At 56.3% G+C, this 135,387-nt stretch overlaps 8 protein-coding genes and 1 long non-coding RNA gene across 22 annotated transcripts; 4 read left to right on the forward strand and 5 right to left on the reverse strand.

The window, feature by feature from the left end:
• The first annotated feature begins 7,121 nt into the window (after positions 1-7,121).
• On the forward strand, positions 7,122-15,009 carry ZSWIM1 (zinc finger SWIM-type containing 1). Of its 2 annotated transcripts, none has more exons than XM_063147483.1 (2): positions 7,122-7,153; positions 12,916-15,009. In XM_063147483.1, exon 2 carries the CDS (start codon positions 13,066-13,068, stop codon positions 14,626-14,628), a length of 1,563 nt encoding a protein of 520 aa, XP_063003553.1. In that variant the 5' UTR covers positions 7,122-7,153; positions 12,916-13,065; the 3' UTR covers positions 14,629-15,009. The 2 variants fall into 2 exon arrangements, with proteins under 2 accessions (XP_063003553.1, XP_063003554.1); XM_063147484.1 differs by lacking the exon at positions 7,122-7,153 and adding an exon at positions 7,256-7,320.
• Positions 15,010-15,620: 611 nt separating this feature from the next.
• On the reverse strand, positions 15,621-17,339 carry SPATA25 (spermatogenesis associated 25). Its single transcript, XM_063145562.1, has 2 exons — positions 17,292-17,339; positions 15,621-16,457 (listed from the first exon to the last, which is right to left on the reverse strand). The coding sequence occupies exons 1-2, from the start codon at positions 17,337-17,339 to the stop codon at positions 15,633-15,635; spliced, it is 873 nt and encodes a 290-aa protein (XP_063001632.1). The 3' UTR covers positions 15,621-15,632.
• Positions 17,340-18,132: 793 nt separating this feature from the next.
• On the reverse strand, positions 18,133-26,221 carry NEURL2 (neuralized E3 ubiquitin protein ligase 2). Its single transcript, XM_063147495.1, has 2 exons — positions 25,477-26,221; positions 18,133-18,407 (listed from the first exon to the last, which is right to left on the reverse strand). Exons 1-2 carry the CDS (start codon positions 26,162-26,164, stop codon positions 18,292-18,294), a joined length of 804 nt encoding a protein of 267 aa, XP_063003565.1. The 5' UTR covers positions 26,165-26,221; the 3' UTR covers positions 18,133-18,291.
• A 5,484-nt stretch (positions 26,222-31,705) lies between these two features.
• Positions 31,706-37,717, forward strand: CTSA (cathepsin A). The gene is made up of 15 exons (XM_063147490.1): positions 31,706-31,785; positions 32,399-32,574; positions 32,801-32,912; positions 33,419-33,469; positions 33,660-33,746; positions 33,852-34,007; positions 34,450-34,541; positions 34,707-34,791; positions 35,009-35,100; positions 35,257-35,335; positions 35,693-35,841; positions 35,972-36,047; positions 36,197-36,286; positions 36,958-37,062; positions 37,162-37,717. The coding sequence occupies exons 2-15, from the start codon at positions 32,399-32,401 to the stop codon at positions 37,243-37,245; spliced, it is 1,434 nt and encodes a 477-aa protein (XP_063003560.1). The 5' UTR covers positions 31,706-31,785; the 3' UTR covers positions 37,246-37,717.
• A 1,840-nt stretch (positions 37,718-39,557) lies between these two features.
• On the reverse strand, positions 39,558-51,011 carry PLTP (phospholipid transfer protein). Of its 3 annotated transcripts, none has more exons than XM_063147488.1 (16): positions 50,919-51,011; positions 48,609-48,733; positions 48,250-48,349; positions 46,860-46,988; positions 46,397-46,552; positions 45,583-45,646; positions 44,703-44,766; positions 44,373-44,464; positions 43,571-43,747; positions 43,358-43,417; positions 41,064-41,228; positions 40,808-40,875; positions 40,638-40,680; positions 40,257-40,320; positions 39,954-40,030; positions 39,558-39,804 (listed from the first exon to the last, which is right to left on the reverse strand). In XM_063147488.1, the coding sequence occupies exons 2-16, from the start codon at positions 48,718-48,720 to the stop codon at positions 39,718-39,720; spliced, it is 1,458 nt and encodes a 485-aa protein (XP_063003558.1). In that variant the 5' UTR covers positions 48,721-48,733; positions 50,919-51,011; the 3' UTR covers positions 39,558-39,717. The 3 variants fall into 3 exon arrangements, with proteins under 3 accessions (XP_063003558.1, XP_063003557.1, XP_063003556.1); XM_063147487.1 differs by having other exon boundaries at positions 50,915-51,011; XM_063147486.1 differs by lacking the exon at positions 50,919-51,011 and adding an exon at positions 50,716-50,735.
• A 15,538-nt stretch (positions 51,012-66,549) lies between these two features.
• PCIF1 (phosphorylated CTD interacting factor 1) lies at positions 66,550-79,003 on the forward strand. 3 transcript variants are annotated; one of them, XM_063147524.1, is made up of 16 exons: positions 66,550-66,668; positions 70,582-70,720; positions 70,884-71,008; positions 71,214-71,354; positions 71,917-72,044; positions 72,243-72,397; positions 72,530-72,677; positions 72,773-72,856; positions 73,006-73,105; positions 73,292-73,454; positions 73,684-73,856; positions 74,118-74,204; positions 74,361-74,545; positions 74,772-74,865; positions 75,956-76,131; positions 77,953-79,003. In XM_063147524.1, the coding sequence occupies exons 2-16, from the start codon at positions 70,597-70,599 to the stop codon at positions 78,191-78,193; spliced, it is 2,124 nt and encodes a 707-aa protein (XP_063003594.1). In that variant the 5' UTR covers positions 66,550-66,668; positions 70,582-70,596; the 3' UTR covers positions 78,194-79,003. The 3 variants fall into 3 exon arrangements, with proteins under 3 accessions (XP_063003594.1, XP_063003593.1, XP_063003592.1); XM_063147523.1 differs by lacking the exon at positions 66,550-66,668 and adding an exon at positions 67,529-67,597; XM_063147522.1 differs by lacking the exon at positions 66,550-66,668 and adding an exon at positions 67,648-67,782.
• Positions 79,004-85,415: 6,412 nt separating this feature from the next.
• LOC134395256 (E3 ubiquitin-protein ligase RNF182-like) lies at positions 85,416-86,340 on the forward strand. Its single transcript, XM_063121392.1, has one exon. It carries the CDS (start codon positions 85,476-85,478, stop codon positions 86,220-86,222), a length of 747 nt encoding a protein of 248 aa, XP_062977462.1. The 5' UTR covers positions 85,416-85,475; the 3' UTR covers positions 86,223-86,340.
• A 17,790-nt stretch (positions 86,341-104,130) lies between these two features.
• On the reverse strand, positions 104,131-110,223 carry LOC134395269 (uncharacterized). The gene is made up of 4 exons (XR_010025226.1): positions 110,061-110,223; positions 104,740-104,802; positions 104,370-104,471; positions 104,131-104,143 (listed from the first exon to the last, which is right to left on the reverse strand). It is a non-coding gene; the product is annotated as an uncharacterized LOC134395269 (long non-coding RNA).
• Positions 110,224-114,182: 3,959 nt separating this feature from the next.
• On the reverse strand, positions 114,183-131,657 carry ZNF335 (zinc finger protein 335). Of its 9 annotated transcripts, none has more exons than XM_063147507.1 (29): positions 130,192-130,518; positions 129,964-130,062; positions 128,844-129,058; positions 128,261-128,537; positions 127,965-128,042; positions 127,399-127,674; positions 126,690-126,827; positions 126,440-126,592; positions 125,229-125,478; positions 124,953-125,130; positions 124,747-124,859; positions 124,563-124,581; positions 123,889-124,005; positions 123,706-123,782; positions 123,435-123,595; positions 122,099-122,334; positions 121,924-122,020; positions 121,303-121,397; positions 120,965-121,215; positions 120,713-120,854; positions 120,279-120,620; positions 119,890-120,032; positions 119,598-119,737; positions 119,257-119,360; positions 116,156-116,236; positions 115,927-116,010; positions 115,494-115,559; positions 115,167-115,248; positions 114,183-114,632 (listed from the first exon to the last, which is right to left on the reverse strand). In XM_063147507.1, the coding sequence occupies exons 3-29, from the start codon at positions 129,048-129,050 to the stop codon at positions 114,520-114,522; spliced, it is 4,020 nt and encodes a 1,339-aa protein (XP_063003577.1). In that variant the 5' UTR covers positions 129,051-129,058; positions 129,964-130,062; positions 130,192-130,518; the 3' UTR covers positions 114,183-114,519. The 9 variants fall into 9 exon arrangements, 8 of the variants coding, with proteins under 8 accessions (XP_063003577.1, XP_063003576.1, XP_063003571.1 ...); XM_063147506.1 differs by having other exon boundaries at positions 121,924-122,023; XM_063147501.1 differs by lacking the exon at positions 130,192-130,518 and adding an exon at positions 131,563-131,657 and having other exon boundaries at positions 121,924-122,334.
• Between the last annotated feature and the right edge of the window lie 3,730 nt (positions 131,658-135,387).

The raw sequence follows: 135,387 nt of genomic DNA on the forward strand, positions 1-135,387 counted from the left end.
GGGGAGAAAGGAAAGGAAAGTCACTCCCCCAAAAAACCGCCCTTCAAAAATCCTCCTCCTTGGATTTGGGTTGCAAGCCTCAACTCTGTTACTTGGAAGTCAGTTGCGGTAAATTTAAGAGGTCTGGTTTTACAGTAGTTGATGTTTTAATTGAAAAGTTGGGCTTTGCAAAAATTGGACTCAAAGAGTACTTATCAATGGAACCTTCTCAAACTGGGGAGAGGCAACGAGTGGGGTGCCGCAGGGCTCAGTCCTGGGCCCAGTGCTCTTCAACATTTTTATTAATGATTTGGACGAGGAGGTGCAGGGAATGCTGATCAAATTTGCAGATGACACCAAATTGGGTGGGATAGCTAATACCCTGGAAGACAGAAACAAACTTCAAAGTGATCTTGATAGGCTGGAGTGCTGGGCTGAAAACAACAGAATGAAATTTAATAGGGATAAATGCCAAGTTCTATATTTAGGGAATAGAAACTGTTAGAAATATGGCAGGTTCTTGTCCCTGACCTTAGGTACGAAAGACGAGCGTAGAAAAACACTGCAGAGGACACCACGTATCAGTATACTGAGGTGCGACTCGAACAGGGTCGGACCCTGATCGGAGCTTGCACACCACTTTTATTCACATAGGGTCAGCTGACAATGGAAAAAGGGGAGTGGAATGAAGGGGGTGGGATGCACAAAGAAAAAGGGGAGTGGAATACATTTACACAACCTGTGTGAGAGGAGTGGGATACAGAGTGGAATACATTTACACAACCTGTGTGAGAGGAGTGGGCTAAACAGGATACCTTTACCTAATCCCATCCCCCTTCCCTGCCATTCCACATCTCTCTGGAATGTGTGAGTCAGCTACTTCCTCTAGCAGGGTCTACAGAAAACACAAAGGGCAGCTTAGAGTTCAATTAACCCCTTCATTTCTTACAATCCCCCCTTTGAGACTCACTTCCTCTTTAAAATGATGTGAAGTCTCACTTATTTCTTCTACTCTCACGGGGTATTGTAGTGTATTCTTCTCTCAAGTCTCGATCTTGCTGGCTTAGGGCCATGTAGGTAACTCTTATTTGCTTTTGAGTGACTGACTCAGACACATTACGAATCAAAACAGTAAGGCAGGGAATACAGCATGGCAATAAAAGAAACAGTAATGACACCATGAGCACTATGGGAACCAGACTGCGAAGCCATCTAATATCAGGCAACCATGACCATAGCCAAGAAAAGATAGAATCACTTCCCTCATTCTTCCAAGGGCCTTCTTGAATCAGCGTTTCCATATGATGGATAGTGCGGTCAATACTTGGTGCATAATCAGAAATATACATACAACAATGGGACTTGATCAAAACACACACACCTCCTTTCGCGGCTAAAATAAAATCGAGGGCTTGGCGATTTTGTAAGGCCACATTCCTAATTTCATTTTGTTCCTTGGCCAACATTTTAACACTAGAAACTGTATCATTGAACAAACTCTCCGTCCAATTGGATAATAGGTGTAAGTCTCTATAATTAAAGGCAACTCCCACTCCTGGAATTATTCTTCTAGCAACCTCCGTCCCTCAATTAAATCTTAAGGGAGAGTTAACTTCCCTTCGATTACGAAGCCTTCTTTTGACTGTGACCTATGATGAATAATTAAAGGGGATAGCATGCACTACCAATCTTTTACTCCCCCCGCCCCGGTGGAACATGCAGACACATCTAACAATCAGATACATTTAGGGTTTTTGACAATTGCTTAATATCCTGAAAATATGCATTTTTCTCTCATAGATGTTTTTCTTTATACTCAAGAGCATATACCTGGGAAGGAGTGGCAAAGAACAACACAATAATTGCCCACATTCTCATGATTCTACAATTGCGAACTCCCCAAATATAACTGTGAGAAGCACCAATAATATAAGAAGTATGAATGCAAATACTCTTTTGTGTATTATTGTCCATAAGCACAGATTTTAAGCTTAGCCTTCCCAAGGTGCTTTGACGTGTATGTCTTTTCCTTGCTGGCTTCTTGTGTGGGACCTCTGTCAGCTTCCGGTACTGTGGCAGAGGGACCTACGTTGGTGTCCTCAGGGATGTATGGCTTTAATCTACAACAATGTGTCCATTTAGCCGATCCCAGCAATTTTACACAGGCATGCGTCACCAGTCCAACCACATATGGCCCTTCCCAAGACTCCCCCAAAGTCACTTTATTCTACTTGTTCAGCCACACTCGGTCTCCTGGCTTGTATTGATGCAAGGGGGCGTCCAAGGGAAGTGTCTGGGTCGTCACTGCATATTCTCGAAGCTGTAAGAGACATAGCTGAAGGCCAGTTAAATGTTCTCGTAATTGGCTGTCTCCTATCTCCCATGTAACTCCAAATGAATGTGGCCGGGGAATGGGGGGTGGAAATCCAAAAAGCATCTCAAAGGGAGACACCCCCATCCCCTTTCTGGGCATGATTCAAGCTTTTGTCAGGGCTATTGGTAATGCCTCTACCCAAGACATCTGAAGTTCTATTTGTAATTTTTGCAATGTGCTCTTCAGAGTCCTATTCATTCTCTCAACCTGCCCTGAGGCCTGAGGCCTCATGCAGCTTCCACTCAATTTGCAAAGCTTGTGCAAAAGCCTGTGTTACTTTTGAAGTAAAATGAGACCTTAAGTCACTCTCTAAACATTCAGATACTCTATACCTGGGGACAATCTCTTGTAACAGTTTAACAACCACAATGCAAGCTGTACAGTTTCTACAAGGAAACGCTTCTACCCACCCCGTAAGCTGGCAAACAATAGCCAAAAGATATTTATATCCCTTGGAGGGCGGGAGCTCAGCAAAATCAATTTGCACTCGTTGGAAAGGGTAATATGCAAGCGGCCGACCACCTGGTGGCACTTCCTTTGCAGAAGGTCCAGCCTTCTGACATACTTGACAACTCTGGGTGACCCGCTTCGCTGCTATGGTGATCCCTGGGCAAAACATTTGCCCTTTAACATATTCAATCAGGGCTGTCATTCCTGGGTGCCCCAACTGGGCATGAATCATTACAGCAAGGGGGTGTACTAAGGCCTCTGGGATATAAATTCTTCTATCTGGGAGCCCCTTCCATCTTTCTGGGAGGTCCGTCATGGTCAGCTCTTTTTCTAGCGGCCTCTTGCGCTGCCTCATCTGCTAGCTGGTTTCCTTTTCGAAGGTATGGATCAGTGCTCTTCTCGTGTGCCCGCACATGCACTATGGAGACTTTTTCTGGAAGCTTGACAGCTAAAAGCAGTTGTTCTAGCAAACTCTGGTGTTGTACATGCTGTCCATTTGAAGACACAAACCCCCGAGTGGATCAAAGTCTAGCATGGGTGTGGCAAACCCCAAATGCATACAAACTGTCTGTATAAATGTTCACTTCTTGCCCCTTTCCAAGTTCAAGGGCTCTCATTAATGCCACTAACTCAGCTGCTTGAGCTGAATATTTACTGGGCAATTTCTCCAGGTACTTTCGAACGGGTTTAATCATGATTACAGCACATCCGGTATATCTCTGTCCATCTTTAACAAAGCTGGATCCATCTACAAACATCTCAAGGTCTGGCTTCACAATTCACCTGGTCCCTTCTTCTGCCCCTCTCCTTCCTTCTAAAATGCTGCTATCATCTTCACAGTTCTCTTTTCCTTCGCCCTTTCTTCTTCTTCGGCTCTTCTCTCAAACACCCCCCTTGCTATCTCTAGTAAGGCCAGCAGGGGCAATCTCAGAGCTCTCAGAGTCTTTTGGAGCTTTTCTGAATATCTGGGCAGCCTGCCCGATAAATTGCATAGTCATTAAATGCAAATTCTCTGGTAGGCTCATATCAAGGTCCATATATTCTTCGAACCCTGTCTTCAGCCTTTCCAAAAAGGCAGCTGGAGTCTCATTCCTCTCTTGCCTGATATCAAGGGCCTTACTGAGATTCGGGGCTTTCCTGGCTGACTTTCGCATTCCTTCTAGTAGCAGAGAAAAATATCTCTGGTGCCTTTCTCTTCCTGCATCACTATTCACGTCCCAACCAGGGTCCTGTGTAGGGAGGGCAGCTGTAATTTCATTTTCAGTGGCCCCAGGCTTCCCGGACAGAAACTGCACTCTTGCTCTTGCCAATATCGTGGACTTAATCTCCGGCAGGCAAGAATTAAGGAGCATTTGGGAGTCATGCCATGTGGGGCAGTGGGTACTAGCGAGAGATTCACTCTCCTGACGCGGATGCCATGGGGGCCGTGGGCATAGTATATGGAGTAGGCACAAGATCATCATCTTCTCCTTGCTGAAACACTTCCTTTTTCACAGAATGTTTCAATGATTCTTCCTGAGGTTTTATTCTACGGATCACCATGACAGGGTTGCAGGCAAACACCCATTTGGGTGGTGGCTTAGAGGTGACCACAGTCTGCCAAGGAATCGATATAGGGAAATTGATCTAGTCTCCCTGCGTCTGTCACTATAACATGAACAGCGCTAACAAGTGCCGGGGAGAAAGAAGCCCCTTTTGGCCAAGAAGGACAGAGAACAGGCCATTCTTTTTCACATAAGTGCTGCAACCTATCCCTCTTCATCTTAACACCATAATCACCACAAAATGCCTTAAAATTCTTCAAACAACATCCTAGAGGCGTTTCTCCTTTTGAACGGGACTGTGTACCACCCATCGTGACGGGGTCCTAGGGTCTGCTCTCAAACACTCTTGCCAATCGCTTTGCTCCTCGCCGGCCCTGATCCGCCTTTCAGCTTGCAATCAGAGAACCGCGGCTAAGAGCTCCACACTCGCTCGGACCGTTGGACCCTGCTCGGAAGGTCTCCTTAGTGTCCTTCAATCAACTCCACACAAGCAGACCCTGCCCTCCCTCTATGTGTCTGGCGTTTCACAGATCACACTAACCGGGTCTCGGTGCACTCCTTCCGTTCCCTCGGCCGACCCTTTAGGCGCGTCTGCAGTGGCTCGAGCCTAGCCCGTTTCCGACCAGTGGGTTCTACGGAGCTCCAAAGCACGGTCCCACGTTGGAGAGACAGCTGAACTCAGCTGGTCGCGACTTCTCTTCCACCGTGCCTTCGCAGCTTTGGACTACCGCAGCCCACTCAGGGACGGATCCGAGTCCACGGCACCAGAAATTGTTAGAAATATGGCAGGTTCTTGTCCCTGACCTTAGGTACGAAAGACGAGCGTAGAAAAACACTGCAGAGGACACCACGTATCAGTATACTGAGGTGCGACTCGAACAGGGTCGGACCCTGATCGGAGCTTGCACACCACTTTTATTCACATAGGGTCAGCTGACAATGGAAAAAGGGGAGTGGAATGAAGGGGGTGGGATGCACAAAGAAAAAGGGGAGTGGAATACATTTACACAACCTGTGTGAGAGGAGTGGGATACAGAGTGGAATACATTTACACAACCTGTGTGAGAGGAGTGGGCTAAACAGGATACCTTTACCTAATCCCATCCCCCTTCCCTGCCATTCCACATCTCTCTGGAATGTGTGAGTCAGCTACTTCCTCTAGCAGGGTCTACAGAAAACACAAAGGGCAGCTTAGAGTTCAATTAACCCCTTCATTTCTTACAGAAACCAAATGCACAGTTACAAGATGGGGGACACTTGGCTCAGCAATACTACAAATGAGAAAGATCTTGGAATTGTTGTAGATCACAAGCTGAATATGAGCCAACAGTGCGATATGGCTGCAAGAAAGGCAAATGCTATTTTGGGCTGCATTAATAGAAGTATAGCTTCCAAATCACGTGAGGTACTGGTTCCTCTCTATTCGGCCCTGGTTAGGCCTCATCTAGAGTATTGCGTCCAGTTCTGGGCTCCACAATTCAAGAAGGACGCAGACAAGCTGGAGCGTGTTCAGAAGAGGGCAACGAGGATGATCAGAGGTCTAGAAACAAAGCCCTATGAAGAGAGACTGAAAGAACTGGGCATGTTTAGCCTGGAGAAGAGAAGATTGAGGGGAGACATGATAGCACTCTTCAAATACTTAAAAGGTTGTCACACAGAGGAGGGCCAGGATCTCTTCTCGATTCTCCCAGAGTGCAGGACACGGAATAACGGGCTCAAGTTAAAGGAAGCCAGATTCCGGCTGGACATCAGGAAAAACTTCCTGACTCTTAGAGCAGTGCGACAGTGGAATCAGCTACCTAGGGAGGTTGTGGGCTCTCCCACACTAGAGGCATTCAAGAGGCAGCTGGACAACCATCTGTCAGGGATGCTTTAGGGTGGATTCCTGCATTGAGCAGGGGGTTGGACTCGATGGCCTTGTAGGCCCCTTCCAACTCTGCTATTCTATGATTCTATGATTCTATGACTTTCCCTAGACCTTTACATATTGCTCAGTTTTTTAAAAAAATCCTAGCCCCCCACCTTCCAAAAATTGTCCTGGTTTTGTGGATTCAGAATATGGCAACCCAAAGGTGCAGGGAACGCTGATCAAATTTGTAGTAAATACCCTGGAAGACAGAAACAAACTTCAAAGTGATCTTGATAGGCTGGAGTGCTGGGCTGAAAACAACAGGATGAAATTTAATAGGGATAAATGCCAAGTTCTACATTTAGGGAATAGAAACCAAAGGCACAGTTACAAGATGGGGGACACTTGGCTCAGCAATACTACAAACAAGAAAGATCTTTGAATTGTTGTAGATCGCAAGCTGAATATGAGCCAACAGTGCGATATGGCTGCAAGAAAGGCAAATGCTATTTTGGGCTGCCTTAATAGAAGTATAGCTTCCAAATCACGGGAGGTCCTGGTTCCTCTCTATTCGGCCCTAGTTAGGCCTCATCTAGAGTATTGCGTCCAGTAGTCTTGCTGGGTGTTGCCCAGCGCGCGTGTGTGTGTGGGTGTGTAGGTGTCACTTTTAGACCAGGTTTCCCCAACCTGTCCCCTACAGGTGTGTTGGACCACAACTCCCAGCATGCCCCAGTGTGTTCGCCTTCGGAGGCGCCCCTTGGTTTCCTTGGCGACGGCGCTGCGCCCGCCCACCGTTGAGGCTTCCAGGCTCTGAGTGGCTAAAGGGGCGGGACGCAGGTGCCAGGGCCGGACGGCGCGGCCTGCGGTTGGTGCATTCGCCAATCATTCAACTGTACGGAGGGGGAGGAGCTTCGTGGGCCGAGTAGTGAAGGGGCGAAATGGCGGCGCCGATGGCCGGTGAGGAGCGAGGACGGGGCTTGCGGAGCCGGGAAAGGCGCGGACGGAGCGGGGGCCGGGTCTGAGTCTCTTGGCCACGGGTCGGAGGGGGCCGCCGCCCCCTGACATCCACTCGGAGGCCGCCAGTGAGCGCGCCAGCTTTCGGCTTCCTCAGAGCTCTTCATCAGGTCAGACGTGATCGAAGCCGGGGAGGTCGAGGTCCGCTCTGCATTCGGCCACAGCCGCCTTCCCCAACCTGGAGCCCTCCAGATGTTTTGGCCTTCAGCTCCCATCAGCCCCAGCTAGCGTGGTCGGGAAAACATCTGGAGGTCGGGAAAACATCTGGAGGGCGCTGGGCGGGGGAGGCTCCTCGGAGGCCCAGGGCGGTCCTGGGTTCGGGTCCCGCTGCAGGCCGAGCGCCCGCCCGCCCGCCCTCTTCGCCGGCGCCGCTGCTGCTGCTGCAGCCGGGCTGGCCCTGGACGGCCGCGGCCCCGTGCACTGAATCACCGCCCCCCCCCCGCCACACACACACACACACACACACGCACGACACGACACGGGTCCTGTCCAGCCCCCGGCGCTGCCCCCATCGCCTGGGACGAGGTGGCCGCCGTCCCCACGACCCTGAAACACGGGGCTGACTGCGTGGCTGCTCTTCCCGCCATCGTGGCCCCAACACGCGGGCATCAGCCTCACGAGGTCTTCTGAATCTCTCCGGGTGGGTTCTCATAGCTGCCGATGACACGCGGGTCGCCCCGTGTTTCACCTCGCGCTGGCGAAGGCCGTCCCGTGTAGTCACAGCAGGGACTCGGATCCTGGCCAGGAGATCCTGGCACGTGAGAACTCCGGAGGGATACACACTGGGCCCTACTGCCTAAGGTGACCATATGAAAAGGAGGACAGGGCTCCTGTATCTTTAACAGTTGTATTGAAAAGGGAATTTCAGCAGGTGTCCTTTGTATGCACGCAGCACCTGGTGAAATTCCCTCTTCATCACAACAGTCAAAGCTGCAGCTGCCCTGCCCTCTGTTAAATCTGGTCACTCTAGTATAGCTCCTGCACCTTTAACTGTTGTGATGAAGCTGGAATTTCACCAGGTTCTCCATATATACAAATGACACCTGCTGAAATTCCCTTTTCTATGCAACTGTTAAAGATACAGGAGCCCTGTCCTCCTTTTCACATGGTCACCCTACTACTGCCGTCAGGGGCAGGCAGGCAGGTGCCACTTGATTTTTCAGCAGAACCCCAAGGACCACCCTGCTAAAATGGTGTCTAGCAGGAGTAAGCCACACTCCTGTAGCACAACCCTATGAATGTTTATTTGAAGCCTTGAACAAAAAAATGGGCTGCAGTTGGAAAAAATACGAATAAGAACGGAGCCCAAAGAGCACCCAACTGCAGACACTGAATACAGTTAAACACTTAACAAAAACAAAAGAACGTGAGGTGTCTGTGTACGCTCCCACACATATGAATTATTATACCAAGTACAAATTAAAGTTGCAAAAGTATTTAAAGCAAAGTAGCCAATTATATTACACTCAAAGTAATATATCACAAACATAACAAATTGCATATACACATAAGAGAATTCCTATACATTAAATGGAATCATAAACATAACAAATTGCATTTACACTTAACAGAATTCCTATACATTAAATGGAATAAACTCCTTGTTGGGTTCATGTGTTTTTGATATACAAAAGAAATAACGTTGTTGTTATGACAGGAGTCCGGTAAATAAATCCTGTTTCATCTTGTACGATTTCATCAGATAGACCTTCAGAGATAAGTAATCTTATCATCTGTAGAGCGATATATGTAGACACTACATATAATAGCAGAAAAAGTGACATGAAATTTCCAAAAGACATGTAGAGTTTACATGTCTATTGTATAAAGGAATCAAGAACTCACCACCGCTATTACGTATATGTAGTGTTTGTTCGCTCTACAGATGATAAGATTACTATCTCTGAAGGTCTATCTGATGAAATCGTACAAGATGAAACACGATTTATTTACCGGACTCCTGTCATAACAACAACGTTATTTCTTTTGTATATCAAAAACACATGAACCCAACAAGGAGTTTATTCCATTTAATGTATAGGAATTCTGTTATGTGTATATGCAATTTGTTATGTTTATGATATATTACTTTGAGTGTTAATATAATTGGCTACTTTGCTTTAAATACTTTTGCAACTTTAATTCGTATTTGGTATAATAATTTATATGTGTAGGAGCATACACAGACACCTCATGTTCTTTCGTTTTTGTTAAGTGTTTAACTGTATTCAGTGTATGTATTTGAAGCCTTGAAAATGGTAGGGTGGGGGGAGAATAAGCAGGCCTTTTTCCCTTTTTTTAAACACTCTTTACAGAACACAAATCACTTCATTGCTTTAGGATGGCCTTTCCCAACCTGGTGCTCTCCAGATGTTTTAGACTTCAGCTCCAATCAGCCTCAGGGATCCTGGCCAATAGTCAGGAATGCTGGACATTGTAGTCCAAAACATCTGTAGGGCACCAGGGTGGGGTAGGCTGCCTCATTAATACAGAACAGGCTTTATGCTCCTAAAGTTCTGTCACATATAACAGTTCATAAAATTATTTATGGCCTGTTCATAAAATTATTGTGTTTTAAAACTTTTTAAAGTGAATTAAGTAAATTTGTAATTATTGTCTGAATAAGCTATACTTTAAAATGCAATACCAAACCTAAAACTTTAAAATGAAAAACAAACACGATAACTCTATGAGCAGCCTAAGTTATACATAGCATATTTTAGGTTTATCCTCACCAGGGGGAATTTCATCTGAATCATTCTAAAAGGCAGGAGTAACTAGAGGCAGAAGAAGATGGGTATACAGCATCTGTTCCTGTTTGTAAGGTAGTTTAGGGAAATTCCTAAATCTCTTCCTGGTTTTGGGGTGGAGCTTACAGGATCTGCTCTGAAGGAAAAGCTATTTAGATTTTATTTTGTTGGGAAAGATTGGGCCTAAGAATAGTAAGCAATGGTAATTTAAAAACCAAGGTACAATCTCATCCTATTATTAGAGAGTAACATTTTATTCACTTTTGTAAATAATTTTCATTAATGAGCATCTTCTTATTCATAGAGTCATAGAATAATAGAGTTGGAAGGGGCCTATAAGGTCATCGAGACCAACCCCCTGCTCAAATTATTTTATTGTCATTTTGAAAGTTTGTGGCTAGAGGTAGTGTAAATCTCATGCTTACACCATAGGAACCAGGCTACTTAGTTTCTTTTAGGTAGAGCGGTTTTATTCTAGTTGCAGTTAAAAGATTCTATAGCTGAGGCAGCATTCCCTAGTGGTGAGGTCTAATTCAGAACTTTATTTAAAAACAATAACTGACAGTGAGTTCTATAGACCCAGGCCTCAAAATTATTATTTTTTAAAGAAATATGGGGTAGGGGGAGCAACCCACACTCTGTTCCATTACCTCTGGTAGCAGGATAATCTATGGTGTGTTCCACCACCACCACCACCCCGCCCCATGTAGGCTTTAGATTAGAACTACATCAGTTGACTGCTAGAGCCATCTAACCAGAACAAGCCCAGAAACACAGAGTCCTGTGTTTCAACCCAACCCAAACTGTCAAGAATGCACATTTTCTTCCATATTATGATATGTGAAAGTGAGTATGACTTGGAGCGTCCTTAAATGTCTGTCAGTAAAAGTTATTTTAGATCAATAATTTTAATAAGTAGAATAAGATTCTGCTGGGAAACTTAGAAAGAGCATTAAAATCACTTTTCCCCCATGGCTACATTATTTCTAGACATTTTGCTTCTCTAGTCTTTCTATAAAAAGTGTTTTTAGAAATAATTTGTGGGGGAGGCTAGTTAGCAATATATAAGCACTTTGTCTTAATTTTTTAAAAAATATTTCATAATCTAAAGGTGTCCAGTTTTTCATAACAAACTTCGGAGTAGGGGGGAATGGGGAAAAACTTTGCCCCCCAATTTTTTCCAGTTTTGCCCCAAACCTTCACATCTTTAATGGAGCACGTGACATGTGAACTAGGAGTGTTGGGTTGTTTAGAGGCTAAATAACCTAGTGGTTTATCCAACAACAAACCATGGGTTAATCACTGGTCTGTTTAGCCCCTAAACAACCCAATGGTCCAGGTTCACATGTCACGCTCCGCAACCTACAAAGGAGACGGTGGGTTGTGCAGTAATGTAGAAGAGGTGGGCACACAGGAGGCAGTGTATCCCCCTCTCTCCTGCTCATTTCCAACAACCCATAGCTTTTTAAAATGATGGGTTCTTACGTGTGAACCAGGTCAATACCAAAACTGAAGTTGCAGTCCCCTCACACAAAAACCCATGCCCGCTTTTACCCTAAAATGTTATTTCAGCAGCCTAATTGTTTTGGTGGTGGTAAACCTTTTAGTTGGTGCGATTGTTAAGCAATTGAGAGTAGAAATCCTTGTAGATCTGTTATGAATCACCCGGAAAACTACTGGTAGATCTCTGCTCTAGATTTATCATGACTGTGTGCTTGACGTCCAAGAGAAACAAGTCGCCTGTTGGCTTGATATCCTTGTTTGGATCAACTTCTGTTTGTGAGTGCAAATTTGTAAGCTATACGAAGAGAAGTGAAAAACGTGTGTTTAACATGCAACCTGCACTCAAAGCACACACAAAAAAGTTGGAAGTTAGTAGAAGGGTAAATTTGGGGCAGGATGCCGTTCCTGGTCCCCAACCACACCTGCAAACGGGGAGGGAAATCCATGCTAGCCCTGGAGCTGGAATGAACATCCCCTTCACGCCTCCGTGGTGCCCACCCTTCCGGCAGAAGCCCAGCAGGGTTTTGCCACTCTCAGAAGCTCGGGTGTTGGAGCTATCTGAGATCAATGTCGGGTTTATTCCACTGATGTTATTCCCAAGTGCTGCTTGATACGTTGACTACGCCAGACCTTATCTTTTACTTATGCGTTGGTTTCTTCATTTATTGCCCGTTCTAACCGCTTTATATCTAAAAAATTAATTGGAAGCTAGGTGTTAAAACCCACTGAAAAGAAATGTTAGGTCTGAGTTATCAATTTACATTTTCTAGGGTGGGGTGGGCAGAAGTTTATCAGGATTTATTGATAGATCACCAGTTAATTTGCAGCAGATTGACAAGTTTTTGATCCCCAGTTGCTTAACTATAGTAACAAAAAGGCTTATTTTTCCCCCCTTTCTGAAATTAGGCTGTTGTATCTCATCTGTAGCTACTGTCATATAGATTTGTCATTGGATATGCATAGCTCGTGGAATGCAGCAGGTCCTTGGGTCTTTCCTTCCCACGCCCACCCCAATTCTCTGGTTGCCAGGCAGCCCTAGTAAACACCCCACACAGTAGTTCCCGAAATCCTTAGCAAGTTTCCAGAAATTGCCTACTGGGGTGTGTGAACCCTCAGACCCCATAGCAGAAGCAGGATCTTGAAATCAATTTCGCATTAGAAATAAAATATGCATCTATGTAATGACTCATAGTATTGAGAGTGGGTTTTTTTTAAAGACGCAAATTTCATAATGTACTTATTTGCTACAGGTGGAACAGCTTCTTTGCTCTGTTCTATGATGGGACAGTAGGAGACCCAAAGTAAATACATTTAAGAGCTGTTCTTTTGCATATTGAAAGTCTGTCACTCACTGGATCTCATTGGGGTGTGTTGGGTCTATCTTTGTCACACCAAGACAGAAACAGCAGCCAGTTAAACTGTCTTTGTTTAACCACTTTTCTCTCCTACTAGGTCCTTCAGTCTGAGGTAAGCTATAAATCCGGCAGTGACGTGAGAGCAGCAATAGCAGAAGCACACGTTCTTTCCCCAGCTAGTACCACTCTGGGAAACGCTCTAGAAGAAATCGGCCCACGAAGGGAGTACACGGAGCCCTGAGGAGCCATGGCCTTAGACACAGTGAAGGAGCTGCTGAGCTTTGACTGTGGCTCGCTGGTGGCTTATAAGCTGGACAAAAACTCCCAGCTGGACTCTATCAGCTTTCAGACCCTTCTCATGAGGGATGTCTTTTTGAATCACCCAGAGGTTGTGCTTATTCATCGAACCCACAACCCATGGGGAAAGGCCCTCTACGTGTTCATGGTGGACAAGCCTTTCCTGAAGCCCGAGGGAGAGATGGCCAAAGTGATACACTTTTCGGTCCCAACCAGGGAATCGGCAGAAGGCCTGGCTCACCTGTACCGCACCTTCAAGGCCTTCAACCCTGAATGGAAGCAAATCAAGACCTTCCTGGTGGACCCACGCTTCCGGTTGCTGCCATCCCTGTCGGAGGCTTTCCCGTCTGCAGATATCCAGCTCTCTGTCTTCCATATATGCAAACACTTGCAGCACAAGATCCACCAGGTCTCCCTAGAATTCCACGTAGAAAGGCTGGTCCTGAGTGTCTTGAGGAACGCTATGTGTGCCCCTAGCGAGAGTAACCTGAGAAAGATGCAGAGCATCTTGAGTGACTTTGTGAAACCCAACCTGTTACCCCAGATCCACAAAGACTGGCTGGTTAATGAAAAGATCTGGGCCATGCACCGCTGGCGGACCTGGGGGGAGTGCAGTCAGTATTTCAAAGATCTGGAGATGATCACACGTAACTTAAGTCAAGTCTTCTGCATAGGACCCTCGCTGGAGACCTGCATCACCAGCATAGCAAAGAATTACCAGAAGAGTGTTTTGAAGAGCTCCCTGGGGGTCGTGCTGTGCCCAGCTGCCCTCCCCAGTCTGAATATCTCGACCATTCACAATGTGCTGGTTCTTAGCTCATCCCCTGCAAGCTATCGGAGGCCTCTGCTTCCTCGGGATCCTCCTCCTCCTCCTCCTCCTCCTCCTCCTCCTCCTCCTCCAGCAGCCCCACAGACCCCTTTGAAGCCAAAGGTCGAGATTGTTGCTGAAGATGCAGGTTGTGAGCAGGACGCAGCGGTCACTGCCAAGGAGGCCGAATGGTACATCAAGCAGTCCCTGAGCGACATCTGCACAGGGCCGGCAGCCAGGCTGTGCTTGAATGAGTTTGCCGTGGTCCAAAGTTCCATGCACTTGATGGGAACCCACGAAGACACGGTCAACATACAGCTCCTGGAGGATGCCCAGACGGTGCGCCACAAGGCCCTCAGCAGCTGCACGTGCCACTTCAGGCAAACGTTCCAGCTGCCCTGCAGGCACGTCCTGGCTGTGCTGAACGCCGAAGGGAAGGCTCTGGAGCTGCAGAGGATTCCCGTGCAGTGGCGTAAAGGGCAGGCCGCCGCCCAGCGGGGCAAGACCGGCACCGACGGCCTCTTGGAGGTCCTGAGAAGTTCTTGGGATGAGCTGCTAGATAAGTACCTGGCTGTGTCGTTTCTGACCACGGAGATCAGCCGGCTGCTGAGCCAGTGCAGCCACGAGGAGTTTGATCGGCGATACAGCACCCTTCGGGAGCTGGCTGACAGCTGGATTGGGCCTTATGTGCAGGTGAAGCTATGAGCCAGACCCAGGGCTTCTGGTACTCAGCGGGGACAGAACCTGCTGTCTTGTTACGGTCTCCTTGCTCTGGCTTTCCACCGAAGTGCTGGGAACGCAACGTTAGAGCTGTGAGCTGTGGCCTTTCTCTTTTGTGAGAGTGAGCCGGAGCCAAAATTGGACGTGCACAAATCTGTGCTCCTAGGTGGGACTTGACACACCTGGAGACCACCCAGAAGAGCTCCAGGGATGCCTGGCATGAATCATGGGCAGGGGGCCCAAATCTGACGCAGGCACACGCTCACGCCCCCTCACCTCTCCACACTGCTGTTACCCCAAGAGCGTTCGCATAATGTCTCCCTCCAGCGTTGCGCCGCCCGTTCCCCTGCACCTTTTTGCATCTCTCCCCCCTGCTCCGCACCCCCACCCACCCCAGTTAGTGACGTGGGGCCCTCTGGAACCCAGCGAGAGCGGGACTTCCTTTGGTTGCTAATAAAGGGATCTTTCCTGTGCATAGTTTGCCAGTGTGTCAGCCGTTCATCATCATGCAAACTCTAATTTGGAAACAGGGCGGGGCGCTTATGTAAATGAGCACTGGAGTCGCTTGGCAAGTTTCGACCTGCGCTCGGCTGGGCAGCGGACTTGCGCCCGTGTGTGTGCGGAAGCAGGTCTGTCGGTGGCGTGTCGTACCAGGGCTGTGGTGACGGAAAGGCAAATAACAAAGCAGAACCAGTCGGCCGACACACCTGGAGAGGTTGGCTGTGGCTCCCGCCAGGAGGGCTGAAACTCAGGATGATGGAAGGAGAGCGGCACCGTGCCTTCCACCGGGCCCGGCAGAGCCCCACTGTGGTCACCCCTCTTCCTGTGGGCGGGGGGGTGGGGGCGTTTTCTGGGATGAATCAGGCCAGTAACTTGGCCGCAGAAGTGGAAGGACAGGAGAAGCTCATTTTAGCAAACCCTTTATGTCATCTTCTCAGTGCAGAACGAAGCGCCTCTTGCAGCCGCCGCCCCCCCCCCGCCTCCTGCTTTTACTTCTCCAGCTGTGCTAGAAACAGAGGCAGGAGGCTCCTGCCGGTTGGCCTCTTCCGCTGCCTGTCTCTCTTGCCGGAGGGCCCCAGGCGCTGCGTTGCAGCCCACCTCCTCCTTTGGGCCGCCTCCCCTTGCATTCCTTCCAGCTCCAGATTCCCGGCCATGAAGCACTGGGCAGCATGGACCATGTCTTCCTCACGAACCCCTGGCACTGGGACTGTTGGGATGCCCGCAATCATCATTGCCAGGGTCAAAATGCAGATGTTGGGGGGCAGGTGCTGTCCCGGCTGGGGGGCCCTGTCTTGGCTAAGCTTCGCTGACATCAGGAGGACTCCACTGGGCAAGAAGCCCCATCTGGCGAGGGCAAACTCCCCGCTGGAGCTGGCAAAGTCCTTGGGCTGCTGGGGGAGAGGCAGTGGCACAGAGGAGAGGCACAGCCCCCTGTCCCCTGCCCGCTCAAGGGGGTGTTCCTGTGCCAGACCCTGGGGGGAGGACCTGCAGCACAGACCTCGGCTTGGCTCCCACCGTGCTGTGATCCCCTGTCCAGGTGTGCTGGGCGGCCGGCACCCTCCCCCACAGGGCTCCTGGAGCAGCTGCGTGGCACTGAGTGGAGGAGGAGGAGGGGGGCCCTGCTTGGCTTGCAGTTTCCGGTGTAGGAGCCCTAGCGCAGAGGGGGTGCTGGCTGAAGCAGGGGCCTCCGGAGGCCTCCCCGGGTAAAGCCGGGTCAGGCTGCTTGGCGCCGCGTTGACCTCTCTGCCCTCGAATTCTCCTGTGCAAAGGGAGGAGAAACATGTCAGCTGGAGCCTGGTCTTCGGCGGTCTTCCCTAGCGGGACGTGTGGGGGAGCCATGGCGGAATGGCTGATGAGCAGCGCCCATCTTCTGAGGCAGATTGGCCAAGAGGACGTGTGAGGCAATGGACCCGGGGGCCCAGATTCTCCGGTGAGGCGGAGGACAGAGGCGGCGATCCCCTCCCACTGCCCACGCATCCTCCCGCCTCTTCGTGCTGAGTAAGCCTCTTTCCCAACAGGAAGCTGCGCTGGAGCCGGAGGGAGAGGCACGCTGCAATTTCCATTCCATTGCCTCCATGATTCCCACCCCGCCCCAGGACCTCGTAAACCGCGTGGGAGAGGCTGAATGTGGAGCAAGAGCTCCCAGGCCTGCTTCTCCCTGGCGGCCTCGTTCCTTGTGCCCCGGGGCCTGGCCAGAGAGGTGAGCCATCGGCCTATGGAGTCCAGTCAGGAGCCCCCTCGGGGGAATAAAAGAGAATGGTCCTCGGAACCACAGGAGGAGCCCTTCCAGGCGTGCTCCTGTCCAGGTGAAACATGGCTTGCTTGGGACATGCAGGGCGGCCAGTAGCTGGGCGGGTGGAGATTCTTCTACCGAAAGGGGTTAGAAGTGAGGTGGGGTCTCTCATATCCCTGGGGCAGCTAACGGGCACCTTGAGCTTGCAGGATGGAAGTGGGGCCCAGCACAGCCCTTCTCGTTCATCAAGGGTGTCGCCCCCGCCCGCCCGCCCCCCCCCTTTGGCTTCTTGAGCCGCTTGGGGCTGTGATCCTATTTTGGCTCAGCAGCAGTTGGCTGTATATTGATGAACCTGAGAGCAACCACCGGGCATTGTCTGTCCAAAGCATCTTGGAGAGGGACAGGAAAGCATTACCTTGACGGGGAGATGGGAAGAGCCCTGGGGAGCCTTTCGCCATCCCATAGTAGGACATAGTGTCCGCCGGAGCCTGGCCAGCACTGTTGCTGCTGCTTCCGCGCTGCGCCTGCCCTGAACTCCCCCCATTCTAGAACCAGTGTCACAGGACTTGGGCCCTTACGTCACACAGAGCCACTGCGCGGCCACTGGCTTGCCCCTCGGGCCCCGGCTTCGCGCTGGCTCTGCTCTCAAGAGTTGGCGCAGTTTCGCTGGGGGAGCTTGGAGCGGGATGGAGCCATTGGGGGGGGGCTCAGACTCTCCCAGCTCTGGGATGTGGGTTGACCTCAACCACCTGCACTGTTCCCTGATGGTGACCTCGGCACGTTGCTAACCCTGTCCCTCCAGCCAGGATCTTATCTCTCACTTCAGAAGCCTGTGTTCCGTTAGCCATTAAGGGAAGGGCCCTGAAGCTGCAGCAGAGTTACTAGGACTTCACCCACGTTGTTTTCTAAGGCCGTTTTTATTGACGCACCCTGACTACAGTGCAGGCCAGTGCGCCCTTATGCCTGATCCCACCCCACCCCCTTTCTCCACCACGGGGTTCTTCCATTCTGGCAACTTTTGGGCCACTTGGTTTATGTCACTGAAATCTGCAAACGTTCCGTTTGTCCTGAGCTTCCAGTTTGAGGCTTCTGGCTACGAAACATTCTTGGAGGACCTGCAGTCTGAAAACCCTCTCTTAGCGAAGAATCCTTCTGCAGACTCAGGGTCCTGTCGTGCTGTGTGTGCGCGCACGAGGGGAGGGTGTTACGGCCTCTGCAAGAGCCTCACAACGCAGATAGCTGCTCCAATTTTTATGCTGGATGTGAAGCCCACGTTGCATTTTTCGATGGAGGAGGGTTGTAGCGTGGGTTCACCGTCGTTTGCTGGTGGTCATGAATTCCCTGAATCAATCAAGTCCCAGAAATGCTACTTAGCAAGGCGCTAGTGCAGTGCACCCACAAAAGCACTGGTCACGTCACTCATATTTGCAGAAGTTCTTCAGCACCGGAGGAAGGTTGAGCCCGTCAATTGCCAACCGGTGGACAATGTGTTTCTGGATGACCAGCCGGCAGAGGGTTTGCAGGGAGGGGACTGCAAGGCGAAAGAAGAGAAACGGTTTCAGTATGCAGTGACGGCTCAGCACCAGGCTTTGCGTCTGTGTGTGCCTCTCCGGTGGAGAACGCCTGATATCTGAGCCTGGCCAAAAGGACACTTCAGAACTGCCGGAATGCCTCTTCCCTGCTGAGAGTCCAGCTGCACCAGCCCAACAGCCGCCTGCCAAAGTGGCAAAGCAGAGGTCCAGGAAGCCGGATTGAGCTGGGACTTCGGCCAGGAGGGGGCAGTCCTGTTGCTGAGGCGCCATTAGGCGGGCACATTCCTTGCCCACAGGATGAGCAGCGCCAGGCTCGTGCCAGCTGCGTCAGGACAGAAGAGCAGGGCCTGGGCAGCTGCACTTGCACAGTTGCCTGGAGAGGGTTAGTTCAGCCTGGCAGCACATCGTAGTGAGCGTGCCCCAGTTTTCTGTTCCTGGCAAAACCTCTTCCTGCTGCAATTCTCCATCTGCACGTGACTGGAAAAGGAGATGGAAGGCCCGGCCCCCCTGGCCGTGAGCAGACAATCCCTGTCTGTCTGTCGTGGGCAATTTTTTCTCCGCCTCTTAGGCCAGGCGGTTGTCTGGCCCTTTGCCAAACTGGCTCATCTCAGCAGAACATTCAGTGTCACAAACAGGCCACGCACCCCTGTAAGGCAGAGCTGTGTTACGCAGCACTTTATGTTAGAGCAGCCTTCCTCAACCTGGGGCGCTCCAGATGTATTGGACTGCATCTCCCAGGCTGGGGCACTCTGGGAGATGCAGTCCAACACATCTGGAGCGCCCCAGGTTGAGGAAGGCTGTGTTAGAGTTTCCCAAGCCTAACAGTGCCAGTTCAGGAACTGGGATGTTTGTTGGCCCATGCAACAACATTGCATGAACCTGCCAGTAGACTCCAGGTCGTGACGCTCAGATGCGAACTCTGTGCAGCAGAACCTCTCGGGGTTCGAGGTGAGGCCCTCCTTTCCAGGCCTGCGGCCTGCGGTGATCCTTGGGAAGCCATTTACCAGAGGAAGAGCCTCCCTGAATTGCAAGCTGAATATGAGCCAACAGTGTGATAGGGCAGCAAGAAAGGCCAATGCTATTTTGGGCTGCATTAATAGAAGTATAGCTTCCAAATCACGGGAGGTACTGGTTCCTCTCTATTCGGCCCTGGTTAGGCCTCATCTAGAGTATTGCGTCCAGTTCTGGGCTCCCCAATTCAAGAAGGACGCAGACAAGCTTGAGCGCGTTCAGAGGAGGGCAACCAGGATGATCAGGGGTCTGGAAACAAAGCCCTATGAAGAGAGACTGAAAGAACTGGGCATGTTTAGCCTGGAGAAGAGAAGGCTGAGGGGAGACATGATAGCACTCTTCAAATACTTGAAAGGTTGTCACACAGAGGAGGGCCAGGATCTCTTCTCGATCCTCCCAGAGTGCAGGACACGGAATAATGGACTCAAGTTAAAGGAAGCCAGATTCCAGCTGGACATCAGGATAAACTTCCTGACTGTTAGAGCAGTACGACAATGGAATCAGTGACCTAGGGAGGTTGTGGGCTCTCCCACCCTAGAGGCCTTCAAGAGGCAGCTGGACAACCCTCTGTCAGGGATGCTTTAGGGTGGATTCCTGCATTGAGCAGGGGGTTGGACTCGATGGCCTTGCAGGCCCCTTCCAACTCTGCGATTCTATGAATGTGGATTTGGACTTCTTGTTCCTTTTCTCTTATCTGAAAGGGAGGAGTGCTGAGATCAGGGCCATCCTGAAAGAAACCGTGAGCCTTGAGACTATTTGGGGGTTGCTAATCTGAAACCTGGAGGTGTGGGATCCTCCAGACACCTGACCAGGACTTGCAAGGAAAAGGCCAAAGACAGCCCCTCCGATCCCGTCACCTCCCAGACCAGAATTTCCTCTTAAAAGGCAGCTTCCCCTCCCCCACCCACCCCCACACTTTTTTCTTTTTCTTTTTGTTGGTTGCTCTGCAAACTTGTTCTTGGAAAATGGAACCGACTTGGCAGAAATAGGACTTTGGAATGGCAGGATCTGACCTTGGTGAGATTTTGGAGAAGGCCTTCGCGTTGTTCCAGGCCAGGGTCCTCCCTCCTGCCCTGCTTTGGGTCATGTCCTAGCATTTGCATCCCTGTGACGGGTTGAGGGAGGGGCGCCTTCGCTGGCGCTCCCTACTTGGGAATGCCGTTCTCGCCCTCGCTCGTCTTGAGCCAGAGCTGGAATTTGTTGCGGGAGAGTGGAGCTCTGCTTGGCTGTTCCAACACAAAGGCAAAGGTTTGTGAGAGCCGTGCTGGATCAGACCAAGCTCTCGTAGCCACGGGCCCTCAGGAGGCCACCCAAAGTAGAGTGCCATGAACAGCAAGGGAAGCCTGTGTCGGCCTGTGCCGCAGTTAGCCTTTGACCAGCCACAGCCCTCTCCGTCTCCTTGGGAGGCTGGGTTCTTGCCTGGACTGCAGCATTGCAATGGGACCAGGGCTTGCAGGGTGGAAACCCTGGGACTTTTTGATTAGCAGAGAGGGTGATGTCATCTGCCACCCCCTCCGAGTTATTCTGAGTTCAGCTGCAAGTAGCTGGGGGTGGGGGGGAAGTGGATTTTCCCAGCAACACCGCCGCCGGGCTTGAGCACAAATGCCACCCTCTCTTCTCCTCTGGATGCATTTATCATGTTTGCTGCTCCTGCCTCTGCTCCTGCCCTGCCCTTCCCCAACCCCCAGGACTAGAGACAGGATAGTTTTTCAGATTGGCATGCAAAGGCATTGCCTGACCGGGATACACGCCCTCATTTATTTTCTCCCACTGCACACATCATGGGCAGTGCCGCCTCTTTCATTTCACCTTCTGCTCTCGAAATCAGTGCTTACCTCCAGCCACGGTCACTCTCAGTCTGGCCTCGGCCCTTCAGTGAATGAAGGTCTTGGAGGTTTGGGGACACACAAACAGTCACGTCCCACTCAGGTTGCTTGCTAAGAAGGAGGGGGGGTGTTCAGAAAGGAGACCTGCTAGGTCCAAAGTCACCTCTTAGAAAGCTGGTTGGGGTACAGCTCCCTCTGCCTCCCTACCAGCACTCGTGGGACGACCACGCCACCTCCATCCAATCAGTCCTGGGAACACTTTTGCAACTGTTTGCTAAATGTTCATGAATTCTGTTCTGCGTTAAGATAAAGTACGACTATGTAGAAGCAGTTACGTTCTTCTTTGAAAAGTGTGGGCAGCCTGCGTGTCTCAGGCCATGGGCACCTTGTCGTGGGAAATGACTTGTCTGTGGTTTAGTTGGCTCACAGCTGTGACTCACACAACCTGTGCAGCTGCAGTCACACCTGGCCTGAGGAACATTTTGTGCCCCCCTTTGGAGGGCAGCATCTGCCTTTACCCCCAGGATGCTCCCCCAATCTTCTATGTTCCTTGGCTTCTTAAAGGAACATAGTTAACTTAAAGGAACTAAGTTAAAGGAAGCCAGACTCCAGCTGGACATCAGGAAAAACTTCCTGACTGTTAGAGCAGTATGACAATGGGATGAGTTCCCTAGGGAGGTCGTGGGCTCTCCCACCCTAGAGGCCTTCAAGAGGCAGCTGGACAGCCATCTGTCAGGGATGCTTTAGGGTGGATTCCTGCATTGAGCAGGGGGTTGGGCTCAATGGCCTTGTGAGCCCTTCCAACTCTGCTATTCTGATTTTTTGCCCACTCAGTTCTCTCAGTATCCTGAAAGTGTGATGGACGCTATCCAGTAGTGTTGGACTCCAAGTCCCGTCAGCCCCAGCTAGCATAGCCAACGATGAGGTGATAGGAGTTGTGCTCTGACAACATCTGGAGGGCCACAGGTGCCCCACTCTGTCCTAAATGTTTCTAAAGGTGGAAGAGGACGATGCCTTTGCCTTGCTGAGGCTGTTTGCTGTGGTGTCGCCCAATCATTCCTGTAATCCTGAGTGCTGCACAGCTGCTCGTCTGGGCTCTTTATTCTAAAGAGCAAACGTGGCCCATTTGGGTTAGCATCAGCCGTGAACCAGAACCATCCATGTAGTTTTCTGCTGCTGTTGTTAGCTTTTACTCTCCTCTGGCTCCCTCAGTCTCACGAATCCTAGAATAGCAGAGTTGGAAGGGGCCCACAAGGCCATCGAGTCCAACCCCCTGCTCAATGCAGGAATCCACCCTAAAGCATCCCTGACAGAGGGTTGTCCGGCTGCCTCTTGAAGGCCTCTAGGGTGGGAGAGCCCACAACCTCCCCAGGTCACTGGTTCCATTGTCGTACTGCTCTAACAGTCAGGAAGTGTTCATGAAGAACGGGTACCTGGAGCCACTGCTGCTGCTTGTGGGTTTGATGCAAGAGGAGATCACCGTGGACTCGGCTGGCTGGCCGGCCTTCCCCAACCTGATGACTTCCAGATGTTTTGACTTTGGCTCCCAGCATTCCTGACCACTGGCCACACTAGCTGGTGCGGCGAAACCCCAAACATCTGGAGGGCACCAAGTTGGGGGAGGCAGGCCTATCTAGTCCAGGACCGTTGACTCTGCCAGGAGTGATCAAGGGGTCAGAGGAGGGGGAGAGCCGTTGTGGGGAAAAGGCAGCTGGAAGCTTCGCAGCCATTCTCTTCCAAAGTTCATCCGGGTTCCGCTGTATGGTTTGCTTTTGCCCAGCTTGGAGCAGAGAGGCAGCGTCCCTCCTGGCCCTTTTAGAAAGGGGTTGCCTGTGCCATCACCTCGGGTTTTCCAGAAAAACTACCAATACCGCAAGAGAGAGTGGCCGGGGGTGAGGGGGAGAGAGCGGGGAGGGTTAGGCCTTGCTAGAAAAGCACTGCTAAACAAACCACCCTGATAGCCAGCCAGGTAGAATACAAACGGATCGCGTTACAATGTGCCTGCAGCCTTCCTGCTCCAGGGAGAGTGTCAAATTAACTTGCTCAGCAAAAAAAAAATGACTTCCTTAGTAAAACAGCAGCAGCAGCAGCAGCAGCAAGGGTTTGTGGCACCTGACAGACTAATCCGTGTCTTATGGCTCACGTCAACAGACGTTAGTGACTTCAGAAGTATGTTAGTCTTCATGGTGAACCTAAGAGGTGCCGTGCTGGGTGAGACCGAGGGTCCGTCTAGCCCAGCATTGTGTTCACACAGTGGCCAGGAGCACACAGGCAGAACACGAGTGCAACCGCACCCTCCCACCCATGTTCCCCAGCAACTGGTGTACATAGACATGCTGCCTCAGATACTGGAGGTAGCACACAACCATCAGGACGAGGAGGGGGTTGGACTCGATGGCCTTAGAGGCCCCTTCCAACTCTACTGTTCTATGATCCTATGATCTCATGTACAGCGCTTTGAAAGAAAGCACTGTATAAACATAATAATAACTGTAGTGCATTCCAGTTTAACTGTGCTCTGTGAATAAATATTTCCTTTCGTCTGCCTTGAATCTCCCACGTCACTGGATGACCCCAATGTGTTCTAGTATTATGAGAAAAGAAGCAAACCTTCCCTGTTTACTTTCTCTGGACCATGTATAAGAACGTAAGAAGAGCCCTGATGCTGGATCAGACCAAGGGTCCATCTAGTCCAGCACTCTGTTCACACAGTGGCCAACGAGCCATCGTCCAGGGATGAACAAGCAGGACATGGTGCAACAACACCCTCCCACCCATGTTCCCCAGCAACTGGTGCACACAGGCTGACTGCCTCAAATACTGGAGACCACACACAACCATCAGGGCTAGTAGCCATGGATAGCCTTCCCCTCCTCCAGGAATTGATCCAACCCCTTTTTAAAGCCATCCAAATGGGTAGCCATCACTACATCCTGTGGTAGTGAGTTCCATAGTTTAACTCTGTGCTGTGTGAAGAAGTACTTTCTTTTATCTGTCCTGAATCTCCCACCAATCAGCTCTATGGGGTGATGACCCCACTGGGTTCCAGGGAGAAAAATGTCTCCTCATCCCCATTCTCCACACCAGGCATCATTTTGTCCACCTCTACCAGGTCTCCCCGCAGCCGCCTCTTTTCCCAAGGTAAACGATCCCAGTTGTTGTAACCTTCCCTCACAGGAGAGATGCTCCAGCCCCTGGATCATTTCAGTTGCCCTTTTCTGCACTTTCCCCAGTTCTTTCTTTTTTTTTTAATGGTGACCAGAGCTGTACGCAACATCTAAGCGTGGTTGCCAATCAAAAGATAACAGCAACAAAAATGTTTGCTGACATTCAAATTAGGTTCTTCAGGTCAAATGAGGGTTGCAGAAAGCTGTAAGAGAAGTAACCAAAAGCTGCTACTCTAGTTTTAGATTTTCAGAAAAGAAGGGATCCAACATTTCTCCCAGGAGTCCCAGGGGCAGCTCCAGGCCCAACCTGCAACTATCCCATGTCCTCCAGTGCTTAATTTGAATGTCTGCAGACCCCTCTTCCCCCTTCCACTTCCCCTGACCTGATGAAGGTACTTGGAGATCTCAAACACTTGCACGGTTTAGTGATCTGTTCCTGAGGGTATCTGGCATTGATAATAAGCGTTCGTGCAGTACTTTTAAGGTGTTCAAGAAAGGCTCCAGAGGCCCCGTCAGGTAGGCCAGTATTTTCCTGGAAGCGAGCGCAGGGTGGGGTGGCCTACGGCCGCCCTACTGCCAGGATCCGAGCAGTAATGTCCAGGTCCACAGCTCCGTCTCTCAGTCCCTGCGCTGCACCACCAGCCTGCTCCTGCTAGCCCCTCCTCCGGTTATGTTCTTTGCATGTAGGCCACATGTAGGCACGCCCCCCCTGCGCCCCCTTTTCTTTGTCTACCCATTCCCATAAAGCATACCTGACAGTTGGACAACCATCTGTCAGGGATGCCTTAAGGTGGATTCCTGCACTGACCAGGGTTGTTGGACTTGATGGCCTTAGAGGCCCCTTCCAATTCTACTATTCTAAGATTCCCTTATCAGATGCCAGTTCTGGGCCCATGTGGGCCTGCTCCGGGGTGGGCACTCTCTACACACATACACACTCCCCTGGCTCACAGAGCTCTGGCCGTGGGTGACAGCGTGAACCCGAAGGGGCCGCTTTCTCATCTAGTTTGGGGGCCATGCGGGGTGGGCTGGGGGTGCCCCGCAATGGAAGCCACGATACCTACAGCCATATTCCAGCTGGATGACTCGGACGCTCTTGGTGGAGGCAAAGATGTCGACCACAGCGTAGAGGGGGCGAGAGGCAGGCAGGCCCCTGGCGCTGGGCCCCATGTCCTCCCCGTTGATGATGATGTGCATGTCGGCCGTCCCACCCGGCTGCAGCGTGTAGAGCACCCCGATCCGACTCTTCCGGGCTGTCGCAGGGAGCACGTTGGCCTTGTACAAGTCGTCCAGGATGTGGCTGTATCGGCCAGGCCTGCTGCGGCCCACCAGCTTGTCCCGGGGGATCCTGACTTGCTCTATGAGCAGGTAGGGGCTGGAGAGGAAGCCCCGCACCCTAGCCGATGCCAGGTCCTCAGCACCGTTCGGAGTGACCCGGTTGTGGTTGCGGGTGATGGCAAACACCCAACTGTCCCCGAGGTTGACCAGGTCGGGCAGCGAGTACTCGGGCACCACGTCCAGGCTGCAAGGATCATGGGCTGTCAGTCCCACACGCAGGTGGCCACACCAGCCCAGCTCCTTTTCCTCGATCTCCACCAGGAAGACCTGTCCGGGGGCCAGGGGCTCGTGGCTGAAGCACAGGCCGTTGGCAAAGCTCTCCACTCGGGTCGCCTGGGTGCGGGAAGGGTCAACGCAGACGTTGGCCCCATGGACAGGGTGGAACTGGGTGGGGGGGAGGCACACGGCAGCCATCGCTGGGCCTCTCCCGGGCCAGGCTGAGGGAGGCTATTTTTAAGTGGGCTCCGAGTGAAGGCAGCTGCTGTGTGTCACCGGGACGCTTGAGGTCTCCCAAGAGGCTGCAGGGAGCTGGCCAGGTCCTAGTGCCCTGAGGCTCCCACTGACTGCAGGACTGGCTTGGACAACGCAGAAAAGGATTGAGCTGTCTACCGCCATGTGCAATCCCGGGCTCCAGCGTGGTATGCCAGACCATGTATTACCTTTGCAGGTCAAGTCCTTGCTTCACCCAACAGGACTGATAGGACCCAGTGCCAGAAGGAATGGGGAGGGGGTGGACACCAACTCAATTGACTTTACATGAGGATCATAGAATCATAGCATAGCAGAGTTGGAAGGGGCCTACAAGGCCATCGAGTCCAACCCCCTGCTCAATGCAGGAATCCACCCTAAAGCATCCCTGACAGAGGGTTGTCCAGCTGCCTCTTGAATGTCTCCAGTGTGGGAGAGCCCACAACCTCCCTAGGTCACTGGTTCCATTGTCGTACTGCTCTAACAGTCCGGAAGTTTTTCCTGATGTCCAGCTGGAATCGGGCTTCCTTTAACTTGAGCCCGTTATTCCGTGTCCTGCACTCTGGGAGGATCGAGAAGAGATCCTGGCCCTCCTGTGTGTGACAAGCTTTTAAGTATTTGAAGAGTGCTATCATGTCTCCCCTCCATCTTCTCTTCTCCAGGCTAAACATGCCCAGTTCTTTCAGTCTCTCTTCATAGGGCTTTGTTTCCAGACAAATCCATGGAAGGGGACTCCCAGTGGCTATTCGCCCTGTCAGCCAAATGGAACCTCCCTGTCCAGAGGCGTGTGATGCCCCTGGACAGCACTGCTAAAGCAACGCTGGGAGGATTCTTGCTTTCACACCCTCTTTGTGGGCTTCTGGCAGCCATCTGGCCACCCCTGTGGAAAACCAGCTGGGCTTTCTTTCCAACTCAGCTGGGCAGCTCTTAAGTTCTACGGTTGTCCCTTTACCCAGCCAGCACACACTTCATCTGTGAGGTTACATAAACGAGAGACGCTTTGTAAACCGTGGTGCAACGCTCAACTCCCTTATTAGCTCCAGCGGTGAAACATTTCACACAGTGGCTGAGCCCTTGCCTTGGACAGGCCAGCCTACTGCTCAGCACTCATTGCCCAAGCGGAGAGAAGGGTGCCCACAGAGTTTTTCTTCCTTCCTGATGTATCCCCTGGGTCTCTTGAAACTTTTTGTTGTTTCTTTTATCTTCCAACAGTTGAATGGGGAGCTTTAGCTTACCAGGCATGAAGTCCACAGTGGCCCAGTGGCACTTCAGGCACCAGTGGGATGCTCTCAGTGCAAATGCCCAGCAAAGAGGCTGGCTTCCACCTGGCGAGGGGCAGCAGGAGCCCGTCCTGCCTCCCACTTGTCTCTTCCCAGCCTCCTGGGCCCTGGCCAGTGTTTGTCTGTGACCTGAGTAGCTGTGCCGGCAAGGTCAGCGAAAGGAGTGTTAGTGCTGGTTGCTATCTCGGTGGAGCCTTCAGGGTCAGTTCCATCCCAGCAGTTGATAAGCAGCTCCAAAGTGGGTCAATGGTGAGCCAAGTTTGCTGATGATACCAAACTATTCAGAGAGGTAAAGAACCAAAAAAGGGGATTGCAAGGACACTCCCCCGCCCCCAACAAAAGAATTTCTCCAAACTGCGTGAAAGGACATCAGAAGAGCAAATGCAGTCCACAGTAAGCCAGTGAACAGAAAGGCCTAACTTCACACGTAGGCTAATGTGGGCTTAGCTGGTGGCGACTGAATCCCAGGAAAGGTATCTCGGGGTGGTCTGGATAGCTCAACGAAACATTTGCCCAGTGTGCGTCTGCTGTGAAAAAGGCAAATTCCATGTTAGAGATCATTAGGAAAGAAATCAAAAATGCAACAGCCAATATCGTAATGCCTTTAGTCAAATCTATGATGCGACCACACGTTGAATATTGTCTACAATATTGTGAGCAATTAAAACAGTCAAGGGGCTGGAAGAACATCCATAACGGGCTCAAGTGACAGGAAGCCAGATTCCAGGTGGACATCAGGAAAAACTTCCTGGCTGTTAGAACAGTGCGACGGTGGAATCAGTTACCTAGGGAGGTTGTGGGCTCTCCCACACTAGAGGCCTTCAAGAGGCAGCTGGACAACCCTCTGTCAGGGATGCTTTAGGGTGGATTCCTGCATTGAGCAGGGGGTTGGACTCGATGGCCTTGTAGGCCCCTTCCAACTCTGTGATTCTATGATTCTATGATATAAAGGAAGATTAGGCTTGGGGCTTTTTAACTTAGAAGAAAAGGTGAGTAAGGTGGGACATAACAGAGGTGTATAAAACTATACAGGCTCCAGAGAAAGTGAACAGGGAAGGTTTGCTTCTTTTCTCATAATACTAGAATAATAATAATAATAATAATAATAATAATAATAATAATAATATATTTCTTACCCTCCTCTCCGATTGGATCGAGGCGGGGAACAACAGCAATCATAAAACACATTGGGGTCATCCAATGACGCTAAATGGTGGGAGATTCAAGACAGACAAAAGGAAATATTTATTCACACAGCACAGTTATACAATTATTATATTTATATAGTGCTTTGTTACAAAGCGCTGTACATGAGATCATAGAATCACAGAATAGCAGAGTTGGAAGGGGCCTACAAGGCCATCGAGTCCAACCCCCTGCTCAAGGCAGGAATCCACCCTAAAGCATCCCTGACAGAGGGTTTTAAATGTTAACTGTTTTTTATGTTTTAGTCCAGCACCACCGTGGCCAACCAGCTGTTGGCGTCTATTTAAATTGGGGAAAATGTTTCCAGGCGTCTGTGGGCACCACATGAAGGCATCTGATCTGGCCCCTGTGCAAACAGAGTACTGGACAGGAGGGGCTTCAGGTCCGATCCAGCATCAGGGCTCTTCTTAGGGTCCTAACTGCAGGTTAGCTGAGCGCGGTGATCAGATTGGCTCTGTGAAAATATGCCAGTTACTCCTGCTGGATGAGGAACTCCACAATTAGCCAATTGCTCTGGAGCCCCAGGTGTGTCAAGCACTTCCTAAGCAATCCATCAGTCATCTTCCCCCAAGGCAAAATGAGTCCAGGGCTGACCAAACACAATAAAATCCTCATAAGTATTAACAATTCCTATCACACACACCTCATTCATCCTCATTCCTGCCCTGTGAGGAAGGCAATTAATTATCCCATTTTATGAACAGGAGGCTGAGGGAGAGGCCCAAGGCCGTCCTTCAATCAGTGATAGAGCTTTATCACACCAGTGTTATACTGTGCAGTCACTGCGAATTGCATGCAAAGGACTCTGAAGTTTTCCACGTTATAATCTGCTTTGATTGTGAAGTACTCCCATGCATCCTGCCTTAATTGTGCAATAAAGACAAAAGATTCGCCGTGTTTAGCACCTACCTTTTGAGCGTATCTTCCGAGCCACCGCTGGGGGGCAGGAGCAGGATTCTAAAGAAATGCTTACATCTGTGTAAGCTTTAAAGAGAAAGATACCAAAATTGGCACAGTAATGGATATTAGGGAGAGCTTTAAGCATACCAAATTTGAATTGAATTGGGTCATGCATTGATTTTTTATGATTTTTTTACATTTCCCCCCTTCAACTCACTTCCTGGTATGCAAAGGATTGCTGTTGCCCGGTAGCAAAAACAACAACAACCGTGAAAGCTTAGCACTACGGGGATAATCCGAGGGAAACAGGGACTTGGGATGAAGCTCACAAAATAAAGGCTTGAACTCGTGAGGCATCATGGAGGGCGCCTGGGTGAGGTTTCTGTGTGCATGGCCTGGTGCTGCCAGCAGGAAGACATGACCTCGCTGAGGTTTCGCTCATGGCCACTGGCCGTCCTGTGATTATGAGAGCCTTGCAGGGGAGGAGGAGGTTTAGCCGGGAGATGGAGAAGAGTGTTGTGGAACCCAAGCAGCTGACAGAAGGCCTTCTCCTGATCATGGGGCTGTGCCTCAATGCAGCGTTCTCGTGCATCGGATGGAACAGGCTGGCTGCCTACGAAGTTGTTGGCCACAACAAAGCTGACCAGCCAATCTTGAATTTTCCAGCTGCTGACAGCTGACATGGAGAACAAAGCGTCTTGTGGCACCCTGAAGACTAAAAATGGTGCTAGGGCACCGCACTTCATCAGATGCCAGTGGTGATGTAGATAGTCTTCGGGGTTCCTCTCAAGAGCCCCTCCAGCCCACCCCTGCCCCGTTCTGCCACTGATACCCCGAGTGACCTTTGTTATTTATTTATTATTGCATTTATATCCTGCCTTTTTTCCTCCAAGGAACCCAAGGCAGCGTACATAATCCTCCTCCTCTCTATTTTATCTTCACAACAACAACCCTGTGAGATGGGTTGGGCTGAGAGCCTGTGACTGGCCCAAAGTCCCCCAGTGGGTTTTCATGGCCGAGTGGGGACTAGAACCCGGATCTCCCAACTCCCAGTCCGGCACTTTAGCCGCTACACCACGCTGGCGGAATTGTTCCTATTATCCTGGGCCCAAACAATGAAATGACTCACATCCAAAATATGATGTGGGTGGGAGAGGACAGACTCTCTGAAATGACAGCATCCACCTTGTGGATCCACTAAGATTACCTGCCAGGCAGAAGATAAATCTGAGCCCAGGAGCAAGCCAGGCCGCGGAAGAGCGGGGAGAAACGGGGCCTCAGCTAAGGTCAACCGAGGCGGCTGGTTTTATATCCTGGAGGAGGACACAAAGCAGTCCGGCCTTGGCCCCGAGGGAAGCTTGCCTGGAACACGCCGGGCATTTGAGAGTTCCGATTAAAATCTCTATACATGTGAGTATCATTTGGGGACCTGCCTCTTTTCGGGTTCTTTGTCTGTGGATTATTGCTGCCTCCTCTTTGGTTCCTGCTTAAATGTTGCCTCCAACACCAGGCTGAGGAACTGAGCTTGGTTTTATTTCAGAGAAGAAAGAAGAAAAAATGTTGTATTTCGGGGTGTGGGTGTGACATAGGAGCCCTGTGGGGTCAGACCCAGGTAGGGCCCCTCTGGTTCTGCGGGACCCCTGGGAAGCATCCCGAGGTAGGGGGCCTTTTTACACAGGGCTGTTCCCTCGAGCTCAGGGCTGGGCATCTTGGGGCCCTCCAGATGTTTGGGCCGCCTACAACTCCCATCATCCCCAACACCAGCTGATGGGAGGGGTGGGCCCAAACACCTGGAAGGGCGCAAGCCGCCCTCTCTCCCTCCCCTGCATTCGGCGCTCCCGCTGCCTCGGCCTCATCCGCCAGCCGGGCCATCGCCACATCCTGCGGCAGCGCGTTCCAGAAGTGGGCGACGAGGCCCTCCCTGCTCCGCGCGCCTCTGAAGCGGCCGGGAAGGGACCCGCGGAGCGGCGCTGCGCGGAGGTGGGGAATTACGGTACGGGCGGCGCGGCGCGAGGAGTCAATACGGCCCGGCGCTGGGATTGGCCGCGGCGGCGCCGGCCCCGCCCCCTGGGCCCCGCCCCAGCCGTCAGGTGACCGAGGCCGGTCCGAGGAGCGGCAGTCACGTGCGCGCTCCCGCACTCGCCTCCAGCCGCACCAGCGCCGCCGCCGCCGAGCCAGCCGGTGAGCCCGGGGAGGGGAGGGAGGGGTCGCCAGAGTCCGTGCCTGAGCGTCCGTGTGTGGAGGGGAGCAGCTCTCCCTGCGCGCCCAGCCGGGGCTCCCGGGGCTCCTTCTGGCTGGCGAAGGCGGAGGGACCCGGGCCGCCCCGCCCGCGCAGTGCGCCCTTGCGCCCCAGGGAGGACTGCGCAGGTGGGTGGGTGGGAAGGAGGGAGGGAAGGTGCTGGCTGGCTAGGGTGCCAGAGGCCGGGGGTGGGGGTGGGGGTGGGGGTGGGGTCTGCCCCCTCCCTCCACCCCGCCGCCTGGGGTCATCTAAGGCCGAGGAAGTTGCTCCTCACCTGGGCGAGATCACCTGCGGAACTCCCCGTGGCAGGATGCGCGACAGCCGCCCCCTGGGAGCGCCGGACGCTGCCCGTGTGGACGGCTCCGGGCTCCTCCTGCGGGCACCAGTTGCTGGGGGACCCGGGTGGGGGCTGCTCTTGCCCTCCCGACCCTTCTCCGCCTGGCGGGCGCTGGGCAGGGATGGGCCCCCTTGGGGCTGCCACCGCCTGGGGCCCCTTCTGATGGGGCTGGTTCCAGGGTGGCCGCCGTTGCCCACTTCCGTCTCGCCCCCTCACAGATGGGTCCTTCGCTGCTACTGCTGCTGCTGCCGCTGCTGCTGGCCGTGGCTGCCGGGGTTGGAGCGGCACCGGCTGGGCACGAGATCACCTATTTGCCGGGGCTGGCCAAGCAGCCGGCTTTCAAGCACTACTCGGGCTACCTGGATGTCGAGAAAGAGAAGCACCTCCACTACTGGTACGGGGCTGGGCTGGGCGGGGCGGGGGCTTCCTCCGCCTGCGGCTGCTTCTCCTTGCTGGGTGCCCCCCGCCCGCCCGCCCGCCAGGCCCTTGGCGGTCCAAGGAGGAAGCGGATCTGGGCAGAAGGGGGCTTTCCTGGGGGGGTGGGGGGGTGGGAAGGGAAGGGAAGGGCCCCAGTGGGGGGGGGGCTGCTCTTCCAGGCCTTATTCCTCATCTCCCTGTAGGTTTGTGGAGGCCCAGGGCAATGCTGCGGACAAGCCCCTAGTGCTCTGGCTGAACGGGGGTCCCGGCTGCAGCTCCATCGCAGGCCTGCTGACCGAGCACGGCCCATTCAGGGTCAGTAGCACCTCCCCACCCCCACCCCCAGCTGATCTGGCCTCCTGCCCTCTACCCTCTCTGAGAGCGGGAGCCGGCTGGCCCTGCGATGGGGTCCCTGCTCTGTGCAGCAGGCGGAGGGGGAGGACAGAGAGCAAGTCCTCCTTCCCCACTCCCCCCCCCCCCCGGAGGTAACGACACATCTTACAAGCTGTGGACGGTAGATGCCGGCCGTGGCTTTTGGGTTGTCTTGGGAGCGAGCTGTTCTCTGCCTCTCTCTCTCTCTCGCCCGCCGGCCAGCCGGCCCTTGCCTTGTGACAGTCGGTCAGAATCTCTCGATAGCTGCCTGGGAGGCCTGAGCCTTCCAGAGGGAGCTGCCACAGGTATTACCTGTAAGCTGCCTTGCGTAACTAAGTAGTCTAAGCTGGAGGCGGATGGGAAACGGGGCTGAGGCTGGCGGATTGTGGACACCTGAAGGGGCCTGACGGTAACTCCGCTTTCTCCTCCTCCTCCTCCTCCTCCGGCAGATCCAGCCTGATGGGGCCTCCCTGGAGTTCAATGAGTATGCCTGGAACAAGGTGAGGCCTTAACCCTCCCCCGAAGAAGAAGGGTCCTGCTCCTGGGGTTCAGTTCTGAAAGGCCGTTGGGGCCAAGAAGGTGCCAGAAGGCTGACCCCAGGAGGCCGCCTGCCCCTGGGCCCCTGCCTGGCCGTGCTCCGTGGAGCGGGCAGAGGCAGGGCCTGGGCGTGACTTAGTGCTTTCTCCGCAGCTCGGCCACATCCTTTACCTGGAGTCTCCCGTTGGGGTCGGCTACTCCTATTCGGAGAGCAAGGACTACCGGACGAACGACACGGAGGTGGGTGTGGGACTGGGGCGGGGGCGGGGTGGTTGGTCCGGAGGGGCTGCCCCTGGCCCCTCCCCCACCAGAGCCAGCCATGTGTCCCCTCTCCCTCCCTGACAGGTGGCTCGTGTGAACTACCTGGCCTTGAAGGAGTTCCTCCACCTCTACCCAGAGTTCAGCAGCAAGGACCTCTACCTCACTGGGGAGAGCTATGGGGGGGTCTACATCCCCACGCTGGCCCAGTGGGTCATGCAGGACCCTGATCTCAACCTGAAGGTGGGTGCATGGGGGCACTGGGGGGAGGGAGGAGGGAGCGGCTGGGCCGGGGCGGGGGAAAGGAGGCCATGGATCATCTCCTCCTGGCACTGAGCCCGGGCAGGGCGGCGGCGGCGGCAGCTCTGGGCAAAGGTGCCTCTGGCAATGCGTGGTGGAGGCGCCCTAGAAGCTCTGCAGGAACCTACCTGAGCAGGTCTTGGCTCTCCCCCGGGGGCTCCTCCCTGCTGAGCCTCAGCAGCATTGGGAAACTGAGGGAGGGGCAGAGAGGACGCAGCCCGACTCATGCTGTTCGCCCCGGCAACGCCCCGGCGGGTGAGCCCTTCTGGCCCGCAGGCGTAGCTCTCCCTGCGGGGTCTGCCACCTCCGGAGCGAGTGCTGGGGCCCCGCTTCGACGAGGGCCCTCTCCCTTGCTGACGTGGCCGTGCGGTGCTGTGTGTTGCAGGGCATTGCGGTGGGCAACGGCCTGTCCTGCTACGAGACCAACGATAACTCCCTGGTCTACTTTGCCTACTACCACGGCCTCCTCGGCAGCAGGTGAGGCGCTCCTCAGGCGGCCGCTTCCACGGCTTCTAACGGCTGGCCGGGCTGTGGTGCGGGGCTGGGTCCTCACTGGCTCAGCCCCCTGGAAGAGGGGAGGGGGCGGCAGCGGCAGGGGAAGAGGCTCCCGGCCCAGCGGCTCTCTTGCTCTCCTTGCCGCAGGCTCTGGAAGGACTTGCAGGCCTACTGCTGCTCTCAGGGCAAATGCAACTTCCACAACAACACCAACCTGAACTGCACCCTGGCCGTGAGTGGACGGGGGCTGCGCTGGGCGTGGCCAGAGTGGCGGGGGCTCCACATCTCGGCCCCCTTGGGTGGGGAGCGCTGCCACGGCCACGGCTGATCTGCTGCTGGCCTCGGGGGAGGGGGGGCAGCGGATTTCCTCCAGGCAGAACCCCGCTCCCCCCATGGCGGCCTGGCTGGAGCTGCTCTCAGCCTCGCTGTTCTCTTGCGGCTTGTTGCAGATGGCCGAGATGATCCGCATCGTGGATGAGTCGGGCCTCAACATTTACAACCTATACGCCCCGTGCGCCGGCGGAGTGCCTGGAAGTTTCAGGTGGGCCCGGCTCTTGGCAGGCTGACCTCCCGGCTCGAGGCTGGCCTGCGTGGCCGGCCTGTGCCTGGCGCCACAGCTCCCTGTTTGGGGGCGGGGGGCGGCAGAGGCCGGCGGGTCAGGCAGGCGCTCACGCGGGGGCTTTCCTCTGGCTTCCAGGTACGACGGCGACGTCCTCGTCACGCACGACTTGGGCAACAACTTCATGAGGCAGCCGCTGCGTTCCTTGTGGCAGCAGGTGAGCGCTCTCCCCGGCGGGGGTCCCAGCCCCAAAGGCCTGCCTCGGAGATGCAGGCCGTGGCGGTGGCTGACCCGGGGCTGTCCAGCCGGGTGGGAAGGAAGAGTGTTGTGCCTCTGCGGGTTTGGGAGCAGCCCCATCCCTGGGAGCCCCCGCAGCGCGGTGCCTGGCCTGGGGACGGCCTCTTAGAGGCACTCCGGGGGCCGGCCGGGGCCACCCTTGGCTCTGCTGCCCCCCCCACCCCCTCTGGCTTCTCCAGAATTCGCTTCCTCCAGTGGCTTCGGAAGGATAAACACCAGGCGTCCTCATGTGTCTCAAGGGCATTAAAAGCAGCCGGCAACTGTTTGCATCCCCCAGAATCTCTTTAGGTGGCAAGCTGCCAAGAAAAATGTGCGCCTGGACCCCCCCTGCATCAACACCACGGCCCCCTCTGCCTACATGAATGATGCACAGGTGCGCAAGGCGCTGCACATTGCGGGGAGTGCCCCGGAGTGGCAGATGTGCAGGTGAGAGGCCAGGGCTGGGGAGGGGACCGGGTGTGTGTGTGTGTGTGTGTGCAGGGGGGCTGGCGGTGGCCGCTGAAGGCCGTGGTCTGGCCTGGAAGAGTGACCCCCAGCCTGCCTCTCCTCCCTGCAGCTTTGCTGTCAGCCGGGGCTACAAGCGGCTGTACACCAAGATGAACGACCAGTACATGAAGCTGCTCAGCACCATGGTGAGCCCGGGCGGCGCGAGGGCCCTTTGCGGACTGGGCTCGGAGGGTGCGCTGCTCTGCTGGCCGCCTCCTTCCCCCAGTGGGGGGCTGCCTGCCTGCCTGCCTGCCTTTGCTTCCCCGCCACCTCACTAACTCTGGCTCTGCTGCAGAAATACCGCATCTTGGTGTACAACGGTGACGTGGACATGGCCTGCAACTTCCTGGGGGACGAGTGGTTTGTGGACTCCCTGCAACAGAAGGTGGGCTCAGCTAGAAGTCACGTGGGGCTGTTCTGCGTGCACCCCCACCCCCCAGTGCAAAGTGCTGTTCAGCCTCTGCAGTCCTTTTGGTGTGGGTCAGGAAGGCAGCTTGCCTCCAGTGCTGCTGAGGGCGCCCCGTAGGGTGTCTTCCAGTGGTCCAACAGGGCTACCCCAGTCGGGGGCCCTGCCGCCCCTCAGGGAGTTTGGGCCCTGCCCAATCCTCTGGAAAGTCCCGTTCGTTGGCCCCAGGACCAGCTCTTGGGATGCCGTGACCCGGTTGGCTCTCAGCCCTCCTTGCGCTAGGGGGCTGGGGAGGCTCCACATGTCTAGCTGTGTCTCTCGGGGTTCCTTGGGGAATGCTCGGGCCCCTTGCGAAAGGGGAAGGCAGGAAGTGTGTGTGTGTGGGGGGGTCCCTTTGCTGCTCCTCCAAAGCTGCTGTTTCCGGCCCCTTGAAGCTTCACCATAGCCCAGGTGGGTTGGGCTGCGTCTGCCAGACGCTCCGCTTGAACAGGGCAACGGGCAGTGCTGGCACACGCGGCCCCCTGCACCTTCTGGTTCCGTTTGGCGAGGCCTGCCGCACAGGCGCCTTCAGGAGCCCCCAAAGTCGCCCAGAGCCCCCCCCGCCCCCCCCAGTGTGCCGTCTCAAACGGCCCCCTTGGTCTCAACGGCAGGTAGCGGTGGCTCGGCGGCCCTGGATCTTCACGGACGAGAGCGGGCAGGACCAGATCGGGGGCTTTGTGAAGGAGTTCACCAACATTGCCTTCCTCACGATCAAGGTACTGAGGGGGGGCTCTCGGGGGCGGGGGGCTTCTCCTGCTGAAGGCCTTCCAGAGCGCCCTAACCCTTTGCGTGCGTGCGTGTGTCCCCTTCCACAGGGCGCAGGTCACATGGTGCCCGCCGACCGGCCCCGCGCGGCCTACAACATGTTTGAGCGCTTCATCACCAAGCAGCCCTTCTAGCCCTGGGCCTGTCACACGGCCTGCCTGCCTGCCTGCCTGCCTTCTGCCCGAGGAGGCCTGCTTTCTCCCTGGGCAGCGGGTGCCGCCTCCCGCTGGGCCGTGGCTGCCGGTAGGGACTCCTGCTGTGGCACCACTTCCCCCGCTGCTGCCGGGGGGGCAGCGCCCCTCTCCACCCTGCGGCCGTCCTGGTGTCCACGCTGCTCCGATGACTGGGTGGGGGGCAGGTGCCTGCACAGGGGCTCCGTTCTTCAGGCAAGCCGGCCGGCCTCCCCCAGGCCCTGTCTGCACGTTTGCACTGTCTTTGGGGGGAGAGCGCGCCTCTCCTCTTCCCCCGACCCCTCAAGGAACCATTCCTCAGCCTTCGTTCTCAGCCAGTCTCGAGGAAGGAACCCGACTGAAGCCGCTCCTGCCGTGGGCTGCATCCTCAAATCAGTGGCCCGGGCAAGCTATTAAAACTATTTTTCTAATGGAACTGGGCCTCCTCCGTGTCGTCTTTCGGGCTGAGCCGTTTCTCTCTGTGTGCGCAGGTTCCTTCAGCCTCTCTGTGAGCTGTGGGCGCTGCCCTGGGTGGGTTGCTGGTCTTACACTCATCTGCCTGCTCCCCCCCACCTTCTGTGCTCCTTGAAACGTCTTGGTGGGGGCGACAGATGAGGACCCACAGAAGCAAATTTGCTTTCTGCCCTTCATTTCCTCCCTTTTAATTTCCTCCCTTGTACATGCGTGTGCTTCCTCTTTCTCCTTGACAGCTGTTTCCCACTTGCAGATGAAGCAGCGCTCTCTCCACGGCCTCTGCGCCGCATGATTTTAGAATCCCCTGGACGTCCCCCTGCTCAGCTTGCCTCTTCCTCTGAGCGGGAGGCACCAAATTATTTTCACGCACCCTCGTGGAGGTGTGGCAGCATCCCCATTGCCAGGTGCCCGCTTTCCACGTGCCCTATCCGTTCTGAGGCCTTGCACAGGGGAGACATGAGAGCACTCTTCAGATACTTAAAAGGTTGTCACACAGAGGAGGGCCGGGATCTCTTCTCGATCCTGCCAGAGTGCAGGACACGGAATAACGGGCTCAAGTTAAAGGAAGCCAGATTCCGGCTGGACATCAGGAAAAACTTCCTGACTGTTAGAGCAGTACGACAGTGGAATCAGTTACCTAGGGAGGCTGTGGGCTCTCCCACACCAGAGGCCTTCAAGAGGCAGCTGGACAACCATCTGTCGGGGATGCTTTAGGGTGGATTCCTGCATTGAGCAGGGGGCCTTGAACGCCCCTTCCAACTCTGCTATTCTATGATTCTATGAGGCCTGGCTCTTCCCTGCCCCTTGGTGGTGAAAGGGATGTGGCCGGTCCCAGGCTGCAGCAGAAGCAGCAGCTGCTGGCCTCCGCCTCGCCGTGGGGAGCCGCACCTTCAACACAGGGGCCACCTCTGGAATGGGCTTGTGCCCAAAGTGCCCAGGAGAGCCGCATCCTCCAAGGGGCCGATGAACAAGCCGCGAGGGGCAGAGGTGGGGCCATGGGGGGCCTTCCGCGTGCTCCCCCCACCCCGTTCCACGAGCAGTGCTGGTCACAGCTGCTGGGAGTTTCCGTCCCTCTGAAGGGCTGCATCTTCCCCACTGCTGAGATGGACTTCTGGTCCAGCTGTGTGGGGCCCTCGTGCCCTGTTGCTCCGCCCCACGTGGAGGCTGTTTCACCAGAAGCCGCTGCAAAGGCTGCAGGTTGGAGCGGGGGTCGATGTGCAGCCCAGGGGCAAAGAGGCTGAGCTACGAAGTGCGGGGGGTGGGGGCACTCATTTGCTACTTGGGGGGGGCGCTCTGGAAAGCTGTGTTTCTCTCAGCCTCTCCCACCCCAGTCTGCAATGCAACGATAATAACACTGACCTACTTTACAGGGTTGTCGTAAGGGTAGTGGCTTGATTGTGTACATGTGGCGCACTTTGAACACTCAGGAGGGACACACGCTGCTCACCCCCACCCCCACCCCCAGAGGGAAGGATCCATGGGGAGGGGGGGCGTAGGGAGTCTTCTGATCAAGACTGCAGCTCCACAGCAGTTTTGGGTGGTGAGCTTTTTTCCATGGGGGAGGGCGTAATTCACCCACCACCCCCAATTCAAGGCCTGGCATCTTCAGCGAAGGGCTGCCAGGTCACAAGTTCGGAAAGACCCTCGCCTGGGAGCCGCTCCTCGTCCCGCGCCAGCCGGACCGCAGAGCTGGCGTGGGCTACGGGACTTCAACTGGGCCTCCAGTGGGGGGGGGAGTTCCGGAGGAGCCCATCCCGGGGGAACAGGGCAAGCAAAGCAAAGTGACTCTAGGACCCCCAGCAGGCTGTGGCCTAAACCGGTTTATTAGTCCAGGGTGCCAGAGCAGCTGCTGCCCCTCCTCGGGCAAAAGGGCAGCCAGGGCAGGTGCTGGGCGAGCGGGTCGCTGCGCTCCAGCGAGGGGGTGGGTCAACAGCGGTGCCGCTGGGCAGCTGCGCGGGCCTCTCAAGGGCCAGGCACCGGCCGGTACTTCTCAATCACCTCTCTCAGCCCTTTGGAGAAATGAAGGTCGGCGCCGATGGTCAGGTAGCCCTGGGCAGAGGGAAGAGAGAGGCCGGGTTGGGGGGGCGGAACGGGGGCTTCACACCTGTTCTGCAGGCGGGTTGGGGGAGGGGGCAGCACCTGCCCGTCCCGCCCAAAGAGCAGCGCTTCCCCTCCAGGCCGCAGAAGGGGCCCCCTACCATGTGGTTGGTGACCACTTCCTTCATGAAGTCCATGCCTTCCGGGAGTGGGATCTGGACCCCCTTCTTGGTTCTCTCTGCAGCAAAGGGAAAGCGCTGGATCTGAGCCCAAGGAGGCCTCCGTGCCAGGCCTGACCCGCGTGGCCTCCCCCTCCCCTCCCCTCCCCTCCCCTCTCCAGCCCCGCTGCCCCACAGACACGAGAGGGACGCAGAGCTTGCAGGCCGAGCGACCGAGGCCGGGGCCCCCACTCACCCACCCACCCCAGCACCAGGCCGGGTGGACCCAGGCGCAGCAGCGCTCACCGTTGAGGAGGGGCATGATGGTCAGCTGCAGCAGCGTCTTCAGGGGCCCTTGCAGGGGGATCAGCTGGAGGAGGGAGGGAGGGAGGGGTTGAAAGGGGGTGCTGAGCCCGTGAAGCAGCTGCCTCCGCTCAGTCCGAGCACGCAGCCTTCTACCAGCCCAGGGATTTCTGACTCGGGCTGGCAGCCAGCGTTTCCGGGTCTCAGGCGGACCAGGGCCGTCCCGGGTTCCATCCCAGGTTGTCTCAGAGGGAGATGCAGGAGACAGAGCCCCAGGGCCTGCTAAGGGGTAGCCCCCCCCCACGCACTCCATGCTCTGCCCCACTCCCCTTTGCTGTCTTGGGCTACCTCTAGACGTGCCCATGGCTGGGCCCCACCACTTACTGCAAGGGACTCAAGTGCTGACTGGTTGGAGTAGATCCGGAACCTGAACAAGGCGCAGGGAGAGAGAGAGAGAGAGGTGAGGAGGCAGGGAGAGAGAGAGAGGTGAGGAGCCTCTCCCGGGCAGCGTTTCCTCCCCCCCCACCCCGTGATGCTGCCACGCCCTGACATACCTTCTCAGGTCCAGCTGCACCTGAAGCGCTTTCTGCCGCAGTATCACCTTTGCGCTCAGCCGAGCTTCCTGTGAGGAGACACGGGGTCCTGTCTTTGCTCCTCCTCCACTCTGCCTCTCCCACAGGCAGGCGGGGGGCCACGTATTGCCCTCCCTCCGTTGCCACGGTCACCAGAGGAGAATTGGCCCGGGCCCACCCCCCACCCCGAGGCATCTGTCATTCCGCCGGGGCACCTGGACCGGGGGTCTCAGCTCACCATGGTGGTGCTGGAGAGCTGAATCAGCGGCTTGTCCACGGGGGCCAAGAAGACGTCGAGGAGGGCCGTGACAGCCACAGCCACGCCGGAGGCCCTGATGGTGGAGTGCGGCGGGGAGGACACCTGGAGCTTCAGCATCAAGGGCGCGTCCACCACGGAGGGGTTCTGGGGGCCGGAAGAGACCCAGAGGGGGACGGGGAAGGGGGCAAAGCTGGGTCAGCCGTGGGGCCAAAGGCTCACCCCACCCCCTTTCAAGCCATCTCCACAAGAAGATTTGGGATGAGATTTTTCAAGAAATAGGAAAAATGACCAATTAAGAGATTTGCAAAACACCAGCGTTAGCTTTGTTGAATATGTTTGTTGAAGAAAATAGAGAAGAGGGGAAAAAAATTAATTGGATTTTTCTTGACAGCCGCCACGAGGCAATTAATAGCAAGTAATTGGAAGACAGCTTGGATGGCGACAGCATCTACATGGAAAAAGAACATTTGGGATATAGCAATAAAGGATAAGTTGAGACAGAAGTTAAGAGTACACAGAGGGATAAAGAAAAGAGATACTTTTAAGAAGGGCTGGCAAAAATGCATAGAATGCATGAAAAAAGTATCGAACAGAATAACTTTGGTAGAAACTTCTAGAAAGTTGTGAGACTCATGAAAAGAAGATTTGCAAATGAATAAAATAGGAAAAATTAATATACCACCCTGGACTAGAAAAAGAAAATGAAAGGTGGAAGAATAATTATTTTTTGAAATTGACCGAATTTGGGGGGGGGGATTCTGGTGTTTTGTTTTTGCTTTTCTTAGAATAAGGGAAGTGAGATAAGAGGAAAATTTCATAGAAAAATGGACTTTGCTTATTTCCTTTTGGAATAACAAGATCCAGGATAATACTAATCCATATCTGTTGCTGGGTACAATTTAATGTGCAAATATATTTCTAAGGCTTAAATTTGATTTATTTGTATAGTATTACTATTATAGGTGCATTTATAGTACTGGGGAAAAGGCAGATAATAATAACAACAACAACAACAATATTGATTTTTATCCACTTATATTTTGAATGTGGAGTGGATTTGTAGAATGATTTGACTGGTTTTCTAGAATGATTTTGATAATTACTGTAATTGTTTATGATTTACTATTAAAAATGAAATAAAATAAAAAGAATGGTCTGGTGTTATCTGCTTTGCCAGCCGAAAAGCTAAATCCGCCTGCACCTAGGTTGTCCCTGGATTTATAAAGGGGGGGGGGCGGATCTACATTAAATAAAATGCAAAGCTCTTACCCAAAGGCTGATGTGAAACCAACAGTAAGAGGGAACAGAAACGTCTCGCTCAGTAAAAAAAGCAAAAAAGCGGGACTTTCACGACCTTGGCCTGACCACTTCCCTTTTGTGCCTCACTCGTAATCTTCCACGCAAGGGAGCTTTTTAACAGATGACTCGGGGGGGGGGGCACAGATGTTGTAGCCGACTAGTCAGCCCCACTGGTGCCCAAAAGGCAAGTGTCACCCTGGAGGGGACCCTGGCTGCCCTGCGGGCTACAACCCCTGAGCTCCTTCAAGCTCTGGCAATGCAGCTCTTGACCTCGCCGCCGCTCAGTTACGTCACGTGCGTCTGCTGCTGCTGCTGCTCCCACTCCCGGCTGTCTTGGCAGACAGGAACCAAAAGAGAGGCTTTGAAGGGATGTTTATGTTGCTGAAGATGACGCTTCCGTGCCGCCACCACCCTTGACAAACTCCAAGCCTTGTGCAAGTGTTTCAAGTCTCCTCTTCTGTTGGAGACTTTAACGAGGACACTCTAGAGCCCTGGCTACATCCTGGTTGCTGTGCCTGCAAAGACCCTGACACTTCCCTCTTGAGTCATGAATGGCATATTTTGCACACTGCAGAACGTGATCCTGGGGCAGAATTGGGGCAGGGGGGCGCTTGACCGCACAGCATCAGATGGAGAAGGTGGAGCTCTGCCTCAGCCCACCCCACCCACCTTCCCCATGGAGCTGCCACCAGACCATCCCCAGGCCTGCATTGCAGCTCTGGATCATAGAATCATAGAATAGCAGGGTTGGAAGGGGCCTACAAGGCCCTCAAGTCCAACCCCCTGCTCAATGCAGGAATCCACCCTAAAGCATCCCTGACAGATGGTTGTCCAGCTGCCTCTTCAAAGCCTCTAGTGTGGGAGAGCCCACCACCTCCCCAGGTCACTGGTTCCATTGTCGTACTGCTCTAACAGTCAGGAAGGAATCCGCCCAGGCAGAGATGCTTCCCCTGCTGCCCCATCTCCCGTCTTACCATCATGACAATGCTCCCAAAGAACGTGGCTCTCAGCAACACCTCCAAGTCTTTTGGCACCTGGAACAAGAGCAGAACGTCCACGTTGGAGCAGCACAGAGTTTTTCTGCCCCCTTGACACTGCTTGGGCCACGATCCCCCTGTTTGCACATGTCCCAGACCCCTCCCAGGGATGGCTGAGACCTCATGAAAGAGGCCTTTCCCTTAACACACCTGTTCCCCGGCAAACTGCATGTTCAGCACGCCGGCCCGGTAGTACGCAAAGAGGGCGGAGTCAAAGAAGTATTCCGAGACGGCCAGGTACACCATGCGCTCCGTCTCATTGATGACGGGCTCCATGGCCAGGTTGGCCAGCGTCTCGTTCTCACCCCTCAAGGGGAAGAACATGCCCTGTGGGAGGGAGGGAGGGGGGGACCCGGTCAGACCCAACTGTACACCACAAGCCCACTGATGGCACTCCAAACGCATGCGTGGAAAAAGGGCTGACAAGCAGGTCACCAGAGGTAGGGGGTGGCCTGGCCCCCCATGTCCTGGCTCCCCCTGGAAGCCGCAGCTCCTCCTGAGGCAATTCAGGCTGTTCCCCTGGGAGGGCCCCGAAGGGAGCCAATGCCGCCTTGTCAGGCGGTACGGAGCATATCTGGGCCACTTTTGCCTGGGAGCGAGCAAGGGAAGGGAAGACCAAGCCCAGTGCTTTGGGTCCAGGACACAACGCCGCTGCTAGCGGGCCCTTTGAACGCCTGGATATTTTTGGAGTGCAAGGTTGTGTGCAGCAAAATCATGCAAAAGCGTCAGTGGGTGTATTTCAATATTTGCAAACAGTTCCAGTGGCAAAGCGGCTGGATGCCACGCAGCTCATCAGACTTTGCCTGCCGCGCATCCCATAATACGAACCCTTCTGGTTTCCCCCCACCCCACCCCACCCCAGCAGACATTGGGCACAGCCTCTTCGTCTCCCCACCTCTTCTTTTATGCCACATCTCTGCAGCTTCCCTGCCCCACCCCCCACCGCAGGTACCTTGAAATCGAGGTCCATGGTGTCAGACGTGACAACGGGGTCATTCAGCAGGGAGTAGTCAATGCCAATGTGATCATCCACTGGGTTATGCACTACAAGGCAGGCAGGCGGGGACAGAGAGCAGCTGAGGCCCCAGGCCTGCCACCAGGGCTGCCCTCCACGCCCCCGGCTCTCCCTCTCCAATCCTGCTCACACCTTCAGCCAGAAACAAGCAGCCCAATGGAAGAACTGGATGGGGCCACCCCCCTCCCCGCTTCCCTGCCCATCTTGCCCTTCCTCGTTTACCTGGCATGCAGCATCACCCCCTCCCCCAACAGCCCCTGCCCTCACCTGGAATCGTGTCCAACAGGGAGTTGAGCAGCACCAGCCCCGCGTGGTTCAGCACAGGGCAGATCTGGAAGCCAAGAGGGGTCATGGGAGGGGTGGGGCAGGGCAAAGGGCCCCGTCCCACAAAGGCCCAGCCGCACTTCATTCCTAAAACAAGAGCTGCTGGGAAGCGGGCGGGGGGGGGGGCAGAGAGAGCTGGAGCACACCCACCCACCCCATCACCACCACCTCTGATGACAGCAGCCTGGGGAAGCCCTCTGCCCAGGCGTAAGGGCAGCGGGCTCTTCCTAATGCGCCGTTGACGGGCCCCGGGGCCAAGTTCCGGCTGGGGCTCAGCGCCTGCCTCTGTCACGGCCCTGCAAACGCCCCTTGACCTGTAACGCCAGGGGAGTCCGGGGCACCGAAGGCCCTTCTGGTCCAAGGATGGGAACAGCCACTTCCCACCAGCCGCCTGCCCCGGCCTGACCAACTGCCCCTTGGCCCTAGGACCCAAGGCTCTCCGGGCAAGATCCACCCCCACCCCGGGAGGAAGAACCCCTTCCTCTCATGCCATTATGGAGAGCAGTGGTGGGGGGCTGGAAGAACTCTGTGAGCCACGGGGGTCCCTGGCAGCCATTGGGCAGAACAGAAACACGTGAGGCCAATGGAGGCCTCGGCAAGGGAACTGGGGCGCTCCCGTCTCCTCAGCTCAGTGGCATATGACAGGCACTTCATATGGGGCCAAGGGAGATGCTGTGGGGCGGCCATCCCACCTTGCAGCCACAGGGGGGTGGAGGACCAGGTGGCCCGTCCACTTCTGCCCCAGAGAGTCGGGTACACTGGAGAGGGGTGGAGGGGTTGCTCCCCCTCAACCCTCCCTGCCCGCTTCCGGCTCCATCCCTACCTTCTGGTTGAGGAGATACCGCATCCCTGTGGTGATAAAGGTGGCCAGGAAATCATACACCTTCCTGGAGGGAGCGCAAAGAGGGCCCACGTCAAGCCCACTGACCCCTTTCCAAGGGGAGGGGGTCCAAGAATCTCCCTCTCTCACACACACACACACGCACACACACGCACGAGTCCTGCTGGAATCAGCCGTCCTCTCTCTGTTGCCGCTTTCAACCAGGAACTAGCTACAAAGCAGCCCTCCCTCAGCCACCACGGCTACTCTTCCTGCAGCCAGGGGGTCCCTGCCTCCCAACCATCGCCCTGCCTCGTTCAGGGTTTTATTTGGGGGGGCGGCTGTGTTTCCAGAGGTTGTCGTCCTGCACTTGTAAACTGTGTTTTTCCCCCCCACCACTTCTCCTATCGTGGAAAATCCATTAAGGAAGAAAAGACAGAAAAGTTGCACGGGACCTTCTGCTGGGATCAGCACCCTTCCACGGGAAGCACTGGCCATTAATCGTGGCCATGCACAGGCCACGGTTTCCCGCTAGGAACTGTGGACTACCCCCCCACACACACACCATTCACGTGACTGTCCCTCCCCACCCCCTGAGAGAAGTGAATCAAGAGCTCCTCGGAGCTGTCGCCTTCCTTTCCGCGCCCTTCCTCTGATTCTCGCCGTGAGCACGAAAGCAACGTCAGAGGTTGTTCTACTCAAGTCATCTGGGGACAGGGGGCGCCTGGCGGGGCCGGGGAGGGAGAGATGCTGAGCAGGGGTGGGAGGAGGCCGGGGCCCAGGAGCAGCCCCACTCACACGGCCGGCCGGAGGGTACCTGAGCGTGCCACTGAACCCCGCGTGCATGCGGGCGACAGAGGCATTGCAGCTCATGTTGGAGATCTTCAGACTCCCGCCATGGCCTCTGGAGAGTTCCAGCGCGGTGTGGATGCGCACGCCCTCCGCGGAGGCGTTGATGGAGCCAACGTCGTAGCTGGGGGAGCAAAGGGTTAAAGTAAGCAGCAGAGGGGGATCGTCCAGATCCAGGCATCGTGGAGGAAAGGAGGGAGGGAGGGAGGGAGGCCACCTCCCACTCCTGATCAGCAGACCGACCCTCACAGGACTCGGGGCCCCAACCACCACAGAGCCGGAGTGGGGCCATGGGGAGGGCGCAGGGCGCAGCCTCAGGCACTTAGGTGGGAGAGGTGGGACGAGCACGTCATAACGAGCCGTGAAAGGGAGAGCCCAGAGTGCTTCTGACTGGAGGTGGGGGCGGGAGGGGGAGGGGGCCGGGGACTCACAAGAACCAGTAGAGGAGCTGGCGCCGGAAACGCAGGCTGATGGAGGCGTTCCTGATGTCGAAGGCCAGGTGCTGCTTGGGCTCAAAGTACAGGTCAGAGAAGGGCAGCTGCAGGTCGGTCACCCTCACGCTGTCCAGAGAGGGAGGAAGAGAGAGAGAGACCCACGTCGCAGAAGGAGCGTCCCACCCGCCTGCCCCTTCTCAGCCCCCGCCCAGCACCCGGCTCGGCCTCACAAGACGCTGCTGCTCCGCTCTATGCCCCCAACTCCTCCTCCCCCTCCCTGCCCTGCTGCAGCCAGGCCTCCGTGCTCCAGCCCCACGCACCCTGCTCACCTGGGCCCCCTCCTCAGAGAGCATCTCAGGCCCCTGCTTGGCTTCCCAAGGCCTTGCCCCCCCACACACACACCTCTGGGGCCACGGGGCTTGCCAGATGCTGCCTTGGGAAAGCCTGGGTCTGCCTTTGGGGCTGGGCCGTCCCTCTGCTCTGGGGAAAGGCGGCCACCTGCCTGCTCTTGCACCCCACCCTCTCTGGAGCTCAGAGCAGCCCAGCAGCCGGCCCGGGCCTGCGGGTGCTGAGGAGGGACGTCAGGAGTGGCCTTGGGCAGGAGCTACACTACTGCTTTAAAGCACTTTAAAACAGTTTTGACAACTGTTGGGGCCCAGGACACAGAGCTCCCGATACAGTTGTCAAAACTGTTATAAAGCGCTTTGAAGCAGTAGTGTAGATCCGGCCTTCGACCGAGTCAGCAGGGCCCTGGTCCATCTAGCCCAGGCCTGTCCACCCTGGTTGGCAGCCGCAGCCGCAGCCCTGCCTCCCTCCCACCCACCCAGCATTCAGGCAGGGGTCTTCCTTTGCTCTTCCTGGAGATGCTGTCTGGGACTGAACCCGGGACCTTCTGCCTGCACAGCGGGGGCTCTGCTGCCACACTGAGCCACAGCCCCTCCCCAGCTCTGGGCCCTTCCCTTCCCCAGGAAGCCCCCTCTGGCTACTGGGAAACGGCAGTCAGCTCCCATCACTCTGGTTGCCCCCCCCACCGCCCAGTGTCCTGCTCCTTCTGCAGGGATGGGGGCTTCTGCCTCTTCGCCGGGCGCCACAAAGAAGGCCGCAGGCTGCACCGGGCGCTGCTTCCTCTGCCCAGCGCCCTCCTTGCGGGCCACATGTGCCAGGAGCTGCCGGAGCCGCCCCTTCACAAGCGCACCACTTGGCCCTTGGGCTGGGAGCACCTGCTGAGCTGCCGGCCCTCCTCCCATTGCCTGGGGGAAAGGGCTCAGAAGCAGCCCTGGCCGCGGGGGCTGAGCGGCCCCTGCCCTGAACCAGGAAGCAGCAGCCAGCAGACACCCCCACCCCTGGGCTATCCCCACCGCGGGAAGGACGGCGCGCCTGCACTCACTTGCTGATGTTGTAATGGAAGTGGCCCTTTTTGCCGTGCAGGTTGCCCAGGGTGATGTTCTGCAGCTCCTGCTCCACGAAGCGCAGCCCCTCCTGCTTCACTGCAAAAGGCCCCAGCCGGCCGGCGTCAGCCCCCCGACCGGCCCCTCGAGGCCACACCAGGGGAGCTCTGGGCGACAGCCAGGCAATGCCCGGGGCCAGGGGATGATGGGTCCCACCACAGCCAGGCGGAGGAGCCAGACCCCAAGGCCAGCTCTGCCTCCCCCCACGTGTGGGTCTTTCTGGACAAGGGGGCGGAGGGGTAAGCAGGACGTGGTGCCCAGAGAGAGCAGGTCTCTCCAGGCCTCCCCAGCGCCTTACCCAGCGACAAGCCCTTGGAAGTGATTCGGATCTTGCAGCCTGGCGGGGCTCCGGCGGTGGCTGCGGTGCCCAGCCAGGGCAGCAGCAGCAGGAGGAGGCTGAACAGAAGCATGGTGGAGCGTGCCCTGCAGCAGGGGGACAACAGGGCAGTTCGTTGGGGCTGGGCCGGGCGGCAGCTGCTGCTGCTGCAGTTCCCCTCCTCTGCCTGCCCTGCCCTGCCCTGCCCTGCCCTGCCCTGCCCTGCCCTCCGGGGCCAGGGATGCGCACCAGGCAGGTGCTGTGCAAGAAGATGCAGCAGGAGGGCCCCTGCCCAGCCCCACGGCACGGCACCAAAGCCTGCACACGCCCGTGTCCCCCTCGGCCTCCCTCACAAACCACACGCCTGTGCACGTCCTGGCAAGGAATTTGCTCTTCAGGCCACCGCAAAATTAACTCATGGAATTCACTGCTAAGAGACGGCTGCAAACGGAGGCCAGGCAGCAGCTCACGGAGGACCGATTGGAGCGGCCGCCGCTGGGCACGGAGCAAGAACCAACGGGAGCAAGAACCACCCGTTGCTCTCCGCTGGCTTTGCAGCGTCTTGCTCCGTCCGTTCTTTCCCTCTTTCCCACGTTCAGATAAAAGAGGAGGACAGATATATCTACAGCTCAGTGGAGCCTCCATGGACAGGAGCAGGGACCCTCAGCATGAGCACACACCATGGGGGAGACACACCTCATCGGCCCCTCTGAGGCGGAGGGGGCTCTCCAAGGGCGTCTGGGGAGCAGGATGCTGGGGGGTGGGTCAGGCCTGCTTTGGTCTGGCCCAGTTCTGCCGCTGCTCTGATGCTCAGGAGAGGCATCTGGCCAGCTGCCTTGGAAGCAGGGAACTGGGCTAGTAGGCAAAGCGCAGCTCCCTCCCTCCAGCAAGCTGGTCTGGTGCTCAAGAGAAGATAACAGGAGAGGAGGAGGAGGAGGAGGAGGAGGCGCCCCCCAGTCTCGCAACCCGGGTGGGATCACAGTCGTTTCCTGCCTCTGGCCGGGCTGCTTCTCGCCTCCCTCCTGCCCCATTGTTCCCAGGCCTGCGCCTCCGGCCCTGCGGGGTCTTTCCCTCCGGCGGGGGAGCCAGGCCTCCTAGCCCAGCCTCCCGCTCACCACGGGGGAGGGCTGGTTGGCCTCCGGCCTCCTTTCTGCTCCAGAGATCACCCGACGGGCCCTTCGTGGCCTTGGGCAGGAGCCGGCCTGGGAGCCAGCCTGCACGCCAGTAGCCCCCCCCCCCCCGGCCCCATATCCCACACTGGCATTGGAGGAGGACTAGAAGCGGGCAGGGCAGGCTCCCCCCACCCCCACTAGCCAAGGACGGAGCAGGGCTGCGGGGCCAGCATCGCTGGGGGGGGGGGCGCGTCTCGTGTCCCCCCCACCCCCACCCGCTCTCGGATGGTTCTGGAGCCCGAGATCCGTCGCCGGCAGGACAGTTGAGGCCGCACGCTGGGGCTGCTGCGGGACCTTTGCCCTCCCTGAAACTTGGCGGCGGCGGGGTGCCGGGCTGGGGGTGGGCAGAACGACTGCTCCCCCCCCGCGCGCCCTCGGTCCCGCCCCGCCCCCGGGAAGCCCGGCAGAGGCGGCCGCGAGCGCAGACTGCTGCTGCCCCCTCCGACGGCTCTTTCCTGGGGAGATTCCAAGAAGGCGCTCGAAGGCGACGCGCGGGCGGCACTTGCGCCCCGGGGCGCCTTCCGAGGGCGGCCGGCCGGCTGGCTCCCCTGGAAGAGCCGTCGGGCGGTGGGGGGAGGGAGAGCTCTGTCCCTCCCCCCAGAGCGAAGCCAGTTCCGCCCGGGGACGGAGGGGAGAGGCCGCTGGGCTCGGCGTCCTTCGAGATCCCCGGAGGCCTCCCGGGCACGCGGCTCCGCGGGGCCCCACGGGACGCGCGCCACGAGCCCCGGCTTAACGCACCCCCCCCCCCCCCGTGGCCTTCCTTATTCGGAAAAGCCGCTCTGTGGGGCGGGCGGGCGCAGCCCTCCTCCTCCTCCTCCTCCTCCGGGCGCCGCTTCTCCTTTCCCCGCGGGGCTCCAAACGCGTGTTTGCCGGGGCCGTGTGAACCGCCGACCCGGGCCAGGGCTCTCCGCGCTCACCCTCCCTGCCCGTTTGCGGGGAACTGGCGCGACGCGCCCGAGCCGCGGCAGCCCTCGCGCGCCGGCGCGCGTTCGGGAGGCATGCCAGGGGAGCGGGGCGCTGCGACCCCCCCCCCGCCGCCGCCGCCCCCCCCCTGCAGCCCCTGTGCCACCCCCGGCCTGGGCGCATCTCCCCCGGAGAGAGGCCCCCTCCCCGCACTTGCCGGAATGCCGCGGCGCCTGCTCCGGCTTCTCGTGGCCGGCCGGCCAGCCAGCCGCCGCCTTTATAGTCCCGCCCGGGCGGCTCTTCTCCGCCCGCCCCAGCAGAGGAGGGGACAACCCGGCAGGCGCGGCGGGGGCTGCCGGCGCGTCCTCCGCAGCGCCTCTGGGGGTCGGGGGGGGGGGGGCTCGCCGCCAGCAGCAGCACCCCGGTCCTGTCTGGGCGCCTCGTTCTGCGGGGGGGGGGGGGCGTGGAAAAGAGGCGGAACAGCCGGGGGGCGCTTTTCATCCTAGTAAAGGCGAGCGAAGTTCGAGGGAGGGGAGTGCTGCGGAGCAGGAGCGGGGGGGGGGGGGCGCCTGGACATCGCCACCGCCAGCTGCTCCTCCGGAAGTCGCGCTGCTCCGCCGCGGGCCAGTGGGAGCGCGTCCCGGTCGCCGCTGGCCTGATTGGAACAGCAGAAGAGCCCTGATGCTGGAGCGGACCGAGGGTCCGTCTAGTCCGGCGCTCTGTTCGCACAGGAGCCAGGCAGCCGTCGGCCAGGGAACAACCAAGCAGGACCCGGTGCAACAGCACCCTCCCACCCATGCGCCCCAGCAACTACAGGCTTATGGGCTACATGCTACATCAGGGCTAGTAGCCATTGCTTGCCTCCAGGAATTTGTCAAACCCCCTTCTAAAGCCATCGAAGTTGGTGGTAGTGAGTTCCATAATTTAACTACATCTTGTGGTAGTGAGTTCCATAGTTTAACTCTGCGCTGTGTGAAGAAGTCCTTCCCTTTATCTGTCCTGACTCTCCCACCAATCAGCTTCATTGGGATCATGACCCCGTTGGGTTCTAGGATTATGGGAGAGGGAGAAAAATGTCTCCCTGTCCACATTCTCCACACCATGCAGAGTTTTATACACCTCTGTCATGTCTCCCCTTAGTCTCCTTTTTTTCCAGGCTCAGCTGTTGTAACCTTCCCTCATAGAGGAGATGCTCCAGCCCCTTCATCGTTTTAGTTGCTCATTTCTGCACGTTTCCCAGCTCTAATATGTTTTTTTCAGGTGTGGTGACCAGAACCATACATGGTACTATAATTGTGGTTGCACCATAGATTGGTATAAAAGCAGTATGATACTGATATTCTCAGTCTCTTTGCCTTCTTTACAGCAGCTGCATGCTGGATTGATGTTTTCACCAAGCTGTCCACCACAACCCCAAGATCTCTTTCTTGTTCAGTCACTGCCAGCTCAGATCCCATCAGGTTATACTTGAAGTTGGGTTCCCCACCCACCCAGTGTGCATCACTTTACACTTGTTTACATAGAACCGCATCTGCCATTTGGACGCCCACGCTCCCAGCTTGGAGAGATCCTTTTGGAGCTTCTCACAATCCCTGTTTGTTTTAACCACTTTAAATATTTTGGTGTCGTTGGCAAACTTGGCCACTTCACTGTGCACTCCTAATTCCAGATCATTTATGAACAAGCTGAAAAGAATTGGTCCCAATACCGATCCCTATGGGACCCCACTATTTACTTCCCTCCATCGGGAGAATTGGCTGTTTATTCCTACTCTCATTAACTGGTTACTGATCCATAAGAAGACCTCTCCTCTTACTCCATGACTGCTAAGTTTGTTCAGAAGTCTTTGGTGGGGGGCTTTCTCAAAAGCCTTTTGGAAGTCCAGGTAAACAATGCTCACCGGATCACCCGTCTACATGTTTGTTGACATTCTCAAAGAATTAACATTCAAAGTGCTATATGGCTTGGGGCCAGGTTATTTGAAGGAACGCCTCCTCCCATATGTGCCGTGTCTGCCCAGACCTTAAGATCATCCACAGGGGTCCTTCTCCATGAGCCCCTGCCAAAGGAAGTGAGGCAGGTGGCTACCAGGAGGAGGGCTTTCTCCGCTGTGGCACCCCGGCTGTGGAACCCAGAGAGGTTCGCTTGGCACCTACATTGGAAAACCATCTGTCAGGGATGCTTTAGGGTGGATTCCTGCATTAAGCAGGGGGTTGGACTCGATGACCTTGTAGGCCCCTTCCAACTTTGCTCTTCTATGATTCTATGATTGTTTTCTTTCCATTGCCAGCTGAAGACCTTTTTATTTTCTCAGTATTTTAACACCTAATTTAACTTTAATTTAAACTTTGCTGTTTTAATCTCATATTTTAACCTATATTAAATTTTGCTGTGTGGTTTTATTCTGGTTGTGCTTTTTATATTGTATTTTGTATTTGTGTTTTAAATTTGTTGGTTGTTTTTATGCTTTTCATGGTTTAAATTTTTGTGAACCGCCCAGAGAGCTTCGGCTATAGGGCAGTATAAAAATGTAATAAATAAATAAATAAATAAATGTTTAGTGAGACTGCCCCCCTTCTGATTAGGTCTAAATTTGGGACTTCAGATCAGAGTCTACCAATTGTTCTTACTGCATCATTGGAAGTGGGGGGGGGTTCTTTTAAATAGCACCAGTCCCTCCCAATACAGATCCATGGAGAACCCCAAAAATTTCATTCCTCTGTTGCAAAGACTGTCCATTTTTGGTGTACATAGCATGTATACTTCCTCTGATACTGGAGGTAGAACGTAGCTCTCAGGACTAGGGTGGATTCCTGCATTGAGCAGGGGGTTGGACTCGATGCCCTTGTAGGCCCCTTCCAACTCTGCTATTCTATGATTCTATGACTAGTAGCCATTGACTGCCTTCTCCACCATGTATTTGTCTAAGCCCCTTTTAAAGCCAACCAAATTGGTGGCCATCACTACATCTTGTGGTAGTGAGTTCCATAACTTATGTGAAGAAGTACTTTTATTTTATCTGTCCTGAATTTCCCACCAGTCAATTTCATGGGATGACCCTTTTGGTTTCTAGTATTACAGAAGAGGTTTTTCTCTCTACCCACTTTCTTTACTCTGTGCATAACTTCATAACCTCTATCTCGCTGTCCCGTGTCCCACCCCCAACCCACCCCCCCGCACACAGACACACCTTGCTTGCCTTTCTTCTAAGCTAAACAGCGCCAAATGCCGTTCCCTCAGAGGAGAGTTGCTTCCGCTCCTGGATCATGTGAGATGATCTTTTCTGCACCGTTTCCAGCTCTGCAATATCCTCCTCGAGGTGTGATTGACAAGGACTGTATACAGCATTTCCACTGTAAAATTATGCATGTTGTGGAGGATGTGGACAGGGAGGCATTTCTGTCCCTCTCCCATAATCCTAGAACCCAACGGGGTCATGATCCCATGAAGCTGATTGGTGGGAGATTCAGGACAAACAAAAGGAAGAACTTATTTACATAGCGCAGAGTTAAACTATGGAACTCACTACCACAAGATGTGGTGTCGGCCACCAATTTGGATGGCTTTAAAAGGGAGTTAGAGAAGTTGTTTGTCTTGTCCTGGTGGCTACTTGGGACCTCTGGATTACCAGACATTGCAATGAAACACTGGCAGGGGAGGACGCTTGGATTCTGGCTCTGCTTGTGGGCTTCTCACTGGGGCATCTTACTGGCAGTGAGAAGGCTGGATTCAATGGTCCTTTGCTCTGCTCCAGCTCTAGGACTCTTCTCACGTGCAGATGCCTTCAGTGGGGACTGAGTCTACTACCCAAGAGAGGGGCTCCAAGACACCTCCACCCACCCACCCCCTGGTCAGCAGCTGAGAACTTTGCACTGAAGGATGAGGAGGCAGCAGCATCTCACAGGGGGGGGGGGCTGTTTCCCATCTAGCAATCTAGCTTCTCTGTCATCTCCTGCCATCCCAGAAGAGTCAAGTAATGGAGGCTTTGCTTTTTTGACTGCAAATGTATCATTAAGATTTATCTATCCTCCCTTTCAATTAAATAAATTCTCAAGCTGGGCTGCAAAAACAGTAAAATCACGCAGTAAACCGGTGGCTTGGTTGCACTCAGAGGGGCCGTGTGGCTCAAGTGGGCGTTGAGCTGTGGTCAGCTGGACAGCTCTGGACAGAGCAGCTCCAAGGGGGCAGCGAATCCGCTACCTTGGCTGGCCGGCTGGCCCGTAGCAAGATCCTCTCCCTGTGAAGCCGAGACACAGACAGGGATGACAAGAGAAAAGGCGCTTTAGGACCTGGGATGCCAGCCCAGGGCATTCTGCTGCCTGAAGTCGAGCCCAAGATGCTTTAAGAAGCCTTGCACCAGCCAGAGACCGATTCCTGCCTTCATCTGCCGCCCCTCCCATTGCCACCTGAAGCCGCTTGACCTGCCGCCATGGCCATGCCGAGACAGGCCTTGCAGGGACGTGCTGGTGGCCCTTCGCAGAGATGCGGAGCTCATTCTCTGCTCCCTCGGAGCTGAGCTGCAAACCTCCTGGGAGCTGAGGAGTGGAAATGGATTTCCCCAGCAGCAGCAGCAGCAGCAGCAGCAGCAGCTGTTCATTCCCTGTGGTCGTGCAAAGTCTTCTAGGGGCAGCCTGGTCAGAAGAAGTAAACGAGAACCATGGAAATCCCGGCCCTGGTGAAGATACAAACTGCTAACATAACATGGCTCTGTTGATACGAATCAACACCCTGGTCTGAATTTTTGGACTCTCCTTTGGAGGGTGGGTGCTGCTGCTGCTGCTGCTGCTACAGGGACTGTCTTGACAACAGGAACGTGTCATTTACCAGGCATCTAGCCCTGCCTGCTGCATGGCCTGGGCCAGCCGTGAGTGATTTCTGGAACCTTGGGTCGTGGTAAGACTGTTCAGGGTTCCAGAATAAGCCCTGGGGCCAAGGTGGCCACTGGCTAGCACAATGCCTAAACTCTTCCGTGGGGGATTCAGAGAGGCTGTGGGCACAGCTGTGTGTCCTGGTGGAACCAGCTTCCTGTGTGACCAGGCAGGAGGCCCACCTCGGAGGGCTTTTCACACTCACTGCAGCCGTGTGGAGCCTGCAGAGGTGGCCTCCCTGGTTAGGCCTCATCTAGAGTATTGCGTCCAGTTCTGGGCTCCACACTTCAAGAAGGACGCAGACAAGCTGGAGCGTGTTCAGAGGAGGGCAACCAGGATGATCAGGGCTCTGGAAACAAAGCCCTATGAAGAGAGACTGAAAGAACCGGGCATGTTTAGCCTGGAGAAGAGAAGATGGAGGGGAGACATGATAGCACTCTTCAAATACTTAAAAGATTGTCACCCAGAGGAGGGCCAGGATCTCTTCTCGATCCTCCCAGAGTGCAGGACACGGAATAACAGGCTCAAGTTACAGGAAGCCAGATTCCAGCTGGACATCAGGAAAAACTTCCTGTTAGAGCAGTACAACAATGGAATCAGTTACCTAGGGGGTTGTGGGCTCTCCCACACTAGAGGCTTTCAAGAGGCAGCTGGACAACCACCTGTCAGGGATGCTTTAGGGTGGATTCCTGCCTTGAGCAGGGGGTTGGACTCGATGGCCTTGTAGGACCCTTCCAACTCTGCTATTCTATGATTCTATGAGTAGCCACACCACTTTGTAAACAAGGGAGCTACTGGGGCTGAGACAGGCCAGTGAAGGCCCCGCTCAGCTGGGTCTCTGTGATGGGCCCCCCTCCGCCTCCCGGTCCGCTGCCAGGCAAACCCCCCCCCCCTTCCTCCTGCTTGTAAACCAGAGGCCAGCAGGTTGGGCGGCAGGAGGAAGGAAGGGAGGCAGGGAAGGAAAGAGGCCGCCTCCAGCTGTGTCAGGCCGAGCTTTGATGGATGCCACATGGCCCAGTGTTTACAGAGCAGGTTGCTTTCTTCTTTCCAGGAGGCAGCTCAGTTGAAACCGCTTATCAAAGCAGCTTCCTCAGGGAGTCGTTCCTTCCTGTTGCCTCCCGAGCATCTGATGTGATTTCCAGCACGTCTCCTCCATGCAACGACCCTGCAAGCACCGACCTCCTCTGCTTTTGACCTGCAGGGGCGGCACATCTCCCAGAAGGAAGCCCTCTGTGCATGTGCTGCTGCCGCTGGGGCGCTCCGTGCATGGCGACCTTGTAGGCAAGTGTCCCCGAACCATTAGGGGCTGGGCACGGCGGTTTTAAACCTGGCTGGGTCTAGAAACAGGAGCAAGCAAAGTCAGGCTTCCGCAGTTGGCTCAGCCTCAACTCACAAGTGCAGTGGTTTGAATTGCACAGAACTCTTCTTCAAAGCAAAATGTGTGTATTTTCAATTCCGAAAAGACTTTTACCTTCAACGTTGGTACCTATTATACGTTTGGGCTGTATTAATTATCCCAGTGAAGTTCACTGCACCAAAGGGTGGAGGAACATTTTGGCAGGGACTTTGCTAATTAGAGGGCTCTGGGCGCTCTTGCTTTCTCTCTCACCCATGCAGAGACTTGTACGTGAAGCGTGGGGGAGAAACTCATCAGGAAATAGAACAGGCCTAGGCTGCAAGTTATCTTTCCACCCGGCACCATCTCAATCACACAGGACATTTGTGACACCGAGAGCAGAACGTTCAAGACAGACATGGCCCACTTCCCTGCAGCCGGGTTCATCCCAACCCACCCTGTTTCTTACTCTGCTGTAGCTGCTACTGCTTGGTTCTTCTTCTAAGCTTCACAAATCCTGACTCTCCTTATAACCTTGAAACATGCTTCCTGCATTCATCCCTTCTGAAACGGATGGGGCAAAATGGGTCACTGCATTCCAGAGACCATTCCAGTTTTTAGTGCGGAATAATATCCAGCTTCAGAAATGCTCCCAGGCCCAGCCTAGCTTGCCAGAGCCGCGCGCGCGCGCAGGCACAGACGAAAGGCGGCAGCAGAATCCCCCGGCTGGCTTCTTCTGCCCTCTTTGCAACCAGAGGCAGAATCACAGAGAAAGGCTCTCTGCAGCTGGGTTCTTCCTCTTTAGGTCACTGTTATTCCCAGTTTACACCTGGGGAACCGAGTTTGAAATGATGGCAGAGGGGTTTAAAACCCAGATCTCCCAGACCCAGTCTCTAGCCGCAGGCTCACGCCTCTCAAGAGCTATGGGGTGCCCATTATACCCATAGTGCCATCTGTGGGACGCCCTCTCTTTCTTCTCCCTGTGATGAAGATGCCAAAGAACAGAGAGGTGAGCACTCCGGTGCTCAGAGGCGGCCAGGGGTCTGTGGCTTTTGAGTCTGTGGTTCAGGGGCGGCAGGAGCAGCAGTAGCAGCAGCAGGGGCTCTTGCTGGGGGCAGCTTTCTTATTGCCACCTCATGCATCTCACCTGCAGAAGCTCCATCTGCAACTAGTCTGTTAATCTGCAGGGCTTCAGCGCCCTGCGTTGTGTAAGCTGCTGTACACCAGCGCCGGAATTTGTTCTAGTAGGGCCTGTTATGCATGGAAAGGTAAACCCCACCACCCCGGACCGGGTTCTTGTTCAAAGGCGAGGGCTGCAGCTTGGCGATTGAGCATCTGCTCTCTCCCTGCCTTGCTGCTTTCATGCACTTTTTAAGGAAAACCACCCGTGTGTGGTACGGCCACATGAGCTCAAGAAAAAACTGGCAGATTTGACCCCAGTTTGGTATGTAGAACTCCAGTGTCACAAAGAAGAGCTAATTTAGTTTAGCGACAAATCTACAATTGGAAGCAGGGGAGAGTGGCGTCATCATTCTGTAACCAGTACTATTATTATTATTATTATTATTATTATTATTATTATTATTATTTTATTTATATAGCACCATCAATGTACATGGTGCTGTACAGAGTAAAACAGTAAATAGCGAGACCCTGCCGCATAGGCTTACATTCTAATAAAACCATAATAAAACAATAAGGAGGGGAAGAGAAAGCAAACAGGCACAGGGTAGGGTAAACAGGCACTGGGTAGGGTAAAACTAACAGTATAAAGTCAGAACAAAATCAAGTTTTACGTTTCTTACGCAAGGTAGTTCTAAGGTCCCAAAACACTGCCGTAAATTTCACAGGAAACGCCCTACAAAAACTTCTCCAAAAGCCTAAACGCTGCATACTGAGAATGAGAATCTTATTTTATATAGAACTGCTATATCTGCAAAATACACTTTTTTGTATAAAGACAGTGATGTACAGACGTTTCAGTATTTATTTTATTACATTTCTATACTGCCCAATAGCCAAAATATGCTTTTAACTGAAACACACAATTTTGTTGCATACAAAATTATAAAAGGATGAAACACGCAATGTCGTGCAACACACATGCTCTGCCACTGGACTGCTGCCCCTCTCCGTTATATTCCGTTTGTCCAGGAAACATTTCTCATCCTCCAAGTTTGCAGATAAAGAGTTTTAAAATAATTTCATAAAGCTGACATTTCCCTAGGGGTTTTGTTTGTTTGTTAACTAGTAAGTATTATTATACCACACTGCTTTCTCAGAGGATCCCAGGTTCAATGCTCAGCGTCTCCAAGTAGAGCCAGGAAAGATTCTTCCTGAAACTTTGGCGCGTTCGCCCTTGACTTTGGCAGAACTTTTTTTTTTCTGGCTCATTTTGTGTTTGTATTTCACAAACTCAGCATCTGAGACTCTTTCAACAATGATGTTCTTGAGATAACATTCGAAATTTCCCAACGCCCGACCGGCAATTCCTTGATGTTCTGGAAGTCTGTGGTACACGTTTATATATTACTCATGTTCAGTATTGGTGATGCAGAATATTGTATTATATATGGATTTATAATATTTATATACTGAATATGAAAAGCTTACTTTGCTGTATTAAGTGGTACAGAAGAATTATAAATAAATAAATGAATGAATGAATACATAAATATCCAGCATGGAAGTTTGAAGAAAGCTCATCAATTCTGTATCTGCTTCATGTCTCCAAGGGCCTTTGGCAGTCTTCTCAGCTTCTCTTTGTACCTTGACCCAACAGGAGAGGATGTTCCTCGGCATATCCTACGGCATCACCAGGCTGATCACCAACAAACTCCCCAACCCGACTTGAAGGATTCTACTGTTTGTTGGGTCAACAGCTACTTTTATCCACCACCAGCCATATTAAATGTTTGAACATCACGGACAAAGTTTGGTTCCTTCACAATATGTGCCTAAATCTTTGTAGCAAGATGCAAGCAAAGAGTGGGGACACCTTTCAGCTGGGACTGTTGTGAAGGTACACGGTCCTTCAGTGGAGGATGGTCTTCTTCCATGTTTCTTCACCAAAGAGTCATTCAAGAGGCAGCTGGACAGCCCTCTGTCAGGGATGCTTTAGGGTGGATTCCTGCCTTGAGCAGGGGGTTGGACTCGATGGCCTTGTAGGCCCCTTCCAACTCTACTATTCTATGATTCTATGGTCCTGCCTTTTTGGAGGTTATACTTTGTTCCCCCCCCCCCTATTGTTCCCTCATTATTCAAAGCAAGATTGGAATAGCATGAAAGCTTTGCCAACAAATAGATTTGCAGATGAAAAGTTTTCAAGTCTTTTTGCCAAATGTGTATTCCAAGTCTTCACCTTTGGACCTACCTTTGATGAAACTTAACATCTTTGCCAAAGAGGACAACTGCAGAGGCTGTAACTGTTGTTACTTAGTCCTTTGTTTAACAGCTCAACATCCTCCATTTTCTTATCTTGATTGTTTTACAATCTGCAAAAGAGGACCAAATCATGCCAGGTTTCAATATTCATGATATGTGATGGATGTCGTCCATGTGATCGATAAAAGCCAAGTAAAAAGGGAGGCGCTCCTCCATTCAGTTTTTATTAATATGTAACAGACAAACCCAAACATTTGATGGCCACTTCATCACAGAGAAGTGGCTTCCCACACAATTTATACGAGGCAGTCAATGACCCGGTTCGCACGTAATGATAACCCAGAATTTGGGCTTATCGTGAATGAACAAGCGTGCTGCTGCATGTTGTTTGATCGCTCCCACCCAGGAAGCCTACATCTGTGGTTTGTTTAATGTTCTGTCCAAACTGGGATTCCTGGCTTGTTGCTCTCCTACCAAGCCAGAATCATAAGCCAGTGTTTGTTCTTGGCTTATGATTCCAGTATGTTAAGAGAGCAACAAACCAGGGATCCCCATTCTGACAAGACACTAAATAAACCATGGATGAAGATTTCCTGGTTTGTTTGGCCACTCCCACTGACGGGAGGAGCCAAGCGGGACCAGATGAGCAGCAGGCACCAACCCTATTGCTCATTAGCTGAAGTAGCCGGATGTGTTCAGAGCAATGCAGACAAACCCAACGACAGGATTACCCTCCCCCCAGCCAACCTTCCTCTGGTTACAATGCCAGTGAGCCTTCAAAGTGGGGAAATGAGAAGTCCCAAAGCCATGCCGTACTTTCTAAATCTGGTGCCTTCCAGATGTTTTTGACTACAACTCCCACAATCCTTGACCATTATCCATGCTGGCTGGGGTTTATGGGAGTTGTAGCTGAAAACATCTGGAGGGCCCCCCAGGTTGCCTACCCCGCCTCCAAGGAACCCACACAACATATTCCGGTAGTGAAAACATTTTAACATTCCATGCACCAGGACCTCCAAATAGGGGCAGAACAGCCTCCACTGCTCCTTCTGGGGAACCCCTCTGGGATGTTGGGCTGATGGGATTCCCTGGCTAGCATCGACCACCCAGAGCCCTGCTGTCCTTTGGGACCAGCTGGATCTGAGGAAGCCACGATCACCATTGCGTGTAGGGAGGGACCTGCAGGGGCATCTCACCCAGCCTCTGCCCCAGGACAGGGGGCTGCTGTTGCACCATGTCCTGCTTGTGGGTCCCTGGCCGATGGCTGGTCGGCCACTGTGTGAACAGAGTGCTGGACTAGATGGGCCTTTGGTCGGATCCAGCCTCAGGGCTCTTCTGATGTTCTTTTGCACGAGCCACATCCGCATTCTTCATGAGCCCCTCTGTGGTGGTGGTGGGGGCTGTGGGGGGCAAAAAGGCAGGAAAGGAGCAGCCCTACTAGCACCTCTGGCGACATGGCCTTGACCCTAGTTAACTTACAGCGCACCAAATGCGCAAATGTTGTTCATGCATTTTACGGGATCCAAACGTCACACCTTCTCAGCAATGCCACCATCTCTGTTTTGCTTGGTGTTGCTTCCACATTGCTGCACTAGGCTTACTACTAGCAGTATCCTACGAGCAAAAATCACCCAATATCACCATCTGAAATCAACCCAACAAGAACCGTAGGTACAGAACCACAGCCAACGCTCCATTTCGAGAAGCCTTCCTCAACTCAACTGACTAGTCATTGTTTTTATTTTATTTATTTATTACATTTATATACCGCCCCACAGCCGAAGCTCTCTGGGCGGTTTTTACTGACCATAAGAACCTCGGAAGGTCCCTGATGCTGGATCAGACCAAGGGTCCATCTAGTCCCGCGCTCTGTTCACAGGTCCTTTGTTTTAAATTGAACAATTTTAATTTGCTTTTTAAATCTTGTTTCTTTTTACTGTTCATACCTATGTGCACTGCTCCAGAATCTATTTTAGATATGGAGTGATATAAAATAAATAAATAAATACTGGGCAAGCAGGCACCTCCCAGAGCCAATGCCTGCAAACCCAGGTCAGCCTACATATGAAGAGCCCTGATGGCGGATCAGACCAAGGGGTCCATCTAGTCCTGCATTCTGTTCACACAGGGGCTGACCAGCTATCGACTGGGACCCATAAGCAGAAGACCCTCCTTCGAACTCAGCACACTGGCCACTCCACTGCCTGGCTTTCACTCAACTCTTGGCAGGTGATGACAGGCTCACATGCTCTTGGCCAGGCTTGGCACACCAGGACACCGCCCTGGAAAGCCCGGCAGCTTTTGGGTGGCCCAGTCCAAATTGCCGAGAGCTGTTTTTCTGCAAAAGAGAAAGGGTTTGGCAGGAAGACAGTGCCCAAGGCTGGCCAAGGCACAGGAGAACCTAGCCCAAAGCAGGCTGCTGGGACCGCAGCAAGGCAGGGACAGGCGCTGGCTAGCAAAATGACAGTCTTTGCAAACCAAAATAGCCGGGGCAAAATGACTCATTCACCCGCAAGGGGCCAAGAGGACGAGGGGGGCTTTCTCTCGGCCTAGGCCAAAGCCTCGCCCTCAGCCGTGAGGTGGAGCGAGATCAGAGGCAGGAGACACGTGAAGTGTCTCCTGATGGGCTTTACAAACACCCACCCTGGAAGTCAGCCATCGGGGCGGAAAGCAGCAGCAGCAGTGCGGGTCAGGGCAGGGAATTAACTCCTTCCCAACGAAAGTCTCCTCAGCTGCTTTCTACCCGGTAGGGAAGGAGAGATGGATCCTACGTGTCTTAGTAGACACGTGGCCTAGGGCAGGGGTGGACAACTGATTTATTAGTTTACAATATTTATATACCCCTCCATATATTAGGTTCTAGAGTGGTTAACATAAGAATAAAACAGCAAAGAGATAAAAACTATTAAAACTGCAAATTAAAATTATTCACTTTAAAACTTCCCTTGGGTCAAAGTTTGAGCGGGTAACACACACACACACGTGCGTATCACACACACACACACACAAACTCCCTCTCCCCCAATCCTACTGCAGATTGCTCAGGGGGGTTAAGGCTTTAACCTTGTGCCCATGACAGCGATTCTCCAGGGAAAGAGGTGCATGGGATGGATCCTCTCGCGCGCACGCTCTTTCCTTACAGCATCAGACTCTGCTAGCCCACCAAACCACTGTTTGGCAGGAGCCTGATGCTCTAGGGCAGGGTGGGGGCAGCAATACAGAGGGGTGGGGTTCAAGTGGGGGCCACACAAGCAGGGAGGGGCTGCAGCACACGGGTCCACCCCGTCCTACAAGGAGGCAGCTGCAAAGCCCCTCCTCTAACTCACACCCATTCCAATCCAATCCACCCCAACGCTGTATTAAAATATATATTAAAAATTGGGACGCTAATGCCTGGCCCTCAGGACCTCCTCGGCACAGCCTCTGGGGGCAGCAGGGACAACACACCCATGCATCCATCGTGTGGTAGAGTACAACTGGATTCCTAAAATGAAGATGTCAGGTAATACCAGGAGTCCCTGTTTCCTCCTTGCTCCATCAGCATGACTACAAATGCAAAGTCCCGGCATAACAGAAGGCACAACTAGGCATCATCAGCAAAAACAACATGGACATAGATTGGGGGCACAATCTCCCAGCATCCTGCCCAGCTTCTGACCTCCCAAAATGCTAGAAAGAGAACGCTGGGTTAAAAGTACAAGCACGGCCCTGACGCTGCACCAGAGCACACGGCATCCCCTCAGTGGCCAACAAGACGTCCTCAATGGGAAGTCCGGAAGCAGGACCTAGGGAGGTTGTGGGCTCTCCCACACTAGAGGCCTTCAAGAGGCAGCAGGACAACCATCCGTCAGGGATGCTTTAGGGTGGATTCCTGCATCAAGCCGGGGTTGGACTCGATGGCCTTGTAGGCCCCTTCCAACTCTGCTATTCTAGGATTCTATGATTCTATGACATGAAGGGGGTCCAGGAGCTCTCAGGCAAATGGTGTTTCGGTGGCACCTGCCTGCCTCTGACCTTAGAGATTCCGTTGCTCCATCAGGGCCATTAGCTGTTGTTAGTAAACAGGGCAGCCCGTTTACTAACAGGGACTGGCCGGCGAGATCACATTACGCCAGTCCTTTTACAACTTCATTGGCTGCCAGTCCAGGTCCGGCCCGATTCAAAGTGCTGGTATTGACATTTAAAGCCCTAAACGGTTTGGGGCCAGGTTATTTGAAGGAACGCCTCCTCCCATATGTACCTGTCCGGACCTTAAGATCATCCACAGGGGCCTTTCTCCATGAGCCCCTGCCAAAGGAAGTGAGGCAGGTGGCTACTAGGAGGAGGGCCTTCTCCGCTGTGGCACCCCAGCTGTGGAATGAGCTCCCCAGAGAGGTCCGCCTGGCGCCTACACTGTACTCCTTTCGTCGCCAGCTGAAGACCTTTTTATTCTCTCAGTATTTTAACACTTAATTTTAATTTTACTGTTTTAACTCTGTATTTTAATTTTATATCAATTTTGCTGCATGGTTTTTATCCTTGTTGTGCTTTTTATACTGTACTTTGTATTTGTGCTTTTAACCTGTTGGTTGTTTTATTATGGTTTTAACTTCTGTGAACTGCCCAGAGAGCTTCGGCTATTGGGCGGTATAAAAATGTAATAAATAAATAAATAAATAAATAAATAGACCTCCCCTCCTCCTCAGACGTGTCTACTCCTCCTTCAAAATCAGTGGCCATCATCAGCCCACCCTAAGGAGCTTATTCGGTAAGTTTATGATGTGCTGCATGAACGAGTCCTTTCCTCTGGCTTGATGGTGCTTGGGTCCACCCAGCAATGCCATTCCAATGAGACAATGGTGCATTCAGCAACAGGCCATCCCCTGCGCTCCACGTCACCACACCTAAAAAAGGATATTACAGGGTTGGAAAAAGGCCAAATAAAATGATCCAGGGGCCGGAGCATCTTCCCTAGGAGGGAAGGTTACAACAACTGGGATTGTTTAGCTTGGGAAAAAGGAGGCTGAGGGGGACACGATAGAGGTGGACAAAATGATGCCTGGTGTGGAGAACGTGGATAGGGAGACATTTTTCTCCCTCTCTCAAAAATACCAGAACCCAGTGGGGTCATCCCGTGAAGTTGATTGGTGGGAGATCAGGACAAATAAAATAAAAGGAAGTCCTTCTTCACGCACTACCACAGGATGTAGTGACGGCCACCCATTTGGATGGCTTTAAAAGGGTTTGGATGAATTCCTGGAGGCGAAGGCTATCCATGGCTACTAGCCCCGATGGTTGTGTGCTATCTCCAGTATCCGAGGAAGTGAGCCTGCGTGCACCAGATGCTGGGGAACATGGGCGGGAGGGTGCTGTTGCACTCATGTCCTGCTTTATTGGTCCCTGGCCAATGGCTGGTTGGCCCCTGTGTGAACAGAGTGCTGGACTAGGTGGACCCTCGTTCTGATCCAGCATCAGGGCTCCTCTTACGTTCTTAGAATCATAGAATAGCAGAGTCGGAAGGGGCCTACAAGGCCATCGAGTCCAACCCCGTCACGTCAACCAGCCCAGCCTTGGGGCTGGGAAGAGGGCAAGGATCCTGTGATATCGCTGGGGGGAGGGGGGATCCCCACCCCCACCCCCAGAAGTCCCAAGGCTGCAAAGGCGGCTCAGCTCGGCTCGCATGGAGGGCAAGAATGCAGGCGCCTGCGGACGGTCCGCCACCCTGTCCTGTGGGAAGAGCCTTCGCTTAGTCATCCTCAGTGCCAAGTGGGGAGTCCAGATGTTGGGGTGCGGAGGCAACACCACGGCCCCTGCACCTCTGTAATGCTCCTCCTCTCTCTGCATCATCATGCTGCTGCTGCTGCAGGAAGCCTTTACAAAACAAGAGCAACCTACTCTCTTTGCGAGGGAAAAGATGCCTGCATAAATAGTATCCAGAATTAAATAAACAAAACCTCCCTCGCAAAAAAACAAAACAAGGGGTGGCAAAGGACCGAAGCGCCTCAGTGAGTTCTGCTCCAGCCGGGACTCGAACTCGCGATCACGGCGACAGGCCGCTCTCCCTCGCCACGCCAAACACGGAGCGGTTGAAGGACAAGCGGGCGCTTGCGCAACGTACGCAAAAAGCGTGCACGCAGCAGCATTATCCCCGCTGCACATGCGCCACAACTGCGGAGGGCCCACAGCCCGGCGCTGGAAGGGACGAAGTGCGCCTGCGCGCCCGGACTAGCGGCACGCACGACGCATGCGCAGAGAGCGGGGCGGGGCGTGCCCGGCGCCTGCGCACTGGTCGCCGTGGGTCCCGAATACAAGATGGCGGCGGCGGCTGCCAGGGTGAGGCAGCCGCGCGATGGCGGCGGGAAGCTGAGCGGCCCCGACCACCCCCAGGCCCCGGCCGCAGGTGAGGGGGCGCGCGGCTGCGCCCGGCGGCCGCTTTCTGCGCGGGCAGGGGACGCGGCGGCGCGCAGGGACGCGCACGGGGGCGCCCGCGCTGACGACGACGGGGAGGCGCCGCCGCCGCCATCTTGGCGCGCGCGCGCTCCCGTCGACGCGGAGGCGCGCGCAGCCGCAGCCGGGCCCCCCCCGCCCCCGCCCCGTTGCCCGTCCCCGTCCCGGCTGCGCTCCCGGGCCGGCCTTCGCGTCGCCTCGGCGGGGGCTCCGTCGGCCGCCCCGCAGCGCTGCCAGGCGGCCCACGGAGCCACGCAGAAGCGGGGGGCGCGCCCGGCCATGGCCCCTGCCCAGGCCCGCCGCCCCCTACAGAAAGGAGGGGGCCCGGCCAGGCAGCCAGACCCCCCCCCCCACCTCCGCCGCTCCCCCCCCCCCAGCGCTCGTTCCCCGCCGACCTTGCCGAGGCCTTGGGGGGCGGCTGCTGCCTCGCCGCCTGCCTGCCTGCAGCGCCTGCCTGCCCGGCCGCCTTCCCTGCGTCCCTCCCTGGGCTCCGTCTCCGCTTTGCACACTGCAAGCAGCAGAGCCCGAAGATCCACCCCCTCCGTGGGCCGCCGGAGCCAATGGCTTCTCGCCTGCCCGCCCTCCCGCGCCTGCCTGCCGGAGCCTCCGCCTGCCTCCTGCCTGCCCGTGCCGAGCGCGCCCCCACCCCGTCCCCGTCCACTCCGCCCAGGCGCGGGGTGGGCGAAGGCGGCTCTGGCGCAGCCCCCTCGCCGCCCCCCCCCCCGCCCGGCACACACCTCTCTCTCCCCCCTCTTTCTTACCTCCCTTCCAGCCCTGCAGCTGGGCCAGCAGAGCCCCACGCCGGCAGCATGAGGCGGCGCACCGGCCCCTAGCAGCCGCCCGCCCACCCGCCAGAAGGAACCTGCAAGGCCGCCACCAGCTGTGAGTAGCCGGGCTGCCTGGACCCCACCGTCTCCTCGGCTCTGCTACAAGGCGGACGGTGGCTGCTGCTGCTGCTGGATGCTTCCCTGCTGCTTGGGGCAGAGGACACCTCCACCACACCTGCGAAGGGCCGCCAAGGGAGCCCCCGCGCCCTCCTGCCGCCTGTGCCACGGAGCCAGCCCCCTGTGGGTACCTTGGTGTGATCCAGCATGGCGCTTCTGACGTCCTCATGTTCCTCCTTTCTGAAGCACACACTTTGCCACGCTTGCGCCTCGCTCTGCACACCTGACTGGGCTGAGGGGCAGCTCTTGCTCTCCGGGGGCTTTGGGTGGTCCACACGGCACGGCGTTTAAACTTTGGGGTTGGCTCCCTCCCCTTGTCCGCCTACAGCTGAGGCTGACGTTCTCCTCTCCCATTAAAGTGGCCTCTGTTTATCCCACACTCTAGAAGTTTCCCCAGTGTTCTCTTGCGTTTTTCCTTGTGCTGACAGAGAATTATTTATGCCCTGAGCAGCTATCTGAAATTCGTTACAATTTCCGCCCAGAATGATGGGTTGGCTGAATCACAGTGTGCAGAGTTCAAGTGGTTTTAAGTAGATCTTGCTTCTACCTGCGAATTGCAGTTTTACAAGGAGGCTGAGAATTCTCTGGGTTGCTGGGAGGGGGTAGCTGTGGCATGAAGCAGTTGAAATCTCTGATATCAGGGAGATCCTGCTCCATCCTGAAGGGCCTGTGTGTCTGGTAACGGTGGTCTGGTCTGCAGGAGGCAGGGGGGCACTGGTCTCAAGTGACCACTCGCTGCTGCTTCCGATGCCCCATTTTCACTTCTCCAAAGAATGTGGAGGAGCCATCTTGCTGCTCTAGACTAGTCGCTTAAAGGCCGTAAGCCCCATGAGGGCAGGACCTGGATTTTCCATAGGTTTTTAACTCCATACCATGGGTGATACTATATAGTCCTGGCCCTGGTGCAAATCCTTGGGGTTGAAAGGGCAGTTGCCTGGTGCCTTCCTAGCGATGTTCAGGAGTCATGGATATGACAGGCGTACAAAAGAGTGCTGATCCAATACGACTGCTATCATGTGCATGTTTTTAAAAGCACGCAAGGGTTCACATGCACGTTTTTAAAACCACGCCAGCGTGTTCATTTTGCCCCTTGTGCCATGCTCTGCTGCACTGTCACTCTTCAGCTCCTGGCACGAGGTGATGAGTGGATGGGATGCCAGTGAAGAGAGCGCCAGGTGGTCAGTGGGGCAGGTGGCCTGACGGCTCTGCCGTTCCGTTGCCCATGTCCTCTCGAGTGGGGCTGGCACGTGTGTTGCTCCTCTGAGCGTAGGGCCGGAGGTCCTGGCGCTCCCTTTGGGGGCTCCGAGGGGGGCGCTGACTCCCAAGCACCGTCCTTCATGCCCGAAGGGAAGGCCAGGCTGTAGCCACTTCTCATAGATGCTGTTGGACAGGAAACGGGGGTGCTGAGGGGCATCCTGGGCACAGTGGCAGGGTATCTGTGCCCATTCAGGCCCAGTAGGCGCAGCCAGGCTGGGCAAATACAGGTGGCAGCCAACTAGTTCCCCTTCTCTTGCAAAGCAACAGGTGGAGTTCAGCTGGACCTGGGCTGAGGACAGAGAACCTGTTTTTAAAATGGGCAGCAGCAGCAGCTCTTTAATAATTCCCAGAGAGCGCTTTGTACGCCACTAGAGTCTGTTGCCCCCAGTCCAGTTCTTAGGAGAGAGGAATTCATGGAGAATCCATGCTCTGATAACCTCTCGCTTGGATTACTGCAATGCGTTATACGTGGGGCTGCCTTTGAAAACGGTCCGGAAGCTTCAGCTGGTTCAAAACAGGGCAGCCCGTTTACTAACAGGGACTGGCTGGCGAGATCACATCACGCCAGTCCTTTTCCAGCTTCATTGGCTGCCAGTCCAGGTCCGGGCCCGATTCAAAGTGCTGGTATTGAGATTTAAAGCCCTAAACAGTTTGGGGCCAGGTTATTTGAAGGAATGACTCCTCCCATATGTACCTACCCAGACCTTAAGATCATCTACAGGGGCCCTTCTCCGTGAGCCCCTGCCAAAGGAAGTGAGGCAGGTGGCTACTAGGAGGAGGGCTTTCTCCGCTGTGGCACCCCGGTTGTGGAATGAGCTCCCCAGAGAGGTCCACCTGGCGCCTACACTGTACTCCTTTCATCGCCAGCTGAAGACCTTTTTATTCACTCAGTATTTTAACACTTAATTTTAACTTAAATTTAAATTTTACTGTTTTAACAATGTATTTTAATTTTATATCAATTTTGCTGCGTGGTTTTTATCCTGGTTGTGCTTTTTATACTGTATTTTGTAGTTGTGTTTTTAGACTGTTGGTTGTTTTATTATGGTTTAAATTTTTGTGAATCGCCTAGAGAGCTTCGGCTATTGGGCGGTATAGAAATGTAATAAGTAAACAAATAAAGAAGGTGGCACCTTAGAGATGCTTCAAGAACAGAGGACTGAGATTTAGGTGGGGAGCACCACCTGGTGGACTCCACAACTGCTCAGAGCAAAGCTGCAAGTGAGATACTGAGCAGCAGACAAGTGCCTACGGGAGAGGAGACGAGGCTGAACGCGGAGGAGGAGGATCAGGAGGCGGCTGGTGCCTCTTCTGGCTGCCGTCACTTAATTGCCGAGTGCTGCACACCCACCCTTTTGCATTAGCCCTGGGAACTAATGCGCAGGGATGTGGAATACGGGCTGAAGGCCCTGGAGCATGGCTCTGGAGCAGTCCAGCATCTGTTTCCCATTCATACCTGGGGCTCTGCTTCATAGGGTTGTGGACGGTGCAGATGGCGTGCTCGGTATTTGTGGTGTGCTGCGGTGACCCCAGGGGCCCTGTCGTGGGGCACGTGTGGGATCCCCGTGCGCTATCCCCGTGCAGGCCCAGGAGGTTCGAGGGTTTGAGGGCTTTGCTGCAGACGGGGCTTGTGCTGACGCCATTTCCCTTGTGCTTTTCCTTCAGGGCAAATGCTGCGAAATGGCCAATGAAAACCACGGCACCTCTGCGGAGGAAGCTGCCCTGATGAGCCGTTCTCCTGGCACTTCCCACCAGAGCCAGCCAAGCTCCCCAAAACCCATCCGGCTGGTGCAGGATTTGCCAGGTACTTCTTGGCTATTGAGGCGAGCCCCAGGTGGGGCGGGGGCGGGCTGCCCGTGTGTGTGTGTGTGTGTGTGTGTGTGTGTGTGTGCCCTTCTCTCCCCCCCGGGCTCCCAGTCTCCCCCAGCCACAGCTTCCTGATCCCTGACTCTTGTGCCCTCCCTCAGATGAGCTGGTGCAGGCTGGCTGGGAGAAGTGCTGGAGCAAGCGTGAGAACCGCCCGTACTATTTCAACCGCTTCACCAACCAGTCGCTCTGGGAGATGCCGCTTCTGGGGCAACACGACGTCATTGTGAGTGGCACGAGCCGGGAGGGGCGCCCTCCGCCGGCTGAGCTCCGTGGCCCTGGGCTGTTGCCTCCTGTTGTGCCTCCCTGACAGGCGGCAGGTGGTCTGAGCAGCCCAAGTGTTTCACGACTCAAGACCTGCTTGCTGTGTCTGGGTGACGCGGAGGGATCCCGGCCTCCAGGCTTGACTGTTCTCTTTCTGGGCTTTCTAGTCGGACCCTCTTGGTCTGAATGCAGCTCCGATGCCTGCAGAAGGGGGAGTTGGCGACGCCACCGCCGCTGAAGACAAGGTGCGGAAACGGAGGCCTTCCGAGGAGGTCCAGCTCAGTGGTAACAGCGTGAAGAAGCCCAAGGTAGGCCCTGGTCTCCTGGCGCTCCCGGGTCAGGCTGAGTTTGCGCACCGCGCTTCTCCTGGAGGCAGGAGAACTGACCGGGTGCCTGGCCAAGGGAGGGACTTGTGACAGGAGAGAGACCGGAAGAGTGGAGAACTGGAAGCCCGGAGGGAGGGAGGGAGGGAGGGGCAGAAGGCAGGCTGGTGTGGCATCCGCCCAGGCGCGTGAGGACGGGCAGAGGAGCAGCTGGGCGACGTCCTGGCAGTGAGCGTTGGTCTGCAGAGGAGTCAGGCTGGCTGTCAGTTGAAGGGCTCCTAGGCCGCTCCCTGGCAACTCTTGCCCAGCGACCTCCCTAGCCTGGCGCCATGAGCAGCGCTTCTCCTTGCTCTGCTGCTCGTCTCCTTCGTTCGTGGTTGCAGGAGTCAAGAGCACGTTGGTAACGGCACGTGGTTTCGCCTCGGCCCCAGAACCTCCTGTTCTCAGTTGGGGGATGAGCTGGTGCCTGCCTCCCCCACCCCACCCGGCCCGCCTGCCCCTGGCCTGGCTGCCTCTCCGAAGATAATCTGGCCTTCCTCACTTTCAGGTCGAGATCCCAGGAAACCCCCCAGCTCAGCCAGCCCCTAACACTCCCAGTACCCCTGGGACTCCCCTGCTGAAGTTGTGGGGCGTGTCTCCTGAAGACAAGCAGGCGGCCCTCTTGCGACCAACCGAGTGAGTCACGGGCGGGGCGTGGGGGGACAGCCTCTGCTCTGTCCCCGGAGGAGGTGGCAGCTGGGGAGGTGGGGTTCTGGGCCCGAGGGCAGAAGCGTGGCGCCTCTTCCAGCCCACGACCAGCCCTGGGATCTCTCTCTCTCTCTCTCTCTCTCCTCCTCCTCCCTCCCTCCCTCCCTCCCTCTCCCCCTTCTGCAGAGTGTACTGGGACTTGGACATCCAGACGAACGCCGTGATTAAGCAGCGAGCGCCCTCCGAGGTGCTGGCCCCCCACCCGGAGGTGGAGCTTCTCCGGTCCCAGCTGATGCTGAAGCTGCGCCAGCATTACCGGGAGCTCTGCCAGCAGCGGGAGGGTCAGTCTTCCCTGCCCGCCCCTGGCCTCTCCCCTCCCTCCCCCTCCCTCTGCAAAGCCTTGCATCCGGCGTCGGGCGCGTCTCCTTTGCCTAGTGGCTCAGGGCTGGGTTCACAAGGTGTTTCTCCCCCAGGGATCGATCCTCCGCGAGAATCCTTCAATCGCTGGATGCTGGAGCGGAAGGTGGTGGACAAAGGGACGGATCCCCTGTTGCCGAGCAGCTGCGAGCCGGTCGTGTCCCCTTCCATGTTCAGAGAAATCATGAATGACATTCCCATCAGGTAGGAGCTGTGCAGGGAGGCCCTCGGGGAGGGCGGCTGCCGGCAGGCCCGGACGCCTCTCTTCATCCCCTCCCTACTCTCGGCCTGTGCTGCAGGTTGTCCCGAATCAAGTTCCGTGAAGAAGCCAAGCGGCTGCTGTTCAAATACGCCGAGGCTGCGAAGAGACTCATTGAATCCAGGTGGGGCAAAGGACCGAGCGGGCGCCCTCAGACCAAGCGTCCCGTGTGTTCCCTGCTGTGGCCTTAACGAATGCATTTTCCGGCTTGCTGAAACCCAGGGCCGGGGGCTTGGTGGGTGCTGGGATACATCTGTGCTGCCCTCTCTGCAGGAGCGCCTCTCCGGACAGCAGGAAGGTGGTGAAGTGGAACGTGGAGGACACCTTCAGCTGGCTGCGGCGAGACCACTCCGCCTCAAAAGAGGACTACATGGTCAGTGGGCTTCCTCCAGGGCTGGACAAGGGCATGGCCCGGGGTGGGGTGGGGTGGGGTGGGCGGCCCCGGGGGAGTCCCTGCCGTGTTGGTTCCACAGGCGTGCTGGCCGCGGTGGGTGAGTGGGTGTGCATGCGCCCGGCCGGCCCTGGGAGAGTGCCTGAGCCCCTTCATCTGGCTCTTCAGGACCGCCTGGAGCACCTGCGCAAGCAGTGCGGGCCCCACGTGTCTGCTGCAGCCAAGGACTCCGTGGAAGGCATTTGCAGCAAAATCTACCACATCTCCCTGGAGTACGTCAAGCGCATTCGAGAAAAGCACCTGGAAATCCTCAAGGAGCACAACATGTCTGGTAGGTGGTGATGGTGGTGGGGGGGGACGGGCAACCTGGGCTCAGTTCTGTTTCGTGGCGTTTGGCACGTGGAGGAGGTGGCCAGGGCTGGATCACTGGGCGGCCGGCGGGCGCGGCTTCACTGGAGGGGCGGGAGGCTGCTGCTTGGCCCAGTTCTCCTGGCTTGGTGGGGCGGGGTGGGGGGAGGTGGTCCTCTGAGTGGGGCCTCGTTCCTCTTCCCGCTCTCTAGCGGAGGTCGAGGCTGCAGAGGCCCAGGAACGGCTCATCTACTGCTACCCGGTGAGGCTGGCTGCCCCTTCTCCCCCGCTGCCCAACGTGGAGATGCACATGGAAAACAACGTGGTGTGCGTGCGCTACAAGGGCGAGATGGTGAAAGTCAGCCGCAACTACTTCAGCAAGCTGGTACATGGCAGGGCTGGCAAGCCGGGTCCTCTCCTAGGCTTGCGCCCTCGTGTGTGTGTGTGTGTGTGTGTGTGTGTGTGTGTGTGTGTGTGTGTCTGGGGTGGGGGGCAGGCGTTGAGGCGCCAGAGGTGGGGGGCGGTCACGAGGCGCTGGCTGGGGGCGTTCTCTCTGGGCCGGGCCACGCAGCCTCTCCTGCTCGCTCCGCTTCTCCCAGTCCGGGCGTCCGCTGATCTCTCTGCAGTGACTTCCTTCCTCTCGCAGTGGCTGCTTTATCGGTATAGCTGCATCGATGACTCTGCCTTTGAGCGGTTTCTGCCGAGGGTTTGGTGCCTTCTCCGCAGATACCAGGTAAGGGCTGGGCGGCTGGACTTAAAGGGGGACGGGACGGGACGGGACGGGACGGCCCTTTGAGAAGCAGCCAGGTGAGCGGCTTCTGCCTTCGCCTGGCGGTTGTGCGTGCAGGGGTGTCCCTTGGCTCAAAAGGCCTCCCTTTGCTCCGCTCAGATGATGTTTGGCGTGGGGCTCTACGAAGGGACCGGCCTGCAGGGGGCGCTCCCGGTGCAAGTCTTCGAAGCTCTCCACAAGCTCTTTGGCGTGAGCTTTGAGTGCTTTGCCTCCCCCCTGAACTGCTACTTCAAGCAGTACTGCTCGGCCTTCCTAGACACAGATGGGTATTTCGGATCCAGGGGGTGAGTGCCAACAGGTGCCGGGGCGGCTGTCTGTGCAGCTCGGGGTCCTGTAACAAAGGGGGGGGGCAGTGGTTCAGCCTGCTTGGAAAGAGAAGAGGCGCTTGGTCTGCTGAGCTTTCCTGCTGCCCAGGGTCGTGGGGGTCGTGGGAGGGGCAGGCTGGTGCCCTCCTCCAGGGGCCTTTTCCCTGACAGGCCTTGGGTCCCTCTTCCTCCTTCTTCCCTTCAGTCCCTGCCTGGATTTCTTCCCCATCAGTGGCTCGTTTGAGGCAAACCCTCCGTTCTGCGAGGAGCTGATGGATGCCATGGCGTCTCACTTTGAGGTGAGCTGACCCTCCTCGGTGGCGGCGCTTTCCTGTGAGGCAGCGTGGTCTTCTTCCTGGCGCTCCCTTCTCGCGAGGCTGTGTGCAGTTTATTTATTTATTTATTTATTTAAGGGTTTTTATGCCGCCATTCAGCCAAAAAAGGCTCTCACGGCGGCTTACAAAAGTATTTCTTGACAGTCCCTGCCCACAGGCTTATAATCTAAAAGACATGACACAAAAGGAAAGGGGATTGGGAGGGAGGAGAAGGGGGGAAAGGAAAGCAAATTCAGGCACTACAATCTTAGTTGGAAAGTTCAGCAGTTACAGTTGGTAGCAGGAGGGAGGGGGCTCTCAGCTGGAGCTGGACCCAGGCACGATGGAGAGGTGCCTGGCTGCTGCTTCCTCCCTCACTGGTGGCCTCTGCAGAGACAGTTGGTAGCAGGAGGGAGGGGGCTCTCAGCTGGAGCTGGACCCAGGCACGATGGAGAGGTGCCTGGCTGCTGCTTCCTCCCTCACTGGTGGCCTCTGCAGAGACAGTTGGTAGCAGGAGGGAGGAGGCTCTCAGCTGGAGCTGGACTCAGGCACGGTGGAGAGGTGCCTGGCTGCTGCTTCCTCCCTCACTGGTGGCCTCTCCAGAGACAGTTGGTAGCAGGAGGGAGGGGGCTCTCAGCTGGAGCTGGACTCCGGCACGGTGGAGAGATGCCTGGCTGCTGCTTCCTCCCTCACTGGTGGCCTCTGCAGAGACAGTTGGTAGCAAGAGGGAGGGGGCTCTGAGCTGGAGCTGGACTCAGGCACGGTGGAGAGGTGCCTGGCTGCTGCTTCCTCCCTCACTGGTGGCCTCTGCAGAGACAGTTGGTAGCAAGAGGGAGGGGGCTCTGAGCTGGAGCTGGACTCAGGCACGGTGGAGAGGTGCCTGGCTGCTGCTTCCTCCCTCACTGGTGGCCTCTGCAGAGACAGTTGGTAGCAGGAGGGAGGGGGCTCTCAGCTGGAGCTGGACTCAGGCACGGTGGAGAGGTGCCTGGCTGCTGCTTCCTCCCTCACTGGTGGCCTCTGCAGTTCCGCCGCTGGCCGTGGGATGCGTCAGTTGCTTGCTCTCCCTCTCCCGTAGAAACTGCTGGAGACCTCCAAGGAGCCCTTGTCCTTCATCGTCTTCATCCCTGAGTGGCGGGACCCCCCGACGCCCGCCCTGACGCGCATGGAGCAGAGCCGGTTCAAGCGGCACCAGCTCATCCTGCCTGCCTTTGACCACGAGTACCGCAGTGGCTCCCAACACGTCTGCAAAAAGTAAGCCCAGAGGGCCAAATGCTCCTGCCCGCCTGCCTGCCTGCCTGCCTATGGCGCCCTCTTCTTGGGATGGTCACCCCTGTGCCCTTCAGCGTGGCCCCAACTAGCTGGTGCTGTCTGATCAGGGTAGAGGAAGTGGTGGTGGCGGCGGCACGCCCTTCTTTTGATGGGGTTCTTCCGTTGAGGCAGATCCATGTGAGGCCACAGCCTTAGGGGTGGTGTTTTCTCCTACTCACCTCCAAGTCTCTCTCATCAGACTTGAAATGCAACAACCTGATGAGATCATCCGGTGGAAGTGGTGGGCAGCTGGGTCCAGGGTAGACGAGAAGGCGGAATTACTTCCTGCAGTGCATCAGCGACCCATGAAACCCCTTGCTGTGAAGGCTCCCGAGATGAGGGGGAGTCGAGGGCTTCCTGCTGTTGTCGGGTGCAAAGGGCGCTTCCATGCCCTCCTTTCGTAAGCATCCCAGAAGCCCTTGGCTGGCCGCTGAGAGACGGTCCGCCCCAGTGTGCTGTAGGCATTCCGGCATCTGACCCTGCCGCCTCACGCTAGTCTGTCATGCCCAGCATGGTCTCATCCGGCCTGCTTTGCTGAAGAAGAGCCCTGCAGCTGGATCAGACCTCCCCCCCCACGCACCCCGGAGAGGAGGCCCCCTCTAGCCTTCGCATTCTGTTCCACAGTGGCCAACTAGATGCGCCAGTGGGAAACCCATGCGCCGGCCCTGTTCGTGTCCCCCAGCAACTGGCATTGGGAGGCATATTGCGCCTTTTCCAGGAGGTGATTTATAGCATGGCTGGTAGCCAGCGGTCGCTTCATCCTCCGTGAGCGTTCCCCTTTAAAGCTGTCGAAATTGGTGTCCCATGACAAGATCTGAAGGTAGTGAATGCCATAGTTTGACTGCGTGCTGTGTGAAGACATCCTTCCTTTCATCTGTCCGGAACCACCTATTACTGAGCTTCATGGGTGAAGAGAGACTGAAAGAATTGGGCATGTTTAGCCTGGAGAAGAGAAGATGGAGGGGAGACATGAGAGCACTCTTCAAAGACTTAAAAGGTTGTCACACAGAGGAGGGCCAGGATCTCTTCTCGATCCTCCCAGAGTGCAGGACACGGAATAACGGGCTCAAGTTAAAGGAAGCCAGATTCTGGCCAGATATCAGGAAAAACTACCTGACTGTTAGAGCAGTACGACAATGGAATCAGTGACCTAGGGAGGTTGTGGGCTCTCCCACACTAGAGGCCTTCCAGAGGCAGCTGGACAACCCTCTGCCAGGGATGCTTTCGGGTGGATTCCTGCCTTGAGCAGGGGGTTGGACTCGATGGCCTTGTAGGCCCCTTCCAACTCTGCTATTCTAGGATTCATTGGATGACTCTGGGTCAGTATCTCAGTGGTAGATGACGCACTTTGCATACAGAAGGCCTCAGGTTCAGTCCCAGGTAGGGCTATGAAAGAGTCCCAGCAGAAAGCCTGGAGAGCCATGGCTGCCAGTCAGTGTTGACACTACTGGGCTAGATGGACCCATGGCCTGACTCTGGCAGCTTCCTGTGTTGTATGAGAGAGAGGGAGAGAGACTGTCTCCCTCTGGCTTTCTCCACCTTGGGCTCGTCTTGTATCCCTCCGTCCCATCTCCCTTTGCTCGCCTTTGCAGGAGGTGAAAGGGGGGGCTTGTTGTTAACCCGGGGCGCTCCGCTGCGGAGTTGTGGCCCGTGGGCTGCTGTTGTCCAGCCTCCAGGGCTGCTCCAGAGCATCTCGATGGCCTTATAGCCCCCTTCCAACTCTACTCTTCTATGATTCTATGATCTTTCTGTTCTCCATTCCAGAGAGGAGATGTACTACAAAGCGGTGCACAACACAGCTGTCCTTTTCCTGCAAAATAACTCTGGCTTTGCCAAGTGGGAGCCCACGCAAGAACGGCTGCAGGAGCTTGTCACCGCCTATAAGCACTCAGGACGGACCCTGGCCTCCTCCACCTCCTCCTCCTCCTCCTCCTCCTCCACTTCAGACAAGGATCGAGAGACAGTTCGGGAGCAAAGCGCGAGCCAGGAGACGACCCCTAATTAACGGCGGATGGACTGGCTGGGCTGGCAGGCGATGTGGGGGCAGAAATGCTCCGTGGGGTGGAGCGGGGAGGACCACTGCCCCCCGAAGCACTGTTGGGGGGAGGGGTTTGCTCTGCAGCACTTGCCGTCCTCCTCAGCTCTGCAAGCCCTCGCCGTGGGACATCGCCCTCCTGTGCCCTGGCTGGCCAGGCAGGTTGCCGGCCTCTTGGCGCAGCGAGGAGGAGGGTGCTCGCCGCCCCCCTGCTGTGTTGCAGCTCCCAGGAGGAGCCCACTCAAGGTGTGGCAGGTGGTACGGACAGCAAGGTGCAGGGTCCTGGCGGCCGGGCCTGCTGAATGGGAGGCAAAGCGGTGGCCCAGCCTTGCAGCCGGAGCGGGGCCTTCTTTCCCTCGCGAGGGGGTGGGAGTGAGGAGGGGGACGGGCTGCCCTGCGCGCTGGGGCCGTGTGTCCCCTCCGGCCTCGTGTCTATAGTGTAAATACGTGTCCGTGTGGAGACTCCGCTCCCTGACGGGCCGTTCTGTTGCCTCGTCCCGGTTCCCCCCCCAGGTGTCCCAGTTGCGTGTTTTCACTGATGCTGTTTACTGTAAACCGCAGAGCAAAGGACTTCCTTTGTGTGTGTACAGAGGTCTTGGCTGCCGTTTTGTAGTCGTCACGGTTTCTATCTGAAGCTCCGGGCTTTCTTGGAGTTTTTTTTTTTTAAGGATTTAATTTAACAGCGCTAACCATTTTATTACTTTTATCAAAGAGCAAAGGAAAGTCTATTTTTGATTTTGTTTCCTAGTTCTTAGGGACATTAAAACCAGCATTAAAGTGCCCCTAGGCCTTGGTGCATTTCCTGTGTAAGGGCTGGGACTGCTATGGCTAAAAAGTGCCCTGGCAGACTGGCTGGCTGGACAAGGGACTCCCCTGGCAGAGTGTGAGCGGGGAGTCCCTGTTCTCTTCCCTCCTGCCAACCAGCTGGCCTGCAGAGCTCCGTCTACGACTCAGGGAAGGACGAAATGTGCGTTCTTCCAACTGAAGTGTTTGCTCCCACCGTGCTCTGGCTTGTCCGTCCGCTGCTACCTTCAGCCGGAGGCCGCATTTGCTTACCTAGCAAAGAACCGCTGAAGCAGCTGGGATGGACACCCGGCTTGCGGGTCCTGCACCAGCACACCATGCAAGGCCAAAGAAGTGGCGCTGTGCTCCTGTAGTGAGGCCAGCGGAAGCAGGAGGTGGGGGTGGTTTCGTTCCACCCCTGTCCGTTGGGTTGGTCATATTCCACTCTTCCTCTGAAGAACTCATGATGGTCGATGACTCCGTCTTCACAAGAACCCTGGCAGAAAGCTGCCCATGTCTGTGCCTGGCGCACCATGGCTGATGGATTTGGACCCATCAGAACATCAGAAGAGCCCTGATGCTGGGTCAGATCAAGGGTCCGTTTCTAGTCCAACACACGGTTCACACAGTGGCCAGCCAGCTGTTTACGGGAAACCACAAGCAAGACACAAGTGCAACAGCACCCTCCCACCCATGTTCCCCAGCAACTGGTGAACATAGGCTTACTTTGCCTCAGATACTGGCAGTAGAACAGATGCATCAGGACTGGTAGCCATTGATACCAGCCATTGACCTCCAGGAGTTTGTCTCACCCAATTTTAAAGCCATCCAAATTGGTGTCCATCACTACATCTTGCCGCAAATTCCATAGTGTGTGAAGAAGTACTTCCTTTTATCTGTCCTGAATGCCCTGCCAGTAGGGTTCATGGGATGGCTGACTTCAATTACCCCCAAATTGATTGGATAAATGCATGTTCCAGTTATGACAAAGAGGTTAAATCTTTATCCTAAATGACTATGCCCTAGAACAGTTGGTCATTGAACTGACCAGAGGGGAGGCAATCCTGGATTTAATCCTAAATGGTGTTGCCCAGGATCTAGTATGAGATATAATTGTTGCTGAACAAATTGGAAACGGAGACCGCAGTGCTGTTAGATTTCATATATGTTCAAGTGGAAAATTGCCCAGGTGATCCAACAGTCACATTTAACTTCAAAAGAGGAAACTTCTCTAAAACGAAGAAACTGGTGAAAAGGAAATTGAAAGGGGGGAGTGAAGAAGGGTACATCCCTTCAAAATGCTTGGAAGTTAATCAAAACCATAACTGAATGTCTACCACAGGTTAGGAAAGGTAGCAAGTCCAAGAGATCACTGGCATGGAGAAAAGAGGGCTTCCTTCAGAAAATGGAAGTCTTGCCCAAGTGAGGAAAACAACAGGGAGCGCAAACTTGCACAAAGGATGTGCAAGCAGACAATAAGGTGCAAAAAAGTACATTGAGGAGCAGATCGCTGTCAAAGCCAAGGCCAAACAATACAGAATTCTTTCAATAGTGCAGAAGCCGAAAACCAGCATGGGAGGCAATTGGACCATTGAATGACAATGGAGTTAAAGAAATACTAAAGGAGGGTCAGGAGATTGCAGTGAAGCTGAATGAGTTCTTTTCATCTTCCTTTACAGATGTACCTTTGCCTGAACAGATGTTTTCAGGGAGGGAGTCTGAGGAATTTAGGCAAAGGATGAAGTTTGTAACCTTACTGACAAATTGAAAGTTAATAAATCGCTGGGTCTAGATGGCATCTATCCTGTGGTTCTTAAAGAACTCAAATGTGAAATTGCTGATCTTCTAACAAAAATATGTAACATGTCCCTAAGGTCCGTCTCTGTACCAGAGGACTGGAGAACGGCCGATGCAGTGCCAATTTTAATAAGGAGTCTAAAGGGGGGGGGGATCAGAGACCAGTTTGCTTAATATCTGTTGTGGGTAAATTGGAAAGCATTAGTTAAAAAGAAATTACGCATACAGAAGGAGAAGTCCTGCTGAAAAAGAATTAACGGATCCCGCAAAGGTAAGTCTCGTCTCACTAAAATTTACAGTTCTTTGAGAATGTCAAAAATGTGGACAGGTGATACAGTAGATATTGTTTACTTGGACTTTCAGAGCTTTTGAAAAAGTCTTTCGCAAACTTAGTAGTCACGGAATAAGTGGAGAGGTCCGGTTATGGATCAGCAAATGGTTAAAGAACAGAAAGCAGAGTAGAAGCTTGCTCATAAGTTATTTATAATTTAGGAGTGAGCAGTGAGGTGGTCAGGTTGGCTGATGACACCAAAACATTTAGGGATGTTATTATAAAAGGATGGTGAAATAAATAAAAGCTGCAAAAGGATGTCTCCAAACAGAGAATGAGCATCCAAATGGCAAATGCAGTTCTATGTAAGCCGGTGTAAAGTGATGCATATTGGGACAAAAAAAACCCAACTTCACATAAGTGGTGATGGGATCTGAGCGGTAACTGACCAAGCAAGGGATAAGAACATAAGAGCCGTGCTGGATCAGACCAAGGGTCCATCCAGTCCAGCACTCTGTTCACACAGTAGCCAAGCAGCTGTCGACCAGGAGCTCACAAGCAGGATATGAGTGCAACAGTGCCCTTTTGTCTATGTTCCCCAACAACTGGTGTATGTAGGCTTACTGCCTGTGATACTGGTGGTAGCACATAACCATCAGAGCTAGTAGCCATTGATAGCCTTCTCAAGAATTTATCCAACCCCCTTGTAAAGCCATCCAAATTGGTGGCCATCACTATAGCTTGTGGAAGTGAATTCCGTAGTTTATGTGCTATATGAAGAAGTACTTCTAACTGTCCTGAATCTCTCACCAATCAGTTTTCCACACCATGTATGACTTTTGTACACCTCTCTCAGGTCTCCCCTTCGCCTCCTTTTTTCCAAGCTAAACAATCCCAGCTGTTGTAACCTTCCCTCATAGGAGAGATTGCTCCAGGCCCTTAATAATTTTAATTACCCCTTTTGCACTTTTCCCAGCTCAGTATTTTAACCGTGGTTGCATCATAGATTTGTATAAAGGCAGTACGATACTGGCCATTTTATTCTCAGTTCTTTTCCTAATAATGCCTAGTATGGAGTTTGCCTTCCTTACAGTGGCTACACATTGGGTGGACATTTTCATCAAACTGTCTATGAGAACCCCAAGATCTTGGGGTTGTGGGGGACAACTTGATGAAAACGTTGACCCACTGTGCAGCTGCCTTGAAAAAGGCAAATTCTATGTGAGGCATTGTTAGAAAAGAAACAAAATAGAACTGCCAATGCCATACTGCTTTTATATAAATCATACTTGAAATGTAATTATTATTTACAACTCTTATATACTGCTCTTTATAAAGCTTCCTTCCTCTAAGCTAAAAGCCCTTTGACATCGTAGACTTTCCTGGCAGGGCAGTTACACCTGCACCAGGTTACTCTGGTTGCCCCCTTTCTGCACCATTTCCAGCTCTACAACGTCCTTTTCAAGGTGCAGTGACCAGAACTGACATTTCAGTGTCCTTTCTCCCATGATTAACAAAATATTGCAGGATTAGTTCCACAAAATTTTATAATTTTTTAGCCTGGTGAAGAGGGATAAATGCCAAGTTCTACATCTAGGAAAAAGAAACCAAATGCACAGTTACAAGATGGGGGATACTTGGCTCAGCAATACTACAAACGAGAAGGCTCTTGGAATTGTTGTGGATCACAAGCTAAATAGGAGCCAACAGTGCGATATGGGTGCAAAGAAAGCAAATGCTATTTTGGGCTGTATTAATAGAATCATAGAATAGCAGAGTTGGAAGGGGCCCACAAGGCCATCGAGTCCAACTCCCTGCTTAATGCAGGAATCCACCCTAAAGCATCCCAGACAGATGGTTGTCCAGCTGCCTCTTGAAGGCCTCTAGTGTGGGATAGCCCACAACCTCCCTAGGTCACTGATTCCATTATCACACTGCTCTTAACAGTCAGGAAGTTTTTCCTGATGTCCAGCTGGAATCTGGCTTCCTTTAACTTGAGCCCATTATTCCGTGTCCTGCACTCTGGGAGGATCGAGAAGAGATCCTGGCCCTCCTCTGTGTGACAACCTTTTAAGTATTTGAGGAGTGCTATCATGTCTCCCCTCAATCTTCTCTTCTCCAGGCTAAACATGCCCAGTTCTTTCAGTTTCTCTTCAGTCTCTCTGCATTTTAACCTGTTGGATGTGTTTTTGTGGTTTTAATTTTTGTGAACCGCCCAGAGAGCTTCGGCTATTGGGCGATATAAAAATGTAATAAATAAATAAATAAATAGGGCTTTGTTTCCAGACCGCTGATCATCCTGGTTGCCCTCCTCTGAACACGCCCCAGCTTGTCTGCGTCCTTCTTGAATTGTGGAGCCCAGAACTGGACGCAATACTCTAGATGAGGCCTGGGCTAAGTGAAAACGATGTTTCACTTAGCCCAGAGTACACACAGTCTGCTACATTGGCTCAAATACAAAGCTAAAAGGGACGGTCCGCGCCCCCTCCCCTCCCCCCTCTTATGTGGCCAGTGTGACCAAGGAGCAAGACTCCGGCAAGCCCAAGTTATCCTCCCTGTTGGACTCTCGTCTTGGCTCAGTCTTAAGCCAGCCTGGCAGTGCTCCAGAGAGCCCGTCTGCGTGTGCCGGGCGTGCAGCATGCTCTACCGTGGTGACTGTGTGGGGCTCTGTGAGCGTGCCAGTGAATGTGGGGGGGGGGGGGCACTTGCCATCCTCCCCCCATTCCTCACCCACCTGGGAGGAGCTTGCAGTACAGGCGAGGCGGGAGAGAGGCAGGCAGGCAGGCAGGCAGGAGGAGGCTTTTGGCCAAGCTTCTCGCATCCTCCATCCTTGCTCAGCCTGCGTTGCTGTGGCAACAGTGAGGCGGATGCCTGTGGCCTGTGAGCGGCTGGCTGGCCGGCCGGCGCTGCTGCAGCGGCACGACCAGGACCAGCCCGAGTGCCTCCCTGAGAGGCAGAGGGGCCGCGGGGCGTTCTGCAGGCTGCCACCGAGCCACAAGGTAGGCAGGGAGGGGGTTGCCACAGCAGAGGCGGCTGCTTGGGTTGGGGGTCTGAGCTGCCTGTCTGCCTTGGAGGGGCCCAGGCAAGCTCCCAGGGAGCAAAAGGTGGCGGCGGGGGGGGGGGGCTCCCACCCTTTCCTTGTCGCCTGTAGCTTGAGGCTGCTCTTCCCTGACCCATGATGCCTCCATCCGCCACTGTGCCATCAATAACAATTGCACCACCACCACCGCCGGTCCAGGCTCCCTATATTAGGGGCTGCTGGGCCCAGGGAGGGTGGGATGAGGAGGACCTCCCGACGCAGGAGCTGGAGCGCCGGCCTCCAGGCCAGAGCAACGGGGGGCGGTGGTGTTTCCTCTCTGGGTGCTGCAAGCAGGACTGCCCGGTGGCCGTTCACATCTGGGGGCATCACTCCAAGAGAGCAGCAGCCTGCGTACCGCGGGGGCCTGAGGCCCCTTCGGCCTTGGCAGGGGAGCAGCCGGAGCCCCAGGCTTGGCCCAGTGCCCTGGCAGACCTTGGCCCGGCCTGCATTCCTTGCTAGCCAGGCAGCACCGGGGTGGGGGTGGGGCAGGAGTGGAGAGCCCATGGTCCTCCAGGCGGGGTGGGCGCCCAACTGCCATCAGCCCCAGCCAGCGTGGGCTTGTTATTGGAGGCCCCCCACCCTTGGTCTGTGCAACAGCGACTGTGAGAGACGATTACACGGGGGGGGGCTGCCTTGTTCCCTCCCCCCCCCAAGACCGTCAAGGCCAGGGCCAAACATGATGCAACGGGAGCTGCCCTGGCTCCTGGCCTGTGCCAGGCCTGATGCCCGTGGGAAGGCCGGGCCTGTTGCCGGGAGGTCCGGGTGCTGCATCTCCCCATGTCCCGAGAGCCAAGGGGGGAAAGCGCAGTGTGGCTGAGGGGGGCACGGCCCTGGGATGTCCTGGCATGGCCAGCTTTTCAGAGACTGGCATGTGCTGCCCAGGCTGCAAGGCTGGCATGGAAACAGCCAGGGAGGGAGATGGGGGGGGGGCTTTCTGTTGATTTCTGAGGGGGCGGGCCAGTTCCTCCCAGGGAAGAGTGGGGAATTTGGGGGGAGGGGGATGTGTTGTGTGTGTTTTTTTAAAAAATGATTCTTGTTCTCTTTTCAGAATAAGCGGCTTTTAAAAGTCGTATTTTAAACTCATGCTGCTGCTGCTGCTGCTGCTGCAAAAGTCCTAGACCTGAGATTCAAAGGTAATAATACACAGAGACGGCCTAGCTGATGGTGCGGAGTTAACCCTGCAGGCCGGCGGTGCTGAGAGGGCCCCCAAGCCTCCGTCCGGCTCCTGCCGCCTGGCCGGGAGGGCCAGGGAGTGGGCCGAGCCGCCATCCCGCAGCGCTCTTTCCTTCCACTCTCTGTCCCCTCCCTCTATCGGGGCCACCATGTCCCATCCCAAGGGCAAGGCGGGGGGGTCCCAGCCGCCGGCCTTCACGGCACATGAGATGGAGTGCAAGATCTGCTACGAGCGCTTCGACGGCCGCACCCGCCAGCCCAAGCTGCTGGCCTGCAGCCACCGGGTCTGCGCCAGGTGCCTGAGCCAGATGGCGGACGTCGGCGAGTCCCCCGGGTGCATCAGCTGCCCCTTCTGCCGCCAGGAGACACCGGTGCCGGAGAAGGACGTGGCGCGTCTCCCCGAGGACGGGCAGGTGCTGGCGGCGCTGGGCAGCCGAGAGCGGGCCCGGAAGCCGGGGGCGCCCAGCCGCTCCCCCGAGGTGCTCCTGTGCCCCAGCATCCTGGAGCCCTTTGCGGACGGCAAGCACAGCTCCTCGGACTGCCTGGTCATCACCCTCCTGGAGATGCCCGAGGACTTGGCCGCTCCCGACGGGGTGGGCGTCCTGGATGTGATGCGGCTCTACCGCCCGCCCAGCCTGGCCTCACTGCCCTGCCACGCCTCGCTGGCCAAGTGCCAGTCATGCCGCGGCGCCTGGCGCGCCATCCCTCGCTTCCTCGTGGGGGTGCTCTGCCTGGTGTACTTCAGCTCCCTGCCGCTGGGCATCTACCTCCTCCTTGTGGAGCGCCTCCACCTGGGCATCGCCTTGGTGAGCCTGGTGCCCTCCACCCTCGTGGCCTGCGTCTTCTACAGCCTCTGCCAGTGCATGTGCCACAGACTCTTCGACTTGCCCTCTTGAGCCGCCCAGCGGCCTGCCTGTTGGGGAGGGGGAGTCCGGAGGACAGGGGTTTTCCACAGGCCCCCGCAAGACTGCCTGCTCTCAGAGGCCCCTGCACACTGGGCTCCCCAGCCCCAGCCGGCGCCCCGCAGAGCCCCCACCCCACCCCACCCCACCCCCAGCAGCCGGCCTCTGCAGCGGTGTCCTGGGCTCAGGTGCCGACCTGCCCAGGGGAAGCCCTGGGGGCTACTGGTCGGAGCCTGGGCCTCGCATGAGTTCCCCCACCCCTGCACTGAACCACCACAGCTGGAGCTGGGCCTGCTGTTTCACTCGTGGCCAAGGACCCCCCCCCCCGGCTGGGCTGGCAGTGAGGCTGCCCCGATCCCATGAGGCCAGAGGCGTGGACGCCCACCAGAATGCGCATTCCCTTGCAAGGGGGTTGGAGCATCGTTTCACATTCGGACGTTGCACAGCCTAGATGCATTCCTTTCTCGCGGATTGTGATCATCGCTCCGCAAGCGCGACGACTGCCAAATTCAGTTCACGCTGTGGCAACGTGGGGGGGGGGATTTGGGAGTTCGTCTGTTTTGAGGCAGCCAAGTCCTGTCTGGTTGGCAGCTTGTTCAAATTCCTCACTCATCAGCAGCCTTTAAATCTGACGAAGCCCCCCCCCCCCCCGGTGGAAGACGGTGCCTCTGCCAATAGCCACCGGCCACAGCCCTCAATGGAACACCCCCCCCATCTCCCGTGGAGCGTGTCCCTCAGCAGCCCAGGCTCTCGCAGGAGGAGAAGCCCGTCATCCGTCATCCGACCGAGAAGGAGACACCTGGTTCTGCCCAAGCAAGGCAGCTGCAGCGGCTGCTGCTCCTCTCATGCTCTGTGCACATCCTGAGAAATAAATTCTGCCCTTATTAAATGGGTCCGTTTGGAGGCCTTTTCTGTCCAAACAGAGGAGGGAACGTGTTCCTGAGTGCGGGAGACCCAGGAGTGGGCTGTCCTGGAGGCAGAAGCTGGGGCCCAAAGACGAGTGCTGGTGTGGACGTGTGCCGCTAGCAGAGCTGGGATCTGCAAAGCAAGTGGCACAACCCGGGTGGGGCTGGGTTCCTCCCTACTGCAGGACAGGAACAGCCCAGGGGCCTCGCTTGCCACTGCCGGCCCCCGTGGGGGCACCTGCCTGCCCCTTGACATCTCCCCACGTCCACCCCCAGCCCCGTTTGCCCACATAGCAGTTTCCAGGCTGAGCCTCCTACAAGCACAAGCCTGGGTAGGGCGGGGGAGTGAGTCTGGGGTGGCTGGAACATTTCGACATCCAGCAGAGAGCACCCACAGCAAGGCTGATGCAAGAGCAAGCCTGTAAAAAGAAGGGGGCATTAAAAGCGGTGCCGCAGCACCCCCAGATGCGGGGGCGTCCCATTGACACTGTGTGCTGTCGTGGTGCTGCTTGGGCAGGGCCTTATTAAATGGGCGCTGGGTGTCTCCCTTTACTGGGGGTGGGTGGGAAAGGCCCACCAGTATAATAAGCCTCAGAATTCTACTGCTTATAAGGATGACATGAGTAGAGCTATTAAATTGAAACTTGGCATCCACAGCTACCTGATGAGGTCTGCACTCATACAAAATTTCAAAGCAACCTGATACAAATTGCCACAGATAATTGATGAATCAGTGTTTTGTTTTTACTCTAAGCTGTGTTTTAGCATATCATGTGTTTCTTTCAAATTTCGGTGCGGGACTGATTTATTTTCATAGAATCATAGAATAGCAGAGTTGGAAAGGGCCTTCAAGGCCATCGCGTCCAACCCCTGCTCAATGCAGGAATCCACCCCAAAGCATCCCTGACAGAGGGTTGTCCAGCGGCCTCTTGAAGGCCTCTAGGGTGAGAGAGCCCACAACCTCCCTAGGGAACTGATTCCATTGTCGTACTGCTCTAACAGTCAGGCTCGTTGCAGTGGTGTGCCTTTCAATGGTTTGGTGAAGTTCTGAGCAGCAGTTTAAAAGTTACCAAGGTTTTTCTGTCCCATGAAAGCCTGTGGCAGCAACGGCTGGCACAGTGGGGTCAGGCATGCTCAGTTTCACCCTGAAGCTAGAACGCTGCCAGCACTCCAGTGTTTTGGGAAGGATCCCAATAGCAGCAAACTGTCAAAGGTGAGGGGAGGGAGGGGAATCACTCCCATTGATGGAAAGGTCACTGATGGATAGAGGGAGGAAAAGGAAAAAGCTGTGCTGGAATCCTGCCCTGGCTTGCTCAGAAGTAAGCTGTTTTGAACATACAGGGCCTTATCTGTTCATTTGTTCACATCTACTCAGTTAAGGGTTTGCTTGTGTTTCTTTTTTTAGTTTGCGTGTGTGGCTTGTTTTTCTTCTTCAGAATGCTGTAATAATAAATTTCCCTTTTCAAGACCAGGGGAATGCAGTGGCAGAAAGACCTGCCAGTTTAAGGCCAGCGTTAAGGCTATTTCATGTTTGCCTCAAGCTCCACAAAGCCAGGAGCTCAGGCTGCTGCCTTAAATGACGGTGCCCCATGATGCTGGGCAATGTCCTAGGTTGTGCTTGCTTACAAGCAACAAGCAGGCGTGAGTCACCTCACAGGAGGAGTCTGTGAGGAATCCGTGACCTAGGGAGGTGGTGGGCTCCACAATTCAAGAAGGATGCCGACAAGCTGGAGCGTGTTCAGAGGAAAGCAACCAGGATGATCAGGGGTCTGGAAACAAAGCCCTATGAAGAGAGACTGAAAGAACTGGGCATGTTTAGCCTGGAGAAGAGAAGATGGAGGGGAGACATGATAGCACTCTTCAAATACTTAAAAGGTTGTCACACAGAGGAGGGCCAGGATCTCTTCTCGATCCTCCCAGAGTGCAGGACACGGAATAACGGGCTCAAGTTAAAGGAAGCCAGATTCCAGCTGGACATCAGGAAAAACTTCCTGTTAGAGCAGTACAACAATGGAACCAGTTACCTAGGGAGGTTGTGGGCTCTCCCACACTCGAGGCCTTCAAGAGGCAGCTGGACAACCATCTGTCAGGGATGCTTTAGGGTGGATTCCTGCCTTGAGCAGGGGGTTGGACTCGATGGCCTTGTAGGCCTCTTCCAACTCTGCTATTCTATGATTCTATGATCCTCTAGCAATGCAGGGAGGAGGGCCAGGCGGTTCAAAAGGCAATGCAGGAGCAGGGCAGCATGGGCTACCTTGGCCAGTCCCAGGCACGCCGTCTTCCCCGTGTGGATCTGGGACTGAAAGACCAAGGGAGAGGGCGGGGGTTGGAGGGTAAGTTGTAAGCAACATGGGGCACATCAGCAAAGGCATCATCAGTCAAGATGACATCGCCTTAACTCTCCTCTTAATCCAGCAGTGTTTTGTTTTTTAAAAAATGTATGTATCACTGAACTGTCCTGGCAAAGCATGGCTAAAGTAGTGCAGGGATACTCCATCTGTGCCCACTTCTGGGCAGCTCAGGAGGCCGTGACAAAGCAAAGAAAGGAATGCTGAGGATTGAGGCTCCCACCGTGCGCACCGCAGAAGAACCAACTGTGTGGAGCGGCCCAGGACCCTCAAGGCTCTGGAGTGACACAGGATGGGCCCAAGCAAAGCAATCGCACCGCAACCCCCCTTCTTAGCACTCCCTGCCATTTTTACTCTTCCTCCCCCCTGCGCCCCCCACCACGTTTTGTTCTTTCCCCAAAGGATGCACTTGTATGAGTCATAGATGTGGTTCACATATAATGACAGCCATGGTTTAATTAACCCATGATTTGGCTGCCAGACGATTGAGCATATTGTGGGGGGCTGTTGTTTGATTCCCACCCCCCTTCATCCTGTATCTCATGTACCTTTGGGGCTCTGGAGTAGCGGCATGTAGAGTGGTTGTGTGTGTTTTTAACCACTCTTGCCCACTACCTCTACAATTTATTTATTTATTTATTACATTTATATACCGCCCCACAGCCAAAGCTCTCTGGGCAGTTTACAACCTGGCAAAACAATCCATAATTAACCCATAGTTCTAGGTTCAAATGAACATCAACCATGCCTTAGCATTACATCTGAGCTGAGCCATTGGCTGGGCTCAGCCGGTCTTGGGATATGCAGTATGGTGGCCAAATCAATATAGCCACAGTGCTCCCATTCTCCAACTGTAGAGACTCTCTTGAACTGGTTTATTTATTTTTATTTATTTAAGCATTTTTATGCCGCCATTCAGCCAAAAAAGGCTCTCACAGCGGCTTACAAAAGTATTTCTTGACACTCCCTGCCCACAGGCTTACAATCTAAAAGACATGACACAAAAGGAAAGGGGATTGGGAGGGAGGAGGAGGAGGAGGGAAAAGGCAACGAGTAGGGTACCGCAGGGCTCAGTCCTGGGCCCAGTGCTCTTCAACATTTTTATTAATGCTTTGGACGAGGCGGTGCAGGGAACGCTTATCAAATTTGCAGATGACACAAAATTGGGTGGGATAGCTAATACCCTGGAAGATAGAAACAAACTTCAAAGTGATCTTGATAGGCTGGAGTGCTGGGCTGAAAAACGACAGGATGAAATTTAATAGGGATAAATGCCAAGTTCTACATTTAGGAAATAGAAACCAAAGGCACAGTTACAAGATGGGGGATACTTGGCTCAGCAGTACTACAAACGAGAATTATCTTGGAATTGTTGTAGATCACAAGCTGAATATGAGCCAACAGTGCGATATGGCTGCAAGAAAGGCAAATGCTATTTTGGGCTGCATTAATAGAAGTATAGCTTCCAAATCACGTGAGGTCCTGGTTCCTCTCTCTTCAGCCCTGGTTAGGCCTCATCTAGAGTATTGCGTCCAGTTCTGGGCTCCACAATTCAAGAAGGACACAGCAAGCTGGAGCGTGTTCAGAGGAGGGCAACCAGGATGATCAGGGGTCTGGAAACAAACCCCTATGAAGAGAGACTGAAAGAACTGGGCATGTTTAGCCTGGAGAAGAGAAGATGGAGGGGAGACATGAGAGCACTCTTCAAAGACTTAAAAGGTTGTCCCACAGAGGAGGGCCAGGATCTCTTCTCGATCCTCCCAGAGTGCAGGACACGGAATAACGGGCTCAAGTTAAAGGAAGCCAGATTCCAGCTGGACATCAGGACAAAAATCCTGACTGTTAGAACAGTGCGACGGTGGAATCAGTTACCTAGGGAGGTTGTGGGCTCTCCCACACTAGAGGCCTTCAAGAGGCAGCTGGACAACCATCTGTCAGGGATGCTTTAGGGTGGATTCCTGCATTGAGCAGGGGGTTGGACTCGATGGCCTTGTAGGCCCCTTCCAACTCTGCTATTCTATGATTCTATGAAAAGGAAAGCAAATTCAGGCACTACCATCTTAGTTGCAAAGTTCAGCAGTTACAGTTGACAGCAGGAGGGAGGGGGTTCTCAGCTGGAGCTGGACCCAGGCAAGATGGAGAGGTGCCTGGCTGCTGCTTCCTCCCTCACTGGGAGGAATATAGCCACAGTGCTCCCTTCCTCCAACTATAGAGGCTCTCTTGACCTGGTTTGCATGTAATGACAGCCCAGAATATGGGTTGAGTATGGGTGGTTGTTGAATCATGGATTGTCATTACATGTGAATCCTGCCCTATAGTTTAACTATGGATTCTTAACCAGGAACACCTCAGAAAGAGAAGCCATGATGTGTTGTTGGGTTCTGAACTCAGGATTGTTTGGGGTTAATGACACATTGTTAAACCATAGTGCAGGGTTCACACATAATAACCCTCGATTCAACAACAACTGATTCTCTCGGTTGTCATTACTTGCAAACCAGGCACAGTGATGGCCACGGCTGCCGCCTCCTCCCTCCATTCCTCTGCTGAGGACAGACTCACGTGGAGGGCCTGTTCGCCTGCCAGGGATCACCCAGCATTGCCGTTGCGGAGTCTTGTGCCTGGTGCCCAACGTGCCCCAGCTCCTTACGGCAAAGCAGGCAGCTGGGTGGGGAGGGGGCAGAGAAATGGAAGCGGGTCACCCCCGTGGACAAAGGGACGGACGCTCTGGTGCACGCACAGCCGGCTCGTAATCTTCGCTCTCGTCCAGCAGCAATGTGGTGCCTGCCAGGGAATGTTTGGAGATCAAGCTCTTTAGTTCCGTGATCCGGCAGAGGAAGAGGCCTTCTTGCCCAGGGATAGCCGCCTTGCCCCCAGGATGTCAGCACTGACTGGCAGCCGTGGCTCCCCAGGTTTTCAGGCAAGGCCCTTCCCCAGCCGTACCAGGAGATGTTCAGGGATTGCACCTGGGAGCTTCTCCCGGTAACTCGGGGGCCCCTGCGGCTGCTGCCAGCAACAAGCAAAGCCGCTTCCAGCTGATCCTGTAGGCTACGTCAGTGGGCCTCGGAGGGGTGTGGGTTTCCAGGTGTCCGGAGCTGGCCCTGAGGCAGAAAACGCAGGTGGTCTCTCCCATCCCACTCAGGTGATACAAACCAGGCCCCAGGCCCCCTTCTCTGGTCCCATATAAGCCCAGCCCACCCCCACCCCCACCCTAGGCCCAATCCAAACAGGAGGGGAGGAAAACTCGGCAAGTTGGTGCCAGGGAGTTCCTTTTATTGGCAGCCTGAGAGGTCAAGGAGGATGAGAGAAGGCAGCTGCCAAACCCGCCAGTCTGTGCGAGGGGAGGGGAGGGGAGGGGAGGGGAGGGGGTGGGGTATGAGCCCCCCCAAAGCGGTTTCCAGAAGAGATGCGGACAATGCCCAGTGTAAGGCAGGTCCAGGTCTGCTAGAGTCGTTTCACGCAATAACACTGGTAATGGGGACAGACTGCCAGTTTGAGGAAGGGAGGCAGAGGCATCGCCAGCTCTTATTCTGGGGTGGGGTCTTCCTAGTGGGTCTTCGGGGAGGTGGAACACCACCGTCCACGGGTCCTTAGCTCTCAGGATCCTCCTTCAGCACTTCATGGTGGTGGCGGTGGTGGGGAGGTCCCGGGGATCTCGGGCAGAGCGCCGAGAGGAGGAGAGATCAATGATAAGAAGATTTCCATGTTGGCATCTCACCTTATCCCCTCAACCCCCACCCTCCGCTCCATCCTTTGGAGTCTGTTTAATGCAGCAAGATCGGGATCGGGACCGGTTTCCTCCCCCTCCCCCCCCCCCCGCCTTGTGCTTCATCGTTGTTAAGCCGGCTGAGCTTGCCACGTGCAAATACTCTGCAGGGGGCGCGGATTGTAACCGGCTTGAGTCTGGTTCGACCCACCGGGCAGCGTGGCGCCAGCAGCCCTTCTGCGGCCTCCCCTGCGTCAGCGCCCGGCCTGTCCCTCGGCGTCTCCCCAGGCATCGAGGGCCAAAGGCGGCGCTCCTCTTCTCTGCGCCCCCGAGGGGACGGGAGGTGCCGGCTCCTCAGAAGGCTGCCGGCCTGCGCTGGGGGCTGGTGGCCAGCTCAGCCACGCGCCAGATCTTGGGCCCGGGGGCGCGCGCCGGGCCAGCGCCGGGCGAGGAGGGCCGCCCTCGCCCGGCCGCCGCCGCCGCCTCCAGCCCGGGGGCGGCTCGTGGGCCCGGGGGCGGCTCGGGGCTGGGCTGGAGGGCGCTGGGGGCGGGCACGGCCGCCGCCGCCGCTCCGCCGCCCTCGCTGTCCTCCTGGTCGTCGTCGTCGTCGTCGTCGTCCTGCTGCTCCGGGCCTCCGGCGGCGGCCTTGGGCGGGCGGCCCCCCCAGCAGGCGCGGTTCTCCTTCTTGAGGCGGCGCCGGGCGTTGGCGAACCAGGTGGAGACCTGCGCCAGGCTCATGCCGCTCACCAGGGCCAGCAGCACCTTCTCGCCCTTGCTGGGGTAGGGGTTCTTCGCGTGGCGCGCCAGCCACGCCTTGAGCGCCGCCGTGCTCTCCCGCGAGGAGGAGGAGGAGGCGGCCGAGGCCGAGGCCGAGGCCGAGGCGGAGGCCGGCTTGGCGCGCGGCGCCGACGGCGACGCCCAGGGCCCGGGCCGCGCTAGCGGCGAGGGCAGCGCGGGGCCGCCGGGCCACCACAGCCGGGGCGCCGCGGGCAGCAGCTCGAAGGGCGCCGGCACCTGCAACACACAAGACGGGGCGGCCGTGAGCAGCGGCGGCGGCCCGGCCCGGAGGCCTCCCTGCGCCCGGCGCCGAGCGGCTGCGGAGGGCGGCCCGGCCGGCTTCGCTCTGCGGGCAGCAGGACTCCGCCGCCCCCGCCCGGCCTGGACCCCGAGCCGGGCCCGGTTGCAGGCGCAGCGGGGGCTGCAGCCCCCTCCCCCGCCCAGTGCCGGCCCGCGCGGGGCCGGAGCACGAAAGAGGCAGGGCCGTTGGAGACGGGTGATGCCGTTGGGCTACGGAGGGAAGGTCGAAGTGGGTGGTTGACGTATACGTATGGGTATATGTAATGATGTATATTTTCATTTCATTGTTTTATGGGCCTCAAAGCACTCAAAGAACACTCAGGCACTCAAAGAACACAAACAGCCCAGCTTGCCACACTGCCCCAAATCTGTGTTATGGCAATACCGTTATGGGGTTGCGGTTCCCCCCCACGTGCCGCAGGAGCCAGCGCGACCCCCAGCAGAGCCGCGTCGGAAGGGCTGCAGCCTCCCCTGCAGTCCCTCCGGCTTGGCGCTTTCAGCATCCTTCGGGCTTCTCGCCCCATTGTGCGCGTGGCATCAGTAGTAGTAGCAGTGCTATTCCGCCTTTTGCCCAATACGGGGCCGCAAGGCTTTACCATCTAGCTTGTTGCGGGGGGGGGGGGGAGGGGGCTTGAAAGCCTCCACAATATTTGGTGACCTTTGGCTTGGCCTAATAAAGGCATCGTCCCAGTACTGATTTTGGATTTTTTTCAAAGAGCAGAACAGGCTTTTCTGATTCTGTATTTTCCCCTCTCCGGCAAGGCCTTGCAAGAGCTGCTACCAGGATCCTGGGGCGCAGCCTGCCTGCCTGTAGCAGCAATACCTGAACTCGACCCGGGTGTGGGTAGAGTTCATCAGCCCCTCGGCTGGTACTGCTGCCACCTTTTGAAGGGCCCTGATTTTTTTAGCTCTACCTCTTTAAATTTCATGGTTTTTTTAAAGCCCTACCGTAAGCCCTATTCCTGCAAACATTTATTCAGTCTCGTGCTGAACGATTCTCTTCTACAACCATTTTAGAAGTCCCAACAAAGCCTGCATTGTCAGATTTTTTAAAAATATACCCAGTTCATAGACCGGAGCCTCCGTTTCTGAGTGCCTGGGCTGAGAGGGGCAGCTTTGAACAGCATCATCCCAAGGCCCTAAGTTCAGCTGCGCATCCCAGCTGGGCTTTGAGGTTAGCCGGCTGATGTTCCTTGTTGCCACATCTAGCACACTCTTGCCGTGCCCTTGAAAGCTCTGTGCAGGGGAATCCCTGGGCAGGAAGGAAATGAGTCCTCAGCAGGAGCCTTCCTCCCCTCCAGTTCTCCCAGCAGGTCCAGTGCCCGTCCAACCAGGTGGGAGGGGTGGGTGGGGAAGCCCCTACCCTGCCAGAGAGCCCCTGCCAGGCAGAGCGGACAAGCCTGGGCTAGAGATGGGCCTGGGCGGGTTGGCTCCTCCCAAGGCAGCTTCCCATTGAAGGCGGCGAGGGGCCAAGGCAGGCAGGCAAGTCGTGGCCCCAGGAGCAGTTCCTGACCAGCAGCATCTTCAGGGATCATTCTAAGCATTTGAAGCATCAGGCGAGAGTTCTGCTGCGCAGGACGGCTTAGCCTGTCCTGAGCAGCTGGAGGTGGGCTCTGGGCTGCAGCTTCTCCGATCGGGCTTTGCAGGATTTTGCCACAGTTCAGCCTTCCATTGGCCCACCCGTCTCCTTGGCATGGAAGGGAACTCATGAGGGTATCTACTCCAGCCCCCTCCCTGAAATCAGTATAACCCCACCCTCACCGCAGCAAACGCACAGGCTTCCTGCCTGGCTTTTTCTCAGACACCTGGAAGTACGGGAACTGGTCCCATTGCGACCTGCTCCCCTCGCCCTCAGCCTGCAGGTCTTGAAAGTTAACCTGCTTTTGTACACCCTGAAAAGAATCCCCCCGACTCTCCATGCAACATCCCCTGGTTGCTCTGCAGCCCTGTGGGGATCCTGACCTCCTCCTCCATCTGCACAGAGTTCCTTGCAGACCCCGGCACCTTCTGCCCCCTGCAGATGATACCGTCGGGAGACGTCGGCGCCCACCAGCAGACCCCCCTCCCTCACCTCCGATGTGGCCCCATTCTGCCACCACGGCACAACAACCCTCCCCCGTAAAACAGGCCCCCCTGCAAAGAACTGGTGGAACAAACACTGCACATGCTTGCCAAGCCCAAATTCATTAAATGAGTGAGACCAGCAATGAATGGAAATTAAATGCAGAGACCAGCAATTAATGGGAACTCCGCATCAAACTTGGGAAGCGTCAAACCGAGCTGATCAGTCTTCGAAATGGACACATGGCCATCGCCAGATGACGTTGACCTAACTGTAGTGATTGACAGCCACAACAAGAGCTCAATTCACATGTGGGACTCACTGCCACAGGATGCTGCAATGCCAATGGCGAAGCGAAGGGCAAGCACGCCAGGCCCGGAGAAGCTGCTTGGCTCAGCCCGTTCCGTAGGTCTTTGGCGCCACCTCTGCCCGGTCTGTGCTGCCTGCCTCCCACCTGCCCGTCAAAAGCGGAACCATCCCCCCCCCCCCCCGTCCCACAACCCGTAGAGCTGTCTCTCTGTACTCACTTACCGGCTGGGTGAAAAGGCTGAGGTGTAGTGGGGGCAGCCAGCTGTAGCAAGGGAGAGCAGGGTAAGGACAGGGGAGCTGGGGCAGGAGGCAGGCAGGCTGGCCCCCCAAGGAGTCCCAAAAGCCCTCCAAGTCCCCATTGCCAGGGGGCAGCTGTTGGGAGGGTGCCGATGCCATGTTGCCCAAAAGTGTCTGGCTCTGGAGCGAAGGGAGCCGGGCAGGGAGCTTTATAGGAGCGCTGGGGCAGGCGGGCAGCTGATTAGGGCCATTAGCACAGACCCAGCTGGCTTTAAAGGGACAGCTTCAGCACTCTACAGCTGGAGCCGCTGGCAGGCAAGATCCACCTCCCCTCCCCTCCCCTCCCCTCCCCTCCCCTCCCCTCCTGACCAGCCCCTTCCTGAACAAGCATCCAGGGCCAGCAGATGGCTCAGTGCCCAAATGTGGGGAGCCCACAAGAGCTCCAGGACAACCTCTCCAATGGGAGGTAGCCGGACTGAAAAATCTTTAAGCTGGTTATCATAGAATAGTAGAGTTGCTAGGGGCCTATAAGGCCATGGAGTCCAACCCCCTGAACTAAGTCCACCCAAGCAGGTGAAGAATATGAGTGTAAGAATACAATGACAAACATTACAATTCAGAAAATCACAAAAACAGCACTATATTAAAATGTAATGGGATTTCTATAATGGAGGGGGCCACCACTGAAAAGGCCCTCTCCCTTCAGGCTAAGAGCAACTCCTCTCTGAGGAAAGGTTACAACACTCAAGACTGTTTAGCTTAGGAAAAAAGCCAGTCCGGGTGTGGGGGGACATGGAAGATGGCCACAAAATCATGCATATTGTGAAGAAAGTGGACGGGGAGACATTTTCCTCCCCCATAATACTGGAACCCAATTGTGTTGTCCCATGAAGCTGATTGGTGAGAGATTCAGGACAGGTAAAAGGAAGTACTTCTCCACATAGCGCAGAGTTAAAACTATGGAATTCACTAACCTTAGATGTAGTGATGGCCACCAATTTGGATGGCTTTAAAAGGGGGGTGGATAAATTCCTGGAGGCGAAGGCTATCATAGAATATCAGAGTTGGAAGGGCCCTACAAGGCCCCCTGCTCAGTGCAGGAATCCACCCTAAAGCATCCCTGACAGATGGTTGTCCAGCTGCCTCTTGAAGGCCTCTAGTGTGGGAGAGCCCACAACCTCCCTAGGTCACTGATTCCATTGTCTGCTCTAACAGTCAGGAAGTTTTTCCTGATGTCCAGCTGGAATCTGGCTTCCTTTATCTTGAGCCTGTTATTCTGTGTCCTGCACTCTGGGAAGATCGAGAAGTGATCCTGGCCCTCCGCTGTGTGACAACCTTTCAAGTCTTTGAAGAGTGCTCTCATGTCTCCCCTCCATCTTCTCTTCTCCAGGCTAAACATGCCCAGTTCTTTCAGTCTCTCTCCATAGAGCTTTGTTTCCAGACCGCTGATCATCCTGGTTGCCCTCCTCTGAACACGCTCCAGCTTGTCTGCATCCTTCTTGAATTGTGGAGCCCAGAACTGAACACGATACTCTAGATGAGGCCTAGCCAGGGCCGAATAGAGAGGAACCAGTACCTCACATGATCAATGGCTCTCAATGGCTACTAGCCCTGATGGTTGAGTGCTATGTCCAGTATTCGAGGCAGTAAGCCTGTGTGCACCAGTTGCTGGGGAACATGGGTGGGAGGGTGCTATTGCACCATGTCCTGCTTTGAGGGTCCCTGGTCAACAGCTGGTCGGCCCCTGTGTGAAGAGAGTGCTGAACTAGATGGACCCTTGGCCTGATCCAGCATCTTGGCTCTTCTGGTGGGCCAGGAGGGCCAGGAGGACCAGGGGACGTTCCCCATGAATCCTTCTCCTGCTGGAGCTCCCACTTCAAGGCCGCCGAGTACGGCTCGAAAGGCCTGTTGGCACCTGCCTTTGCCAAGCAAGCACAGCAGCGACACAGCAAACGGTGTGGTGGAGCTCCTGGCCCCTTCTTCCGCGCTGCTTCAGGGTCAGAGCCAACCTGGGCAACGCTGCTGCGGGGGTTTAGACGGGGAAAAGTCTTACACTGCCCAGCCCTCCCTCCCCCCACCCCCCATGCTGGCAGTTGCAGGGCTTCGTTCTGCTTCACCATTTGCGCCCTGAGGGAGGGGGACAAGGGGGGGAGGTCGCGGCTTTTGTTGCCCCCAGGACTCCCCCCCCCCCGCCCCGCCGAGAGACCAGCACAGCTGCCATCCACAAAATGTCCTTTATTGCTGTAGAGATTCAGAGGCACCGGGGTGGGGTGGGGGGTGCTCAGAAAAGCCCCAGGGCAACGCAGGCTGTGGGGCGCAAAGAGAGGCCGGCGGGGGGCCTTCCCAGGCTGCTTCCAGGCCAGAGGAACGGAGGCCAGCTGAGCTCGAGCGCCCGGGAAGCCCGAGGGCTCGAGGCCAAGGAGCCCTGGCTGGCTAGCGAGAGAACTTGCGCACCGCCCGATAGATGGGGGGCAGGGCCAAGTGAGGTGGTGGGCCCCCCCGGGGCTGCTCCGCTTCCTCCTCTTCCGCCAGGTCGTTTGCAGAGCCCCAACGCCTCCGGGCCTGGCTGCTGCCGCCACCGCTGCCGCCGACGCCGCTCTTGGGCAGGAGACACGCCAACTTCCGGTTCCGGCTGTGCTCTGCACGCGCCTGGCCCAGCTCTGCAGGGACCAGCAGCACACACTGCTGGTCAACATGAGCCATCGCCCCTCACCCCCACCCCAGGCGATGCTCAGCCTCACCCCTGCAGCACCTGCCCCCCACGGGGGCTCACTGCCTGGGCCAGAGCAGCAGAAGCACCGTGGCTTGCCACTATGCGATGGATGGGCGGGGGGTGGCGGTGAAGGCTGGGTTTGGGTTTCTCCATTCAGTGCTTTAGCCCCCTCCCTCCCTCCCTCCCTCCCCACACAAACACACAGCTACGGGTCCTGGGTGGTCTAGGACTGTCACAAGTCCATAAGGAAGTCCATAACCCAAGCAGAGGCAACCGGGGGGTGGGGGTGGGGGTGGGACCCCCAAAGGCCGAAGCAGATGAGGTGGCCAAAGGCTCTTACGAGGTGCTGGGAGGGCTCCACTCGGGGGCTCCACACGAAGGTAGTGCCTGGCGAGGCGCCCACTGTAGTCCCGGATGTTCGGCTTGGCACCTGCAGGTGGAAGATGCGGCTGAGACACAACAGCCCCAGGAAGAGCTGGGAAAGGAGGCGCCTGGACTCCCACAGGGACACGGAGTGGACAAGGGGAGCAGGGGGGTGGATGGGGGGGGGCTTCCTCACCGTAGGTCCAGATGAGCAGCTCCATCAGCCGCTGGTGGCCATGCAGGGCTGCAATGTGCAAGGGGGTGTAACCCTGTGGCAGCGGGGGGTGGGGGGTGGGGAGATGACAGAAAGGGAGAACAAACACTGACGAAGCCGACTCGGGAAGCAGCAGGTCCACAAGCCCCCCCCCACCCCTTGGGGCTCCGTCGTCTGCCCCCCTCCCGCCAAGATCAGCGTGGCCCCCTCCCCAAACACCCTCATTATCTTGGGCCCAGCAAGACCCCCGGGTCCTTCCCTTCTGCACACAGGGCCTCTTGTCTTGCGGTCTCAGGCCCAGGAGTGACGCCTCCCCACGACGCTGAGGTCTGTTGGATGGGGGACCCCCAAAGCAACTCCAGTCTGTCCAGGGGTACCAGATACTCACGCCCTGTTTGTGTGTGGAAAAGGGGGGGGGCAGGAGAGATTGAGATGGTCAGAAAAGGGGAGTCTGGGGGGGGGGGCAGGTGAGGTGAGGTTAATGCTTCTGCTCCTGGTTGCGCAACCCACCCACCCCCAGGACCCAGCTAGGGCTCACGTGTCCAGGAGGCAAACGCCTCCTAGCGGGAGCCTGCGCTCCTGCCCTGAAAGGGGCAGAAAGAGCCGCCCCCCAAAAGAGGGTCGAGGTGCTCAAGGGTGAGTGGGGGCAAGATCCACAGCAGCAGCAGCAGCAGGGTCTACTTACATGCTTTCCGTGGGCACCAGAGGAGTCAGCATCAAGGGAGCAAGCAGGAAGGGAAAAGATGCCAAGTTACAGGCAGCCCTAAACACCTCCCCCTCCCCCTCTCCCTCCCGGGAGCTCTGGAGGACACTAAGACCCTCCCTAACCCCACCCCAGCCCAGGTGGGCTGAAGCCCAGCACGGCGCCCTGCTCGGTCTGGCTGGGGACTTACCGCTCGCACGTTCACCTCAGCCCCGGCATCCAGGAGCAGAGTGACCAGGTCCAGGTGGCCCTGCTTCGCTGCCCAGTGGAGGGCCGTCTGCAGGGGACACAGCAGGCATCACAGCGGCCCCTGCCCTGCCCTGCCCATCCAGAGGCCCCTGGGAGGCTGACCTGCCTCCCGCCTCTCCACCCGGCCGTAGAGGGTAGGGTGACCCTATGGAAAGGAGGACCGGGCTCCTGTATCTTTAACAGTGGCATAGAAAAGGGCGTTTCAGCAGGTGTCCTTTGTATGCATGTCGCACCTGGTGGAATTCCCTCTTCAGCACAACAGTGAAAGCTGCAGGAGCCCTGCTCTCCTTTCCATAGGGTCATCCTAGTGGAGGGCCTCCCCCCGTTTCCCGGGGCCGGGAAGGGCTGTGGCTCAGCTCAGCCACCCTCTGGGATAGACGGCGTGGGAGCCACAGGAGGGAGGCACCCAGCGTAGCGGAGGGGATTCTGGGGGGCAGGGAGGGAACCAGATACTTACAAACTGCGGAAGACCAGGCAGCAGCAGCAGCAGCAGCAGCAGGAGGGCAGGGAGAGAAGCAAACTCATTAAAACTCTTTTGCTCTCTCTCTCTCTCTCTCTCTCTCTCTCTCTCTCTCTCTCTCTCTCTCTCTCACACACACACACACACACACACACACACACACACACACACACACACAGAGCGCCTCCTCTTAGTCCCAGGAATACGCCGCTCCAGCAGAGAATGGCAGGGGAACAGAACAGGGTGGGTGGGTGGACGGAGGTGCAGAACCAGGAAGGGCCGCTGGTTGGGGGACGGGGAAAGAGCCTCAGAGGAGCCCTGATGCCGGACCAGACCCAGGGCCCACCTAGTCCAGCACTCGGCCCACACCGCGGCCAGACAGCTCTCGCCCAGGGCCCCACGAGCAAGACGTGAGCTGGGGAAGGATTGCCAGTCCTTGCAGGCTGAGGGCAGCGGGGAGGGGAGAGGAGCGGGGGGGGGAGGTTTTAGGGGAGGGGGCCGCATTCCCCCCCCCTCGGTCCCTCATGGGCCAGATGTGCAGAATGCGAGGCAGGGGCTGCCCAGAGGCAGAGATGCGAAGGCTGAGCCAGGCTGGCCAAACGCCGTCACCTGGGACCGTGGGCTTCGGCCTCCCCGCCCTTTCCCGGCCTCATGGCCCAACTTACCCCCTGAGCAGGAACACGAGTGGAATCACACAGCAGCAGGAATCAGTGCAAAAAGGAATGGGGAGAAAAAAGCGCATTACGCCCCAAGGTGAACCACCAGCCCCAAGGTGCCAGGGCCCCCCGCGGAGCTTGGAATGCAAGCCAGAGGCCCCCCTCGGGGGTTTGCATTCTAGGGGGTGAAGGGGCCACATTTGTGAAGGGGCTGGACTCTGAGAAATGCATTAGTTATGCAGACTCATTTATTTTGCTTTGATCCAAGATGGGAGCTCAGGGGAACATCAGAATAGCCCAGATTCTGGATCAGGCCAAAGGTCCATCTAGTCCAGCACTCCGTTCACACAGGGGCCAATCAACTGTTGGCCAGGAACCCATAAGCAGGACATGGGTGTAACGGCACCCTCCCACCCATGTTCCCCACCAACTGGTGTATATAGGCATGCTGACTCACACTGGAGGTAGCCCATAGCCATCAGGACTAGTAGCCATTGAGAGCCTTCGCCTCCAGGAACTTATCCAACCCCCTTTTGAAGCCATCCAAATTGGTGGCCATCACCACATCTTGTGGTAGTGAGTTTCATAGTTTCACTCTGCGCTGTGTGAAGAAGTCCTTCCTTTTATTTGTCCTGAATCTCTCACCAATCAGCTTCATGGGATGACCACGTTTGGTTCTAGTATTTTGGGAGAGGGAGAAAAATGTCTCCCTGTCCACATTCTTCACACAATGCAGAATTTTGTACACCTCTATCATGTCTAGACTTAGCTTCCTTTTTCCCCAAGCTAAACAATCCTAGCTGATGTAACCTTCCCTCACAGGGTAGATGCTCCAGCCCCTGGATCATTTTAGTTGCCCCTTTTCTGCACTTTTTCCAGCTCCATAATATCCTTTTTTAGGTGTGGTGACCAGAACTGTACACAGTATTCTAATTGTGGTCACACCATAGATTTCTATAAGGACAGTATGATACTGGCAGTTTTATTCTCAATTCCTTTTCTAACAATCAGGATGATCAGGGTCTGGAAACAAAGCTCTATGAAGAGAGACTGAAAGAACTGGGCAGGTTTAGCCTGGTGAAGAGACGATTGAGGGGAGACATGAGAGCACTCTTCAAATACTGAAAAGCTTGTCACACACAGGAGGGCCAGGATCTCTTCTCGATCCTCCCAGAGTGCAGGACACGGAATAACGGGCTCAAGTTAAAGGAAGCCAGATTCCAGCTGGACATCAGGAAAAACTTCCTGACTGTTAGAGCAGTGCGACAATGGAATCAGTTACCTAGGGAGGTTGTGGGCTCTCCCACACTAGAGGCCTTCAAGAGGCAGCTGGACAAGCATCTGTCAGGGATGCTTTAGGGTGGATTCCTGCATTGAGCAGGGGGTTGGACTCGATGGCCTTGTAGGCCCCTTCCAACTCCGCTATTCTATGATTCTATACAGCGGCTGCACACTGGGTGGACATTTAGCTCTGGCGTGGGCTGCTCCATGAAGTCACGAAGAGTCGGAAGCAACTGATCGAATAAACATACAAATAATTTGGTGCTGTTGGCAAACTTGGCCACTTCAGTGTTCACTCCTAATTTCAGATCACTTATGAACAAGTTGAAAAGGATTGGTGGTGCCAATCCTGATCCCTGTGGGGCCCCATTGGGAGAATCGGCCCTTTATTCCTGCTCTCTGCTTTCTGTTGCTGATCCATAAGCTCAGGGGAGCGACCCAGGGAGGCTCCACTCAGACATGCCCTCTCCCCTGATGCTTGCAAGTCTTGATGACTAGAGGCTACAGATACAGACACACACCCAGAGGGAGGGAGGGAGAGAGACAGACAGAGAGAGGGGGAGGACCTTCCCAGATGTTCATGAGGACTGAAGAACCCACACAGCAGCTGCAACACTTACCGAAGTGAAGTCCTGAAGTCCAGCATTGCAGCCGGCAAAGGCGAGGGAGAGAAGAGAGGCTCCAGTCAGGACCAGGAGGGCAAGTGGCAGAGGGGAGGCATGCCCCATCCCTGGCACTGGGGGCCTGCTGGATCCGCCAGGGAGGAAGGGGAAAGGGTGCTGGGGCGCCCGGAGAGCAGCAAGCCCCGAGGCTGATGCAGGGCACTGTCTCAAAGGGCCCAGCCCCCGACTCCCTTACCTTTTTACTGGCAAGCATGGGGTCCTTCTGAAGTAGGTGGCTGAGAGTAGCCATGTGGCCACTGGCCGCGCCCTGCAGCCACTCCTTCTCGAGAGGCTCCAACTGGGAAGAGACGGGCAGGGAGTCAGAGGGCTCGCACACCTGTGATGGACATCTTCGCTCCCCCGGCCTGCTGCCTTGCAGGAGCACCTCCGGGCACCGGAGCTGCCTGTCGTGTCGCATGTGGCAAAGGGCCCCAGGCCAACCAGTGCAGCACCCACGTGTGCCAAGAATCAAACACACCATGGCACAGCGTGCCTCCCCCGCCCCCACCGGGCACTTCCTGCCCCCCCCGGCTGGCCCAGCGGGGCCACCTGCTCCTGGCACTCACCGCCACTGCACTGGGTCCCAGGCTGCCGCCCCCGTCGTCCGAGGCCTCCCGGTCCGACTCAGTCTATGAAAACAACCCAGAATCGTTGTTTTTAAATGGATACTGTTTTTATACTGTTTTTATGGTGTGTGTGTTTTTTTAAAAAAAAAATTGTATACTTTTAATGTTTACTATTTTTAATGTTGTAAACCGCCCAGAGAGCTTCGGCTGTGGGGCGGTATATAAATGTAATAAAAATAAATAAATAAATAAATAATTAAGAGAGGACGGATGACATTGCGAGGGGGAGCTAGGCCCACCCCAACAGGGTCCCAGGAACTGCAGGCACAGGCCGGCCGGATGGCTCCACTCCACGTGGGAGGGGCGCTTGCCTGAGCTGCAACGATCCCATCAACACGAGAGGGCAACTGGTGCAGGCAGCAAGAGCCCAGGAGCTGATGAGATGGGCGGATGTGACCCAGCAGGCAGCCCTTCCCTGCCTGCTTATGTATGCTCTCTCCTTCCCGCAAGGCACAGCTGGCTCCCACCTGAAGTGGGACCTGGCACAGGTGGGCAGCCCAACACCTGCTTGGCTCTCCCTGGCAGCAGCTGCTTCCCCGCCCAGCGCCCCGGTCTAGCAAATTGGCAGGCTGGCTGAGAGGCCTCTGTGGGCTGCCCCAGAGGGCTCCCCTCGGACTGCGCTCTCCTTCAGGTGGGGCGATCCCTTGGAGTGCTGCTCCTCCACACACACGAGTGATGCCTGGCTCGGCCAGAGTGCCACTGCAGCTTCGGAATCCATTCATGCACCAGGGCAGGAATTCCACGGGTGACGAGCCGACTCATCGAAGCACAAGGTTTTTGCATGACTAATGGCCACACTGACAGCCTCAGTTCTGGGACCAACACAGGCAGCCGTGGTGCTTTTCAGAGAACCTGAGTGGGGGGAGGAGGCTGCTTGCAGCTCATACACTCCTGTCTCTTGTGCTTCTGATTAAGCGGCTTGGTAGGTTTTGATATTGTTCCCCAAACTCGCAAGACCTCCGTGACCACCAGCCACAAAAGAGGTCTGTACGTACACCACAAGGTGTGACACCTGCCTCAGCCCACATTATAGTCTCTTTTTAAAAAATCACTAAACCTCAGTTTTTTGTTTCTGACATTGTTGACTTTTACATGTACAAAATAAAAACCATTTGCACAAAAAATGGAACCAGTTACCTAGGGAGGTTGTGGGCTCTCCCACACGAGAGGCCTTCAAGAGGCAGCTGGACAACCCTCTGTCAGGGATGCTTTAGGGTGGATTCCTGCATTGAGCAGGGGGTTGGACTCAGTGGCCTTGTAGGCCCCTTCCAGCTCTGCTATTCTATGATTCTATGAAAAGGAGCAAAACCTATCCTGACACATGGCAGGCGGAGAAGAGATTCACCAGAGTCACAAGCTACAGAGGACCAGGCATCTGTTACCCACGTGAGATTGTCCTGGCAATTTCCATGTTTATGGCCAACAAGAAGGACAAACTTGTGCATTATAAGGCAAAGTGGAAAGTAAGTTCAGCAACATAAGAACATAAGAAGAGCCCTGATGCTGGATCAGGCCAAACGTCCATCTAGTCCAGCACCCTGTTCACACAGTGGCCAACCAGCTGTCAGCCAGGGACCTACAAGCAGGACATGGTGCAACAGCACCCTCCCACCCATGTTCCCCAGCAACTGGTCTACATAGAAGCATATAGTAAAGTTGGAAGGGCCATCCAGTCCAACCCCCTGCTCAATGCAGGAATCCACCATAGAGCATCCCTGACAGATGCTTGTCCAGCTGCCTCTTGAAGGCCTCTAGTGGGAGAGCCCACAACCTCCATTGTCGTACTGCTCTAAACTTCATTGACATTGATAAACAAATGGTCAAATAACACCTAATTTCCTTGAATGAGTTCAAATCTCCAGGGCCCGATGAACTGTATTATTATTATTATTATTTATTTATTTATATAGCACCATCAATGTACATGGTGCTGTACAGATTATACACAGTAAATAGCAAGACCCTGCCGCATAGGCTTACAATCTAATAAAGTTGTAGTAAACAATAAGGAGGGAAAGAGAATGCAAACAGGCACGGGAAGTGTAAACAGGCACCGGGTAGGGTGAGGCTAACAGTATAGAGTCAGAACAAACTTAATATTTAAAAGCTACAGGGAAAAGAAAAGTTTTTAGCTGAGTTTTAAAAGCTGTGATTGAGTTGGTATCTGAACAAGCTGGAGCGTGTTCAGAGGAGGGCAACAAGGATGATCTGGAAACAAAGCCCAATGAGGAGAGATGGAAAGAACTGGGCATGTTTAGCCTGGAGAAGCGAAGAGAACTTAAAAGGTTGTCACACAGAGGAGGGCCAGGATCTCTTCTCAATCCTCCCAGAGTGCAGGACATCGAATAATGGGCTTAAGTTAAAGGAAGCCAGATTCTGGCTGGATATCAGGAAAAACTTCCTGACTGTTAGAGCAGTACGACAATGGAACCAGTTGCCTGGGGAGGTTGTGGGCTCTCCCACACTAGAGGCCTTCAAGAGGCAGCTGGACAACCCTCTGTCAGGGATGCTTTAGGGTGGATTCCTGCCTTGAGCAGGGGGTTGGACTCAATGGCCTTATTGGCCCCTTCCAACTCTACTATTCTATGATTCTATGAATAGTTTAATTTAGACTATTCTTGCAGGGCCATGTTGCTATTTTAAGAAGATTCTGGACTCTTACAGAGGCAGGAGAGTCACCAGCTGTGAAGAGAGCCACGCAATGGCTGGGAAAGAAGGGCCACGGGTGAAGCAGGGGGCACGGCAGCAACCTTGTCCCTTGATGATGCCCCCCCCACTCCAGGCACCCTGCTGTTGCCCTTTAGCAGGTGCTGTTCCAATGGCGGGCAGGATCCAATGGGGCCTTGTGCACACGGCCAGCTCCACCAAGTGTAGTCTGCGTGTGGCCCCTTGTGGTGTTCTGTGGTGCAAGCCCCGAAAAGAAAAGGAACACTCCTCTTCCTTCCAGAAACTAGCATTTTTGTTTGTTGGGCCGTGTTGGCTTCCCTTGGAAGTGCTACATCGCGACCGCCAACGGAAGGGGCCCCTATCGGATCCTGCCTCAATTCCAACAATACGCTTAGTGGATGCGTGCATTACTTCACGGGGTCATTGCAACCAGAGAAGCGGCTCGCAAATTGTTCCTGCATGTAAATAAGGCAGGAAAATAAGGACATGTCTCTACCTGGCATCTTGTTCTAGGGATTGCACAATGGCCCACCTGAACTGCAAGGTGCCAAAGCCGTTTTGGGAGGGCAGCAATCACTAACACACCTGTGGATCAAAGGCTTCTTCACATTGGTGGGTGCTGGGAGGCTGAGGAGAGGACCCGGGACCCTTCCAGTAGCTCTTTACGCCATCACCGGAGTGAAGGGTGGGCTTCTTGCCAGCATCTCACAGTCACTGGCCCACAGGCCAATTTCAGAGCAGATAACGCGCTCTTCTTGCAGGCTGCAACACTTGCCGTGACACCGAAAGAAGTTTGATCCCAACACAGTAGACAAGGAAGAGTCCTGCGGCATCGATCCCCTTACATGATATTGAATATCTTATTGTAAAATCTGAGTCTTCTAAAATTGATATTGCGTTTCACTTAGCTTTGGGTAAAGAGCAATAGAGTTCGCACAGAGACCTGAGAGCTGCAAGGACGACGGCTCCCCTCTTGAAACGAGCTCCTTGCCGGGCAGTGCAATGAGGGGCACGGCCCTTCGCCTCACACATCCCCCCACCCCGCACTGCGGACTTTCATAGAATCATAGAATAGCAGAGTTGGAAGGGACCCACAAGGCCATCGAGTCCAACCCCCTGCTCAGTGCAGGAATCCACCCTAAAGCATCCCTGACAGATGGGAAGGTCCTCCCCCTCTCTCTGCCTGTCTCTCTCCCTCCCTCCCTCTGGGTGTGTGTCTGTATCTGTAGCCTCTAGTCATCAAGACTTGCAAGCATCAGGGGAGAGGGCATGTCTGAGTGGAGCTTCCCTAGGTCGCTCCCCTGAGCTTATGGATCAGCAACTGGTGAAAGAACAGAAAGCAGAGAGCAGGAATAAAGGGCCGATTCTCCCAATGGGGCCCCACAGGGATCAGGATTGGCACCACCAATCCTTTTCAACTTGTTCATAAGTGATCTGAAATTAGGAGTGAACACTGAAGTGGCCAAGTTTGCCAACAGCACCAAATTAATTGTATGTTTATTCGATCAGTTGCTTCCGACTCTTCGTGACTTCATGGAGCAGCCCACGCCAGAGCTAAATGTCCACCCAGTGTGCAGCCGCTGTATAGAATCATAGAATAGCGGAGTTGGAAGGGGCCTACAAGGCCATCGAGTCCAACCCCCTGCTCAATGCAGGAATCCACCCTAAAGCATCCCTGACAGAGGGTTGTCCAGCTGCCTCTTGAAGGCCTCTAGTGGGAGAGCCCACAACCTCCCTAGGTCACTGGTTCCATTGTCGTACTGCTCTAACAGTCAGGAAGTTTTTCCTGATGTCCAGCTGGAATCTGGCTTCCTTTAACTTGAGCCCGTTATTCCGTGTCCTGCACTCTGGGAGGATCGAGAAGAGATCCTGGCCCTCCTGTGTGTGACAACCTTTTAAGTATTTGAAGACTGCTATCATGTCTCCCCTCAATCGTCTCTTCTCCAGGCTAAACCTGCCCAGTTCTTTCAGTCTCTCTTCACAGGGCTTTGTCATCCTGGTTGCCCTCCTCTGAACACGCTCCAGCTTATCTGCGTCCTTCTTGAATTGTGGAGCCCAGAACTGAACGCAATACTCTAGATGAGGCCTAACCAGGGCCGAATAGAGAGGAACCAATAGCTCACGTGATTTGGAAGCTATACTTCTACGAATGCAGCCCCAAATAGCATTTGCCTTTCTTGCAGCCATATCGCACTGTTGGCTCCTATTCAGCTTGCGATCTACAACAATTCCAAGATCCTTCTCGTTTGTAGTATTGCTGAGCCAAGTATCCCCATCTTGTAACTGTGCCTTTGGTTTTTATTTCCTAGATGTAGAACTTGGCATTTATCCCTATTAAATTTCATTCTGTTGTTATCAGCCCAACAGAATGAAATGTAATGAAATTTGTCATCACATGGGCAGAACAGCTGCTCACCTTTGCCCCGGACGATCTGAGGGGACTCCGCTGCAGCCCCCAGCCCTGCTACCAACACTTCAGGGCTAGCAGCATGTTGAGGTGCCTCAGCCTCCCCCTGCAAAAGCGCTCCAAAAGCTGCCATGGCTGAGGGATGCTGCCCCCGCCGGGGTTGTGTTGCCAGGCCCCGAGAACCTACCAGCGCCCCATCCGTGCAGGCAGTGACCACGATCTGAGGGGCTGTCATGGCTGCCTCTGCTCTGCTCCAGGGACCTGCTGGGCGCTGCAGCCCCTGGCCAGATGCCACATGTGGGGCCGTGGTCTTCTGCCCCCTCTCTGGAAGGGCCCCCAGGGCACGGCACTCCCCCTGGGAAACAGAGCAAGCTGCTTAGCGGGCCCCCCCCCCCCCCCGTGCTGCTCCAAGGGGACAGACCCCTTCCCTCCCTTCCTCCCCCTCCTCCTAGGCCTTTCCATGCTGGAATTATGCACACCCCTGACCCCACCCCTACGTTCTTCCTTTATTTCGGAGACTGGCTTCTACTGCTCCCTTCATACAGTTTCCCAGGGCGCAGCGGACAGCGAACCAGCAGGAGGCCAAATCGGCCCCCAGACTCAGATGGACAAAGGCGCCTGGACCTTTCCGACGGGTGTGAGGCCTTCCTTGCTGCTGCTGCTGCTGGGCTCTCTGTCCGGCTCAGCACTTGTGGCCAGGAGCCTCCTCAAAGGGTCGCTTGCATGGCTTAATTGGCCTGCGATCCATCGCCGAGGAGGAGGAGGAGGCAAAAGAAGAGCCCGGAAGCTGGGCCAGGCCAAAGCGGGGCAGCCCCGCCAGCCCCGCCGCCCACAATGGCGAGCCAGATGCCCCAATGGGAAGCAGAGCTTGGGCGGGGGTGGCTGAGGGGCAGCCCTGCCCTGTGGCTGCCCCCTCCCCGAGGAGCCCTGCCTCTGAACCCGGAACACCCCTCCCGCTGTCCTCTTGTGGCGGGGAGTCCCACGGGGGCGCGTTTATCGCCTCTCTGCCCTCCTTTCCGGCTCCGCGCCGGGGCCTCCCCCGAGTGGTCCGGAGACGCACGAGCGCTCCGGACAGGCCGACCCCGCCCCAGGGAACCCCACGCCGGGGAGACGCTTCCCGTTCGACTGCACGCGGGCGAGGGGGGGGGGCGCTTCTGGCCCTGGCCGCCGGGGGAGGCGCCAGCCCCCTTGCCCCGTGCTTCAGCTCGGCCCGGGGCTGCACGAACCCCGGCGTCAGCCAGCCTCCCCCGCCCCGCAGGCAGCAGAGGCGCGCCCGCCCCGTCCAGAAGCGACTGCCTTTGGGAACAGCTGGCCGGGCCGGGCCAAGCCACCCCCACGCTCCGGAAAGGCGCCCAGGACGGGCCAGGGCATCAGGCAGCTGTTACCCGGGCGGGGCGGGGGCGAACAGACCCATCCGCCCGTCCAGACTGGGCTGGATTAGCGCGTGGGGCGGCTCCCCCCCCCCGGTCGCCCCCTCTCCCCCTAGGAAAAGAGTCACCACAAACCCGCTTAAGGGCGGCGGCGGCGCCCGGGGAAGGCCAGGCACGCGGCGGGAGGGGCGCTCCGCTGCAGCGATCCGGCCGTCGGGGCGCTTCCCGGAGGAGCGTCGCACCGGATGGGCGCCTCCTCCGCCAGAAGGGACGGCAGGAAGCGCCTCGCAGTCCCGCCGCCCAAGTTGCCCGCTCCGCCCGCCCGCCCGCCTCCCCTCCCCGGCAGCCCGCGTTGCGAAAGCGCGACCGCCGCCGCGGCTTCCGGAGAGGCGAGGGGAGCGGAGCGGAGGGGAGGGGGGGCTGCCGGCCGCTCTTCGGCCCACTGGAGCTCCGAGGGAAGGCGGCGCGCGCGGGCCCCGAGCTCCGGCTGGCTGCCGCAGAGGAGCGCCAGTCCCCGTCCCGAGGAGCCTGCAGGCGCAGGTCGCACGCGGGGGAAACCGAGCCAAGGCACGAGGCGCGCAACGAAGGCCCTCTCCTGGCGCCCGGGCTCCGAGCGGCCGCCACTGCTCTCTTGCGCGCCCAGCTCGGAGCAGGACGAGCGGAGCCGCCCTGCCTCGATTCGGGGCCTCCTCCCGGAGCGGGCAAAAGGCAGGCCGGGCCCGCCTTGGTCGGCGCCTTCGCGGTTCGCGGAAGATCAAAGATGCCTGGCTCCAAACGGGAGCGACAGCGCAGAGTGCCCTAATTTGGGGGTGGGGTGGGGGGGCAGGAGGGAGAGAGAGGGGTGTGTGTGTGTGTGTAGAACTGGTAACAGTGCCCTGGGGTTGAAGACCTGCTGGGGGCAGCCTAGGCCTGAATTCCAGGAGTTTCCCTCCACCTTGCCCCCCCCCCCCCGGCCCATTTCACACCCGACAGACTTCAGGTAAAAACAGGCACAGCAGACCCTGCAACCCCGACCACTGCCCGCCTTGGGTCGCCCCGACTGGCAGCGGCTCTGGAGTCTTTCCCAGGCCTGTAGGGCGACGGCAGCGATTAAAAACGGGGTGGGGGCTCCAGTGTACCTGCCAGGCGTGTGCTCTACCATGGAGTAAGCCCCCACCCCAGGCACACCCGAATGGCTACTTGCCCACCCCCTCCTAAGCGCGGTGGTGCAGCAGAGCTCGGGCAAAGGATTGGGACTGTACGATTAGCAGGGATGACGATGATGATATTGACACCCCCACCCCCAATTAAACCATAGATTTCCCCAGGAAACACGCTACAAACTACGTTGGGGTCCTTGGCTTTATAAAAGGCACTGATGTTCTCTTGGGGTGGGGCCCAAGTACCAGTATCTCTTAGCACTCTTCCCGCCAGGAACTCCGCTTTAGGGGAGGCATTTCGGCCCTTTAGAATGAAATAACCACCCGAAGGCCCGGAGGGGGGAGGGGGAGAGACGTTGCCTGGAGGGCCAGGGAGGGGGCTCTACCCCCCCCCCCCCGCACACCCCGCCTGGTTTAAACCCACCACTTCCTCGTCCTCTGCTCCACCCGCGCCTTCCCTTCCTGGCTTCCACTTTCTTCCCCCCTTTTCCAAATTTAAGGGTCCCTTTCAGGAGCCAGGCTGGTACACTGACAAGGAGTTGCGGAAGGGGGGGGGGGAGCATTTGTCTGCAGCTCAAGCTGCCCCTGGGCCCACACACAGGCTCTGCTTGGAGTGCTCAGACCCAAACCAGACCGGCCCACTATCAGCGGAGGTGTGCGGGTGGCTGGCTTTGCTCTTCCACTTCAGCCTTGCCCTGGAGGCCTGCGTGGAGCTGCAACCTGCAAGGAGGGTAGCAACCCCCCCACGTGGCCCCCCACAACTCAAACGAGGCCACGTGGGAAGAGGCCCTGGCAGCTGCTAGGTCCAGCCTCCTGCAAAGTGCTGCTGCTGCTGTGCTGCCCTCCACATCTGGTGGCGTGACCTTGTCCCCGGAGGACTCCCTCCGCTGCCCGCCAAATCGCGGGCCCTGGTGTTTGGCGATCCGGCTTTATTAGATAATGGCCTGTAATCTATGCCAGCCCCCTGCCCGCCGCCACAGCTTGGGCTTGCCCTAATACTGCCTGCCGCCTGCCGCCAGCCCCTCCTTTAACGCTAGGGCACAGCTGGAGAGGTTTGGCCAGACAGGGACCACAGCTGGGGTGTCCTACATTTCCAGACCCATGAGGCACAGCCTCCCCCCCCCCTTTGCCTCCCCGGGCATCTCCCATGAGCCAGGAGGTGCTTCCAGAGGTGCTCAAATGGACAGAAAGACGGACGCCCCCGCTGCACCCGCGTGGGAAAGACAAGAGCCCAGCGTCCCCTTGCTCCAGGCCTTCAAGGCCACAGGGCTGCCCTGAGCTCAGAGGCTGAGGGAGCCTTCCGCTCGCTCGGCCCACAACGAAGCCACCACCGGTGTTGTGGAGCAGAGTGGTGGTGGGGGGGCGTTTGCCCTTAGGGGGCTTGTGACGGTGGCGCCCCTCGCAGCTGACCAGCTACATGCCCTTGGAGAGAAGGGGACGGACGAAGGCTGTGCCCTCCTTTAACGTCGGGTGGGTCAGCCCTTTTGCCCCCTGAAAGATAATCAGTATAATGCAAGTGGCCCTCGTTAAACCCCCAGATTAGCTGTTATAATCCCATGTAAACATTGCCAAGGAATCAGCTCAGGGAGGCAGTGGTTGTACTGCAGAGAGAGTTACACGGGATTTAGCCTGTTTACCAGTTGATTAATTCCAGGCAGGAAGGGGGGGGCGGCACAGGGCTAGGCTGGGGCTCAGCACCCCCCCCCCCCCGGGCACAGTCAAGGTCACCTGAGCAGGCGGTAAGAACGGAGCAGCGGAGGGGTGGGGTGAGGGTAGAGCAGGCCCAAGCGACGCCACCGCCACACTTGCTCCTGGGCTTTTATTCAGAAGCACATCCAGCAAGCCCAGAGCCCACCGCGGCCCTCCGGCCCTGGGAGGCTCCTGCCTTTCCCACAGGTCCCGCTCAAGCATCCAGCATGTCACGTTCAGCCACAAACCAGCAGGGCGAGCACCGCCCAGGCAAGCAGAGCAGCTCCTTCCGAGGAGACAAGTGCAAGCCCACGCCAGAGCAGGGCCGCGCTGCTAAGCGTTCTGGGTAACTGCAGAAGGCCCAATCCAGGTACGGTGCTGGCCCCATTGCCACACGGGCCGGGCCGCCTCTCCTTGTCCAGAACGGTGAGGAAAGAGCCAGGCCCGGCTACTCTGCCAGGGTGATGATGTCGTAGTGGACGCCCGGCTGCAGCGGCTGGACCTGGTCCGTGGCAGGGTCCGTGCCGAAGGGGGCCTGGGCCATGGCTGCATCGGCCACTGCTGCGGAGAGAGGGAGGGAGGGAGGGAGGGAGGAGTAAGCACACAGAGCCGGTGGGGGTGGGGGGCTGCCGGCTGCTTCCTCAAGGCCCTGTGACTCTCTCCCCCTTCAAGACCCAGGCTGTGCAAGTGCTGGGCCTGCCGGCACCACGGGCCCGATCACAACAGCCCACAAAGGAATGGGGGACGGGGGGGACGAAGAGATAGGGTTACGCAGACCCAACAGAGGGGCAGAATCCGGCCCCACCAAAGCCCAAGTTCTGCAGCTCGTGGAGAATGAGGGCGTTTGCCGGAACTCCCCCCATTTGCATCTGAGTTGCACAATTTAATTGTCCAGTCTCTGCCCTGCCCTTGACTGGGCTTTGGAAGACAGATGGGAGGCAGAACCGAGGCAGGTGCCGAGGAATCAGGGAAGAGCAGCCCCCAGGCCCTACCCCCTGCGGAAACCAGCTCTTGCTCCGTGTCCCAGGAACCCACGTCCGCACTGAGATCACCTCGCTCTATTTGTCTGGTCTGTCTGACGCTCACGCTCCGTACCTGTCACTGCAGAGTGCGCTGCGGCCTCCAGCTGAGCCTGCGTGACGAGCTGCTGCCCTGGAGACACAGGGACATACTGGATCTGCAGGGAGAGAAAGCGCGGACCTGAAGGGAGGGAGGGAGGGAGGGCGGGCGGGGGCAGCACCGCCTTCCTGGCACCCCTATATCCTGCCCCCAAAGCAGCCACCTGCCCTCCCGTTCCGCGTGACTCCAGCAGCTCAGCCATCCTGCTTTACACTCCTCCCTCCCAACGACATGCCGGGGGCGGGGGGGGAGAGATCACACTGGCGCCCCGAGGCCCCACCCTTCCCCAATGCCTTCCGATACCTGGGGATCCTGAACAAACTGGCCACCTTGTTCGTACTGGATATGAGTGATTTGCCCGTCCTGTACCTGGGAAAGTAAAGACAGACCGTGAGAGCATGCTGATGGGGGAGGGGGAGGAGAGACAACCCCAGAATAGCGTGTGGGTGTGGTGGGCAGGAAGACCTCAGTTCATAGAACCATAGAATAGCAGAGCTGGAAGGGGCCCACAAGGCCATCGGGTCCAACCCCCTGCTCAAGGCAGGAATCCACCCTAAAGCATCCCTGACAGAGGGTTGTCCAGCGGCCTCTTGAAGGCCTCTAGTGTGGGAGAGCCCACAACCTCCCTGGGTCACTGGTTCCATTGTCATACTCCTCTAGCAGTCAGGAAGTTTTTCCGGATGTCCAGCTGGAATCTGGCTTCCTTTAACTTGAGCCTGTTCCAACTGCTTCTCACCTGGATGTGATGGCCTTCAGGCAGAACCACGTATTCGTGGGGCAAGAGGTGCTGGACGCCATCCTGGGTGATGATGTACTGGACCTTGGGAGGGAGGGAGGGAGAGAGGGAGGGGGCAAAAGAAAGAAAGACGGACGTTTGAGCTCTGGCCAGACCAGCTCCTCGCCCTCCCGCCGTCCAAGGTTACTCCTCCTCCTGCTCGGATGCTTAAGTCCCTGCAGCCACCAACCTGGTTCTCTGCTGTCACCAGGTGCTGCACCATCTGTCCATCTGCTGTCGTCATGATCTCTTGAATGTAGGTGGTCTCCTCCTGCAAGTATGCTCAGGCTCAACTCTGGACCCAAATGTCACAGAATCATAGAATAGTAGAGTTGGAAGGGGCCTATAAGGCCATCGAGTCCAAACCCCTCCATCTCCCCACACCCAGGCATCATCAGGGGCTGGTGCTTTCTGGTATACCAACAAATGATTTAGACCTGGTTCACACATAACACTAACCCACAGTTTATTTAACTCACGGGTTGTTGAATTCTGGGGGTTGTGGTGCGTGAACCCAGCTGTGCTAACAAGACATGGTTTGTTAACCACAACCAACCCAGAAAAAGAATCCATTGTTTGTTGTTGGGTGGGTGTGAATTCTGGGTTGTTTAAACCATGGCTGTCATCACATGAGAAGTCCGCTGGTCTCTGTCCACCACTCTGCCGCTAAGATCATCTTCTTGGCCCGCCGCTCTGACCATGTCACTCCACTTCTGAAATCTCTTCATTGGCTTCCAATTCACTCCAGAATCCAATATAAACTTCTCCTGCTGACCTTCAAAGCTCTTCACGGTCTAGCTCCTGCCTATCTCTCCTCTCTCATCTCACACTATCGCCCCGCTCGGGCTCTCCGCTCCTCTGATGCCATGCTTCTCGCCTGCCCAAGGACCTCCACTTCCCTTACTCGGCTCCGTCCTTTTTCTTCTGCTGCCCCTTACGCCTGGAACGCTCTTCCAGAACACTTGAGAACTACAAACTCAATCACTGCTTTTAAAACTCAGCTAAAAACTTTTCTTTTCCCTATAGCCTTCAAATATTGAGTTTGTTCTGACTCTATACTGTTAGCTTCTCCCTACCCGGTGCCTGTTTACACTTCCCTGTGCCTGTTTGCATTCTCCTTCCCTCTTTATTGTTTGCTACAACTTATTAGATTGTAAGCCTATGCGGCAGGGTCTTGCTATTTACTGTGTTATCTGTACAGCACCATGTACATTGATGGTGCTATATAAATAAATAATAATAATAATAATTGTTTCGCCAGGCTAGAGCGGTGGCAGACAAGAGTGGTTAAGAACCCCAGCTGCTCTGCATGCCAGTATTACGGCGCCACAAAGACATTTGGAATGCAATGCAAGGCGGGAGTGGACGAACAACCTAAGGGTTGAGAAAGAAAACCAGGGTTCAATTGTCTACCAGACAAACCCTGGGTAGGGCATCAAGCCACAGGTTAACCATGGGTTAGTTCTACGTGCGAACCAGGTCACAGAGACAAATTGGTAAAGCCAAAACCAGTAGGGAGATGGCAAAGTGGTAGCGGACGACAGCTTCGTTTTCTCAAAGGTTTGGGACATCAACGGAAGCAGATGGGCAGCAAAGCCCCAAGATGTGTGTAAAAAGGCATGACAATATTGGCAGTTTATCTCCAGCCCCCTTTCCAGCGAATTTCCCTTTCCACGGCTGCCTCACGCCGGTTCAGCAGTTCCCCTGCGCTGCCTACTGTGCAGCCCCCCCTCAGCGGCACCCCTGCCTCAGGGCCCATCAGTGAGGGGCACAGTGAAATAGGGGGTTCAGCTCCACTCCCCACCTCTTTAGATTTACTTATGCTGAACCACCAAGGAGAAACGTGACACTAATCGGCCTGCAATTTCACTCATCCTCAGGAGTGGATAAAAATCAATGATTTTTTAAAAATATATATTAAAAAGTCGGATTTTTAACATTTAAATTGGATTTTTTTAATAAAATGCTTTTTGAGGAAATATCTATCTAAAGATAGTTTTCTATTTAAGATACATTATAGTCCAAAGGTTATTCATCATGAAATAAGGATTCGTTTTTAATTGTGTAGCTTGAGGCTGTATATTCATGCAATGTTTAAATTTTATGGAAAATGAATTCCATTAATCCAAACTCTGTATTTTGATCTTGTATCAATTTTTGCTGCGTGGTTTTATCCTGGTGGTGCTTTTTTATGCTGTATTTTGTATTTGTGTTTTTAACCTGTTGGTTGTTTTTATGATGGTTTTAATTTTTGCGAACCGCCCAGAGAGCTCCGGCTATTGGGTGGTATAAAAATGTAATAAATAAATAAAAATAAATAAATAAATGAATTCACAACGTCATGCTCTTCCAGAGGTTTCTGTAAGATTATTGGGCATTTTTTCTTTCTAGAAGATATTATTATCACAGATGCTTGTTTTTACAGTTCTCAAAACGGTGAATTTGTGTCTGCAGAGATCACAGTCCCATTGTGCCTTTGAAAATCTACGTACACAGAATCAACCTCTGACCTCTTAAATGCTAAGTTTCAAAAAATTAAATAGAGTGCACTTTTTGGGGGGGGGGGGGAAGGGAAGTCACATGATTAAATCGAGTCTTTCCGAGTAGTGATTTAAATCAAATCCACCCTGCTCACCCCTTTATTAAAATCATAGAATCATAGAATAGCAGAGTTGGAAGGGGCCTACAAGGCCATACAGTCCAACCCCCTGCTCAATGCAGGAATCCACCCTAAAGCATCCCTGACAGAGGGTTGTCCAGCTGCCTCTTGAAGGCCTCTAGGGTGGGAGAGCCCACAACCTCACCAGGCAACTGGTTCCATTGTCATACTGCTCTAACAGTCAGGAAGTTTTTCCTGATGTCCAGCTGGAATCTGGCTTCCTGTAACTTAACCCCATTATTCCGTGTCCAGCACTCTGGGAGGATCGAGAAGAGATCCTGGCCCTCCTCTGTGTGAAAATGGTTACATTGGGACCCTCTCCAATCCCGTGGGAAAGTGCCCGATATCAGGGTCTTGTTAGAACTTCAGCAATTTCATGCTTGAGTTCTTAACGAACTCTTCCCTGAGTCTAGCTGGGGCTTCCAAGAGGCCCAAGCTCTGTGTTCCAAAGCGCTGCCGCCGCCGCAGCCCTTGCATATTGGACACTGGGGACAGACAAGCAGGTCTGTCCCCATCAAGCCCTGCTGGCAGCCTCCCTATGGCGCCCGGGAGACAGAGCGCGGCGCGAGTTGCCGTTTCTTGGGCTCCTTTGGCTCTTGGTAGAGTCAGTCTGCTCCTGCCGGCGGCTTTACCTGGCTGGGGACGCTCTGCTCTTGCGTCATGATGATATGCTCCTGCCCCAGAGCCTGCTGGAGCCTCTCTGGAGCCAGCACAGCCTGGCCAGACTGCAGAGCTGCTGTTGGGGGTGTGAGGTGGGGGTGGGGGGGAGAGAGAGAGAGAGAGAACGTGTCAATGGGGCTGCTCAGCACGGAACTGCTGCCTCCCTGACGCAAGGCATCGGGGCAGACACAACAGTTCACTCCATGCATGTTTTGGCTTCCAACATCAGCCCCGTGGCACGCAAATTACAAGGGGGGAGGGGATGGAAAAATGCCCTTTGCAGGGTGGGGGAAGACCCCTCTCCTCCACTCACTCTGCAGCGTGGCCAACGCTTCCTCGTCACTGTTCAGGATGATGGTCTGGGAGGCGCTGGGGGCCAGCTCAGGCGGCGGCTTCCCTTCTGAGCTGTGTAGCCGCTGCTTGTGAAATTTGAGGTGTCCGTTGCGGTTGAATCTGCGGACAGAATAGCTCCAGTTCCAGGTTCACTGCGGGCAAAGCTGGGCAGCTGAAGAGCGTCTCCCCCCCCCCCACGGCCCTAGTAGCCCCCGGTGCCACAGGAAGGGGGCGCCCCCATGCGTGCTGTGAGAGCGCCGTCCCTCGCCCACCTCTGGCCACAGACGTGGCAAGCGAAAGGCTTCTCGTTGGTGTGGGTCAGGGTGTGCCGGCGCAAGTCCTTCTTGTTCTTGGAAGCGAAGCTGCAGTGCTGGCACTTGTGGGGCCGGAGGCTGGCGTGCTGCTCCATGTGGGTCTGGAGCAGGAAGGGAAGGAGCCAGCTCAGGGCCATGGGCCCGGGAACGAGAGGCGGCTGTCGAAGCCCGTGACATCCCAGATCCAGCCACTCGCTCGCTCTCGCGGCCTGCAAGCTTCTCCAACACCCGCGTGTCTCGCCTACCCGCCGCCCACGGCCCCTCTGCTGCCCCCTGGTGGTGGGCACATGCGGCTTGCCCTGCGGCCTCTTTCGCCCGGCGCTCCTTGCAGAGGAACAGCTACCCACCCGGACTTCTGGCCACACGGCTGCCGTGAATGGGCAATCGGGGCACTTGAAGGCGCTGGGGCCGACGTGCGCCCGCTTGTGGCTCTCCATCTCCGCTCGGCCTGCAAAAGTCGCTGTGCAGATCTTGCAGGAGAACTTTTTGGCGGAAGGCGCCTTGCCCGGTGGCTTCTTGAGGGAAGGGCCCTTGCCCGGGGCCTGCTGCGTAGGCAACCCAGCTTTGTTGCCGGGGGGCTCCCCGTCCTCGGGGGCCAGCGCAACAGCCTTGTGGGCTGACCACGTCAGGCACTTCACCAGGGGCCACCGAAGGCTGGCCTGAGCGTCTGCCGGCTCCCCACTCATCTGCTGGAGGCAAGACCAAGAGTTAGGAGGCGGCCAGGAGGCGGCCGGGTAGGTGGGTGGGCCCCCTCCACCACCACCCCACCCGGGCCCCTCACCTCCACACAATGCTGCCGCCGTGGCTGGCGGCTCTCCGGAGTGCTGCTGGGAGTCGTGACGTCCTTCAAGGTCTCCCTTATCACGGCTTGCCCAACTTCGCCGGGGCTCTCTTCCGCCTCTGCCTCCTCCTCCGCCTCCTCCCTGCCAAGAGAGAGGCAGCCCTTCCTCATGTCACACCCAGAAATTGAGGGCCACAAGTCAGGGGAATCCCCTGTGCCCTCTCTTCCCGGCCACACACACACTCTTCTCACCCATACAGCGTCCTGCCGGCCTCCCCGCTCTGGGTGATGATGCTGTACTCTGTCGCCCCGCTGAAGGGGATGGTGACCTGCTGGAGCTCAGCGGCCCCCAGCGCCGGCTCCTCGTAGACCTCTTGCACCAGGGCCTCGCTGTGCTCCGTCACGTGCAGCGTTAGCACCTTGGTGGGGGGCTCCTCGGCCAGCTGCTGCTGTTCCTGGGGCTCGGAGGCCTTCGGCGAGCCGCCCGCCTTCACCACGGCCACCTGCAGCAGGGACAGAGCCTGTCTGGCGTCAGGGGCTCTGGACCCACCCGGACCGAGCGGGGGCGGCACATGACAGGGCAGCCTCACCTCGAGAGTGCTGGAGGGCAGCTCCCGCTGGCTGCTCACGTTCAGCAGCAGGTCCAGTGCCGTTTGTGTGGCCAACTCGGCTGAGCCCTCCACATCTGGGGTGGGGGGGAAAGACAGGCGTCAGGTGCAGCGCGTGCGTCTGCTTCTCCACCCTTATTAAACTACCAGGGAAGGGGGGACGACAGCTTTGACATTCTGCATGGCGCGATTCCGGGCACGTCTGCATCCTCACAAGTGCGGGAGGGGGGTCACGTGCTAGCCCAGCCCACCACCTGGTTAGGCAGGGGGCCCCTCCACCAGCCCCACTCCGAAAACAGTGGAACAGAGAGAGAGTTGGTGACGCTGAAGAGGGAAGGGGCTCCCGGGGAGATGTCTCAAACAAGGGAGCCAAGCCTCTGAGCCGGCCCAGAGCTTGGGGGGGTCTTTCACGGGCTTGGAACAACCCCTCCCAAGCAGATGCAGGTTGTCCAGCCTGAATGGAAACGCCCACCAGCACAGACGGCAGCTCACGCACTGGACAAGGGTCTCCCCTCCCAATAGCGGCAGGAAGACGGCTGGCGGATCCGTCCCATCCCTCCGTAAGCTCTAAGCTTTCCAGCCCACGCCCCCCTGCCCACACACCTGACTCGTAGATGATGGTGGCCCCCTCCAGGGCCTCTGGGGAGAGGACGGGGGGCTCTGGAGCAGGGGGGTCCGGCACCGGCGGCTGGTAGGCCACCTGCTGGAAACAGAAGACTTGAGAGCAGCTCCGGGGAGGCGGGGGGAGGGAGGCGGCAGGCGAGGGCTGGGCCCTTACCGGTGGGGGGGTGGGCACCGCCGCCTCCCCGGCAGCCTGGCCCTGGCTGTGCTGCAGCTTCAGCTCCTCGATCTGCTGCAGTGTGAAGAAGGGGCGGCGGCGGCAGGGGGGCTCCTCCGGGTGCCGCTCCACCCAATCCTCAAAGTTCTCCACGTGGCGGCACTGGACGTGGAGGCGGAGGTTCTTCTTCTGCTTGGTGCTGAAGTGGCAGAACTCACAGGCAAACGGCTTCCCTCCTGCCGGGGGGGGGGGGGGGAGGCACACAAGGGGGGGCAAGACGAGGACTTAGCGCTGGCCGGCCAAGCTCCGGGACGCCGCGGCCCAGCTCCTGGCCTCCCCTCCGCACAGGACCGGAGTGCCAGACAGAGGAGCCAAGGTTTTCAATTGAGGAGGGGCAACATTCACAAAGGGGGGGGGGTGTCCGAGGGCCTCCACTTGGATCTATTCCAAGATCACGATCACCACGAGCAGAATTCCAAGGGCAACGGCTACAGCTCCTTCTGACATCTCATGATGAGCGGAACGTTGGCTACCAACGCAGGCCGCAGGGATCTGGGAATGAACCAGAGCCTTGGTCCATATTGCCCAGGACCGTCGACACGGAACGGCAGCCAAGGCCTCCCGGGTTCTTCCCCAGCTGGAGATGCTGTCGGGGACGGACCGTGGGCCCTCCTGCATGCCCACCGGGGGCTCTACCACTGAGCCACGGGCAAACGGCTGGCACTTCTCCCCTGCCTGCGCTTTCGGCTTCCCAAAGGAAGGGGGCCGCGTGTGCCTTTGACAGGGCCGCCTCGGTCGCAGGCTCACGTCTCTGCTTTGAACAGGAGAGATCACACGTGCGTGTGTGTGTGTGTGTGTGTGTGTATGGAGAGGGGGGGCTGCCCCACTTCCCTCCCTAAACGGTGCCCCCGGTTAGCAGACAAGTCATGGCAGCGGCCAATCACTGGTGAGCGTCAGGGTCTTGGCATGCTTCCGCCAGACCGTCCACGGGGGGACTTGCAGTGACTCCCACTCCAAGGGCCTCTTCGCGTGGGAGGGAGGGAGGGAGGGAGGGAGGCTTCTCTTGGGCCGGGGACGAAGGCGGGGGCCGGGTTCTGGAACCCGCGAGGGAACCTTGTTGGGGCAGCAGCGCAGACGACGCGGCCCAGGACCTCTGCTGGGAAGAGCTGAGCGAGCAGCTCTTGGCTCAGACGGCCCGGGGGGGGGGGGGCTGCAGGGGCCCCTTGGTCTACAGCAGCCCTGCAGGAGAACACGCCCCCCCCCCCCAGCCTCGCTGCCTTGTGGCTTTAAAACCTCTGCTCCCCCCCCACACACACAGCCAGAAGCCGGCCCCCACCTGTGTGCTTGACTGCCATGTGGGAGAGCAGGAAGTCCTCGCGGACGGTGGCGTAGGCACAGAGCGTGCAGCGGAAGGGCTTGTCGTTGATGTGCAGCAGCTGGTGGTTGAGCAGCACTTTCTTGTCCTCGCAGACGTGCTCACAGAACTCGCACTTGAACCTGGCCAGCAGGAGACCCCAAGTCACGAGGGCTGCCCCCCCCCACCGGGCCCCACGGGCCATGGGGGCCCCTCATTCCCCCGCCCCCCCCCCAGCAACGCAAGGGGTTACCAGTGCTTGGCAACAGCCTGGATGTGGGTCAGCAGGTGCATCTTGAAGGTGTAGCGCTTCTTGAAGGACTTCCCGCACTGCAAGGGAGCAAAGGGCACGTGCTCGTGTCGCCGGGGGAGCAGCCGAGGCTCTCGGCCCACCCCGCCTGGGGACCCCAAGGGGGCGCTCCGCCCCCACACCTACCTTGTCACACATGTGGGGCTTTTCGGTGCTGTGTGTCTTCATGTGCTGGGTGAGCCGCTTCTGCATCGGGTAGACACGGTCACACACGGGGCAAGGGAAGGAGCTCCGCTTGGGGGGCTGGAGAGAGAGAGAGGGAGGGAGGGAGGGAGGGAGGGGCTCGAGTGACAGGAAGCCAGATGCCGGGCAGAGAGCAGCACGACAATGGAACCAGTTACCTAGGGAGGTGGTGGGCTCTCCCACACTCGAAGTCTTCAAGAGGCAGCTGGACAACCCTCTGTCAGGGATGCTTTAGGGTGGGTTCCTGCATTGAGCAGGGGCTTGGACTCGATGGCCTTGTGGGCCCCTTCCAACTCTACTGTTCTACGAAGGAAACACACCCACCCGCAGCTGATCAGGGCAGCCTAGCTGGGGTGGGAGGAAGCGGAGAGCCCTCCTGCCCACCCTGGGAAAGGCGCTCCGGTGAGCTTGTTCCCCGGATTCTGGGCCGGGCACAACCCCGCGTGCAGCGTTGGCAAAGTGCTGCCTCTCAGCTGCCCCTGGCAATGCCAAAGCAAACTCCCACGTAGGGTTGTTACGAGGGCAAAAACAAGGAGGCCGGGCAAAGTCCTTCTGCAAGGCAGGAACACTACGCAGCAGGAGGAACTGGAGGCGCTGACGAAGAGCTGCACACTCACCGGGTCGGCTCGCTTCTTCCTAAACGAAAAGGAGAAAGAAAAAGCTGGTTAGGCCGCTAGGACCTACCCTGGCCCAGTTGAGTCCTGCAGCAGCAGCTGCCGCCCAGGTCCGCGTGGGACCAGGAGACCCCCTTCTGGCCAGCCGGCTGGAGCGCAAGCCGAGTCGGAGGCCAACGCCACCTACTTGTCGCGGTTGTGCACGGCAGAATGACGGATGACGTCCTTCTTGTACACGCTGGTGTAGTCACACTCCTCGCACTTGTACGGCTTGCTCCCCGTGTGGTTGAACATGTGCTCCTGCAGGGGGCAAAGCGGAGGCTTGAGGCCCTGGTCTCGCACACACACGCGGCCGGCAGAGGCAGGGAAGGGCTCCTGGGGCGTGAAGCTCACCTTCAGCGAGGACCAGCGCCGGGAGCGGTAACTGCACTGCAGACACCGGAAGAGCTGAGGGTCCCCGGCCTCGTGGGAGTTGACGTGGAAGCATAGGTCCTCGTGCGTGAGGAAGCGAGAGCCGCAGATCCGGCACAGGTAAGGGCGCATCAAGGGCTTGGCTGACTTGTAGCTGTACCTGCAGCAGTAGCAGATCCCACGGGTGCTCAGGCCCAGGAGCAGCCCAAGCCCAGGCCCAGGCCTCCCGCCCAGCGCCCGCAGGAGCTGCCCGCTCACCTGTGCCCCATGTACTTGCGGTATTTCTTGCCCAGGAAACGGTGAGAGGGCCGGCCTCGCCGGCGGGGAGTCATTTCGGGTTCGGCGTGGGAGGAGGGGTCCCTGTTCTCCGAGTCGGACTGGCTCACGGAGGGCTCCACGAGGCTTTTGCTGCTAAGAGGCACCAGGTCTGTGGAGCAGGCCGCCTCGGGGCCCTGCAGGTCTCCCAGGGGGGCACACTGTGACGAGACCACCGGCTCCACTTCACCACCTGCCCATTGGAAACAGTCGCCATAAGTTGGGGGGGGAGGGCGTGGAAGACTGCTTAGAGCCCGGGCAGAGGCAGAGTTATCTGGGTAACATGCAAACAGCTCACTTTGCGAAAGGCGGCTGGCAGGGGCAGAGGTGCACACACAGATGGCAGCATCTAAAGAATTAGCCCGGCCCCCTGGAAGATTTAGGGTGAAGACCCATCTCTGAGCACCTCGGTTCCCCATCTGCAAAGTGCTTGTGAAGAAGCCAACAAAATCACAGCACAGAGCCCATGATGGCAGCAGAGAGCCACATACCTCGGGCAAAGCCCTTTAAATCCCTCAACAGTGTTGGTGCTGGAGCAGACTCAAGGCTGCCCTCGCGCCCACAGCACTGTCTCGCCTCGCGGTGACCCACCGGATGCCCCCACAGGAAGGACACGAGCGCAGCAGCCCCCTCCCACCCTCTGGCACCGAGAGGCGCCCGCAGCCTCCAAGACGGGAGGAGATGCGGCCTTTCTAGGCCAGGGCAGCACAACCCACTCTGGGTGCCGCCCGCAGAGAAAACGGCAAACCAGCCCGTTTCCCCCACAGCCCGTCTTCTCAGATGGGCCGCAGGGAGAAGACCGCTGGTTCTACACTGCCGCCAGCAGCACCGGAACAGCGATTCCCACTGGGGTTGGGGGTGGTGGAGGGTCCCCAAGCAACCCCAGAGCAGAGGCGGCCCTTGGTGCTGGAAAGGTCGTGCACCCCAGATGTGCACGGACAGGCCTGGCCTGGCCTGGCTGCTGACATCCAAGAAGGATCTTGGGGGTGACGACGCTTCCGAAAGCGTCCGCACCGCGGAACGGGGCCCATTCCACGTCAGGCGCCATTAGGGCGAGGCTGGAAAGCAAAGGGGCCCGAAGGACCCTCAACGGCACCCACGCCGCAGCAGGGCCTTTGCACGCGCTCTGCCCTGCTCCCCGCGGCCCTCCTTACCCTCTGGCTGCGGGAGGGCTTCCAGGCGAGGGAATTTGCGGGGTCTTCCTGGGCGTCGGCGCAGCCGCTCCTCGCTGGAGGTGGGAAGGGGGCGGCTGAGCTTGGGCAGACGCCCCCGGGGCTCGTCCTCAGCTGGGTTGTAGTCACTGTCATCTGCAGCAGGAGGGACCGAAGGCCGGCACACGGTGAGTGGCGTACCAGGAGGGCCACGGGGCCAGGCAGCCGGTCAACGGGGGCCGCTGAGAAATACCTTTGGGGTCGTCAATGGCGCCGGCGTCCACGATGTCATCGTCGTCGTCCTCTTCCTCCTCCGGCTTCTTGCTCTCCGGGGCCTTCGGCACAGGAGCCCCTTTCCGCGGGCGGCCCTTTTTCTGGCCGGTGGCCGACACTGAAAGAGGGAAGACAGAGATCGCTTGCAGGCGCTGGCCCGGGGGGCTGGGGGGCTGCGCTGCGTCGCCCCCACCTAAGCGCAGCCACTCAGCACCTCGACCTGAGCCAGGCCACCAGGCTGGGCACCACCCGCCTCCCGCCCCCTCGGAGAGTTCCGGCTTGCCCTGTACACCACCCAGAAAGCTTCGGCTGTGGGGCACCACACAGCTGCAATGAATGAATAAGCGCACAATTCACCCTCCCGAGGACCTCTGCGAGCCAGCTAGGAAGCGCGGCCTTTCCTTTCCCTTCCTTCCGCCTCCCAAGACATCTTCAAGGCCAGAAAAGGGGCGGGGGGGGGGGAGGGAGGGGGCAAGGAGCAGGCCTCCGTGGGGCTTCAGGGCTCTGCCTCGCTCCGCCTCCTGGGGCTCACAGGCACCCGATCTCGGGACGCCGGCTAAAGCCGCCTGCTGCACTCACAGGGTGGAATCCCGGTTCTCTGGGCAGAGGAGTCGCTCTGCGGGCGGCAGGCAGCCTTGCGGGGGGGCGGGGGGCGGGGGGGGGGCTGGCAGCCGCACAGCCAGACGCACCTGGCTGGAAGTGCCGCTCCCGCATGTGGCGGAGGAGGGGCTGCTTGGAGGCGCTCTTGTAGCGGCACATCCGGCACCTGAACTGCTGCACCACGACCACCTCCATCAGCTGCTCCAGGCTCTCCAGGTCGGGCTCCCCAGATGGGCCCAGCTGCACGGGCGGCTCCAGAGGGCCAGGGTGCTCCACGCACGTGGAAGTGGGCCCCTCCGCCAGGGCTTCCGCAGCCAAACTTTGGGCCACGGCAGAGCTGGCCACGCGGGACGTCACAGGAGCACCTGAGGCCGAGGGGGCAAAGCGCGCAGACGCCAGGGTCAGGTGGGGGGGCGGGCCTGAGCGCTCCTCGCCCCCTCGCGCTGCGGGCTTCCCCTGTAGGAAAGGCTGCCCTGGCCACGAAGGGCCCCCTCAAGCTGCCCCCCCAATGCCCTGCCGGAGGAGGCTGGGTCTGCCCCAGGCTTGAGCCCCCGCCCCCCACCCCTAACAAAGCCGCTGGACCAGAGGCTTTCTCCTCCTCCTCCTCCTCCTCCGCTGCCTAGCAGGAAGTAGAAAGCCACGGAGCTTTTCCCACCGTTGTCCGGGCCCTGCAGGATGAGGTGCTGGGTCGTTTGTGCCCCACCGTCTTCTTCGCTGGTCACGGCCATGCATCCTGCGTCAGGAACATAAAAAGGTGAATCAGCTTCTTTGCCAGCGGAGTGTCGGGGGCGAGAGGCACGGGCGATTGCCAAGGCCTGCAGATCGCGGGGAGAGGCCCAGGAGGAGAAGGGCCTGCGCTGCGGCCCGCCCCTCGCTGCCACGGCTGCAGCTCCTGCCCTCTGCACCGCATGCCGTCACAGGACCTCGGCTCACGGCCCTCCATGCGCTCACGTTGAATGACGTCCGGGCCAATGGTAGACTCTATGATCTTGTCGATGGCGGAGCCCAGGTCAGAGGAGGTGGAGGCTGCGGAGTCGGACACAACGGGAGCCCCTTCTGCAAGGACGCTGGAGTGAACGAGGCCCTGGGGGGACGGAGAGGCCGGAACAGACTGGCTCACAGTGGAGACGCTGGAGACCAGGGCGGACTGTGCGATGGAGGAGGAGTCCGGCAGGTAGGCCCTGGGCAGGTGGGCATCTGTGCTGGAGCTGCTCTCGGGCACTTCAGCCTGGGCAGGGAAGAGAGGGAGGGAGGGAGCCTGGCTTGCCTTTCGCCTCAGAGGCTTCGGTTCTCAAGGGCACGCGGAGGAAAGGCAGGAGGCAACTCCCTACGGGCACCTGCTGCCCTCCCACCCTCCCAGCCCATAGGAGGGGGCCTGGCCTGCGCGGTCTCTCAGCTGGGACTGGTGGCTTCCCTTTCCGAGGCGGGCCTAGGAGAGGCTCGCCAGCTGGTGCAGCCCCCTGTGAACCAGAGTGCTGCACTCGATGGGGCTCTTGGTCTGACGCAGCCTCAGGGCTCTCCTTACGACCCATACCAGGGAGACCCCTCCGCTGTCTGAGCTCTGGCCCACGCCGGATTCATCTGCTTCAGCGAGGGTGATGGCCACCAAGGCGGCATCGCTGCTGTCTGCAGACACGGCCTCCGAGGTCTCCATGCCAATGCCACTCTCCGAGGGCTCTTCTCGCTGCCCCAGCCGGGGGGCTGCATCGCTGCTGCTCTCCACTGCGTTCTCCGCCTCCATGGCCAGACCTGTCAGAGAGAGGAAGGCACGCTTGTCCCATCTCCCACTAACCCTGAGCCACTAAGCGCTGCGGGCCGCCAGCCAGCCTTTCTCCTTAGGTAGAAGCACTGGACGGTGGAGGAGGAGGAGGAGGAGCGTTCTGTTCCCAAAGGAAGAGGGTGCCCCGAGAGGTCAGAAGGCAGGACGCCCGACTCAAGGGCTAGTTCTTTCCCAAGCCGTTTTATCAGGACAGTACACAGAGTGGGTCACAATTCCCTGAATGGGCAGGGCTATACCATATTCCCTCTTGATGTTATAAACTTGGGCGCTTTCTACACCATAGAGCAGTGGTTCTCAGCCTTCTTAATGCCGCGACCCTTTAATACAGTTCCTCATCTTGTGGTGACCCCCAACCATAAAATTATTTTAGTTCTTCTCTACACGATCCATTGTCATGGGATGGTTTGCTAATGAAAATAATACATAACAATAGCTTTAATAATACAAAAGATGATACGTGACATAGTTCAGTCAATACAGTTTCCTAAGATTATCGGAAATATGTGTTTTCCGATGGTCTTAGGCGACCCCTGTGAAAGGGTTATTCGACCCCCAAAGGGGTCCCGACCCACAGGTTGAGAACCGCTGCCATAGAGGGAGGGATCTCCTGATCGTGAGATCCTCCCCTTTTTAAAAAAAGAGCCCACCCGGCCCGGTTCCTTCCCTCTACTGATCCCCGCTACTCATTGGGAGGAGGGCAGAAGCCGGGAGGATCCTGAGACCGTGGGAAGAATCGGGTTTTCCCAGGGAGTACTTATTCCTGGGAAAACTCGTTCTCGTCCCTCCTTCCTCCTGGGAGTCCCTGTGCATCATTTGGACGGGGCTGGTGATTTTGGGGCTGGTGTTCTGGAACTGTTTTGCTTGCCACACTGACCTGAATGGGAATATCCCAGCTTCCGTCAGAGCCGGCTTGTGCTTCAGAGGGACCAGAAAATGACCACCATCATCATCATCATCATCGGGAGCTTTCACACTGAGCAAGGAGGAAGAGGGATGAGAGTCAAAGGCCCCGCAGGGAGCAACGCCTGACCAACCAACTGAACGACCCACCTGCTTCCCTCTTCCTCTTTCCCCGCCCCCACGAAGTTCAGCCAAGTCAAACCTTGATGGCTTCGTAGACACAAGAGCTGCCCCCAATTCGCTGGTTCTTTGTTCAAATGGGGAATCAAGGGGCAAGGCAGAGCGAGGGGCCCCTTTCCTAGAGGACCCCCCCACCTCTGGAACGGGCTGCCATCGGGGGTGTGTGTGTGTGTGTCGGTGGGCCCCATCATCATCATCGCAGCCTAGGAAGGCCCTGGAGACCCACTTCTTCATAGAATCATAGAATAGCAGAGTTGGAAGGGGCCTCTAAGGCCATCCAGTCCAACCCCTTGCTCAATGCAGGAATCCACCCTAAAGCATCCCTGACAGATGGTTGTCCAGCTGCCTCTTGAAGGCCTCTAGGGTGGGAGAGCCCACAACCTCCCTAGGTCACTGGTTCCATTGTCGTACTGCTCTAACAGTCAGGAAGTTTTTCCTGATATCCAGCCGGAATCTGGCTTCCTGTCACTTGAGCCCGTTATTCCGTGTCCTGCACTCTGGGAGGACTGAAATAATGGGCTCAACTCTGGCATTTCCCTGATTGTGTTTTATGGGGTGGGGTGGGGTGGGGGCGGGGGCGCTTCCCTTCCTTCCCTTTCCTCTTCCTACAGGCAGCTGCATTCCACGTTCTCGCCGCCACTCCGGCCAGGGGTTCTACTGCTGGCGCTTGCGGATTGCGGGATTCTCTCTGTCCGCCCCGCGGGGGGCAGCGCGGCGGGCTTCCCCACCGACAAGCGAGCCACGGCTCGCAGGTGCTGCCCGGCCTGGAGGGAAGACAGGGGAGCTGGCGCCGCTCCGGCTCCTGTGGCCCCTTCCCGGCCCCACCGGGCCACGCAGCCCCTCGGCCGCCAACACCGGGCAGCGCAGGCCGGGCGGGGAGAACGGGCAGAGCCAGCGGAAGCCCTCGGCCCCAGACCGCAGGCACTGCCTCCGACGCAGGACGGCAGGCAGGCAGGCAGGCGTCCTACCCCCCCCCCCCCATGCAGCCCCTCTCCGAGGTCGGGCCGGGCAGGGGGCGTCCGTCCTCGTCCCCCTCCCTCCCCAGGCGAGGGGCTCAGAGCGGCGCATGGCCGTTGCGTGGGGGCAAAGGGGGCTCCGGCACCACTGGGGGGGGGGTCGGGGAACGGGGGTCTTCCTCCCAGCACACCCCTCCCTTCCCCTGCCGCTCTTCCCCCCCCCCGGCTGCCCCCATTGGCCCAGCGTGTGCGCGTGCGCGCGCTGGGCGCCGCTCCCCTCCTCCGGCCCCCTCCCGCGGGGCCTTGTCCAGGGCGGGCTGCCCTTGGCGCTGCCTGAGCCCCCGCTCGGCCGCCGCCATCTTGCCCAGCGCCCCGCCGCCCGCCGCTCGCGGAGACAGCGGGCGCGGGGCCTCCCGGCGCCGCCTCGGCCTTCTCACCGCGACAGCGTCCCCCGGCGGACGCCTCCTGCTCGGTCGCCAGCCGCCGCCGCCTCCGGTCCGGCACCCGCGCGGTCGCCATCGCCGCTTTCCCTCACCTGGCGGAGGGGTTCGCGGGCCGCGCTCCTCCGCCGCCTCCTCCGCCGCCGTCATCGCTCGGCCGGAACTACTTCTTCTCGGCCGGTGCCGCCAGCGCCGCTCCTCCTCCTCCTCCGCTCCCCACGGCCGGCGACGCTTCTTCTCCTGCGGGGCGGCGCGGCGCGGGTCCGGCTGCCGCCGCGAAGAGTCCCTGCGGTTCCGACCCGAGGGATTATTTCCCTGGGTCCTACGCGGAGGACTCAGGCGTGCGGTGCCGAAAAACGCGTCACGTGGGGGACACCCGGATCACGTGCGAGGGGCGGAAGAGCCGAGCCCCTTGACCCGGACGCCTGGGTCCGCGGAAGCCGCGCTCGCTGCCGCCGCCGCCGCCTCCGGCTGCCTGGAGGGCCACGCTCCCCTGCCTGTGCTGCCGGGGAAGGGAGGGGAGGGGAGGGGGCTTGCGTTTCGCCCCCCCACCTTCTCCCCGGCAGCTCGGGGAGCGCAGCCCCCAAAGCCCTCCCTCCCTCCCTCCCTCCTCCTCCTCCTCCTCCTCCTCCTCCTCCTCCTCCTCCTCCTCCTCGGGAGCTGTTGCTTCAAGTCCACGGCTGCTTCGCCCTCATGGCTACGTGCCTCCTAAGGACCCGTGTGCCCCAGTAGCTGAGGAAATGGGCGGGAGGGTGTCTTGCCTCGTGGGCCCCTGGATCCACGGCCGTTCGGCCCCTGTACAAACAGAGCGCTGGACTAGATGGAAAACAACAGAATGGAATTTAATAGGGATAAAAGCGAAGTTCTACGTTTAGGAAATAGAAACCAAAGGCACAGTTACAAGATGGGGGATACTTGGCTCAGCAATACTACAAAAGAGAAAGATCTTGGAATTGTTGTAGATCGCAAGCTGAGCCAACAGTGCGATATGGCTGCAAGAAAGGCCAATGCTATTTTGGGCTGCATTAATAGAAGTATAGCTTCCAAATCCCGTGAGGTACTGGTTCCTCTGTATTCGGCCCTGGTTAGGCCTCATCTAGAGTATTGTGTCCAGTTCTGGGCTCCCCAATTCAAGAAGGACGCAGACAAGCTGGAGCGTGTTCAGAGGAGGGCAACCAGGATGATCAGGGGTCTAGAAACAAAGCCCTATGAAGAGAGACTGAAAGAACGGGGCATATTTGTTTGTTTATTTATTTATTTATTGAACTTATATACTGCTCCCATAGCGAGGGCTCTCTGGGCGGTTTACAGAAATTCTAAAATTAAGATTAAAACAAGTATACAAAATTTAAAATTCTAAAACTCAGAACATACATAAAGCATTAAAAACCGTTAAAAAACTAAACATGTGGGTGATTAAGATGTGCCACCACATGCCTGTGCAAAGAGGAAAGTCTTAACCTGGCGACGGAAAGATAGCAGCGTTGGCGCCAGGCGAGCCTCATCAGGGAGATCATTCCAGAGTCTGGGGGCCACCACTGAAAAGGCCCTGTCCCTCGTTGCCGCACTCCGAGCCTCTCTTGGAGTAGGCACCCGGAGGAGGACCTTAGATGTTGGACATAATGACTGGGTATATTCACATCAGGAGAGACGTTCCATCAGTTATTGTGGTCCCAAGCCGTGTAAGGCTTTATAGGTCAAAACCAGCACCTTGAATTGGGCTCGGAAACATACAGGCAGCGAGTGCAAGTGGACCAGAGCAGGTGTTATATGGTTGAACCTTCTGGTTCCCAAAATCAATCTGGCTGCTGCATTTTGCACGAGCTTAGCCTGGAGAAGAGAAGATGGAGGGGAGACATGAGAGCACTCTTCAAATACTTGAAAGGTTGTCACCCAGAGGAGGGCCAGGATCTCTTCTCGATCCTCCCAGAGTGCAGGACACGGAATCACGGGCTCAAGTTAAAGGAAGCCAGATTCCAGATGGACCTCAGGAAAAACATCCTGACTGTTAGAGCAGTACGACAATGGAACCAGTTCCCTAGGGAGGTTGTGGGCTCTCCCACACTAGAGGCTTTCAAGAGGCAGCTGGACAAGCATCTGTCAGGGATGCTTTAGGGTGGATTCCTGCATTGAGCAGGGGGTTGGACTCGATGTTCTTGTAGGCCCCTTCCAACTCTGCTATTCTATGATTTTATGATTCTTCTACAATATATACCTGAGAGATGGGCGTGAAAGTTGGTTTGCGTGTTCAGAAGTGAGTTCACTGCCTTTTCAAGAGGGCCAGGGATGAGCAAAGCATCTCAAGGGCCGACTTTCCTGGTAGTGGCATTAAGAAAGCACCTGCCAAGCTGCCCCTGGCCTTGTAGGGGATTCTAGGAAAATGCCAGTCTTCTGGGATTGCCATGTTCCAGCACTGTCATCCTTGCAGGTCATTGCTATTCCCAATTTACTGATGTCGTTCGTGGCTGTGCTGCATGATCCAAGGGCATGGCTCTGTTGTGTGTTTACAGAGTTCCCTCCTCGGTGTGATCTGGTGCTGCTTCTATTATGCCAAGTATGGTGGAACCACGTGAGCTTCTTTCATTTTGCAGGATGACACCTGTTGGCATCACTGACCATTTGCTTTTGATTTCGGGCCACCTTGTGGCCAAGCGCTGGTTGATGCTGTGCTGCCTTTTAAAACCTCTATTAAGGGCACAATAGGGCAAGGACCGTGTTTGTTAGAATGAAACAATTGCTATGTAATCGGAACCTTAATCTTACCCTAAGGATTCAGATGGTAAGATGTTAAGTGTTTTCAATATTTTATGGAGTGGAGGCTTAAAAAGAACAATTTGTTGGAAATCAAACCTTTCGAAATGTGGATATACCAACTCATCCCAACGTCCTTTGTCTGCCCTGAATTTGGATGCTGACTGAGTAACGAACGAGGACATATTACATAGGGTAAACAAGCAATTAATTAATACCATCAAGAAAAATACACCATACTCCAACTTACTATACAAGGGGAAATTTAAGGAAAAAGATCATTGGGAAGAAGACAAACATTATGGTTAAAGAACTTGAAGAAATGGTACGATTCTATACAATGATTGTATACTGTATTAAAAGAACTGCACTGGCTGCATGTTCCCTACGGAGCCACAAACAAGGTTTTGCTGTTATACTACAAAGCTCCAAACAGCTTGGGACCAGCAGACCTAGCAGGCCGCCTTCCCTTCCAAACACCTGGATGACAATTACAATCCTCAGAGGAGAGGCCCTGGTGGCCATTCTGAAAGAAACGCAGTGCCGCCATGTAGCACCTTGGCGGCGGCATGACTTCTCTGGGGTGGCCCCCACCCTCTGGAAAACCCTCCCTCGTGCGGTTCGGGAGGTGGAAAACGTAACATCTTTTAAACTCCTCCTGAAAACATACCTTTTTTTCACAGGCTTTCCCTGGTTTTTAACTTAGCTGGTGTTTATATTGCTTTTAAAAAAACATTTAACTTCTTTAAGTTTATCTAGTTTTATGGTTTTTAATTGTGCACTGCCAGAGAGCTTCAGCTGATGGGCAGTATAAAAGTGTAATAAAGTATTTAAAGCAGTGGCATCAAAAACAGCTGTAATGAAAGCTAACCTTTGATTGGAGAAGGCACAAGAAGAAGAATCATAGAATCATAGAATAGCAGAGTTGGAAGGGGCCTACAAGGCCATCGAGTCCAACCCCCTGCTCAATGCAGGAATCCACCCTAAAGCATCCCTGACAGAGGGTTGTCCAGCTGCCTCTTGAAGGCCTCTAGTGTGGGAGAGCCCACCACCTCCCTAGATAACTGATTC

Source organism: Elgaria multicarinata, chromosome 1, assembly GCF_023053635.1.
Source record: "Elgaria multicarinata webbii isolate HBS135686 ecotype San Diego chromosome 1, rElgMul1.1.pri, whole genome shotgun sequence".
NCBI lineage: Eukaryota > Metazoa > Chordata > Lepidosauria > Squamata > Anguidae > Elgaria > Elgaria multicarinata.

Excerpts from the sequence above, each read along its gene's own strand:
- ZSWIM1 (XM_063147483.1), top strand. The coding sequence starts at position 13,066 with ATGGCCTTAGACACAGTGAAGGAGCTGCTGAGCTTTGACTGTGGCTCG.
- CTSA (XM_063147490.1), top strand. The coding sequence starts at position 32,399 with ATGGGTCCTTCGCTGCTACTGCTGCTGCTGCCGCTGCTGCTGGCCGTG. Across the intron at positions 35,101-35,256 it reads GGAGTGCCTGGAAGTTTCAG|GTACGACGGCGACGTCCTCG; the intron begins GTGGGCCCGGCT and ends TCTGGCTTCCAG. Across the intron at positions 36,287-36,957 it reads TGGACTCCCTGCAACAGAAG|GTAGCGGTGGCTCGGCGGCC; the intron begins GTGGGCTCAGCT and ends TCTCAACGGCAG.
- LOC134395256 (XM_063121392.1), top strand. The coding sequence starts at position 85,476 with ATGTCCCATCCCAAGGGCAAGGCGGGGGGGTCCCAGCCGCCGGCCTTC.
- PCIF1 (XM_063147524.1), top strand. The coding sequence starts at position 70,597 with ATGGCCAATGAAAACCACGGCACCTCTGCGGAGGAAGCTGCCCTGATG. Across the intron at positions 73,455-73,683 it reads CAAGGAGCACAACATGTCTG|CGGAGGTCGAGGCTGCAGAG; the intron begins GTAGGTGGTGAT and ends CCCGCTCTCTAG. Across the intron at positions 76,132-77,952 it reads TCCCAACACGTCTGCAAAAA|AGAGGAGATGTACTACAAAG; the intron begins GTAAGCCCAGAG and ends TCTCCATTCCAG.
- ZNF335 (XM_063147501.1), bottom strand. The coding sequence starts at position 129,050 with ATGGAGGCGGAGAACGCAGTGGAGAGCAGCAGCGATGCAGCCCCCCGG. Across the intron at positions 125,479-126,439 it reads AGCCCTCCCGCAGCCAGAGG|GTGGTGAAGTGGAGCCGGTG; the intron begins GTAAGGAGGGCC and ends TCCAATGGGCAG. Across the intron at positions 115,560-115,926 it reads CTGAAGGCCATCACATCCAG|GTACAGGACGGGCAAATCAC; the intron begins GTGAGAAGCAGT and ends TTACTTTCCCAG.
- PLTP (XM_063147488.1), bottom strand. The coding sequence starts at position 48,720 with ATGCTTCTGTTCAGCCTCCTCCTGCTGCTGCTGCCCTGGCTGGGCACC. Across the intron at positions 41,229-43,357 it reads TTGGGAGCATTGTCATGATG|AACCCCTCCGTGGTGGACGC; the intron begins GTAAGACGGGAG and ends TCCGGCCCCCAG. Across the intron at positions 40,321-40,637 it reads CAGCACTTGAGTCCCTTGCA|CTGATCCCCCTGCAAGGGCC; the intron begins GTAAGTGGTGGG and ends TCCCTCCTCCAG.
- NEURL2 (XM_063147495.1), bottom strand. The coding sequence starts at position 26,164 with ATGGCTGCCGTGTGCCTCCCCCCCACCCAGTTCCACCCTGTCCATGGG. Across the intron at positions 18,408-25,476 it reads CATCCAGCTGGAATATGGCT|TCCCCTCCCTGCAAACCCTC; the intron begins GTAGGTATCGTG and ends TTCGCCTTGCAG.
- SPATA25 (XM_063145562.1), bottom strand. The coding sequence starts at position 17,339 with ATGGGATGGCGAAAGGCTCCCCAGGGCTCTTCCCATCTCCCCGTCAAG. Across the intron at positions 16,458-17,291 it reads CTTCCCATCTCCCCGTCAAG|GGAAGACCGCCGAAGACCAG; the intron begins GTAATGCTTTCC and ends ACGTCCCGCTAG.